The sequence below is a fragment of the Ochlerotatus camptorhynchus genome, unplaced genomic scaffold (assembly GCF_037179485.1).
Source record: "Ochlerotatus camptorhynchus isolate MF236.1 unplaced genomic scaffold, CSIRO-AGI_Acam_v1.1 ptg000081l, whole genome shotgun sequence".
NCBI lineage: Eukaryota > Metazoa > Arthropoda > Insecta > Diptera > Culicidae > Ochlerotatus > Ochlerotatus camptorhynchus.
Genome location: NW_027040571.1, coordinates 1793569 through 1937747, shown reverse-complemented (window position 1 = coordinate 1937747; position 144179 = coordinate 1793569). Strand labels below are relative to the sequence as shown.

The following is a 144179-nucleotide window of genomic DNA, read 5'->3' as shown; positions in this document are numbered from 1 at the left end:
GCTTTTGGATCCCAAAGCAAGCCTAGCACTTTGATGACTCCATTCGGTCCGTATTCTCCCAATGGAACGGGCTGTTCCAGTCGATCGTTTGGAATGTGGTCCAAAAACTCTTTTGAGTTGGAACACCACTTGTGCAGCGAAAACCCTCCTCTCTTCAGTAAGCCTTCCAGCTGCCTTGCTGCTTCTAGGGCCTCCGGAAGTGAATTTGCACCGGAAAGTGCATCGTCGACGTAAAAATCCTCCTTGGCGATTTGCGCACCGATCGGAAAATCGGTTGATTCATCATCGGCGAGCTGCTGCAAGCACCTGGTAGCTTGGAACGGAGCCGATGCTGTTCCATATGTAACCGTCGTGAGCTCCAAGACTCGGAGTGGCTCTGACGGCTGCTCACACCAAAAAACACGGAGATAGTGTGTGTCCTTTGGATGCATCTTGATTTGTCGATACATCTTCGGCACGTCGGCTGTGAATGCAACTGGGTACTTGCAGAACCTGAGTATGACGTCATAGAGTTCTTTCTGTACCACTGCACCGACTTGTAGAACCTCATTGAGTGAACGGTTGTTCACTGTTGGTTTGGCGCTGGCATCAAATACCACCCTGCACTTGGTGGTCGAACTTGATGGGCGAAGTACCGCATGGTGCGGCAGGTAGTAGTTTTGCTGGTGCGGTGGATCGTCTTCTTCTCGTACTTCGTGGCAGTGTCCCAGCTCTTCATACTCACGCATGAACTGAACATACTCCTCTTTCAAATCGGGGTTCCGCTGCAGCCTCCTCTGCAGCATCTGGAATCGCTTCAAAGCAACCGCTCGGCAGTCACTAAGCTCGTGCACGTTATCCTTGAACGGTAGCCTCACTTGGTATCGTCCATTTTCATCACGCTGGTGGGTGGCGACGAAATGGGCTTCACACTCCTGTTCTTCCTTCGTCAGAGGACTCGAATCTGGCACCTCTTCGAGCCTCCAAAATCGTTGAATGGATTCCTCGATGTCATCCAACGATACGATGAGCGAATGTTGTGGTTGATTGGCGTGGATCGTGTTAGTGAATACACCGCCTAAAACCCATCCAAGGCAGGTTTCACGGAGATCGGGAAGGCTGTCGTCGAGTTTGATATGTCCTGGTCGCATCAACTTGAAGAATAACTCTGCACCAAGAAGCATATCGATCTTGTCCGGTTTGTAGAATTCCGGATCGGCTAGTTGGACGCCGAAGGGAATGTTCCAAGATGACACGTCGATTCTTGTTGGCGGGATGACACCTGTCACATTGGGCGTAACCAAACACTCCACGTGTGCTTGGAAGTCGGTGAGTCGAGATCGGATGTTGACCATCACCTTGTCGTGGGCTACAGTCCTGACGTCGTTGATGCCACAGATTGGAACGTTGACACGATGCTTCTGAATTCTTAAAAGATTTGCAAAATTGTTTGTTACGAAATTTACCTGAGAGCCGCTATCTAGCAGTACTCGGCATGAATGCAGTTGATTGTTTTCGTCCAGCACGTTGACAACCGCTGTCAGCAGGAACACAGTTTTCGTGGAATCGGCGTAGTTACACGAGCAGGATGTGCTCGGTATATCTCTTCCGGATGGCGGGTTTGCTACCGTGCTATTCGGTTGAACTGTGCGAGACTCTTCTTTCGAAACGGACACGTTGGCTTTCGGTTCTCGGTTTACCTCGTCGTTGTGGAGTTGTGTATGATGCCGTTTCTGACACTTTTGGCAGCACCTCGGTGATGAACACTCCTTGGAGCTGTGCCCCTTGCGCAGACAGTTGAAACACACACCAGTTGTGCGTACCTTCTCCATACGTTTGTCAAAGGACATGTTACCAAGCGCATTGCATTGGTAGTTGCGATGTGCACCTTGGCAGAAATCACAAACCTCCTTGCTGATTGGTGTGGTTGCGGCGGCATGGACCTTCGGGTTGCTTGCTTTCGGTTGGAATGCTTGTACCTTCGGGGTCGATTTGGAAGCGGGCTGCGCATTAACCTTCTGGAAAGCTGTTTCGCAGTTCTCCAACATTTCACATCTCGATTGCAGGAACGTAATGGTTTGCGCATACTTGGGTAGCACGCCCTTCTTCTGTGTGCCTTCCCATGCCATCCTGGTCGTGTTGTCCATGGCGGTCGTCAGCATATGAACCAGAAACAAATCGGAAATACCGAGGAATTCCTGTTCAAGATACTTCAGGCTCTCGACGTGGCGGGTGCACTCATCGAGCAGACGTCGCACCTCCTTGTGGGATCCGGATGACATTCCTTGCAAGTTGAACAGACCACGAACGTGCGTCTCGACTATGATCCTTTTGTTTTCATAGCGATCGGTGAGAATGGTCCACGCTTGCTGGTAATTACCTTCGTTGATTACTTTGGCATCCAGAGCACCTGTTGCTGCACCAACCAGAGCCTTGTCCAGATGATACAGCTTGATCGCGTTCGAGTCTCCTGAGTTGGCCATCAAGTCTTGGAATATGGCCTTGAACTTCGGCCAGTTGGCATAATCACCATCGAAGGTTGGAATTGGAGCCTTCAACGGTTGCTGTTGGACGATGATTTGTTGTTGCGGGGCTTGAGAACGAACACTGGCATTTTCGTGTGCCATGATTAGCTCATCGATGGTCGTGCGGACGAAGTTGTATCGGTCTTCAAATGCGACATAAACTTCCTCCTGCTGTTGAAAACTTTCTTGGGGAATGATAGCAACCAGTTTGCTATGCACTGCGCTGTATTCGTTGTAGGCCACATCGATATTCTTCATGTACGTCCTGAGTTGTGAGAGGCTCACCAAGTTTCGAGCGGCAACAAGCGCCCTTTGCACACGCACTACTTTCATGGTGACCTGGTCTCGCTGGCGGGAAAGCGACGTTATTTCCTTCACGGTTTCGGAATCAGCACTGATTTCCCATTCTGCAAATCCTTCGAATATTGCTGACTCGTCGTGCTGCTTCTCCTTGCCTGTGCCCTCAACTGCTTCCTTAGCAGCAGGCTTACCTTTCGGGGTTCGATCCACTGGCATAATGAACTCGTTGTCACGTCGTACGTTACACACAGCACGAGCACGTATGGTTTCGGAATAGCGGTTCTGTAGAAAAATCCTTCGGCGGGCGGGTTGAAACTTGCGAATCGGATTCGCAAGCGGCGGTGATCAATAATTGATTCCTCTCCTGGCGGTACACGTCGTGGTTGGCACACCACGGAAGCGTGTCGGAATACACTCGGTCGAGTGGCGATGGTGTCGAATCCTTTCCTACGGGCGGCGCTGGATCCGGCTCGAAGGACCACTATGTTGGCGCGTTTACCGATGCCAACTCCGGTGGGTTGGAAGTGGACTGTATTTCGTTCGGATTGAAAGATTCAACACACTAATCAAATTATCACCTTAACACTACTTTTATTCTAACTAGTTCACTATTTCTCTACAGATTGCTTTCTTACTTCACTGGATGTAACTTGGATGGTGGTCGGAATAATACTCAAAAAAAAACGCTGGCTGGCTGTGTCGCTTTTATAGCAGTCGTCCTATCGTATTTTGCTACTTTTGGTCCTATATACTTGCCTGCCGTGCGCTACGGCGAGCAGCAGGCAGCAGCATGTTGAAGAGAAGTATATACTGCTTCTCCCTTCTTGTTCGGTGTCCTTAAAATTCTACCTGGAGTGCGTTGTTGCCACGATGGGTGGTTTGAATGACGATCGTTTGCGTTGTGTTTTGGAAGCTACTATAGCTTGTTTCGCACGGAACACGCTTAGTTGCCATTTGATTCTAATGATCTGGAAATTACAACAGCGAAGAATGCTTGATGCTGCATTAACTGTTTTCCGGTTGTTGGGAACTTTACCGCTTGGAAGTTGTCTAACTTACATTTGAAGCCCTTTTTCCAATACTATCATAATATATGTGCAAGCTTCATTTTCGAGATTCAACATTCAACGAATTTTTGCAAATGGATTTTTCGGATGAATAAATCGAGACCACCTGCCGAACGAAACTATTTATTTGGAAAAGGTAGTACCTATCAACTACACACTACTTGAACATAATTCATTGAATGTGGTTTAAAATTTGTATGTTGCGTTTAAACACTAAACTTTTAAAAGTGAAAACTCTGACTGCTTTTTGTGGATACAAATTTTCAACTATGAAACCAAACTACAATAGTGGTAAAACTGACCTTTTATGATGTCTATCTAGCACTAGGTACGTCCCTTTTCCAACCAATTATTTAGGATTTAGTGTTCTATAGTATTGATTTCAAATCGTACTTTCGGTTTGCGTAAAAGAAAAATGCTCACCAAACTAGCTGTTGTTGTAAGTGTAGTCATATTAAAATATAACAATTCGCCAAACAAAAAATAATAATGTTTACGATACTGGCATAAGGCTCGTTGTTCCAATTTAGGAAGAAACTGTGCCATGACAGACACACAGTTCTTTGCCAGTAAATAAAAAAAAAGTTTAACCGAAAAGGAATAAAATATAATCTGCTCAAGAAACTCAAGGATACAGAACTACGGTTGGTTTTCGATTCAAGAGAATGGAAATACGTAAATCTTGAAAGAACTGGACTCATTCATCGCAGGAACATATCTCCCAAACCTGTTCAGCTATTCAACGGTGTCCCTTTCCGAAAGGGTTCACAAGAACTCACATTTCCAGCGATCCATGTGGTGAATTCCGTTGGCTTTGATTCCTCCATTAGTTGCACTAGCTGTGGTGTGGTTCGCTGTTCCAAGTTGCTGCTGCTATTATTGGTTCCAGGGGAGAAAAGTTCCAGCGGCTGCTGCTGCGTGTTGCATATGAGAGTCGCTCTTCGTTTTCCAAATTCCTCCCCGCCTTTTCTTCCTATCCGACAAGACGATAACGACGACGACGACTATGGCGAGGGGACAGACATCAGGATACTCACCAGGGAGGTTTCCTACCCCCTCCTAATGCCGTGTTCCGTAATAGGTCTCACCTCTTACCTTGCTGCGTATTCTTTATTCATTACTCGGTATAACTGCGAATTGGTGACTTGGCGTAGACGTAGATTTTGCTGTTGGCTGTTTCTGCTGCTCGTGTTGCTGTCTTCAGATTCCCCTGTGCGGACAATACGCCATTCTGGTTCAACTGGTCCTCTATCAATACGGTTGCGAGAACTGATTTGGCGGTAGTTCGAATGCCAAACGCTCCACTGCAGTGGATTCCTGGGACAAGAGACCATCGACTTGGGATTGATATTCGACCATGTAGTCTTGTGAGAAGTCCTGTTGCTGTGACTGTGAAAGGCTGAATCCAGGCTGGGACATGTTCTGTGACATGCCCTGAGTTAACGAACCGGTTCCAATGACACCGGAAAGGTTGACTTGGCTAGATGGCGGTCCAATCGGACGCGGTTTAGGTTTGCTTCCGATGACGCCCGGTTTGATGCGACGCGCTTGTTTGGCCGCCTGCACAGCTTGTTGCTGCTGGAAGTAGCGTGGTTGGACGTTCGGCATATTCATAAACATTCCAACAGGAACCGGCATATTATTCATTGCCGCCTGAGCACGTTCCGGTGAGATATAGCTGATGGGATCGTGAGTTCTGGAAAACATATCCAGAGGAGGATTTCTCGGTCCGTTCAACATGCTTCCGATGGGACCTGGATTGCCAAACGAACTACCGGAAAATCCTGCTCCATGACCTCTTTCGAAGTAGCCGGCTTCTTTAGCGTCGTACATGACGTTATTCATAAAGTGTGATCCTGGATTCAAGGTGTTTACGATCTTTTTGGGTTTCGTGAATTGGATCATTGATTCCTTCAGGTTATTCAGAGATCCTTCCACGAGAACCTTTTTGTCCTTGTAAAAGTTCAACAAATGATTCCATAGCTGCTGTTTTGATAGCACCTTCGGGTTTCCGACGATGATTATTCCATATTTTGCACGGGTCAAAGCCACATTCAGACGCCTGGGATCGTTCAGGAAACCGATGCCCTGATGCTCGTTGGAACGAACGCACGACATAATAATGATATCCTTCTCTCGTCCTTGGAACGCGTCAACGCTGGCAATTTCTATCTCCTGATACAGTTTGGAATGCAGTGAACCTTGGTACTGCATGTACTGTACCAAATAAGCCCGTTGCCCCTCGTACGGAGTAATTATGCCAATCTGGTCTGGCTTAACACCGGCCTTCAGGAAGCGAGTGGTTATCTTTTCCACGTTCGAAGCTTCTGTGCGATTTAGATAGGATGTTCCTGATCCAGCAATTTCCTCCTGTCCTTGAGTTACCAGGAAGAACATCGGTGTATCTGGCGAAGGCCATGGAAAGTCCACCTTCAACTTACGCTCTTCGGCGCACACTCCATTCTGCAGGCTTCCTTCGTAGAAGAAGTTCGAAGGGAACTGTGACAGCTCCGGATGCATACGATACTGCACTTCCAAGCGGAACGGACGGATTCCCAACACGACCAATCGCTCAAACAAGCTTTGCGATAGTCCCGCCTTTGCTGCTTTCTTGCACATCACGACCGGCCCAAGCTGACAATGATCTCCAACTAGAATCAGTTGCTTGGCTCCAAGCACCACCGGAACCATGCATTCCGGTTCGGTAGACTGCATCGATTCATCGATGAGAATCGAACTGAACTTGATGCGCTGTAAGCGAGGGTCACCAGCTCCGACGCATGTACAGCAGATAACGTCAGCAGCTTCCAGAAGTTCCCGCTCGGCTTGTTTCTTCAACGTACGATACCGTTTCTCATCGGAGGAACTCAACTCGCCGGTCTCATCCTTCAGCTGTTGCAGTTTCTTCAGATCGCTGTTTTGTTCCATGTTACGAATCTGGTTGTGCAGAGCTAGGAAGCTGACCGGAGAATCGATAGCTTCACGAGACTTGGCACAGACACGAACCACCTTCAAACTGGTGCGATGGATTTTTTCCGTCAACTGATCTACCGCCGTGTTACTCGGAGCACATACCAAAACCGGTCCACCGTTCAAGCGAACCAACTGATAGACGATCGTTGCAGACGTGACCGTCTTGCCGGTACCCGGAGGCCCTTGAATCAAACTTAATGGGCGTTGAAGAGCATGCTTCACTGCGTACACCTGCGAACGATTGAGGTCCGGCAAATTCGGAGCGCTGAAGTGTTTTGGCAGATTATTGATACGGAACGTCACATCATCCGACCCATCTTGTCTGCCATGGCCAAGCAATCTCGAATAGATGTAGTTCGAAACGCTGTTATCATCCACTGCAAACTTTCGCAATGCCATCTGCATGCGATCAAAGGAGGTACCTTTCCAAATGAAGTCAACCGCAAAGTTCGACGTACACTCAATCGGTGCTTGATGGTTGTGCTTCAACTCCAAGCCAACGTCTTCACCGTAGTTATCCGGAACCTTGATGACATGACCCACGCAGCTCCACGGCTTATGCAGCTCTCCCGTATATCTCAAACGCAGCTCATCACCATGCATCAGCTTCATATCGCCATCATTCTTAGCCAGCGTAAAATAAGCAATCGTCTTCTTGTTCAACCCCGTGTCCCAGCGAATTTCAATATTTTCCTGCGTCTGACTTTCCTTCAGTCGCTTGTCATAATCCGCCTCCAGCTTCACCAGCGGCCCAAAGATGTTCTGATACTGATAGCCATCAACATAGCGGAACTGAACCGGAGCTGGTTCCTTATCGATGCCCGGTTTTTCCAAATCCTGAAACGTTGCATCAACGTTCTCCTTCCAGAGTTCCTCCAGCTTGTTGATTTGCGCAGCAGACACCTGTCTGGCGCGGAGCTGTTCCTGCTCTGTTGGAACCTTCACCAACCAAAACAGAAAGCACCGATCGGCGATCAGCGGCTTCCACTGCTCCTGATCCCAGTTCATGTCCTTGATGGAGTTCTGGGCAGCACAGGGTTGTCTGAAATGGAAATTTGACCAATATTTAATTCCATCAAGCTAAAAAGATCAGCCTCCCATTTACCCACCTGCACAACAACACCACGACAGAATCCGCTTTGGCCGGAATGAATCCCAGCACAAACACATTTCTCACGCCGCAGGAGTAGCACTCGAGCACCGTCTCTCCCAGGGGTCCGTCCCCGTGCAACGTCACTTCCCGGTGTTTCGCCCTTACCAGATGGTTCACGATGTGCGATCCCGAGGTGCTGCCACGGCCATTGCAGAACCACTTCTTGCAGATGTTACACATGACGACCGTGCTCGGTTCGTGGATACCGCAGTAGCGACAGGCGTGCGGCGGCAGCTCCTGACTCTGGGCCACGGGGTCATCTTCGTCTTCCTCGAACTGCAGTTCACCGATGGCGGATGTTATGCCGGCGATTTTCAGCTTGTCCGAACCGAGTCGTCGGCCGAATCCATTGAGCTGTGTGCGAAAGGGAGAAGTTACGATTTATTTAAGGGGCATTTGTGGGTTGGCGGTTATGATCTACCAAATTGGACATATAGGTAAAGGTTATTTGGTACCGTGGTGTCCATTTATTAAATTTGTTGAAATAGTTCTGATTAGTACGCTGATTATGTATATAGTTCGCTTTATGTATTTGAACTTGTAAATAGTAATTAAGTAATTTAATCATGAACAAAATTGAATTCAAACTGACATAACAACTGCACGCGATCACTGTAAATATTCTATTCTCTATCCGTGCAAAGCCATTAGCAAATTGAATTCAGTTGCAAATATACAGCAGGAGCGTTCGGTATTCTATTCCGTGTTTTCTTTGTCCGCTCGATCGTCTGAAATTAATCAAGTGAGATACAGTGCAAGACAATCTAAAATTAATTTCCTCGTTCACATCCGAAACGATCCAAAGTTTGTGACCAAACCGGGAAGTTCCGTCGGTGGTAGTGCGTGAGTCATCCTATGGACTGTTTCGTAGATACGTGTGTCCGAATCCATAAATTCGTGAAGGTGGTTATAGTGCGTTAAGAGATGGCACTGTGAAGATCAGTGCTACTGCAGTGAAATTTCGTTGTGTTGTGGCTCCGTTGTTTGAAACAACGGGTAGAAAAACCTCCGGTGGCCGGCAATTAGAGCCCACGCTCGAACAAGTTCAATAAATGAGTTCCGTTGTGGCGGGCTTCTTTGGACTGGAAGGGCTACTTTGGACACTTGTTGAATCAAATGAAGTAAATTGAAGAATCAATTGAATGGTTATCGACAACTTGTTACGGGGAGTGCAGTTTACTCGTCAAAAGTCAAAATTCCGAACTTTGCTTTGCACCACAATATTGACTACTTTATTGATGTCTTACAAACACGCTAAAGTTCGCTTACTCCAGAAAAGAAGCCTGCCACGACAGTTATCAACATATGTTTAACCGATTAATTCAGTCGTTCAAGATGTCTGCTGATCATATTTAACCATATGGCACTTTGACTATATGTTTTGTATTACTTCTGCGTGAAGTCAACGATTTACATAGTTGAAGATGCTAATTTCAAACAACAGACTAAAGTGGTAATTTTTATACGATAGATGAGGAGATGAAAGTATAAAGTTGATAGTTCCGTTAGAGTACGGCAGTGTGAAAATTGTACATAGAAGGTAAAAAGCGGGGCTACAAAATGGTGAGTGACAATCTGGAAGGAGCGATATACCAGCTCCGGTCCTCATAAGTTCCTACCTCACGCCTCCACGAGTCATATGATCACAAAAGACTGCCAACTGAAACATGGACACAGCTGGTTGGCGTAACCTGGGCAATGTTGTCAATCCGACAAAAGCAGAGTGAGGAGGTGCGACGCGAACACTGGCGCGGTAACCATAGCATGGTGATAGAGGAAATGCTTCGCCAACCCGAGCGTCTGTTCACCATGGAGGTGCGGCTCAAGCAGCGTCTGACTGGCATTCAGCGGCTGAATAAGAAATGCTCTTCCCCGGAAGCTACACCTAAGATGGCAGCCCCATCACGGCGGATAGGAGACCTTAGGCCAACCACCTACTGTCTCTGAAACCTTTACAATTGTTACAGAAACCAACAGATAAAGACATCGAACTGATTTAGGTAACTTCAACGACTTTTAGCGCAAAACAACGGACACCAATTGGATCATGGAATGTATTGACGTTAGCACAGCAGGGTAAACTGGCACAACTCGCCAACGAGGCACGACGCATGAAGCTAGAAATCCTGGGACTGAATGAACTTCGTTGGCCAAACTTTGGAGAACACAAACTGCCGTCGGGACAGGTACTACTATACTCTGGTATTCGAGGTGAAAACGCTCCCCGCCATCGTGGAGTTGGTCTCCTACTTAGCGTCCAGGCAAGTGCTGCGTTCATCAAGTGGGAGCCTGTTAATAAGAGGATAATCGTTGCCAGATTTAGAACACAGGTTCGTAACCTTACCATAATCCAATGTTATGCGCCAACCGATGCTGCCGAGCTACAGGACAAGGAGAATTTTTACAGTCAACTGAATGCCGTCGTGGATAAGGTTCCAAAGGGTGACATCAAGATCTACACTGGCGACTTCAATGCGAAGATCGGCTCCGACAACACGGACTATGAGCGTGTCATGGGACGCCATGGTCTCGGCAAAATGAGCGAGAACCGTGAGCTGTTTGCAGAATTTTGTGGCAATAACGACATGGGGATCGGGGGCTCGCTCTTCCCCTATCGACCAGTGCACAAAATTACGTGGGTTTCACATCTGCATCAGCCGAAAATTGAGACGGAGCCGGAGACGGTTCAACACACGCCGACTTGAAGATCCAGCGGTAAAAAGGTCTTTTGTTGAAGAACTTGAGACTCGAGCTGCGGACGTTCCAGAAGGTGACAGCGTAGAAGAACAATGGACGGCCATCAAGAATGCCTTTATAGAAACAAGCGAGAACAACTTGGGTGAGCTGCGCACCCAGAGGAAAGAGTGGATCACAGATGAAACCTGGCGGAAGATTGAGGAGCGTAGAGAAGCAAAAGCCGCGATAGAGTGGGCGAGAACCAGAGGAGCCAAGAACGAGGCCCGTCAACGGTACTCAGCTCTAGAGAAGGAAGTCAAGCGCTCTTGCAGACGGGACAAGCGAGCGTGGGTGAACTCCCTGGCCGACGAAGGGGAGAAAGCCGCAAACACTGGCGATATACGCCTCCTCTACGATATCTCACGACGCCTGAGTGGAGCAAGGATAAACCCGAGGATGCCAGTGAAGGACACGACTGGACAATTGCTTACCGACCCCACTGACCAGCTGAAACGCTGGTTTGAGCACTTCGAACAACTTCTTCAAGTTTCGACGGCCAACCAGCCATCAACATCTCGGCATGATCCGCCTAGGGTGCGGCGCATTACTCGTGTCAATTCCGAGGCTCTATCACTGCAGGAGATTGAAGCAGCTATCCGAAGCATGAAATCCAACAAGGCTCCAGGGGTCGATCGCATATCAGCAGAGATGCTCAAAGCTGACCCTATGCTATCCGCACAAATGTTGCATCAACTATTCTGTAATATCTGGGACACTGCGACTTTTCCGGTTGACTGGATGCAGGGCATCTTAGTGAAGGTCTCAAAGAAAGGGGATCTGACTGTGTGCGACAATTGGCGAGGCATCATGTTACTGTGTATTGTTCTCAAAGTTCTGTGCAAAGTTATCCTGAATCGGATACAGGAGAAGATCGACGCGACTCTCCGACGGCAGCAGGCAGGATTCCGTGCCGGAAGATCTTGTGTGGACCATATTGTCACGCTCCGCATCATCCTGGAGCAGGTCAATGAATTCCAAGAGTCCCTTTATTTGGTATTCATTGACTACGAAAAAGCTTTCGACCGTCCCAATCACGAGAATCTGTGGGGCGCCCTGAGACGCAAGGGAGTCCCGGATAAAATCGTCAACCTCATCGAAGCGCAGTATGAAGCTTTCACGTGCAGAGTTCTGCATAACGGAGCCTTGTCCGACCCTATCTGGGTAGTCGCTGGTGTGGGACAAGGATGTATACTATCACCGCTACTGTTTCTCATCGTAATCGACGAGATCATGGTAGGTGCAATTGACCGTGTACCGAACCGTGGGCTGCTTTGGCAGCCTATCACCATGGAGCATCTCAACGACTTCGATTTGGCTGATGATGTTGCTCTACTAGCACAACGGCGCTCTGATAAGCAGAGTAAGCTCAATGACCTAGCCGAACGCTCCTCTGCGGCGGGTCTCACCATCAACGTCAACAAGACCAAATCGTTGGATATCAACACGGGCAACCCTTCCAACTATACGGTAGCGGGGCAAGCAGTGGAGAAGGTCGAAAGTTTCCAATATCTTGGCAGCCAAATAGCGTCGGACGGCGGGACCAAGAGCGAAATAGGTGCACGAATCAAGAAGGCTAGGGCTGCCTTCGCGAGTTTACGAAACGTATGGAGATCCAACCAGATAAGGAGTCGAGTTTCGAACGCCTTTGAATACGGTTGTGTCTTAAGTTTCTTCTCTGTATTGTGCGTGCATTAGCTTTCATAGTTTTCGGCTGCATTTGCCGGATTAGCGCTGGCACTCTGCCTCCCGGACGGTTATACGTGTGTGAGTGGTGGTTTTCTCGCTTTCCGAGAAGTTTTAGAATCGAGAAAGAAAACATGATTCATCATGTTTGCAAGCAACAGAAGATTTGACTCTATCTGCGTTGTTTGATTTTTTCTCCCGGTCCAGAAATTTGTGGCGAGCGATAATTTTAATTTTAGTTTATTGTTGATGTTGGTTCACTCGCAACTATTTTTGAAAAAATTAAGTGTTTTCGAACGAAAGTGTACCAAAAGTGCTTCTGAACGTGTTTCGTAGTTGCGTGTGGTGAAATTCGTGCATTCCCGGTTGATTTTGGAAATCCGTATCACAAAATTGCCCACCGATTCCTTTTTTTTTGCCGTTCGACGACGACGGGTGTGCTTTCGCGAGAGTGACGTTTATTTGATCCGTTTCTTTGCACGGGTGTGTTTTTTTTTGTAACTAGCGTAAGTGTGCCTGCGATTTGCATTGAGTGTCGGAGATTGTAAGTAATCTGAAGGATGCCTCGCTGGATACGCCCAAGACTGGACGGGCAGTAGCTGGTGGTCGTGAACGGTTCCTTGGGAAAGCACTAGATGCGACCCTCCTCCCAGATGACCATGGCAATACAGGAAGTATTGGTATTGGAAGGTAATTGCTATTAGATATTTTGCAAACAGTGACAGATAGCGGCAGTGCTGCAAAATTTCGACAATACACGGTGATACTCAAAATTCTGCTTTGGTCACTCGTTTGAGCTAACAGTCATCGTCAAGGCAAACCATGTCAATTGTCAGTAGCATTTTTGTCAGTGACGAACATGTGCTGATTTGTTTATTAGCTAAATTTGAAATGAAATTAAATGGCTTGAGCAAAACAATTACATGGAGCCATTAAAGTGAATAAGGGCCTACGCCCTGAACCGCTTGGATAACAATAATGTGTCTCAGAATGCAAGAAATTACACTTTCTGTTACCAGGTGAATCTTTGTCATTGACGAAAAAATGAATGAGATTTTGACCAAGATTTTTTTGAGGATCAAGTCTATCATTGACTATGTGAAAAACAATTTTGTCAATATCGCGCAAAAGTCTGTCAATGACAATGACAAATCTCAGCACTGGATAGCGGACATGAAGAACCAGTGGAGGTGCCGGGCAAAGGTGTTTATCCTAGACAAATGGTAAGTTACAAATTCGCTGTTGTCGTTGTCGTAGGCACCGTCATAGTCGCTGTCGTAATCGCCGTCGTAGTCGTAGGCAGTACCGTTAGTATATTTAAAATTAACCACCAACCGCTGAAAATATGAATTATCGCGTATTTCTGTTGTTCATTACATACCAAGTAAAATTCGAGAACGTAATTTCATTTGAATAGCTTGTTCAACCAGGTCTTAAACAATCGTCACGTCAGTCATAGCTTGTTATGATTACCTGAACCATGCGTAAAGAGAAAATCGAAACATTTAACGTCGCGTGAAAATGGATCTTATTGAAGGCCTCTTTCATAGCTTTTAGTTTAGGATTTCAAAGATCGTCGGTTGCAGTGGCTTGCTTACTGAGCAGAAAAACGCGGTCCCAGATCTTTTCATATATATAATGTATGGTTAGATCGCTTGTTTATCGTGTATTTCGTAAAACTTTTCGTTGTCGTCAGAGCCGGGTCTGAATAGTCATAAAAACTTGAGTAACGCTATAATGTGATATGAGGGGCTCGGTGGCCTTAGCACAACCGGTTTTGCTTACTGAGCAGAACATCATGAGTCTAATCTTAAGCCCATCCACATTCAAGATTCGTCAATCGTTTTATTTGATAATATGACTACATTGTAATAACTCGATGATTAAAAAGGAGCTCGTCTGCCTAGTGGCAAAGGTTTTTGCTTACCGTGGGTTCAATCCCAAGCTCCTTCGCGTTATATGATTGTTACGACATCAATTCAGTTTATCGTTTACCAAAACGAACCCTGCTGCAAACCCAACCCTATTACCCAATATCCCAGTGATTCCTCGTGGAAGTGCAGAGGTGTTCTCGGCTTCCATCAAAGCGAGTGTCAAGTCAACACATTCCTACCCCTTCCTTTCTTGACCTGTGTTCGGGCGCGGCCGGCGCTGGTATTGCCTAGTTTGAGATCACCAGTTTTTACACATTGAGGATGATTACTAGTCCCAAGCATTGTCTATTGGTTCTCTGTGTAATTACAGCTGGTCTGGCAATAACAGAGTAGCAACCGTGGGCGGTCAATCATGCTCATGCGTATGGAGATCCAACCAGATAACTCAACGGACTAAAATCCGAATTTTCAACTCGAACGTGAAATCTGTGTTGTTATACGCCAGCGAGACGTGGTGTGTATCAGCGGAGAACACTCAAAAGCTGCAGGTCTTCATCAACCGATGCCTGCGGTATATAGTTTCTATTTCCACTATGAAATGAGCGGTGAATGGAACCCCTTGTTACATGTACTAATAAGCCTCGAAATCAAATTTAATAGCATTTTTATGGGATGTTTAATATTGTTTACACATTATTATCAAGGTTGCAAAGACTCATTTCAGCTAAAACAATGTTTTTCTAAACTATGAAATAATTAGATGCCATGATCAAATTTTGAATTGGTAGGATACAAGAAGAGGTTGCAAAGAATGTGTTTGACATATTAAACCTGTTTATTTCACTTCTTGAGAGTCACAATCAGCGATTTTTGACAAACTCACTCACTCACTCACTCACTCACTCAGCGATCAGCAAATCGCTGATTGTGACTCATAGAAAGCAAAATTTACAGGTTTTATGTTTCCAACGCATACTTTGTAACCTCTTCTTGTAAGTTACAAGTAAAACATACCATCATACCATCTTTTGGTTTTATTATTCCGAAAAACATTATTTTAGCTGAAATGAGTCTTTGCAACCTTGATTATTATGATAATAACCTTAACGCTATTGCAAAAATATGCTCAATATATTTATGAGCAATAATTTTACTAACGATGTGAATTTGTTTTTGTTATGCTCCCTTTATAACAAAATCAAATTCACATCGTTAGTAAAATTATTGTTCATAAATATATTGAGCATCACACATAAACGGACATCACACGGTATTCTGTTGATCATCACGAACTATCTTTTAGCTTAAAATATGCTTGTGATGTTTTGTGACGAAAAAAAGATCCCACACAAAACAAAAGAAATCCACAGGTGATCCGAACTGTCAAAACCATAGGATTTTGAGATCTAGATAAAAATAATTTGTCCAGAATAGATCAGACACGAACCAATTCATACCTTTTGCATGCAGGCTCATGGATTAGCTAAATATTTCCCGCGAACACGGAGCCAGATGTCAGTAGTGTGCTTTGGTCAGACATTTGATTGTTTTTGCTAAGGTCATTCATGTCGGTTTGTCGGTGGGATTCCTACGAGGATAATTTACAGGATAATTTTGAGCATATTTTCGAAGAAATTATGTGTAGCGCTCCTGGTGATTCTGAAGAAACTTCCAATGAAATTCTATGGAGTGTTTCAAGAAAATTTCAAGAGATTTTTTTAAGGCATTGAGAGATGAATTTCAAGTGAATTCTGAGATGCTACAAATTTTTTTTTTTTTTTTTTGGTAATCACAGTGGCAGCAACTTGCTAAAACTCTACACTGGACCCCTTTTATTGATAAATTTTGCTTCTATGAGCCTCTATTTTAAATCAACACACAGACGTTCCTAGGCTATGGTGCCCGTTTGGTCACTGTTGTTTTTGTGCTGATCCAAATAGTTTTGATAATATAATTGCGCATTCTTGTTATTTTAAAAGGTTGATTTTTGTCCCAGTCTTGTCTTCTGTCGTCACTTATTTTGTCATTTTGTCTTGTGTATTAACCCCCACTTGTCTTGTTTATTGTGTCAACTTGTGTCTATTGTCCTTCCCCATCTGTTACTGTGTCATGACTAATTTCATTGATATATAAAAATAGTAATATCAATTACAGGATAATATGGTTATTTCTCGATTACTTTTTCAAAGGGAAGCACCAGCTCCTGCAAACAATGCATCCGATCGTCGATCTGGCGCAACCGGCAGCTCGCACACGCTTATCAACACCACCAGCAGGTAGAGGAAAATTTCCCCTATCTGATGATAGTGCCAGCCCGCGTGGGCGAGCCACCAGTTAAGCCAAATCGACGACCAAACGCACCGCCTACAAAAGCCGATACGCTCCCTTGAAAAAGTTATCGAGATTTCTACTAATTAATGAATTATTGACAATTACCTCTCATGATCCTTGGCTCTGATTTTAACTTACCACTTTTTGATTATTTATCAAATACCTCTCCCAGAATATATAACTCTTCGATGCCTTGTTGGTTTCTGGTCTCATTTGGATTGGTCCTGAATTTGTTTGACATCCTGTTCGAAGTAATTCTTTGAGTTCCAGCTTGTACGTGTCTCACGTCATATGATTCGCCATGCATAAAGATAATGGGTTAAAAGGGAGTAAAACATACATAAAGGTAGATTAGTATTAGTTGTACTTGATCCAAACAATAGAAAGAAGCATAGATGACTTAGTAGAAAAATAAAACTAATATATAACTAAAAGTGCAATGGATAAGTGTTAGTTCCGGGATCATTTTAGTGTTAGTAGTTATGTTAGTTTTGATCCGTATTCAGCCCTGCCGGCCCCTCCAGCACTATTTGCAGCAATTGTGATAAGATTATGCGACACTGCTACTACTACTATGTTAGATGTATGACTTGTCAATTTTCGCAACGCAATGTCTTTCAATAAATCACTCAATCAATTTGATGTTTGAAAATTTGCTCAAAAGGGCTTTGTTGACACATCATACCTTACCGAAAACTAAAGCACAACAATCCTAATTCTTATTTCAAACCTATCAACATATTTAACACATCTTTCCTAAAACTTCACTTGTTCGTAAGCGCCTGGTTGAAGATATGACTTTCGCTATTGACATTGTCTGTAATTAACAAATACACTAATAGGAAGATTTATTATACAACTTCATAGGCTAGTCGCCTCCCTAAGCGGACCCCCCGCGTCCTATCTCTTATGTTAATTAACTTTCTGAATTCTATAATTGAAGTTTATTTAATAAATAACTGAAATCTCTAATCTACCTACACAATCATAACCCATGCTTTTAAACTACAATTTAACGTGTTTCAAGTACTTCTGGCTTTTACATATATTAATTATATCTTTGTTCGCCCCAGATGACACCTTCAAGTGACTAAAATGCTTCACTTTGAAGTTAGTATCCAAGCTAATTTTAAATTGTATATTGTATAGGGTAAATGTTCCAACTACGCTCTCACGCTTCCACTATGTGGCACCTCAAAAATACATATGGGTATGTCACAATAGAAGCACACCCCAGTGGAAATCCCGAGCCATAGTTCAAACACTTATCCCAAATCAAAATGAAGCACATAAGATTAGTTACAATACCATGTACAAAAATGATGTTTAACATTGTTTCCTGAGTAATACTTCAATGAAAACAACAATGAAAGCTTGTCACGCAAATAGAAGGAGCACTGTTGGGCACTTTCTGAAATATTTCAATAGTATAATTCCCTTGCAAACCCAAATGAATCTATCTGTGTGAAAATAAATAAAATAAGAGTGATTTGCGGCAAAACCCGCCAGTATCACACCCAACGTCAGTGCCTATACGTAAGCGTACTACGACGCGGCTCTCAATTAAAGGAGTAACAAGTGTGATACTATCACTGCTAGACTAGATTTTTGGTTCTCTCATGCAGTGGTTTATCAGAGAGGGGAAGCTTAGTAATCCCCATTGCCTGCCCATGACGCCATTCTATCGCGGCATGAGCCAGCAACGCCGACCATAAACCTACCGTCTCCAACACTCCACTAGCATGAAATTAAGCACGCCCAGCAACAGCAAGGTGCAAAAACTAGCCAAGGGGAGGGCAATTTCAAGTGAATTCTGAGATGATACAAAATTAAAAGAAAATTATGGAGACAAATGAATGCCACGCGAAAGAATGGTGGATAATACAAAGCTAAAATGCAGAGTGTTTTGGATGGAATTTACAGAACTTTGTTGATAACCTAAACATAACTCTACAGACATTTTGAAATGATCCTAATGAAATCCTTGAGAAATAATCAGAAATATTCTGATATAAGTTCAGAAGAAATAATATTGTTAATCAGAGGTTGTAACTCTCCTCAATTGAACATCGACTGGACAATGAAAAGGAACTTCAGAGCTGGAGAAAACTCTATTCATCTTCACAAAGCATACCTACAATTCATTTCTACCAGCTGCCTTTGAAGCTTCATCGTGTCCTATGGCAATCTTCTCCGACTCAGCCGGTGTACTTTCAGCGCTCGAATCTTACAAGAATCGGCACCCGTGCATCCAAGCTATACACAATGCGTCTAATAACAACCTTCGATTTTCCTGGATACCCGGACACTACGAAATAGCTGGAAACGAAACTGCCGACTAGCTGGCGTCAGTCGGTCGGGAGTCAGGTTTGTATACCAATGAAACGCCAATTGACGACATCAAAACACGGGTTAAAGCGATCATCCAAGATGCTTGGGCCCGAAGCTGGCAACAAGAAAGATGGCTATTTTTGCGAACGGTGAAGGGCGACATCAAGAAATGGACCGATCAGCCGCGTTGGAAAGACCAACGAATCCAATCGCGTCTAAGAACGGGTAACACTCGAGCCACCCATGACTATTCCATAGTACCAGACAGGCACAAACGGTGCGATATATGCCAGATACAACAATCAGTAGAACACATACTTGTGAATCGTCCCGAATATGAGGACCATCGACGTATGTATGATATCCACGCTGGAGTGCGAGACGTTCTTAGTAACGATACCTCATACGAAACTGCCTTGATGTGCTTCCTGAAAGACCTTAGAGTCTACATTTGAAAAACTAATCTTCGGACCACGCTATGAGATTTGACATTCCACAACCGATCATCCTGCAAACACCTACCGGACTAGTCTTCTAACTGATATCAAATCTCCTCCATTAAATACTTCAAATCTCCTCATGCATTAATGTATGAGTTAGGTAAAGAAGTGTGCGTTTGACTAGTACTGTCGCATTAATGGCCCTTCACTCATTTTCAACTTCCATTCAATTTTCATACTGCCGTACTTTAGCGAAACTATCTACCTACCCTCTTCAGACCTTTAATAGTTAATAAATTATCACACTAAAGCTTTATGTTAGATAGCATTTCCAAACAACTCTGAAAAGTAATTTAAAGTTTCAGTCAAATTCCCGGTTATTTCCCCGTGGTTTTCGATTCCCGGTTGAGTGGCCACCCTGTTTGTGTGACGCAAATTTTAAAACAGCTTTTCGTCTAAAAACAAATCTACTGTGTTTTGCGTACCTAAAGGAACCTCAAACTTTTTTCTATTTCAGTCAACTCTCTATATAGTGATGATCTTTATCACAATATGTGACCACTTTTTTATTTCTACATGTCGATGGTTATCTCGGTGTCTTCAAACGGTCTAGTAAGGGGCTGTTCATAAACTACGTAGACAGATTAGGGGGGGTTGGCAATCATCCACGGCCCATACAAATTAATTTTTTTTTTGTATGGACTATTTTAGGTAGAGCTGGAATTAGGGCGTAACAGCTTTTATAAACAATGACTTCTCTCGATGATCTCTAGAAAGGCAAGGCTTGCTCACTCAAATCAACGTCACCATCTGGTAGGGGAAGACTTCGCCTTCCCGTTGGGTGTGTTGGTTTACGTAGGTGTGCCTTGAGTTTCGAGAAATCATCGAGAGAAGTCATTGTTTACAAAAGCTATTATGCCCTAATTCCAGCTCTATCAAGAATTGTCTACGCAGGGGGAGGGGAATCAAGAATCCCAAAAAAACTGTTAATGAACAGCCCCTAAGCTATTCTTGTTCTATATCTCGATGATCCCTTCAATATCGAGATATGAAGAGTTGACTGCAGTTGTTTCAAGAAAATCTATGTTTCTTCAAGTGTACAGTTATAAACAAATGAGCAATTTGTGCGAAACATTGTGCATGCCAACCTTGTATGAATATGTTATGCATCGTAAAGCGTAATAAGATAACTACTGGTAATATTATGCAACAAGCGGAATGACCAATGTGCATCTGTTTGAACAAACAACTTTTTCACGTACGATATGGTTAGTTATGTGTCCCCAGTATGCCTTGGCCCCTCATCATTTTCAAGAGTTATGACATCTACAACACTGACTTGAAAAAGAACAAGCATCACTGACTAATTCAGAATGTGTTGCCTTCGGGAACGCTTCAGTGGCTCCACAATGACAAATGCGAGCACATTCCAAACTAAAACCTTATTTGAATTGACTGTTAGAGCGTGCGAAGAATGTGATTGTGAGTGTTATGTCTGTTATTTTATAAGAAGGAAATATTTCCTGCTATCCCTCTTTAATAAAATATTCAAATATTCGTGCCCCTCTTCCATGCCGCTTAATGTAGCCAATTCCAATAATCATTTAAAAAAAAAAAAAAAAAAAAAGTTCGAAAAAACAGATCATGTTTGAACGAAGAGAAAATCTCTATTACCAACGGATAGGGATAAGACAAAAAACAGTAATCCATCTGTCATAGAAAATGTCTTTTTAAATCGGGTTTCTATTACCCTATTAGTCTATTAGTCTAATCCATCGGGTTGCCAATATCTTTCTTAGAATGTGTTAATAAAAGAATGGAATATTTCCTAACCGGACCGGGATTCCAACCCACCGCTTCCGGCTTAGTAATACCGTGCCTTCACTGACTGGGTTATCTGAGGCCACTCCGAGCTATAGTATTGCCACAGACAAACAGACATATAACTTGTAAGTTAGCATTTAGTGGTCAATTTAAATGTGTCTTACTTGGTATGGTAGTACCGCCGTCCGTGGCGGGCATAGTCAATTGCCTTGTGTTTGACGTTTGCACAATATTGAGTACACTGTGATGGGAAGTACGCTCAAAATATGACGATCTTCCCATCACAGTGTACTCAATAGATGACGGTAGTCTTTTGATCATATCTCAAAAAATAATTGACCTGCAGACGAAATTCCTTGTCAACATACGCATTGATTTACGCTCATCATTTCCGTAACAATTGAACACGATAAACATACTGTCCCCATCTTGGACCCAACAATGGATGTAACTTTGGCCCCTCGAAAACACTCCTTTACATTAGATTGCTGGTGGTTTTTTCAACACTGTAATTCACAACAAAATTCTCTTAATTTTAGTAGTAATTTCACTTAATAAATTGAACAAAAACCTTTGTTGTTGTTTTCCAGCGAGCGAAAAACAGCAAGAGAAGATTGCGGTGCAAAGCATAGTCAAAAACTGAACGAAAAACAAATTGCGCATCAGTTTTTCATTAAAATAGAGCGGGAAATGTACTCAAATTATTTTATAATTCTGACTCTTTACTCATTAATGATACTTTTTCAATTTGATACGAGTACTGAGCTTTTTGTGTCATTGAAAATGGGATTTATTGCTAAAAAAGGATTTATTCGCTTGATAGGCCGAGTTTAGGGACTAGGCCTAGTTTACATCTAGCAACCCTATATTGGGATATTTAATAAATTTTATATTTTTACCATACACTAGTCAATAATACATATTGCAATTTTGAATATAATCATTTAAAATTTGGTTTGAATTTAACTGAAGACAACATATTATATCATACATGTTGTCTTCGATTTTACCTAAATGCGCGGAATTAGGGGCCATGGGGAGCAAAATTATGGTACTTTACGGTACTCGGTAATCGTTTTTGAAGTGCTCCAAACATATCGACTGTAGTTTTTAAGCGCAAACTGCGAGTTAACAACCTTGCTTGGAGTATCAAAATTGAGCGGATCAATCGACAGTAAAAAAGTAATCAACCTTCAAATTTATTCAAGTGCAGTAGGTGCCTCTAGTTTTCAGTATCACCGAACAAACGGAGATAAGGATACAATTACGAAAGTAATCTTTTGAAATAACCAAAACGCATAACAATCTCTTCCTACCTGACTTCCCGCTCCGGCACCCAAATGGTCAAGCTGCGAAGCCAGCGTCTGGCTCTGCGAGGGAATCGTGAAATCTCGAAAGTCATAGTCCGTTCCCTGGGTATCCGCCCCGATCAGATCGTTTTCTTCGGTATCGAGGAACGTCAACGTTTGGGAATTGACCACTCCATCGTATGTATCCACACTCATCGTCACCGCAATAGGTTCTTTTTGCGTTTTCCGTCGCAAGTCCGTCCGTCTTCTTCACCTTGATTTTTTTTTAATTTTCTATCTTTTGTTCACACTCGTTTGACTGGTACTATTCCAGCTCACGTCAGTTCGGGCCCTGGAAAGAAAATGAAAAAATGGCTCTTTAACCCGTACGAATTGCGCAAATTCCACTGCCTTTGGTTTTCTCGGTTGGGGACGCACAGAATAAAAGTAAATTCTTCCGGAAACTTACCAGAAAATGGGAATTTTTCACGAAAAATCAACACTTTATTTTTTTCGCAGCAGCACATTTGAAAAGAAAAACGCGATGATGTTTCTTTTGTCACTCGTCCCGCACCGTCGCGCCTCCTTTTCACTTTTCAGTCTGTCTTTTCCATTTGTGGCACAGACCTAACTGCACACGCTATTTTTAAACTATCCCAAATTTAGGTAAATGAACAAAGTCGATCGATCGGATTAATGTCGTTTCACGGTAACCAGCGTAAACGGCGTAACACATTAATGTGTAAAATTTCACACATTTCGTGAAAAAAGTGGTCTACTCATCAAACGTCAATAGAAGTGTATTTTTTACACATTTTTCAAGAACGGTTTTGACGTAGGACGACTACGTCTTTGATTTCTATATGGGGGTGCACTTTGTGAAAATCGAAAATGGAACATGTAACAAATTAAGAAAGATTTCGAACGTTAATAACTCAGCTGCCCCTGGTCCAATTTCAATAATTTTATCACCAATCGATAAAAATGCTTCCAAATGTTGATTTTTAACAAGAAACTATTGAAAAACTGGTAAATGTCTAGCATTGTCCAAAAGTGTCGAATTAACTAACAAATCCACCAATTACTTACATGCATACCCGCATAAACGCGAAGCATAAATTGACCTTACCTAAAATGGTTAAAAATTGTTTATAATCCCTGCTAAACTTTAACTGAAATGGTTATGGAACTTTACATGAACGTTTAATGATAAAGTTTCAACCTTATGTATTATGGTTTTTTGGAACTGGACCTTACAAATAATGGGTTGTTAAGAACCATTACCGTTCCCAATTCTTGTTTTCTCCATACATTTTCGGAAAGAGAACTATATTAGAACCTTTTAACTTATGGTTTGAGAACTTTAATGGTAATGGTTATGGTAGTCAGTAAGGTCCACGAATGGTTTGGTAACATCGATCAACTTTATGTGGAATATATCGCGAATTGGTTGCCTGTAATTTACTGATTACCAATTCACGATATATTCCACGTAAAGTTGAGCGATAATACAAAACCATTAATGGACCTTACTGACTACCATAACCATTACCATTAATGTTCTCAAATCATAAGTAAAAACGTTCTTATATAGTTCTCTTTCTGAAAATGTATGGAGAAAACAAGAATTTGGAATGGTAATGGTTCTTAACAACCCATTATTTGTAAGGTCCGGTTCCAAAAAATTATAATACATAAGGTTGAAACTTTATCATTAAACGTTCATGTAAAGTTCCATAACCATTTCAGTTAGAGTTTAGCAGGGATTATAAACAATTTTGAACCATTTTAGGTAAGGTTAATTTATGGTTCGCGTTTATGCGGGTATGCTGCTTCCCCAGCACAGTCGTCAGAGAGTAGTAAGAAGACGAAACAAGTCGAAGTGGCATTCGCCTCCGATCCTCGAGCGCGTACGAATAGGGAGGATGGAATTGCATAATATTTTGCACACTCATCGCCATACTCAGAACCACACCACTGTGTGGTGGTGTTCGGTCGTCGAAATTAGTATCAGCAATAGCAGTGCTTTTGGCGTGTGGTGTTGAAAACTGTTCTCCAGTAACAACGAAAGGCTGCCTGCAAGCAGCGAGCTGCAGAGCCCCCATAAGCAACCATCAAAGGAGGAAGAAGCTGCACCGCTATGCTATGGATCGGAATCAGTAGCTCTTCGTGAATCGCTGCGGGTCGTTCATATGCCAAGCGTGTCACCCTCGCTCCAAACGACATACAGCTCGACAGCTTCATCTGTGTTGAACACCCAGCTCAGAATTACTCAACTATCACTACAAAACGGTCCTTTTCAGGGCCACCAACAATTTGTTAAGAGTATTATTTGGACATTTGTCAAGGTCATCAGCTCCCGCAAGCAGCTAGCTATCAAGACTCAACCTGGTTTCTATAGAAGGTGTGGAATTGTAGACCCGAATGTATTGGTGAGATTATCATCGTCTGACCATTTTCCAGAAGACGCTGGTATGAAGTGTTAAAATCTATATAGAATTTGAGAGAAGTGGGAATAATTCGCTTTGGGTGTATATTCAGTCCCCAGAAAGCCAATAAAATCAAATTTGTGAGAAAATTAGCTCTCATGAGCACGAGTTCAATCTCTCGAAGTCCTTCCTTTTTTACATATTCTGCACAAACGATACTTTCCGCCCCGCCCCATTCATATAATTCGGAAGGAAATCCTGTGAGGGGTGAATTGAATACACTTTAATACCAAAATGCACAAAACTTAAAAATTCATAAATAACAAAAAATTCAAAATACACCTTTTAAAGTCGGGTAGTTGAATCGAAAATACTCAAGTTGACAGCCCCTTGCATTCACTTCATCATCTTTCTCTTTGCAATAAATGCTAAAAAATTTGATACGCTTACAAATAAAAAATGGAAAGAGTTAAGATAATTAATGGTTGATCAATTAAAAGAACTAAATGTTCACATTTGTTCCGTCCACTAGCTCCCGTTCGTGCCCCTAGGCACAGACCCTTCTACTTTTTACTGCAAAATGTGTAAAAAGTAATCGTTCAAAGAAATTAAATATGATAAGGACACATGGTTTTTTTTTATAAATATCGGAGTTTTCTTATTTGTGTCAATGATAAAATAAAGATTGATCGGATTCAATAATATTTAAAAAAAATCACAGCCAGACACCAGACAATGAGAACCTTAAAAATGATTATTTTTCTTAGGCTTAGCTATGAAAGTAATATAAATCACTTACCCTATAGCTTGTCCACCGTTGATCTGTTACAGTTTGGACCGTAGTTTCTCCATTTTTCTGCTAAAATTGCTGAAAGTTTTTCGCTTAGGCAAATGGCGTCCATCAACGAAGCAGAAGTTTTTTTTACCCATTAATGAGTATAAAAATACACATTTTTGACTGGTACTACATTCTTAAAATGTGTATTTTTTACACATTTTAAGATCTCCAAATTTACACATTTTTTGACAGCTGCGGAAATGACGGCTTCGGCATGCCAGACTATTTTCGGCAACCCAAATTGAAACACTATTTTCACTGGATTTTCTTACGAAAACACTTCGCTGAATGCATGCAAACGATTCTTTATGCTTTCAGCTTCAATTTGACTATATTTTTACCTCTGAGAAAAAGCAATCTAGCAAGGTTTTCTTGAAATGAAACACACGCACTATAAATTGTAGCTGATTTCGAGTTGCCGATAATAGAACAGCAGATTTACACACTTAGATTTTTTCACCGAGATGGGCACCACCGAGCAGCTTGGCATTTTATTTTGCTGGATCTCAGTGAAAAACTTGCCGAGATTCAGCTAACAAACGGGAATTTTGCCGAGATCTCAGCTAACAAACATATTTTTTGCTGAATTTCCAGCAAAATAAAATGCCGAGCTGCTCGGTGGTGCCCATCTCGGCAAAAAAATCTAAGTGTGTACATGCAGCTCAAATGGAACGGTTGCCGAAGAAAAACTGGTTGCCGACAATACTCACTAGAGAAGATTGGAGCTTTGTTAAAGCGTTTCAAAACAGTTTTTGACAATTCTTTCGACTGAAATTGTTAGAGCAGCTGGCAGCAAAAGATTGTAAACAAACCAATACTGATGCATATGTGTGCGTTCCTTAGAGAAAAAGGCTATAGAAAGAAGGTCGCTGCTTAGTTTGCCGAGAATACGTAAATTCCCCTATATAAAAAATGTGTATTTTTTTACTCATTTATGTGTTACGCTGGTTACCGTGTTGTTGTCCAATTGTCAACTTGTCACTCCGAACAAAGTTTACCCATTTTTGGGTAGGTTCAGTTTTGACCGATCTGGGTCGATTCTATCCAAATAAGAAAAAAGTACCCAAAGCATTAGTTGAAAGATCCTAAAATTAAATAAACAGCATTTCTTAGTTGCTCACATTAATGTGATGAATATCGAGGTTAAGGCAGACTCTCGAACAGACTACTCCTTCTAGCATTTATACCCCGTTCATATTACAGCGTATATCACGTAATATACGCTGTCTTGCAATGAGTACTCATACATCTAGTTTTCACTGGAAATCCTATGTAAGAGTGCTCATTACAAGACAGCCTATATTACGTGATATAGGCTGCAATGTGAACGGATTATCAACCGATGGAAACTAACGATTTAAAATTGGCTCACTACTTAACTAGCCTATTGGTTCCAAGCAAATCGATTAACGTACCCCATTCTAGTCGAAATTAGCACAGAGAACAGACATCCAAGCTTAAAAGTCGGCTTAAACAAATTTTTCGAAAAATTATGTATAAGCATTCAAATTAAAATACGTTAGAAACACTACACAGAAAAAAAAAGTTGTTGAATATTACATCCAAACTGCTGCAACCAGGTCAATCCATCGGTTGTGTAATATAACGTTGTACGATGTACATCGATTTTGCGAATAAAATTACATCCATTGATGTAATATTGTATCTGCTTTTCGCTATTACATTATTATTTGATACATCAGCTTGAATTACATTGATCTATATTACATTTTTTTTATGTGTAGGGGCCTCTTAGCCTAGTCAGTAAAGGCACGGCATTACCAAGCCGGAGGCGTCGGGTTCGATTCAAGGGAATCTTTCGGGTTTGAAATTTTCTTGACTTCCCTGGGCATAGAGTATCATCACAAACGAAGTGACAGACGGAGCGGCTCGAAAACTTTGGTGACTAACCTGCTATTGCAATTTTTCAGTGTACCACATGGCAACACCACTACTACTGGATTGAACCACATGGCAACACTACTACTGGATTGAACTTGCATTTTCACCAAATGTACTAGAATGTTTTGGTTCTATCTCTTTCACTCTACTCAAAACTGAAATGCATAAAAAATGACAAAATGATACGCACTCTTTGCACACTGTCAAAGAATCATTGTACACAAAATCAACTTTGTTCAAATCAAAACAAAAAAACTAACCCATCTGGTGGATGATGGCATAAGCTTCCAAGAAAATTCTATTACAGTGAAGCACATTATTTAAATGGATTTCTTCGCCAGTTAGTCGTCTGTCACTTCGTTTGTGGTATCATTGTGCTTGCCACGCAATATACAAATTCATGCGTTGGTATTGGCATCGAAAGCTCTCAATTAATAACTGTGGAAGTGCATTTAGAACACTAAGTTGAGAGCAAGCAATAAGCTAATATGCGATAAGGAAGAAGCTTGATATGCGAAAAAGAAGAAGAAGAAGAAGAAGAAGAAGAAGAAGATGATGAAACAGTAACACATATTATTGCTGATTGCATCTGAAACTAGACTGTCCCAAAAATGCAAAAAGTATGATAAAAGTGCACGTTTCCGTCAAATCGTTTTGATGTCTTCGGAACACTTATTGCTAGCATCATAAGGAATAAGTGCACAGAAGACACCAAGACGATTAGCAGTTTTATCACACTTTTTAATAAGTGAAAACGCGCTATGGTATGAAATGCTATGAAAATGGTGTGAAATGCGCAATATTATTATTATTTATGACACTTTACCTCTTTATTGTGTGGCATTCGTGTCAGGACCACTGCTATGCAAACAGATATTGCACTCTGTTTACGACATATTTTTATAAAGGAGATTCTTATCTAGCGTCCAAAACGTCAAATACAACAGCGAAAGGTTTTACAGCTGAGTTATTATTGTCGCGGTTATGTTAAATTCTCATTTGATTACGGTCGAAACGCGCCGCTCAGAAGCGCGATGCAACCCCGCCCATAAGGATTATACACAGGTGTGTAACTTTGATAGTATTTTATGGCAGCGGCTTGAGGAGCGAATCCTGGATAAAGAGCCGCCGTGTGTTAATTCAATGGGTGCAGTCGTACGGCCATAAACAGAAAACAGATGGTATAATCCCTTTTTGAGAAATTATCCTGCCACACACAATAATGTAATGTGGACCGTACACGATTGCTTTTATTGACAATAATCGTATTGTCAATACATTCAATATTGAAGTCAATACATTGGTATTGACAATATTTCTGTATTCACATCATCAATATTAATGTCAATAATTCCCCTTCGTGTCAATATATTGATACGTGTGGGGTTTGCTTAAGAGAAAGTCAATTAAGAGAATCGATCAATGCAGATAGGACCTTTTGAGATGTTTATCTAGAATTGTATCGCTCGATTTGTTTAATTTGTTATTTACCTAGGACCTTTTGAAAAGTAACGATCGACTGATGCGTTGACTGTGAAATTTTTCATCTGTCAAATTTTTTTTGGGGATATTGTCATCCTGTCATCTTCGTATTAAAGTGAAAATTAAATTTTGTTCAAGTACGCGTACCATCATCATCGCTAGTTGTCAGGAAAGAAAATCCTTCTAATAATTAGATTTTTCCATCAAAATATTACAAAAGATGTTCCATTTTGATGTATTTTGATCGCCTCATAAAGTGAAAATAATGAATGGTCCTTTCCTACCATCGCAAGGGCTTGATTTCAACACCGAATTAACGGCTGCTGCTATTGCAGCTGTTCCACTGAATGATGATTCCACGGAGGAGCAAGCAGAAAAAGCGTCGGCGACAGTGGCTTTCGCAGTGCCACAATCTACATCGGCTGACACTCCAGACGCTAGTGATGGTGGTCCGGCCGCGGAAAATCCCAAAATAATTTACCTTGATCGAGTGTGTCGGACGTGCCTGGTAGAGAAGGAGAAAGAACAGCTGAAGGATTTGTTCGAGTTTTGCCTCGCCGAAACCGTGATGGCCTGCGTGAACATTTCAATCGAAGAGTCTGACGGATTACCATGTCACATTTGTTTGGATTGTCTGCAGGAGGTGGAGAGGATATTAAACTTTCGGCAAATGTGTGACCGATCAGACGTGACAATCCGTAACTTGATCGAGAAGTCGGTCGTCATCAATCAGGATAGCCAAACGAAGTATGAAGTGCTGAATGTTGTGCTAACTGATGCGAATGGTAATACGGAAACATCCGCCGTAGTGGTTCCGATTGAAGAACTGCGGTTTCAGTTGATGAATGGTGGAAGCGCAACCAATGTGGTTTCTTCGGAGACTATCAGTATTCCGATAATGGAGCTTAATGATGAAGTGGAACTGTCCGGTTTTAATAATGTGGTAAACACGGAAAACATCAAAATTGACATACCAAAGGGTAGTCTTGAGGTGGGGTTTTCGACACCAACGGATTTGCTGGTCACAGAGGAAAGTATGGAAGAAACTCTGGTTGAAGAAGATTTACCTATTACTGTGAATCCAAGCGAGTTGTTGAATGAAGCTACTCCCACACCTTCTTTGAACGATATTGATCCAGAAGGACTAATACAAGACGAGAGCACTACCATCGACCATCTCAAACAGGAGCTGTCTGAGTTTATAGGGAGTGGATGTGCTGATATACCGAAAGATCAGGAACTGGATGACAATGATGACGATGAGATGATTCACGTTGACTATCTGAAAGATGCGTTGACGGAAGAATACATTCAGATTATGGAGAAACAGCTGGCGTCGTCAGTAACACGATCGAATAATCCTTTGCAGGATCGTTTGGAGCAGGAACATTTTGATAGTCTTATAAATGATGAAGAACGAATTCAAGTTGGTGATCAGCAGGACTGTCTGGACGATGGCAGAATTACCGAAGACGAGACGGACGGAGACGATAAATTGAACGATGATGATGGCAAAGGTTGCCATTGCAGGCACTGTGATATTGAATTCGAGGATAATCGTCAGTACAAGAAACACATGAGGAAACATTCCGAGGTGAGCACGCGGTTAAAACTACTAGAATTTGGTTGAATATCTGTAATTTTATTATGTTTCAGAAACGTTTTGAGTGTGAGTATTGCTCGCGCAAATTTGCCGAACAGTCTTTACTGAGGAACCACACACTGCGCCATACCGGTGAAAAAGCACACGTCTGCGAGGTATGCAATGCACGGTTTTACGAAAAGAATCTTCTGAACATGCATATGAGGACCCATGGTGACGAACGGCCGTATGCCTGCGATACCTGTGGAAAGCGCTTCAAGACGAAAAGCTTGCTCAACACTCACAGTAAGATCCATTTGGGAGAAAAGTCGCATGTCTGTACGGTCTGTGGAAAGGGATTCACGTTGTCGTGGCAGCTGAAGGCCCACACCAGGATCCATACGAATGAAAGACCATTCGAGTGCCAGTACTGTCACAAGCGGTTCAATCAGAATGGTAATCTCATGATCCACATCAGAATTCACACAGGAGAGAGACCGTTTCAGTGTACGCTCTGTGAAAAGGCGTATCCTAGTCAAGGGGAATTAAGCGTGAGTGATTACGGTTTTGTGGTGACTTTAGTTTTGATAACAGCAATCAAAAATGCTATTTTAGGGTCACATGCGACAACACACAGGCGAAAAGAAGGTCAAGAAAATCACCTGTACCGTCTGCAGCAAAGCGTTCGCCGGCAATGGGGACCTCAAAATACACATGCGAACCCATACGAAGGAAAGACCTTATACATGCCAGTTGTGCGGAAAAAGTTTCATGCTGCACGTTCATTTAACGGTGCACATGCGTTCGCACACCGGCGAAAAGCCGTTCGCTTGTACCATCTGTGAGAAGGGTAAGTGGCTGAATTTAATTTTCCTGTGAATTGCAACAAATGATCGAATTTTGCAGCATTTGCCACCAACTATCAGCTAAAGAATCACACCTTCGTGCACACCGGTGAGAAAAATTACGCCTGCGAAGTCTGCAATCGACGGTTCAGTTCTTTGGCCAACCGCAACACGCACCGTAAAACGCACGATCGGAAGATATCCTGACAAAAGTACATGTTCGTAGGTTAAGAGCTAATCTGTAATTCCATTTTATCGAAGTTCCAGACTGTATTGTACTAATAGCTTACACTCTGCTAGTACAAGAAATTTATAGATACTTAATCATTATTGGTCAATCTTTCGCGCATTTTGCAGGAGAATTTGAGCTGAGTAATAATTGTGGGATGGTTACATTCGAAACGTGAGTAGTGCCAGTCAGTATATTAAAAAAAAGCTAATCAATGTTCGGTGTGGCCGTAGAAGTTATGATATTAATGTATACTAATACCAGTGCTATCTACCGTATCGATTCATCAGTATAGTTATTATAGTTCTTCTTAGTTTTAACGCTATGAGTAGTATCAACTTATGATTATGCGATTTCTTATGATTATCCACTTTCAATTAAAAGTTCAAATTGTATTTAAACCGTTTTAATCTCTCTATCTAGTATCATTATTACCTGAACCTATCAATCAACAAGGTGTGTTTTATCGTGAACAATTTGATCCGTAAACTACCCCAGAATAAAAATCTCATTTACGATGTACGAAATGTTTGGTTGAATATAATGGAATCAGTAGTTAGGGGTAAATTGTGTTTTTGTTTATTCGATGAGATTTCCGAACTGGGATTTTTACGTTCTCTACCAAATGTCTTGTTACACATTAATCATATTTACACTATTTTCTTATTTCTTGATTTCCGTCGCTCACTACTCATTTTTCGCTAAACATTACAAAAGTTTAACTACTGTTCACTTGTTTTTTCTCATAACTTAATGCTTACCTATTTTTCTAGATTCGCAGTGAAACTCTTTCACTGCTTATTTATTGATTCTTTTCGTTTCTCACTTTTTACTTCTATCTTTATTTTACATCACTCACTTTTCACTTGTCTCAACTCTAGAGAAAATTAAATTAGAGCCACATGTGAAAAGGGCATACAAGCTTTTTGTAAACAAACTTTTGTAGGCCTTTTTCTCACCAACCGAGGGTCGCCCACGCAAACCGACAATATCATCAGGAAGGGGAATGCTTCCCCTACCTGCTAATGTTGATGGTTTGCTTTGATGTCATATAGGTGGCGAGAGAAGGGCATAAGAAGGTTTGTTTACAAAAAGCTTGTATGCTCTTTTCACATGTTCTAATAGAAACTAAACGATCGATTCAACCTCTGGTGGTGAATAGGAGAACGTCAAAAAGAGTGTTGTGAGCATAAATGTTTGCCTTGAGACATAGGAAGCGGAACATTTTTTACTTTTCCTGATAAATTGATTCATCTGAGATGCTGCAAAACTTAATCTACAATTATAACATTTCATAGTTTCATAATTCCGAATAGGGGAAAGTTGGGTAAGATGGCCATAAGGGGAAGACGAGCATCGTCTCTAAACTAGTGCTGGGACTATCCGAATATCTGGGAACGGATATCCGGCTGGTATCCAAAATTTGGATCAACTGGATATCCTAATTTTCAATAGTATTGGATAGTGTAATGAAAATTGATAAGATACTTATAAAGGGTTTGGCATTAAGCGTTTCCTATCTTTAAAGTTGAATAAAACAAACTGTGTGAGATATTGGCGAGATTTATTTTTCGATTGAAAGGCCTATCAATACCATTATGTATGGAATATGACATCGTTCAAATGGCCGCCTCGGCTTCGCTTGGTGGCGTGCACCCGAGAGGTCCAATTTTCCATTACTCTGGCGCACAAATCGGGTTGAATCTCGTTGATGGCTTTCAGGTCATCGGTGGTTTGCGGCTTAGTGGCATAGACCTGCGACTGAACATAACCCCACAATAAAAAGTCTAGCGAGGTTAAATCACACGATCTCCGCGCGAAATAACCATGGGGCGTATTACGGATGTCACTTCACGGTGAAAACTTGTCACTTGTTGTCACGGTGAAGTGATTCCCATTTGATTTGTACGGCAATCACGGCTCTGTTCGCGTCCGGATCAAGCGGTGATTTTGACGTTGTTCTTACTACGATAGCTAAATTTATAGAATTTCATATGGTGTCATTGCTTGAATTCTTTTGCCACAGTTTGTCGAGTGAATGAAGGCAGAGCGAGACATATCCTGTTACGAAGCTCCTTCAAGATAGATAAGCAGATTCATGTCGTCTCAAACTCCTTGCAAACTCCGATCATGCTTAGCATGCAAATGTTCGACACCGGACATAGAGATAAATTAAACATTAATGTCTGCACTTTGTGCTAACCAGATACCAAGATTAGGACATCTTTGAATACCGAGGTTAGTCTGTAAAACATAAAGATCTGGATCCATACCTCTCACTCCAAAATCATGAGTTCAAATCTCAACCGGATAAAGCACGAATGATCCGAGAGTGTGAAAATTTCTATAAATAAAAAAACAATTTCCTTGAAATTTTGCTAAGCATTCTCAAATCTCTTGGAATCCTGTTAAGATTCTATTAAGATTATTTCAAAAATCATTGTTGCCACAGGGGCACTTGCTCAACCGCCCGGCGAACTGGCAACCGGTCCAATCAACTGTGCCTAGCAGACCGCCAGTCTATGTGCGACGGGATGATCGACAGCATAAACGTCACCTAAAAAAAGACGTCATCCTTTGAGTCAAGCAGACGAAGAATCACGCGGGTGAAAAGTATTTTTCTTAAACTAGTGCCTAAATACCTAAATTGCCTCTTTCGCAAACTGGACCATCTTGCGGTTGATAAAGTTGGTGCCAAATCTTCCAAAAGCTCGACCTCGAAGTAGTCGGAGTAGTGGTCGACCGAGACGAGAAACTTCTGCTTGCGACCTCGAAGCTCCGCGAGAAATACATCCATACTCACCAGCTGGAAAGGAAATACCGGAATGCTGTGGCTCATCATTGGAGGGTTTGGCTGAGAAGCAGCGTACTTTGCGCAAACCATACATTCCTTCACGACGTCTTTTATTTGGGTACTCATACCAGGCCAGAAGAGATTTGCCCTGGCCAACTTCAATGTTGCCTCCACACCGCCATGGTTAACATGACAGCATTTGATCAACTTACGTCGCAACGTGTATGGTACAACAATCCGGTCATTTCGCAGAATCAATCCATCAACCGTGCTCAATTCATTTCGCTAGTTGTAATAAAAAACACTGTCGGGAACTTTATCGAGCACCGTTGGCCAACCATGACGGATGTAGTCGACAATTTGTTGCATCGATGGATCCTTCATCGTTTCCTGTATTATATCACTCAGACGTTGATCAGAGATGCTCAGGTAGCTGGTCGGCTTCAAATCTTCAACTTCCTTGAGCACCTTAAAGATACTGAGTTTTCTGTATTCGTCCTCTGGTTCGCTGATGATCACCGGGGCTCGAGAGAGAGCATCGGCGGTTACGTAAACTATGGATAAAATGTAGCGCTGCAGGTTTAGTAGCATGTGTTGAAGCCTGCGCGGTGCCGAGAGAAGCGGCTTCTGGAAAATGTTTATCAAAGGTCTGTGGTAGGTCTTAACAACAGCCTTCGGATTTCCAACGATGAGTTGGTCGAACCGTACACACGCGAACAATATCGCCAGCAGCTCTTTTTCGATCTGCGCGTAATTTTTTTCTGCTGCCGTCAGAGTCCTTGATGCGAAACCAATTACTCCGTCCTGCTGAAAAACCGCAGCCCCCAAACCATAGCAACTGGCATCGCACTCAATTGTCAGCGGGAGATTAGGATCGTAGTAACGCAGCGTCCCGATATCTGCAAACAATGATTTCACCTTGTTGAATTCGTCTTCTTCAGTTTTCGTCCACTGCCATGAAACTTCTTCGGAGATCAGTCTTCGTAGATTGGTAAGGTTGACACTGAGGTTTCTGATAAAACGGCTCAAATAGTTTACCATTCCAATGAAACGGTGCACTTCCTTCCTGTTAGTTGGCGTGGGGAACTCTCGAATAGCAGTAATTTTGCTTCCGTCTGGCTTCAATCCGTGATCCGTTAGCACATGACCGTAAAACTTCACGGATGTTTGGCAAAGCTTGAGTTTTGATAGATTCAGCTTTACATTCTTCCGCTCCAATCTGATAAGGAGAGCTTCCAGGCACTTATTGTGGTTCATCAATGCTTCTTCAAATGTTTCGCCGATTCCATATACCAACACGTCGTCTGCAATGCATTCCACGCCTTTAAGACCTTCGATGGCTTCCTGCAGCTTCAACTGAAAAATTTCCGGTGCCGATGCGATCCCAAATGGCAACCGTGTCCAACGAAAGCGTCCAAAGGGTGTCCAGAATGTGGTCAGCTTGCTACTGGCTTCATCCAACACCACGTGCCAGAAGCCCTTCTTAGCGTCGACGGTTGAAAATACCTTAGCCTTCCCGAGCTCCGGCAGGATTTCGTCAAGTGTGACGAACTGCAGGTTTGGTCTTTTGAGCGCCTTGTTTAGTGGGACCGGATCCAAGCATACTCGAATTCCATCCGATCCGGGACGCTGCACAATGACCAAATTGCTTACCCATTCCGTGTGTGTTGCTTCCTTGATGATCAGTCCATCTTTTTCCAACTGCTCGAGTTCTTTCTTCAACCTTTCTCTCATCGCGATTGGAATTCGCCTGGGAGGCTGGATGGATGGAGCAAAACTTTCGTCGATCTCCAAAGAAACAGTATCGGCGAACTGCCCGTACCCGATGAACAGATCCTGATGATTATCAACAATCTCCTGTGCTTTGATACGGTAAATGTTGAGTAGCTTCTCCGGTGTATCCGTTGAATTCGACTTGCTGAACACAACTGCCTTGCAAAACTTTACAAAACCAAGCACTCGAGAAGCTTTTGCAGAAAGCAGCGGACGGTGATCGACATCCACTACCTGCAGGACCAATCGATATCTCCTACCTTTGCGTCGACATGGAATCTTGATCTGACCCAACACTTTGATTGGACTACCCCCGAAACTTTGAAGACGTAGCTTGGAAGGTAGCAGTGGAGGATTGTCTTTTCCGCAGAGCTTTACCAGGGTTGAGAATCCAATCAGACTCGTATTAGCACCTGTGTCGACTTCGCAAGTGATGGACTTCCAAACGTAGGTCTAATTCAGCCAGGACACTTCCGCCTTGATCAGAATTGTCAAAAATCTTCCCGATCTCATACTCCTCTTCCGATGAAACGTCGCTCTCAGATGAAGTTTCGCCGTTGGAGTCGCTGGATCCGTCCTTCACCTCCTTTACTCGTCGAGATCTTCGATGCTTCGGTTTGCTGTTAGCCTTGCACACTTTTCCAAAGTGGTTCTTGCCGTTGCACTTGTGACAGCGTTTCCCTAAGGCGGGACAGCTACCTTTGGAAAATTCATGGCGATCTCCGCAGAATTTGCCCCGAAGGACAGCCTTGCCTCTACTAACCTTATTGACATCTGCTGGTTTCGATGTTAGGTTCAAGAAATCCAGCGATCGCTTGACCGCGATCTCTTCGGCTCGACACATATCTACGGCCTTCGCAAGAGTGATATCTGCCATCGATAACATTTTCGTCCTTAATTGTGGCCATCGGTTAGCGGTTACGACCTTGAAGGAAACTAACTCGTTTTCAAGCGCACCAAGCTTTGCCATTTATGCGATTGCCTTGAGACGCGCCACATAATCATCTACTGACTCATGTGAGAATTGACCAGCCGAGAAGAAATCTAAACGGTCAATAATAATTCTCTTTAATAGCAGCCAACACAGTTGCCGGGTTGGCCTGCTGCTCTACCGTCAGCTCGAAGTTAAAATATTTTTTTCTGGCTGCCTCTCCGATCACCGAAAGAAGGATACTGACTTTCTTTGCGTTCTCTGCATTCGGCCATTCATCCATTCCAGTTGCTCTCGAATATTCGTTCCAGCTTTTCTCGAAGAAATTCATATTCATCTCCATGTCCCTAGCCATGTCCCCTTCTACGACTAACGGCGATGGCTGTGGTACAGGGATTCTTGAAGACGACGGCTGCTGAGTAGCCATCTCCTGCACCAGCTTCGTTGTTGATCCAGAAACTGTTTGAACTGTGTAGGATCCATATCGATGAGGATCTTTTCTTCACACACACACACACACACACACACACACACACACACACACACACACACACACACACACACACACACACACACACACACACACACACACACACACACACACACACACACACACACACACACACACACACACACACACACACACACACACACACACACACACACACACACACACACACACACACACACACACACACACACACACACACACACACACACACACACACACACACACACACACACACACACGGGATACAAAATGGCTTCCGATGCCCGAACAATTCGTATCGAAAAATTTATTTTGTTTTACACCCGTTTATTCGCGATTCCGAGGAAATGACTCCGAAAAACGTATTATTCGTCTTCGACCACTTCTGACACCTTGTTCTCGTTATTATTAAAACACGCTATAGTATTATTATTATTATTTAGCTTTATTAAGGAGGCTTTCAGCCTTAGGCTGGTTCGCCTCCAACACGCTATAGTAGGATTTACGAGAATTTTATTGTAAGCGAACTTAACCACGCGACGGACTGTCTCACACAAAACCTCTCACTTCGCTCGTACCCATTCTGCATGTCGTCGTAGAATACCAGGGGTGTACCAATATTGCAACAGATCCAGTAGAGAATGAACCAGCCTAAGGCTGAAAGTCTCGTTAATAAAGGAAAAAAAAATGATACGATCCAGAACACTTGTCTAGGTTCCAGAGATTTATGAAAATTTGTCTATGTTTAAAATTGATTGTCTTAAAATTGACAACCAAGACGTTGAACATTTTTCTCTGCACATCAATTTTTTTCAATTTCAAGATTTCCAAATAAATTTCTATGTTCAAGCTTTCACATGTAAATGTGAAATGTGTGGTAAATTTGGAACTCATTTAAAATTACCCTTTGTGCCCTTGTAGGAAATAAAGATAAATATATTTTTTTTCAATAACTGGTTACCCTGGAGGGTTACCAGTTCTAACCACCATGACATCACTAAACATTTCACTTAAAATCGTGAAAGTGGAGTTACTCACAGAGTGAGTCAAATTTTCCTCAAAAATCTGCTCGAATATGACGAAAATCGAGAAAAAAAATTACCCGATAAAAGTAACTGAATACCTGAGTCAAATTTAACTCACAATTGCAGTACATTGCGTAGCGCCATTGGGCACTGTAGGGATACCCGTTAAACTAATTCAAAGTGAGCTGCGTTTAAATGCAATTTTAGACATTCAACGAGGTTCTACGGTATTCAAGAAGTTCTTTCTAGAAAATGGAGGAAAAATTTACTTATTCACTAAGTAACCTATTTTTTTTGCAAATTTTGAGTCAAATTCGACTCAGTTTTGAGTAGTCTCATTGGCCGTGTACTAGTGTACTCTAAAATTATTCTTTTTTTCAAGCAGATTTTTGAGGAAAATTTTACTCACTTTCTACTATTTTGAGAGAAATCCTACTCAATTTTGAGTTAGTCTCATCGGCGGCGTCTAACGATGTTGTCACATCCTCAGATGATCTGAAGCAAAACGTACAGGTAAGCTATTTTATTGATGAATCTACGTTACGGTTGACCAGCAGATGGAAATGATGTGAAAATGATAATGACGTTTTGCTACCTGTCAAATCGTATGAAATATTTTTTACTACATCATCACTTTTGTGGTTTTGGTTATCAAACCTAGGTGTCGCATGTACTGGTGCAGTTTCGCGTAGATTCATCAATAACCTCGCAACCGGTCGCCTCTCTCTGTTCTCTCGATAGTCATAGCAAGTGAGCACGTGATTGGTTGATTGTTGCCTAAAAGTTTGATCAATTTTCGATAGTTTACCAATGATAAATCACTTTAATTTTTATATCAAACAAATCTTACATATATTCTGAATAGAAAGTGTGCAAATAATTTAAATCCATCAATAAATGGCCAAGTTATAATTGTTTAAAACCTAACACTATTTCGTTATACATTTGTTTATTTGCAGCCCGGTATAGTCCTCAAAGAATGCTTCAAAAACAAAAACGCACACACACTCAATTATGTTTTGTGCGATTTGTTTCCGTCAGTTTTTTTTTGTGGGAAGCTATCCGTTCGGTTTTGTGGACGGGCGATCGACAACAGATTTCAGATTTCAAACGTAAAAAGTAAACAGACAAAATCTTTCATCGGTTTCAAGATACGATACTTTTTACCGTGAAGAGCTATGGAAAATATTGACGTGTGTTATTTTTCCGAAAACCTGACCAGACTTCAAGGCTACGCTGGATGCTCTATTAAAAATACCATAAACGACCGATAACCCAAATATAGAACAATTGCACAAATGGTTTGGATTATACCCCGAATACGTCGTTAAGTAAAATAACCATACAAATTGTATTAGGGTGGTGTGTCCATGTTGTGTCATGATATTGGGTTTGTGATTGGATGTTTGAATCACGCAGAGGATTGAAACTTAGTCAGTTCGGTCAGTTTGGACGTTTGTCGAAAACCAAAAATAAATTGTCACTGTACAACAATATCTTTTCCATACATCCTTCGTCAGTGACGAAGAGAGTCCGATAGTAATCACCGAGGTAATCACTAAACAAATCATATAGGATATGGCATATATGGCATCTCAATTTCACTTATCTTTTAGGGTAAAGGAGATATTTTGGACCACTTTAGGAAGTCAATATTCAATTTCTCGACAAAGTATGATGTTTCATTTTATTTTCATTTTCATTTTATGATGTACAAGGGGGTCAGGGGCCATGTCACCGATGTGAATATTCACACCATCCATAATACACCAGGGAAGGGAAGAGGAGTGAGCAACACAGCATCTTTACCCATGGGGGTTAAAAAAGTTCTGCGAGGTACACTTATGGTGAACCAGCGGCTCAGGGATTGTAGAAAGGAAAAGGGTTGGGTAGGTTTAAAATGCAGAATTAGATGCCGTCACGATTGAATGCGCATGTTTAAACTACGTTGATCCAGGTACCTATCATATAAATTTGCATATAATCTAGTTATGATTATTGTCAATAATACTTACATTTCGATAAAGATGATGCTGCCTACTTTACCTGTTATTGTTTATTAATTTATTTGATAAGGCTCAACCGAATTAACTTTACAGAGCCGAGGATTCTTGGTCACTATACAATAGATCTTAAAACTATAGTCAAAAGGTACAACACAGAAACACTTTATCTTCCGCTATCCAAAAAGCCTCCTCCATCAGAACCGCTTCCAGTGGTTTCATTGTATGGCAAATTGTTGTACGCCAACGAGGGTCAGAGCGCGTCCATTGCAGCAATGGATGCAAAACGTGGTCAGCACTCACACACTCATCACGAAACGGTTGCTTTCCAAAGTCGACGACGCATCGACCGAAAGAACTGCTGATGAAGAACAATGAGGAGGACCACACAATGGTTGCTGCCGAGAAAACAGACGATCGCGTAGCACACATCGAGAGTGGCCTGCTTTTGTCGACAGCCGAGTGAACACTGTTTACCTGTTATGTGATACTTATCATCACAGAGTCCAACCTTGAATCGCAGACCAGGTGCACTAACAAAACACTCGTTCCGAGAAGGGGTTTATGGTCTTCTTCTTCTTCTTCAGGTTCGCTCACCACCCGGAATGAAGGCTCGGTGCGGTTAGTAATATCAAACAGTGTTACATGCAAACGAAAAAACGAAAAAGAGATACAACCAGGATTAGTTTTTTAAAGTAATAGTTTCATCTGAATACCCGACTAACCATATCTCAGTGACATTGTACCACTCTGAACCCACACCTAAAGCTATTTTGTGATTATATGGTTACTTTGGTATTCATATGAAATGTTGTGCAAGTACCAGAAGTTCAACAACGCCCAACTATGGACAACTCAATGTTAATACCATTTACTCTTTGAATCAGCTTACACCAACATGATAATCTACTAAGAAACATCTAAGAATGTATAGAGATAAAGTTCAAAAATACAGTTTTAACTGATGGTACTTTATAAACGTCAAACTGTCCAATATTGGAACCTGCCAACACACGGCGCCTGCACGGCAATGTGGGCCGTCAGAATGGTTCATCGGTTGCGAAGTGAAGTGTTTCTTAAACTGAAGCGATACATTTCTCAATGTTTCAACGTTATCCTAACGTAAACTTAATATTATCACCCATATGCCTGTCTAGTCTAGTCTAGTCTAGTCTAGTCTACACATACACAGCCAGTACTTGAAAGAATCCTGGAAATGATAGAAATACATCTATCATTTTCTTGTCATTATTAATGCCTGCTGCACATCAAGGATGTGAAACAAACAATAAAGCGGCCAGGCCTACTGTGTAGCGTTTAGTTAATTTTTGTGGAAGTGAATGTTTACCATGTCTACTTAATAAGTATAGACAGTGGTTAACATTTAATCCACAGGTAATCAAAGAGCGGGGACATACCGTACCAACCGCTCCGTATGCAGGATTTGAAAATAGGCTATATAAATCGTTGGGAGTGACAGAGCTAAGAAAGTTAATGTACACTCCTTGGTTGTCCGATCTCCTGGGATGGAACACAGGTATTTACCCCTTGTGTTCGAGCGTACAGTCCTCCCTCCGTACAAGCGTGGACGGCACCGCCAACCCACTGCCATCCCTCAATCGATCCAGCCGACCTCAGTCGAAGGACAACAGAGAGCGGTGTGCGGACGTAACCTATACGGAGGAAATGCTGTATTCGCCTAGGTTATAGCGCCCTTGCTCGCTATTCGTTAGTCGCTGTCTACAATGAGAAGAAACAATGCATGAATTTACAACACGCCCCGCATACACGTAGTACCGATATAAAATGTATATTGGTACTGCGTGTACACTTCCATCATCAAAGCAATTCCTGCTTTGTATATGGCACTTATTTAGTAGGATGTCTCCTAAAAAAATAGGATGTCTAAAATCCATAGGATGAAAGTTAAGTCTCATCCGAATCAAATGATTCCAAATGCTACGGATTCATAGAAATTAAGTTTAAATAGATAAAAGTAAAAAAAAAGGAACAATCTCACCAAATCAGTCCAAGTGAATCCTTTGCAAGCAGCTCTGTCACGTTTGGTGTAGTAGTTCCGATCATAGACCCGCCTTACGGGGATCAATCCTAAGGTTTAATATAGTCAATTGCTCCTTGACGCAAACACGAAGCGACCGCTCATAAAATCATACAACGCATAAATAAACTGAACTTAAAAACTATCACTCGCGATGCCACAAATTTCTGGAGCGGGAGCATAAGCGAAATCTAATTACAACTTCACAAAAGTCGAGAAAAAACGGAGCAAAAATTGACGGCTGAAAATTTTCCATGTCTTTCTTCGAGCACAGCACACTACCCATTCTTATCACCCATATGCCTGTCCACGCCCGAAACCCATCCACCACACATAATCAAATAAAAATGTTTCTGTATGGCAAACACGTCCAGACATAAACGAGAATATGGGTGTACATCTTCACTGTAACAACTACGGGTAATCATCGAAAATACTTGCATTTTACTCAGGCACTTTTGAGCAAACTGCAATCACTCTCTCATACTCGAAATGTGCCACGACCAAATTGGTACAACGACGCTCTCTGACCAAAGCGCAGGGTATTTCTCGACAAAGTATGATGTTATTGCAATAAATTATTAATTCATCAGGTCATTACGAAGAGCTGAATGTTTCTGTCAAAACAAACCGTTGTACAACGCAAGTTGACAAAAAAATAAGCAAGAAATATCATAAAAACTGAAGTCGTTTGGGAGGTATTCTCAAATCGAAATCGTCATTATTGCTCTTGGTCCGGTTTGCTAAACGTTCTAGTTACACACATTCAACTTCTTGCGCAACTCGCCACCCAATCAGAATGTTACGTTTGCGTAAATAAACCGTTCACCTGTGTCGTATCTATAATTTCCTTACCTTTTTTGGTTTTCGGTCTGTTGTGGTACCTTAGAATATTTTCGGCCGGTACGGGTCCCCATGACGCAGAGGAGCCTGGCAAGCTAGGTGGTTAGACCGAGTGGAGCAAGATTTAGGAAGTGTATAACGCACAAGCTGGTCAAGCCTCATCGAAGGATGTAGGACGGATAAGTGATACATTGAATCATACCTAACGTGGCATTCGGATATTTACGTAGAAAACCGTAAAAGATAGCTATGTTCCACTGAAAACTTTAATATCGTATTTTGTAAGTAAGAGGACATTATTGTAAAACTCCACTGCAAAAAAAAAAACAAACAATCTTTCCAAATACTTTAGCACTCAAGCACAATCACATCTTCGCTCCGAATCATTTTTTTTTTCTCACCCAAACGCTTTACTGATAGATAACCTGTTGCCCAGGTTGTCCGGGAAGCCGCACGACGGTTGCCGTTTGCTGCTGTTGCTGTTGCTGTGTTGCAGCAGCTGGCGGCGCTTCCGGTATTTCCTGACACATGATCGGTAACGGTGGATCGCCCTGGATCCAACTGATCAGCGTATGCTCCGGAAACTTTGTGCATTTCAACTGATCGGCAATCAGATTCTGCGAAAAGTTGCAGTGATTGTTGTACGCTTCGGTTTCTAGCGCCGGTTCCTTGAGCATCCGGTGGAGGTCTTTTAGTATGGCACTTCCCCACAGCTGCACGTGGATGTCAGGGATTTTGGACGCGAGCTGCATGGCTGGTGTTACCATGTTCATGCTTTCTTTCGAATTTCCGATACTGAGGAAAACGTGACTGAGCAGCACTAGCGAGCAGGACGTCAACCGGTTGAGGTCTTCAGCATTGGCCATCTTCAGGGTTTCTCGCAGGAAACGTCTGTGGTAGGGGAATGAGGGAAATAAATCGATCGGAATTCATCTCATACAGCTCTGGCACTGTCATATGGTTCATATATCAGAGAAATTGAAAAGTGATTTCTGCACGGTATATTGACAACCTAGTATCTCTTATTGTCTTTTTCTAGATAAATCCTCTCTTTTTTATATTTGTCTTCAGAAAGTTTTTTTTTAGTTTTCTGGAGTCAGTTACGTTTGTGTCAGATTTTGAATATTCATGAATTATTTAAAATTAATTTTTGAAAATAGTACATGGGAAATTATGTTTTTAAAACTTAAAATTGGATTAACAAGTGCAATCCAAATAGTAAGTATAAAACCAATTAAATAATAATAATAAAAAACAAAATTAATAGCTGCTTCGAAGTAACTCCAGAGCAGATATCTAGAAAGTTGTGGGGTGCTACCCCATTTCGAATAATGATAGCTCAACCGAAAAGTCATTTTGCATAAAAGATTTAGTAGGTCATAACCACCAAATGTTAACGACTCATGAACAAAAGAAGTCATGCATAAAATTTCAGCCAAAGAAGAAAGTTGCAAAATATGTCTCTTCTTTAGAGTTCCAATTACATATATTTTTTTTAAAGTTGGGGCTTTAAGAACTCCACTCTAGAAGTGCGAGAAATTTCTTTTCAAGTTAAGTTAGTTCGAATTTCTAATGTGAGTAACATCTTTTAAGGCTTGCCTGAGCTAACAACTAAAACCGCAGAATATCAAAATAAACTTCCACTTACTTGGCTTCGTGAAAGCTGCTCTTGTGAAATGCATTCAATCCTTGGACGTAGTAGAAGCTACCCATCAGCGCCTGACTGTTGGAGCACAGGGAATTTTCCTGCTGAACCTGGTCTAAAATTTGTCTAAGATCTTGCTCTCGCTTCATCCGCAGGTAAACGATTGCCAGATTGAGATTTGCAAACAACTTCAGATCCCGTTCGGTCGTTTCTTGGATGCAGGTGAAAAACTGTCTCTCGGCATGTTCGAAGTAGCTAGCGGACATGGCATACAGGCCCAGTAAGCAGTGCAGTTGAGCGGAATGTTTTTTCAGCAGGAATTTATTGGACGACGACAGGCACACATCCTTGGCCAGGGCGATTTCCTTGATCGCCAGCGATTTGTTGCCCATCACCAACCGACACATGATGATATGCTCCAGCAGGATGATCTGGAACACTGCCAAGATTGGCTTGTTCTCTTGAGCTGTAACCAAGAGGACATGAAATAAGTAACACGCCCTAATCAGAAATAAATCCTCAATACCAACATACATTTTAGCTTCTCAATCTGGGTCAACGCTTTCTCGGTATACTTCTGAGCCTTGTCCATATAACCGGCCATCATGGAGTGCGATACCGTTACCAGATAGACCAACACGTACAGTTGCTCCTTTGGCAACCACATAAACATTTCCGTATTGTTTTGACCGAAAATCTGCTCATCCGATGGCCAGTTTGGTGCCATAATTGTCTGGATACTTTGCTGCAGCTGCTTGAGACTAGTTTTGACCGTTTTCACCTGTCCAAGCTGCAAATAATGACACACCTGAAGGACGTAGAAAAACACCTTCAAATACTCTTTCAGGTGAATATTCTGAACAGCATTGTCGATTATAGCGCCAGCTTGGTTCAATATAGTCAGAACATCACTGCTCTTCCGTTCGATCATCATGATCATAGCCCGGCTAAGCAGAAATAACGTTTTCAAATAGGTAGCATTAGATTCATCCGTTGATTCCACTCCGACGGCCAGCAATTCCGAAGCGAGGGCGTACTCCTTGTCCGTGGCATGCGTTTGCTACAAATAACAATAATCTTAGTTCTAATCCTTTCGTTTCCATCGAGATCACTTACCGCCAGCTGAAACAACAGCTTACAATGCCAGTAGACATTATGCTGCGACAGTTCTATCGCCTTCCGCAAGACCGGCTTCGCCAGGGAACTTTGCTCCTGCTGTTGATACAGTTGCGCCAGCAAGCTGGCCGTGTCGAACTTCACGTCGTCAAAGTTGTTGATATTCTCCGAAAGCATCCACGCCTGCTCCAGATGATTCCTCGCTAGATCAGTGTTTTTCGTGTAGGCCATCAGGATCTGTCCCAGTTGCAAGTGCGTCCGAGCTTCCACTTTGAGCGGTGGCTTGAATGTAAACAATGCCTGAAGACACTGGATGCACTTTTTGATGTTCGGCGGCGACGATGTGCGGAAGTACTCCGCCAAGCCCAGTAGGGAGATATAACAGGCATCCTGCGATGAGGTCATCGGAGTGAAATTTTACCCGTTTGGGACGGGAATCGCGACGGAAATTACGACCGGGACCAAAAAGACGCTGTTAGAAGCTTCCACGACGCGCTTGTTTTTGTTCTTTTTGTTGTTGTTGATTTTTGCAGATTTGACGTTACGAGCTGGGGGTGCACAGATTTCGATTAATAAATTGTTGTGTAATCAGTAAATATTGTTCTATAAATAAATAATAATAACTATAATAGTTTGTTCGAAGACTTTTCATTCAACAATATATTAATCTGCATGGAATAAAAATATTATGAAAGATGACTCATTCCGTTCAAAATTAGATAATAATGCATGATGTACATTTGGGTGCAAAGTAATCTCCTATATTTTGGCGCCCCTTTACTATGGCGATGCTCCATCAGAACTGCACACTGAAAAATTTTTCACATAGTTTCTTTTAGGAACGCACATAATATTTTTACAGTATTGGAAGATTGCCGTAAACGCTCGACGTAGATGTCGCCACTGCATGATGATGATAATGTTGACAGACTGCATATAAAATTCGTGAAAATTAGCGTTGAATCATAATTTTCATCAAGCCTGTGTAAAATCCTTCCAATATAACATTCGAATTGAAGAAGAAAACGTTTTTACGATCAGACTGATGTGCATCTTTGACTTTTCCAGTTGAGCTTTCATTAGATATATTCATTTCATTTCGCGGCTCCATCAATGCTGCATCGTAAATATGATGTAAACAGAAGTAAATTGCTCAATTACTCAAAATAAAGATGATTTGTCATGTTGTTATCACTTTCAAAACCATCCGGCACCATTTAATAGTATGGTGCGTGTTGAGTAAAGCAAGTTCCGTTGCGTTTTCCGTCGAAAATTGTGAGTATCAATATGTTTGCTTAGAAAAGGCCAAAATGAACATTTATTGAATATTGGCGTCCTATACAACCAATTCTCCATTACCACCAGCATGATACAACCTTTCCTAAGTAAATTCACTTAATTTCCACTTTCATCTTAGTGGAAATCGCACATATTCACAATTTTCCGAAAAATGCAGCTGCGCAGGAGGTAACCTCTCGCTGTGGGTGCAAACTTGTTATGCATTATTTTCCATGAAAACATCTCCGATCCATACCGAAACAATAACAATTAGTTTTCAAACACATTTTCTTACACGATTCAAGCAAAAGTTTCCACGGGAAATTATTAGTTTTTCTTTATGGACCGATTTGCCCCAAAAATCGTCTGTTTTACTTTGAAAATTTGGAAACTATCCTCCTTCTAGTAGTTCTCACTTCGAAATGTAGGAGGCGGAAGCTTGGAAAAGTTTCACTGCAAGACGCCAATCAAAATAATTTTTTTTTATCAGAATATCACTTAAGCCTGGTACGCAGCTGAAAAGAAAACGGAAAAGTAATTTTTGAGGATTTTTCCCAAAAGAAAATTTGACAGCTATAGTCTGCTAAATTTTGAGATTATAGGGAGATGTCGTCAAATTGTAAAATCAACACTTATTAGTGTTTATGTTGTTTAAATGCATCCAAAACATCAGTTTTTCAATAAACGCCAACATTACCTAACGGAATAATTGATCAGACCATTATTCCGCAAGGAAAGTGAAATTGCATTCAGAATGCGCCACCTTCATGTCGATCACGATACTAATGTAATCGATCTTTCCTTTACCGATTTCTTTTGAACTGCGTACTGGGTCAAGAAATGCTGAGGAAAAGTAATTTCTTTTGCATTCCGTGTCCTATCCGGTAGCACATAAAAACGTCATTACTTTTCAGCTGCGTACCAGCCCTAATAAAAAATAACCATACACGAACGATAACCCAAATGATTGAACTAATGCCATTGTTTACAAATGCAATTACGCCCCTTTGAAATGTTGGCACTGAAATGTCAACAAAAATAAATAGCGGCACCGGTGGTGTAGTGACGATTACCTCTCATCCCAGCAGGCCTGGGTTCAATCTCAGTCGACGCCAGCTGGGTGGCATGCCGCGCCGCCATGTTATTGAAACCAACATCTGAAACGTCACAATTCAAGTGTGAACTGCAAAAATGGCGTGACTGCATTGTCTTATTTTTATCAAATGAAATTATTTTCCCTTTTATGCCATATAAATGGTTGACTTCGTGGTAGAAAATCATAAAATAATATTTTATGAGTTCTAAGTTTATTTTTCACAAAATGTAAGCAAAAATATTAAGAATATCTAAAATATCAGTCACGCCTTTTTGAAATTCTGGCTTGAATCTTCGATTTGTTTACAAATTATGAGCTGTCAGTGGGGCCCACGATTCGCGGGCCCGCAGCGATGTTAGCTCTTTTCAAGGCAAGGCAAACAAGATAGGGCTGCCACCCAGCTGGTCGACGCTGCTGGGATGTTCTGAGGCATAACATCTCTGATCGCGACGAGGATCACGCATTCCAACTTACATACACTAAGAAAATTTCAAAGATTGTTTTTATGTGTCCCACACATGAATTTTTGCAATTTGATGAACAAATTATGTTTATGTGTCGGACACATACTTTTTATGTGTACACATAAAAGCGATGTGAGAACACACATACTATTTATTTGACACATAAATTTCATGTGTACTTCTGAGTGGATTCTGTTTATGTGTGGTCTAATGAAAATCGTGTGGAATTTCACATGAAAATTCGTCAATAAAAATGTGTGGAATTTTTTGAGTGTAGTGAGTGTCTCGCTGTGGGTGCAAACTTGTTATGCATTATTTTCCATGAACACATCTCCGATCCATACCGAAACAATAACAATTAGTTTTCAAACACATTTTCTTACACGATTCAAGCAAAAGTTTCCACGGGAAATTATTAGTTTTTCTTTATGGACCGATTTGCCCCAAAAATCGTCTGTTTTACTTTGAAAATTTGGAAACTATCCTCCTTCTAGTAGTTCTCACTTCGAAATGTAGGAGGCGGAAGCTTGGAAAAGTTTCACTGCAAGACGCCAATCAAAATAATTTTTTTTTATCAGAATATCACTTAAGCCTGGTACGCAGCTGAAAAGAAAACGGAAAAGTAATTTTTGAGGATTTTTCCCAAAAGAAAATTTGACAGCTATAGTCTGCTAAATTTTGAGATTATAGGGAGATGTCGTCAAATTGTAAAATCAACACTTATTAGTGTTTATGTTGTTTAAATGCATCCAAAACATCAGTTTTGCAATAAACGCCAACATTACCTAACGGAATAATTGATCAGACCATTATTCCGCAAGGAAAGTGAAATTGCATTCAGAATGCGCCACCTTCATGTCGATCACGATACTAATGTAATCGATCTTTCCTTTACCGATTTCTTTTGAACTGCGTACTGGGTCAAGAAATGCTGAGGAAAAGTAATTTCTTTTGCATTCCGTGTCCTATCCGGTAGCACATAAAAACGTCATTACTTTTCAGCTGCGTACCAGCCCTAATAAAAAATAACCATACACGAACGATAACCCAAATGATTGAACTAATGCCATTGTTTACAAATGCAATTACGCCCCTTTGAAATGTTGGCACTGAAATGTCAACAAAAATAAATAGCGGCACCGGTGGTGTAGTGACGATTACCTCTCATCCCAGCAGGCCTGGGTTCAATCTCAGTCGACGCCAGCTGGGTGGCATGCCGCCATGTTATTGAAACCAACATCTGAAACGTCACAATTCAAGTGTGAACTGCAAAAATGGCGTGACTGAATTGTCTTATTTTTATCAAATGAAATTATTTTCCCTTTTATGCCATATAAATGGTTGACTTCGTGGTAGAAAATCATAAAATAATATTTTATGAGTTCTAAGTTTATTTTTCACAAAATGTAAGCAAAAATATTAAGAATATCTAAAATATCAGTCACGCCTTTTTGAAATTCTGGCTTGAATCTTCGATTTGTTTACAAATTATGAGCTGTCAGTGGGGCCCACGATTCGCGGGCCCGCAGCGATGTTAGCTCTTTTCAAGGCAAGGCAAACAAGATAGGGCTGCCACCCAGCTGGTCGACGCTGCCGGGATGTTCTGAGGCATAACATCTCTGATCGCGACGAGGATCACGTACACTCAAAAAATTTATCACATATCTAATGGATGAAATCCATGTGAATTTCACATAGCTTTCTTGTGATCACATAATAGCAAATCCCACCACAAAATCACATGAATATTATGAGGCCGATGAAATTCATTTGCAAAATCACATAAATTTAATGGGATCGCATAAATGCTATGTGAAATTTAGATGAATTCCATTAATTTTGAGTATGGATGAAAACCATGTGCATTTCCAATGGAATCTACATGCAAACTTTTTTCGGTGTATTCCAACTTACATACACTAAGAAAATTTCAAAGATTGTTTTTATGTGTCCCACACATGAATTTTTGCAATTTGATTAACAAATTATGTTTATGTGTCGGACACATACTTTTTATGTGTACACATAAAAGCGATGTGTGAACACACATACTATTTATTTGACACATAAATTTCATGTGTACTTCTGAGTGGATTCTGTTTATGTGTGGTCTAATGAAAATCGTGTGGAATTTCACATGAAAATTCGTCAATAAAAATGTGTGGAATTTTTTGAGTGTAGCTATGAAAATAGTATAAATCACCTACCTTCTAGCATGTCCATTGTTGCGCACTGTCCAGTTTGGATTAAAGCCCTACAGTAAAAGCAACAATCAATACGAAACTAACGATTTTAAATTGGCTCACTACTTGACTAGCCTATTGGTCCCAAGCAAACGATTAACTTACCCCATTATAGTCAAAATTCTAGTACTACACAATGTTTGTTTTGATTCGCTATGAAAGTTTGACAGATAAAATGAGGGGTTATTGGATTTTCCTATGTTTCGAGGGGTGAATCGGTTAGCTTGGGACCGAAGATAGTACCAGAGGTGAGCCAAAAAGTTGAGCACGTTTCTTCGGGACCTACTAGTCTTAGAGTTACCTCTATGGTAAAAGTATGGACGACTGTCACCACAAAACTGAAAAAAAAGCTGTTCCAATCGAGCAAAGCGGTGCATTTTGACGGTTCGATTGGAACAACTTTTGACAGACGTCCATACTTTTACCAAAGATGAATACTAAGATGAAACTGTCGGAAGAAAAACTTTCTATTTTAGTGTCCTCTTTCACGGTCCCTTTCATCCATTGAATACCCCTCGTATTCAAGGTAATTTTGTGGTTTTGCTGCCCCTTCGGTAGAGATGAAATTTTCCCCCCCTTTTTTTATCAAAATAAACACACCAAAATCAGAGGTGTCCCATTTTTTAATTACTCGATTAACAAGTAATCGATTTTTTTGTTTGTTGTGCTGCACTTTTTCCACCAATGAGAGTGCAGCACTTGTTTGAAACGATCGGTGATGATCCTCTGGAGAAGTTAATGCTTATATCGGCATGATTAAACCGATTGCAAATATTTTACTTTTCGGTTCGTTAATCGATTAATCGATAATTCGAATGAAAATCGGCCATCACTAGATGAATGTGAAACGTCATTTCAAATATATGGATCGTATATAAATAATGATACAATTTGAAAGGGACCGGGGCTCATCACAAATTACGTCCACACGGTAACTGAAATAAACACGAGTGCTCACCGGTTGCTTTTACTGTAAGGCTTCAGTTTGGACCGTAGTTCCTCCATTTTACTGTTCTTCACTGAAAATTTAGTAAATGGCGTGCGTCAACAAAGCAGGATCCTCATCCATCGATGCAGCAAAGTTTGAAGTTTTCTTTACCCATTAATGAGTATAAAAATACACATTTTTTGACTGGTATTACATTCTTAAAATGTGCATTTTTTCACACATTTTAGAATCTCCAAATTTACACATTTTTTTGACAGCTGCATATATATATAAAAAATGTGTATTTTTTTACTCATATATGTGTTTACGCTGGTTACCGTGTAAAGCCTAGTACCACTAGTACTCAGCTGAAAAGAAAACGGAAAAGTAATTTTTGAGGATTTTCCCGAGGGGGACGACTCTATCTACGATGCAGGAAATATTGTGTTTTGCTGTGGCTAGCTGCGCGTACGCTGAGTAGATAGAAAGTAGATTTATCACGATTTTGAAGATTTCCTGCAAAAAGATGATACGCGATGCAAGTAGATGCGAGAAATGACAGAAGATTTTTCGAAGATTTATTCGCTAGTGTGAGATTTATTGAGCATCTAAATTTGAGATTTAGACGTGTCGCCCCCCTCGGATTTTCCCCAAAAGAAAATTTGACAGCTATAGGGAGGTGTCTTTTGCTAAATTTTGAGATCATAGGGGGGTGTTATGTTGTTAATGCATCCAAAACATATTTTTTACAACAAACGTTAAAATTACCTAACGGAATTGATGAATCTTCTTGATATCAGGCTTGATAAAAATTATGATTTAATGCTAATTTTCACGAATTTTATATGCAGTCTGTCAACATTATCATCATTATGCAGTGGCGACATCTGCGTCGAGCTTTTACGGCAATCTTCCAATAGCAACATTTAGTCACGTCTTCCTTAGGAAGGGAAGTAAAACCGTTGGTCCCGGCCCATGAATGTTGAATGGGTGCGATATCCTATGCAGGTGTGGAAGCTCAATGGATGGCAATCGATTTCCGGTTTGCGGAACAGAGACCGACGTTAAATAAAGGTTTGAAGAAGATGGTATCACAACTAAAGTCCTCTAAGTAAAATCGTATGGACATCTGTCAAAAGTTGTTACAATCGAACTGTCAAAATGCACTGCTTTGCTCGATTGGAATAACTTAATTTAATTTTTGTGGTGACAAACGTTCATACTTTTACTAGAGTGCTTTAATCACCGACAAACTGACATGACACTTAATTATAACTTTTGGTCTATAAGGTCTGCTAAGCTTGAAAAATCTGCAGTCTATCGCTTCATTTTCTTAAAATCGCTGGTAGAAGGTCGTCCCAAAATTGCTCGACAATATGATTAATTGTGCGTGGTTATCAACTGTTCCAATACACTTTTTTTTTTTTTACAAAAATGAGTTACCGTAGAATTCCATTAGTCTGAATAGCTTGAATTGCTATCAAACGGTGTTCATTTAGAATTTGTTCAACTGGTACACCCGCCCAATGACGTTAGGTACAAAGTGTGGGGTGTCAGTTAATCAAATTCTATATGAGCAATTTCGATTTTAGTTATTCAAACTAACGGGCTTCTACAGAACACAGCAATCGATTGTCGATTCCAAAGTAAAACTCACTGGATTTGAATTATACAATTAACACATTAGCTATCGATTGATTTGAAATTTCGCGAAAAATGCCAAAACTAAGGTTCCACAAGAAAACATGTAGAGAAAACAAACATAAACCACTTAAATGTCTAACACGAAAAACTTAAAGCCATCTTCTCAATTTCAAATCCTCCATTTTCATAAGTGGCTTAGATTTATAAGAGAAAATATCTCCAATCATTGTGCAAACCGTGTTATACTTTAAAAGTTCCCTTTGATAAAATCGTTTTCTGGTGGCAGAAGTAACGCCCTTGGCTCTGAGCAAAGAAAACTCTACATGTACTACTGTATATCCATACCAACAGCTGGGCTGTAGTCAACGGGTTTGTATGTACCTAACCTACTGTAACATTTGCGCACGTGTGCATCGCCATTGACCTTGAACCTTGCAGCAGAAAGCTGGCAAAGAACCGGGGGTATTTGAAATCTAGCATGTAAATAGATGAAATGCACACACTACAATGTAACTGCATCCATCCCTCACAAAGTGCATCCCATACCTATACCACGTCGCATGTAAAGCACTGACTGGTAGAGGAGCAGCGAGAGATGAGAGCGCTAAGGAAAATTTATTGGCAGTAAATAAATGAATGTGGGTACAAGCCGCAATATGAGCGGTAAAAAATCCATTAGGGATGCTCAATAATCAGATATATTGATTTTAATACTTGAATTTTCAGAGAAAACTCGTTTAACTACTGGCAAATAAGAACCACAGGATGTTATTTGATGACAACGAATGCAACATTTTTTTAATTTTATTCCCATCAGTGCAATTTTTATCATATCCAATCGTGAAAAGTTACCAAACATTGTAACCGAGAGGAAAACCTTCCGAGAGCATTTTACTTAATTGTGATCTCTTTCTCTCCATCTTCGATTCGTTTTACTCTCTCCCACAACGTTCACTAGTTTCATTCTCTCGGTGGAAATGTAAAAGACATTCGACCAGCATTACAAACCTCGTGTTGCTGGTCTGATGTAACCCAAAGGAGGCTCCTCTCTCTTTACATTGTATGCTGCCTGTGCGGATCAGCAGAGTTTATATATGCTTTGTCATTGTCAATCCAGCATCCTTGATTTGTTTTGTGGCCACATCAAGGATCGGAAGCTCTCAATCGTTCCCGGTGTTTGTAATTGAATGTTTGTGTCATTATTTTTTGCTGGAATTAGGTGTGACGAAGGTTGAATAACAAAGGTTCAGTTTGGCCAATGGCAAGTTGCTGTGAAATATAGTAACTGACTGAAGTAAAGTGTAACTGAGTGGACGGCTGGCTTCTTCTTCTGTGCTCGCTGCAATAGTTCGGTGAGTATCGATTTTCTCTGTAAGGGCAAGGGTCGTTTAGTAGTTGCATCGAAGTTGAGCTAGAAATTTGCTTTACAAATCATAAACATAACAGGTTCTGAATGTCGAGGATCGTTTTAAAATTAAAAGTTTCCTAGCACGTATCTGATATGAAGGGTTTATTTTGGTACCTTAACATATAATTTAAAAGCAAACTGTTGATTAACTTATCAAGTTACGTATGTTTGAAACTTGGTAATGTCGATCGTAAAGCTATAAATCCATAGGAGTTCTAAGCTCAGCAAAACCAATCAATCAAATGCTTTTAATAAAATCTCAGCCGCGAAAAAGTGGTCCTATTAATCAAGCACCGAACTAGAATAGGAATAACTACAGAAACGTGGGCCAATTAAGCCTAATCGATCAGCCTTGGCGAAAACCGAAATTTGTCCTCTGTCCTTTTTGGTAGGAGCAGGTATTTATTTCTGCCGAAAATATGAGCGCGTGCATACTTTTGAATGACAGTAACAATTTGAGAAGCGCACGTGCGGAGGGAATTAATTGTAATTTATTTCGACGGTGCTCTAAAATATGCATATAAGGTACACCGGGGCAAGCTGAAACGCGCAGGGAAATTGAAACGGAAGGCGTATCTCTTAGTGGAAGTTAATAATTACTGTGGATATTTTTAGTACAGTAGTTTGCGCTAGTGCACAATGGCGCCGATAAATAATCACACTGAATATTCACTTCCGCTTATAGATACGCTATTCGTTTTAAATTTCGCGCGCATTTCAATTTTCAACATGCCCCGGTGTACCATAGCTTGTTCGAAATCGAATTAACCAGTTTCGGCTTCTCAGGTCGAAGATAATGCAAGTCATGAATGTGCTTGTTAATCTGCATTACTCGGGATACGAACTGAACGAACACGAAAAATCAATGACCCCTTATTACTGGTTTTATTTTCTTTGACGGAGAAGTATTGTTGTGCTACAAATTGATTTGCCTAGTAAAATATTTTAAAATTGTTTATTTTTTTATTTTTTTATGTAGAACTGGATTTTAAATAACATTGCCATGTAATTTACATAATCCATGAATTGAAAAGCTGAGCATGAAACAGATTTTAAAAAATGGGAGTGTTGGGAAATTTAAAACTACGATAATATTCTTTGTATCTCCACGGCCATGTAAAGACATTCCCAGGTATTTTCAGCACACAGATCGATAAAAGAAGATTTTTTCTAGCATCTAATATGACAAACACAACAAGAAATGGTTATATTGGTTCCTCCTAGTTCGATTAGCGCGAAAAGGGCCATACAAGTTTTGTTTACACAATTTGATAGGCCTTTCAAATGTTACGTTAGGTAGTGATTAATATAGTAGCCCACGCAAACCAATACCCCTTTCGGGAAGGTGATAGTTGCACCTATCCGATGATGTTGTTGGTTTGCGCGAGCGTACTTCGGTTCCCGTGTAAAGGGCATTAGAAAGTTTGTTTACAAATGCTTTTGTGCCGTTATCAAATGTTATGCCTGATATATTTGCGAAGAGGTGTCGCGTGCCTCATTTGCATGCCTGTGCACCAAACTTTGTTCGTTATAGTTTACCACCACATATTAGTTTTTGTTTTATTTTTCAATGCTCCATGAATTCGAGTGACATCTTCTCAATTACTATATTAATCACTACCTAACGTAATATTTGAAAGGCCTATCAAATTGTGTAAACAAAACTTGTATGGCCCTTTTCGCGCTAACCGAAGTAGGAGGAACCAATATAACCATTTCTTGTTGTGTTTGTCATATTAGATGCTAGAAAAAATCTTCTTTTATCGATCTGTGTGCTGAAAATACCTGGGAATGTCTTTACATGGCCGTGGAGATACAAAGAGAAAATTGACGGAGAGAGTATGTCAATGTTACTTAGGACCTAATGCAATGTTCAGCTTGAATTCTTGTTTTTTATCAAAAGACTAACTCTTTCGACTGAAGTGTAATAAAGAATATCCGTCAAACACTTCCGAACACATTTTTTGATACAAAACAGTGTCAAAATCTAAAGAAAATTCATAGTCCCCTAGATAGGAAACTTGAATTAATCAACTCTTTATTCATCAGAACAACACTATCAAAATGAACCACACGCTAACTTGAAAGTACCCATTAATGGTTGAAAAAGAACCATTTTGAAGAAAAGTGGCTTAACTCATTAAATGAGTAAATTTTTTACCCATTAATGAGTATCTGTTACCCATTCATGAGTAATTGTTAATCATTAATGGGTAACAGATACTCATTAATGGGTAAAATTGTTTAATCATTAATGAGTTAAGCCACTTTTCTTTAAAATGGGTCTTTTTTTACTCATTAATGAGTACTTTCAAGTTAGCGTGCAGGGGAAGCTCATAAGTTTTGACAGGCGCACCAGCGCACAGTGGGGCAGCGAAGCCATTCGTGTGGCCAAAACCTCTAGCGCCGTTGGTTTGCTTTCTACAGTGATACAATGTTTTACAAAGTTGCTCAATATTAAAAGCGCCATCTTTTGAAAGTTTCATATAAGTTCATTTTTACGCCACATAGGTGGCGCTCGAGTCTATCTTTTGAATGGAGCATCCTAGCCGAATGATTTTTACGGAAAAGTTGTGAAATGTTGTCGAAGACATTGAAACTCTATGACTCACATTAAGCGAGATATCGGGCAATTAGGAAAACTAACGGTGCGGTAAAAAATCGGTAGAACTGTTTCAAACACGCAGTTGGTACTTGAGCGGTCGGTTTTCATCTCTTTTTGCCAGTGGTGGCGGGGGGGACACCCCTCACCATCCCTCTCCAAAGAGGGAGTTTGGTAAAGAGAGATGAAAAAACCGATTTGAACCTTCCTTAAAAGTTGTCCTAGCTCGCTATTCTAATATCTATATGCAATCTTCACACTGCCGTACTCTAACGGAACTATCAACTCTATGCTTTCATCTACTCCATCTATCGTATAAAAATTACCACTACAGTCTGTTATTTGAAAATTGGCATCTTCAACTATGTAAATCGTTGACTTCACGTATAAAAATTACTAAAACATATAGTCAAAGAACTTTTTCAGCCTTTTCTGTCAGCAACCTGTACCCAGAGCTGGTAAATATCACGGCCGTCATGTGACGATGAGAAAACAGGTCCTCTCACTATAACGAGACGAAACTACCTATCATTAGCTTTCTTGTCATTTTTCAATGATCAAGTACTCATGAGAATAATTCTTATGCTGTTTTGACATCAACATTTCTAACTGATTTAGATGAATTTAAGCAAACAACCGTATGTAATCGGTAGAGTGAATATACTATTAAGATTTCCTCGGTACAAGTACTTTTAATAGCATTAAATGAGCTAGTAATTACGATGATTACAACACTGTCACGTTCTGTCATGACATAAAATTCGATGAGATTTTGAAGAAAATTTCTATCATCGTTTTCTCATCCAATGATAGTGACAGAAGTATCTCTGTAAATATCGCGAGAGATCTTTCATTGAAAATGACATTTGCCAGCCCTGCCTGTACCTGTAGATTTTCATCACAGCATCATCCTTTCTTAAATGGTTTTGGTCCAACAATTGGGTTGTTTAACTTCGAAAAATATACCGATTTGTATACATTATCTGATAGAGCTTCGTTTTCTGACAACAACGATATTTTTTATCAATCGCGTAGACATTCATCTCGAATTTTAAATCAAAATTTAAATTTTTGATCGTTGACATCAAATTTATTTGTTGACAGCTCGCTCCCATACAAAGTCCCACCAAGGGGCGCTAAGATGGTGATTTTTGCTAATGTAATTGTACTTATTTAAAATAGATCAAGTGGACCAAAACTGATGAAGTTAAAGATCCTATTCAAACCGTGCGTAGATTTCGTCCACATCAATGCCAGCATATTTCGGCGCCATTATTAGGTATTCAGAATACTACTTCCTGAAATTCATAAAAATGCAATTAAATCATAGAACGCCTCAAAATTTACTCCTGCAAACCTTTGAATCACTCAGTAATCAAATTAGGGAATTTCACACGTGATAGCTGAGCCCAGATCACACAGTTTACCTTGCACATCTGTTCCCGCTTGGCTTCGGTGGTGGCCGGGAGCGTCGATGTGGTTCCGGAACTGTCGTTACCTAAACGCTAATACCATCCCCATCGTTTTGATGTTTAACATCGTCGGTTTCATTCACGATTGCCACTATATGCCATGAACCTGCTGGCACTACCAGGCGATTGGATTCAGGTTCATTAACGGCATAGTGCACTGCGACTACTGATGTTCCGGCGTGTAGGTGAGATCTGAACAATTTCATCGATCAGTCTAAGAACGTATACGAGTCGAGTCGTGTCTTGTTTTGTTTTGGTGTGGCCAGCTAGGCAGGCCAACTATTTGCTTTGGCAAATATAAATAAAATAAACTTTATTGTAGCAAACAGATCTAGCAACCGGTGAACATTCGTGTTTATTTCAGTTATCGTGTGGACGTAATTTGTGATGAGCCCCGGTCCCTTTCAAATTGTATCACTATTTATGTACAGTCCATACATTTGAAATGACGTTTCACATTCATGTAGTGATGGCCGATTTTCATTCGAATTATCGATTCATCGATTAACGAACCGAAAAGTAAAATATTTGTAATCGGTTATATCATGCCGATATAAGCATTAACTTCTCCAGAGGATCATCACCGATCGTTTCAAACATGTGCTGCACTCTCATTGGTGGAAAAATGGCAGCACAGCGAACAAAAAAAAAACGATTAGTTGTTAATCGAGTAATTAAAAAATGGGACACCTCTGATTTTGGTGTGTTTGTTTTGATCAAAATGAGCGCAAAATTTCATCTCTACCGAGGGGGTAGCAAAACCACAAAATTACCTTGAATACGGGGAGTATTCACTGGATGAAAGGGACCGTGAAAGAGAGGACACTAAAATAGAAAGTTTTTCTTCCGACAGTTTCATCTTAGTATTCATCTTTGGATCTAGCTTCGTAGGATTTTTTTTATAGAATACTGGACACAATTCTCTAGACTGTCAGGGTTAAGAGAATTTGAATTGGGTTCTTTAGGTATTGAGGTAATTGCATATTCGTAATCTGCATGTCAAATGGAACCTAAATCGAACAATTCATCAAGTTTTATAGCACTGGAACTATTTTAAATAAGTGTAATTACATTACTCATTGTGGGACTTTGTATGGGAGCGAGCTGTCAACTAATAGATTTAGTAGCGGCGCCGGTGGTGTACTGGTAAACGTGATTGCCTCTCATCCCAAAAGGCCTGGGCTCAATCCCAGTCGACGCTACGGGATTTTCTGTGGCATAAAATCTCTGATCACGCCTTCCTTCGGAAAGGAAGTAAAGCCGTTGGTCCTTGGTTCATGAGTTGTTGGGTCGATAGGTAGGGTCCAGGTGTGGGAGCTGCCTCCCTGGCGTCGGTAGCATTGGTGCTCAGCACGGAAAACAAGATCGACGGAAAACAAAAAACTAATCGGTTTAGCGTCAATAATTAGCGGCGTTGGTGGTGTAGTGGTAAGCGTGATTATCTCTTACCCCAGCAGGCCTGGGTTCAATCACAGTCGGCACCGCCGGGATGTTCTGAGGCATAACATCTCTGATCCCGCCTTCCTTCGGAAGGGAAGTAAAGCCGTTGGTCCCCGGTTCATGAGTTGATGGGTCGATAGGTAGGGTCCAGGTGTGGGAGCTGCCGTTCTGGCGTCGGTAGCTTGGTGCTCAGCACGGAAAACAAGATTAACGGGAAAAAGGCGTCAAAAATTGAAAATCTAAATCTTGATTTGAAAATCTATAAAGACAGAGAGAGAGAGAAGGATTAGTAATTTCCATTTAATTCCACTACCTTATTTGCTTATCCTTGACAGATACACGTATTTCGGCTACAATGTGCAGTCAGTTCAGATTGGGTTTTGCCAAAATCGAGAAGTTGAACTTATAGCAGAAAGTCACCAGTAATTCGTTCCGTTTCTAAAACTCGCAACCCCAAACTACTCGTCCGGTTGAGTTTCCTCGAAGCGGTCCGCCAACCATGGATGCTTCCTTCATTGAAACGGATAGATCCAATATCGTCTTAATAGCCATCATCGCACCACTTCCTGCGAGACTTGCTTCTCGTCTACTGTATCTACATCGTCGCTCACAGCAGTAAAGGGTGTCCACAGTTAAATTGTATCACTTTAAAAAAAGCGGAAGCATTTTGCCCTTTGCGTTAATTTTATTAAAGATTTGGGTGAGATGGCCTCAGCGTGTATTGTTTACACTGCGTGAGTTTCATTGTGAAATTTTTAGTAGTTTTGGAAATAGAGTCGAAGGAACAGCGCGTTCGCGAAAACATTTTGCACACTCACCTCAACAACCCACATCTTTCGCACCAACCAATCGGAAAGATGTCGGGAATCCAACAATCTACTGTTTGTCGTGTCATAAAACGTTTTGGAGAACGTTTAATAGTCGATCGGAAGCAAGTGAGTGCAAGAAAAAGTGTGCCGTACTGCATTGAAGATCACAAGCGAGTGAGTGGTTGCTGCCTTTAAACGCAATTCCAAACAACTATTCCGTTCGGGGTGTCGTGAAAACTGCACCTGTCAAAAAGTTTCGTGCAGAAAGCCAAGAAACGAGTAGGACTACGTGCATTCCAGGTTCAGAAAGCACCAAACCGCAATGAATGACAGCATAAGACAACTAGAACGCGGGCACGTAAGCTGTACACACAAATGTTGACAAAACCACATGAACGATAAAACATACATAAAAAAAAACTCCGGGAAACCCGTACGTGACTGCTACAGACAAGTTCGATGTTTCAGAGTCCCTCAGGAAACGCAAGTGTCGAAAATCCCCAAGAAATTCACGATTTGGCAGGCTGTTCGTGCGGAAAACGGAGCAAGCCTTTCGTAACAACTACAACCGTAAATGGTCAAGTATACATGAATGAGCGCCTGAAGAAACGACTGCTTCCTTTTCTCAAATCACACAACGTTCCTAAATTGTTTTGGCCGGATCTATCCTCTGGGGTCAATTTCGTGCCGAAGGATCGCAATCATACCGGAGTTGCGGCCGATCGAAAGATACTGGGCTGTACGGAGCAGGAAATGGTGAAATCACGATTGAAAGCAGAAAAAATGTCAATTCAAGCGTTGTACAAAACGGTGTGGGTGGAAGAAAGTTCCGGCATTTGGATTTGGTCAAGAAATAGTGTGAATTAAAGATACATAAATCAAGCTTATAATTAGACCTGTTTATTTTAACAGAAATGAAACCCGGTCAACCATGATTACTGTTCGTCATGTTAATTTGAACTTCTGTGCAAATTTTCAGCAAAATCGGTGATGATTTAGAGGTGTTTCAAGTTAATTTTATGTGTTTAGGGTAGTTTACGGCTTATAATATTTTTATCTCGAGACTGAAACAACGAAAACTGCTGTAACAAATTTCATATCAATGCTTAATGTGTTATCTACAAACTTTGTAACCAAAGGTTGACTATTCAAAGTGATTTTATAGTTTGACTTAGTTTCATACTCGAAGATATCTTAAAAAGTGGAGAATTTTAAAGTATTTGTTCTACGAACTTTTGATATGATATAATATTGATATGATATAAAAATGTGTAATCTACGACATAATGTTTATTATACTATTCTAGAAATTTCGTTCAAACATAGTTTTCGTGTAGATTCCATAGATTGAGAGATAAAAATTTGAAAAGAGGCCGTTATAGCTCAAATTCACAAGACAACAGAGCCAATAAAAGTTTCAATTAGATTAACAGAATATAGTTGCATTGCTTTTCAATGACTACCGATGACTGTTTCATTGAAATGATTTTTTTTAGAAATATGAATCCTCAGTAGACGTGTTATTTTATAAATTGCTGTTATGGCTCGAGTGACACTTGCCTTTGATAAAAAAAACACGTCTACTGAGGATTCATATTTCTAAAAATATCATCTATCAATGAAACAGTCATCGGTCGTCATTGAAAAGCAATGCAACTATGTTCTGGCAATCTAATTGCAACTTTTATTGGCTTTGTTGTCTTGTGAATTTTAGCTTTAACGGCCTTTTCTGATTTTTATCTCTCAATCTATGGAATCTACACGAAAACTATGTTTGAACGAAATTTCTATAATAGTATAATAAACATTATGCCGTCGATTACACATTTTTATATCATATGGGTGAAAATTTCGCAGAAAAAATACTTTAAAATTCTTCACTTTTTAAGATATCAGAAGTTCAAATTAACATGACGAACAGTAATCACGGTTGACCCGGTGCATCCCGAACATTTCTGTTAAAATGAACAGGTCTATTATATATATAGTATTACCACAGACAAACAGACGTAACTCTTTGAAAAACTTGTTCTTGAAAACATAGTATCTCAAAACATATAACCTCAGTAACGACATCTCTCTGGCTTCTCGCGGAAAACAAGCTTGCTCGCTAACTCGTGAACAATATTGCATAAAAGTTCTATAGAATATATATAAACGTCAAAGTGATCCGATGCCAGCGCTGCGGCGAGTAGTTCGCGGAACTGATAATAATCAAATCAACCGTTAAATGCATGAACGAAGATACACAATGAAGAGTTACGTCTGTTTGTCTGTGGTATTACATTCCCTGAAAATTTCACGCCAATCGGTTAAGAGACTTATTTTTGGTGAGTTATGTAATTGAACTGTAGACACCCTTTAGAGTCAGTGCTGAGATTTTTCATTGTCTAAAAACTTCGTTAAAATCTCCTTCCTTTTTTTGTCAATAACAAATATTCATCTGGGAACAAAAGTGTAATTTCGTGCATTCTGATACTTGTTTCCTTTAACGACTCCATATAATTGTTTTACTCAAGAAATTTAATTTCGTTTCAAATTTAACTAATAAAAAAAATCTGCACGTGTTCGTCACATACAGCATTATCACTGACAATTGACATGGTTTGCCTTGACGATGACTGTTAGCTTAAATGAGTGACCAAAGCAGAATTTTGAATATCGCCGTGTATTGTCGAGATTTTGCTGCACTGAGAGTTGACTGACGTGAAGCACGGGTTGTTCGACATTGTAAGTCGTTTTTAACGACTCCAGAAAACGAAACAAACTACACAACTTGAATAGGAACGTGCATGCTCTTTCATGTCAACTCAAAGGCAAACCTTTACCATGTCCATGAAAAAATAGCATTCATTGAGCTCCATAACGGCCGTATACCTTCTTTGGCATGCACATATTGAAAACTACCTCCTTGAGAGGCATCACCACCGCAGAGAGCACTTCAGCCTGAATAGATCGCAATTAATCTACTGAACGCGCAATCGACCGAAAAATATGCCCGGTTCGCATGTACACGCGCGCATTCGCCGCATCCAGCCAGCCAGACAAAGTTTAGTCACCCGTTTGATTTGCTTTCATGGGTCGATTTACCACGCGCTCGTGTGTCACATTCTTTTTTGCACTATTCATTTGTAATTTTTATTTTTATTTCTTGTACACGAGTCGTAGGTAGGACCATGTCGTCGACCATTTTTGTCGTATTGTCAGGCGGTACGTTTCTATTCGTCGGAGGAAGGGGCTGCCGCTAATTATCAGCAATTATTAATGTTTGTGATGGCTATGATTTATAGGTATATTACTATTAGAATCTCATATTTGATAAATCTATTTAAAATAATCGTCATCAGAATGTATAATGTATTTTTCTGATTTTGTTGACTTAGGTAAAAAAAACCTTTCTTCTTCAAGTCAGAATATTAATAGAAGGTATATTTTTTATATTTTGCGATGAATTATGCTCTGTACATACTCAATCGACATTGTGGAGTTGAGTGGTTTGAATGTATATCTACAGTTGAGAATCACATATTCCAATCGCTGCATACAAACTTTCCTGAAGAAAATAAGAAAACGATGGTGGGATAATCAACACCTCGTGAGAAGCTTTGTGTGGGCCTGCAATGTACCTTACGTTTGAGTCATATCAATTATAATTTTACGGAATTGTATTGCTAGGATACGAGCCTCTTGATCTCACCTGCCATAATGCGTAAAACTATATTGTACCATTATGAAACAAAAAAGCACATGTCAAGAGTCAAAACTGAAAAAAAAAACTGAACTCTGCTGAATCTGAATTTATGGATTGCTGCTTGAAATGCTCGGATCCATGGCGGTGAAATCTCAACTACTTGATTGTTTTTTCCTTGATTTGTTTTCCGTCGATCTTGTTTTCCGTACTGAGTACCAATGCTACCGACGCCAGGAAAACCTAGACCCTACCTATCGTCCCATCAATCAACTCATGAACTGAGGACCAACGGCTTACTTCCCCCCGGCGTGATAAGAGATTTTATGCCTCAGAAAATCCCGACGGCGCTGACTGCGATTGAACCCAGGCCCTTTGAAGTGAGAGGCAGTCACGCTTACCACTACACCACCGGTGCCGCTCTCACCCACTTGATGCTCACGTTACAAAGCGGCACCAGCACCAGCACGTGTCAGCATTGCGTGGCCCCCGTGTGGCAGCCGCAAGCAGTTTATGGACCCGATCAAACTAGGTTGGGGAAATTATGTTTATGTAGGTATATAAAAGCTAGCGGCACCACTATTGTTGTTGGTCGAACATGCAAAAGTGGGACACAGTCGGCTTTACAGCAATAGAGCAAAGGAAAACAGATACCTACCTTCCAAAAAGGGCCCAGTTATATAATCTACTACCACGCAGCTACCTAGCTACTATCGCGCGTAGTCGTCGTACACGTGCCAACATCTCGTGCACCCGCAGTGTTGTTAACTCTGTGGATTTTTGAACACGACAAAATTAGACCTTGTACAGAGAGGCACCGTTGTTGCGGATGGAGTTTGAGCCGGCATTCTTTTTTCTCCAATTCCTGTCTGATTTTGGTAGTAATAATACTAACCACAAATGGTATCTTTACTACTAAAAAAACTAACAAGCTAATACTTAAACTTAAATAAATCTTTCTTTAAAATATCATCACAGGACTCACTAACGGCAATAGAGCTAATATACTATAGAGGAAGAATAGCGCTGGTGTTCCCTTTGTTGCGATGTTGAATAATACCGGGCACAGAACTGTCAAACTGCATAGTTTTTTCTCGCTTTGACAGTTGTGTCCCTATTAGATGTAAGGAAAAGATGTTTCGACAGCGAAGGCAGCGCTATTCTTCCTCTATAGTTTATTAGCTCCAGGCTTGCAATTGATCATTACAGCTAAAATGCTATTTTTCGGTATTATGAAACAATGAAATACTATAATGGTAATTTTTGTGCATGACATATAAAATTTGTCAATTTTGCTTTCAGAAGGTCACAACTAGCGATTTTATGATCGCGATTTTATATCTAATCGCTAGTTGTGACCTTCTGAAAGCAAAATTGACAAATTGTAACTTTACCACCTCTTCTTGCATCTTACAAATAAAAATTATCATTATAGTATCTCATTGATTCATAATATCGAAAAATAGGATTTTAGCTGTAATGAGCAATTGCAAGCCTGATTAGCTCTATTCTAACGACATATCGCGAGCTATTCGCGCAAGAAATCTTGCTTGTCAAAGTCTCAAACAATGTTGCATACAAGTTCGAAGGAGTGTATAGAAACGTCAAAGTGATCCGATGCAAGCGCCGGTGGGGATTCGCGAAACTAATAACATTTAAAATGCGTGTTGGACGATTGAGGAGAACCACTCAAATAAAAAAATTACAATAAGCGAACGATAACCCAAGTTATTGAACTATTCCCCAAATGGTTTGGATGATACACCGAACATGTCGTTAAGCAAATTAACCATAACATTTTTACTAGGGGAGTTACGTCTGTTTGTCTGTGATAATATTATCACTTTTTTAACATTGTTTAGTTCTAAAAATACTTCCACAGATTAGCTATTGTTTACATCAAGTCTAGTGTCAAGCAACATCTGGTTTGATGTTGTATTGATAAAGTTAAAAGTGGGTGTCCATTTTATTCGTGAACACGGATTTCTAACCGCACTGTGCACTCGTGCAGATACACAGAAGCGCTTGATGGTATTTTTCGGGTATAGCAATAATGATTTGACTGTGCCGCCTAGCTGAATCGGGTCAAAAGGTTTCCCAGCTGCTATATAAATGTCTAGTAATTATGCATGACGGGCAACTATTCAATTTAATTCCTCCAAAAGACTAAAAGTTGCAAATCATCAAGCCACTGACTGCATTCATCATGATTGTCTTAAAGAATAATAAATCAATTCGAAGAAATAAGACTGAGAAAGCCACGCGCGAGATCGTTTCACTTTTGTATTTTGTTTTGTTTGTTTTATGTCTAGCATTGGAAACGGTTTCAATTAGAAGCGTGACCTACATAAATTATCGCACAAGTTTGCATTTGTGTTTATTTGATTGGTAAGCTTTGCAATCGGAGTTCTAATTTGAAATATATGTATTTTGAATAGTTTTTATTTACTTTTTTACATTGTGCACTAGTATGGAACGATCATAATTAACGTTAAAGATAAGCCATCAAATTTTACAAACGATGCAAACGAAAATGCTGACTTGCTTGCACTTTTTTCACAGAGTCATGTACCAGCAGTTTAGTTTGAAAATTGCGGATACCATAGCTTTTCCTTTGCACCAGACTATGTATCAATTATAGCAATTATACAGTGCGTGTCAGAATAATAGAACCTGCTCAAACCATACCGTCACTGAAACCGTTGGGTCTCTTTTGTTTAACAATCAATTTAAAATAAAATTCGAGGCTTTTGCACAAACAACATTTTCAACATTCAGTGACTTATTGAGGTTTTTAAGATTCTCAGGCTAGTATTTTTAACAAACTTATACCAAATGGATATCTGAAGTGTATTCACACTTCCAGCATAAACCAAATACTTCTTTGATACTGGCACAAGTGTGCTGCAGGTGTGCCGAGCAAGGTGCGATTGTTTATTAAATACCCAACCCAGCAACCCAGTATTTCTGACACCTTGAATGTTTTGGTTTGAAATCGCAATGATTAATTGGTTTAGAGCATCGCGGAGTCAGATCTGAGCTGTACGATTCCCTTCGGGCGCGAGGTAGACAACCTAATGTTTCAGTTCGGGATATTTTGGGTAGACGCAATCTGGAGTTTATGAAACTTAAAGAATATTAACCTTAGATTGTAAGTTTGATTAACCTTGTGTTTAGTTTGAATTTTGTGTGTACGATTTTTTAATGTTTGTTTTGTAATAATAGAAGAATTACACTGCTGATATCAAGTTGAATAGGAATAAGTTCATGTTTTAGGAATAATGAAATATTTGTATCGTAAATCATATTTTAAACCTCCTTTTCCCTCTCCCTATCTGTACATCTCCAAGACCGCGAGTAATCGGTTCAATTCCTTTAACTTTAGATTTAAGACATTAATAATGTATAACGCGAAAGATAATTTGGCTCTGTAAAATTTATTCGATTGAGTCTGTACAAATAAATTAATTTACAAAAAAAAATCGGTCTAGTGGCAACCAAGGAGGACAATGTCTAAAAAAAATAACATCGAAAAATACTACCGCTTGTGGAAGATAGAGTTGGTAAGGATGATAATGATTAAAACATATAAGTTGAAGTAATGAAATTGGGTTGTTAGCGGAATGCTTAAATAAAACAGCAAAAAAGGTTATCTTCCATTTAATTCCACTTAATTAATTTTGGTATTCACTTAGTACGGAAAAAGATCGACGGAAAACAAATGAAGGAAAAAAAATAGTATAATAAAAGTCCTGCGTTTTATAATTTTATAATACACTTAAAGGCAGACCAAAAACCTAGCCTTTCGTGATGTGAAAAGTCTATCAGAAGGATGATGAATATGACTTCTGTAGTTTGTTTTGTGTGAGTAGCAGCATTATTTTAATTAAGGGTACTCATGGAGTCTGACTAATTGTCTCTTTCTCTTGAGTCCACGCTAGAACCTACAATTCGGATTTAAATCTATAAGTGAACCGAGAAGTGAACCGCTGGTCTGAGTTCCTCTGGTATATTCTATTATAGGATGTTCTTGAATATGCAGTCAAACAGCATGTAATGTTGTGAACAACTTCAATGACAGTTTTCCAGAAGTGCTTCTTTTTATTTATAACAATCCAATGCCTACGAGATTGTGCCAATGGTGTGCTGAAGGTGTGCCGAGGGATGTTCCGAATCTAATTTCGGCACAATATGCTGAGTGACTTACCCCTTGTACTGGCACGTATTTAGTAATAAAATTATGGTAGCACTTTAAATGGATAAACAGAAATAATTATATGAATGGTAACCGTACCCACGCTACCCGTAACGTGGGTAGATCACCTTTTCGTGGTACGTTACGGGATGTAAGATCTACCACCGAATCTTAGTCTTGACTACTTCAAACTAGGGGTACAGGATTTTTCAGTAATCAAAGGAACACATCTTAGTCCTTGTTACTTTTTATGCCTTGTTGATAGTGATAAGTCCTCGGGTTGCCTGTACCGAGGATGATCTTGAAACAAGGAAAAAATGAGTTAGTTAGTCTTCATCTATGTGATTCCTAATCTTCTATTCATTGTTCTCTAGTTTGAAGTGGTTAAGACTAGGGTTCTGATGCATGGTCATTATCGGTGTCATTGCTTATTTTTATTGCTAAGGAATCCCATTTCGACTGACAAAGGGGCGCGCCTTTGGAGGGTATTCCAACACTCCGAAGGGTATGAATAGCGGGACCTTTCATTTAGAATCGATTCCTTGCGATGAAGGCAAGAATGACAACTGTATCAACACCGAATACTTCATCATTTCTCAATAGTGATGGAGTAATACGACATGCACTAAACTAAGGACACGGGCTATACTACAATAGATCAAATTACTGGTCGCAGTAGTGTTATGTCCCGAACAAAGGAAAAAAAAAATGAATGGTAAATAAACTTGGCTGACCGTTATAAAACGTTATTTAGAACAAATAGAACCTCATACCATGGAACAGGAAGAATTTTATTCTACTTTTAACTCATATCACTGATTACTGCGGCAAACTCTAGGGACTCGTGGGATTTGATAATATTATCACTTGCGACACTTTTTAATACCAGTTTTGTGCCTTCAATTTAAATTTGTCTAGATAAAAACTGTAATTCCGGGTCTTCGTCGTTAGGCCTCAACATTCCGTCGATGTTTTTTTTAAAGAATACTTGAGCTCGTTGGACTCCACTCCCTCTGTCTCCTCGCACACATATTCTCAAATTAGCAGCTGGCCAATGGGTAATTAACTCTGCACACCGTGCCGAAACACTTCGTGACACACTGATCGGCACGTCATGGCACACGATGACAAGTATGACACCAAATATGATATAAGTGCTATTTTTTATTTTTTGTCGATTTTCCAGCGAAATGGTCTTCAAAAGTATAATTGAGAAATTGTATAATTGAAGAGACTCTCCATGTCCTTATGTCTTTTGCGGGATGAATCCCTACAGAAAGTCAGCACGGTTTTTGAGAGATGTCCATATTTTCGAAAGAATTTTTGATTTTGGGGAAGTCGTTTGAAAATAGTCAGAGTCACAACGCCACACAAAGTAGGCCAGAATACGTGTTACGCTTAGATGGATCCGGACCAAGAGCTAATGGTATGAGTAATGAGAATTGCACAATGCAGTTCCGATTGCAGCGCTAAGTATTACATCAACAACAACCCGGTGCCGAATGATCCTGCCGAATGATCCTGCTGAACGATGACTGCGGAGGCTGGTGGAGTCTGTGGATCCCGTATTACCAACAATCAATTGGAAACTAACGATTTTAAATTGGCTCACTACTTGACTAGCCTATTGGTCCCAAGCAAATGATTAACGTATCCCATTCTAGTTGAAATTCTAGTACTATGCAATGTTTGTTTTGATTCGCTATGAAAGTTTGACAGATAAAATGAGGGGTTCATGGATTTTCTTATGTTTCGAGGGGTGCATCGATTAGCTTGGGACCGAAGATAGTACCAGAGCTGAGCCAAAAAGTTGAGAACGTTATTTCGGGACCTTCTAGTCTTAGAGTTACCTCTATGGTATTACCGGTTCGCAGTCTCTATACGCTGATTCGCAACTGGGTGTTCATTTCACTGACGGCAACAGCAATATTAAGAAAGATGCTGCTAACAGAATTGTAAAGGTAACCACACCGGAGGTAACGGATACAATCTGCTGCACGTTATTATTGAAAACAATCGGAACCGCCAGCAGTTTCAGGGAGATTAATATGCGATTCCGGCATGACCAAGCAAGGATAAAAAAATGAAGGAACAACAAGCAGATACAAGGACGTAGTCATCAAACGACTGCAACCAGTCCTGGAGGTCCTGGACCGATATTTGGATGCTGTTGGAAATTATTCGATAACAGATGTGGATAAATGTATAAGAAGTAAAAAGTTGAGAGCCATGATGCGGTTCTCTGCGGTTTCATCGGTGTCCTGTTCACAAGTGTCAAACCATGGACGAAGTAGTTTTACTTTACAATAAAAAAAAGGTGAAGCCAATTCAGACGAATGCAGTACCCAACAATGACTGCTGGCACTGGGAAGCTACTACAGTCTATTTTTGCTTCTACTATCGCCGGTGGGCGTTTTAGGTCGAAACCTTCTAGATTGTAGCATTGCCGAGAAGCATGATGATAATGCAGATAATCTTCCACTTGCCGGTTGAGTACTTGGTTTCAGCAAACGTCTGTCAGAACGACGCACGGTTCATAACTTTCTTCTACTGCTCCAGCTTCTGTCATCAGTCACACTTCTCCTTCTCACAGAGGGGCTGAACTTCGAGTGCCACTTTCTTGAAGCGGATGAATGGCAACAAGTTCGTTTAATATTGAAATTTATCTTGAAATTTATGTTCTTTAATTTTACCGTTTTTCTCTTCTTCTTATTATTCTGATTTCCTTTATTTAACGTCGGTCTCTGTTCCGCAATCTAGTGCCAGTGACCGACGGACATCGAATGGCATCCATTGACGGCAATCGAATTTGTAGGAAGTCAGCTTCACACCTGCGTAGGATATCGCACCCATTCAATACACATGGGCCGGGACAAACGGCTTTACATTCCGTTTTTCATCTGCAAGAACTTGAAACTGTAAACAAATAAATATCAAAAGTCAAAACTGCAGGGGATGCCAAATTCATGGGATACTGAGACCGATACCTTTATTGCCATACTTCGGCACGTTCGGCACAATGCAAGAACCAGATTTCGGCACAGATAAAGAGCTCGACACAGATTGAGATGTGCAGAGTTGAACACCTCTTGCGGCAGGCAGAGCCACTCAGTGGAAAGCAGCAGCAAAAATAAAACAAGTCAGTTTTCCAGCGTGACCTACTTCGATCTCCAGAAATATTCAAGTTGTTTATATGCCTTGTTGATAGAGGCAAGACTTGTGGCTTTGTGGCTTTGTCCATCGAGGAAGATCTTGAAACAAGGAAAAATTGAGTAAAGTAGTTATTTTTCGTCTACGTGATTCCTAATCTTTTATTCGTTGCTCTCTAGTTTGAAGTCATTAAGATTGATGCATGGTCATTATCGGTGTTGCTGCTTGATTTTTGCAAAGGAATCCGTTTTTGGCTGACAAAGGGGCGCGCCTTTGGAGGGTGTTCCTACTCTCCAAAGGGTATAAAGAGCGGGACCTTACAATTAGAGGATCCTTGCGATAACGACAAGAATGGCAACTGTATCAAAACGGAATACTTCCCATTTCTCAATAGTGATGGAGTAACATGACTTCAAAGAAAGGAAGCTCGTCTCTGCTTCGAAAAGTGAAAAAAAAAATCGATGCTCTTCAGCGTGTGCCATCTTTCGGTGGAAAGTATGCTTTTACGCGGACAATATTTGCAATAAAGCTTTAAAGCGGAACTGAAACATTTTTCTACTAATACAATTCATTAGTATAGTAACGTATACGGTAAAGTATAAACCCGAAAATTCCGACACGGGCCAACTGATTTTATATATTATTTATATATATTTACATTTATATGATACCTATTCCACGTGCTGTCTTGAATTCTAAGACCGACACTCTCCCTAAATAGTAGGCGTCATATTTGAATCCCCCCTAGGTCTTTGATTTACTGAGCTACTTGGATGAATACAGTATCTTTGTATAAAATATTTCAATGCGTCTCATTGATTGATTCCCTTCACCATGGAGATGGCTGGGTGCTCATTCCGGTCCCGTCAAAAAAATTTTCGGTTTGGTAAACTTCTCGACTTCCTTGGGAATGGACCCAACAGTGGAAGTGCTTAAAGAACACTAAGTTGAGGGGGTTAGAGGCAAAGGGGTACAAGTGATCTTGATAGATTCTCTTCATCGACTTTTTCTTTAGATCCAATCGATTTCACACTATTTCTGCTACATAGTTTGATAAAGGAGGTTATCATATGTCATGCAGGATAGCAGCCGCATCAAGGAATATGTTTGCCGCTGAATTATTAACGAAAGACAAAGTCAATTAATAGAATCAATCAAAATCACTTGCACCCCTTTGCCTCTAATCCCTTCAGTTGAGAGCAAGCGTAAAGTTCTAGTTGGGGCATAATAGTCAAAGAAGAGTAGTAAAGTAACCCATAAAACCATTCAGCACAAATAGCATGAAGCATGTTTGCAAAACTGTGGTTACTCAACTAGCATATCGAATGAATCCTGAAATTAATAGATAAATGCAGACAAGACCTCTTAAAATGTTAATCTACACACTTAGGAAAATGCATACAAATGTAGGTGTTCTGAGACTGACATATACGAGTGTCAATTTTGATATAAAATTGAGTCATAACAGACTTTTCAAGTAATGAAATTTTCAGTCTTGAAGCACTTAATTTTACTAAGAGATGAACTAGCCTATGGCTAAAAATCTCTATGATAAAGTATTAAAAAAAAAAAAAAAAAACTTAATTTTACATGACACGTTTGTTTGCGTCTCATCCTTTATGTCAGAGATGGATTCCGTCCCGTGTAAAATTAGTTATTTCTAAGTGTGTAGATATGTCCAACAGGTATATGTATAAATACAAAAACAAAAATTGTTAGCCTTAAAACAACAGTTTGTATAAAGCAGGATGAACTGTTAAGCTAACGGTCATTTCAAACCGTAGTTAGCAATTACTCCATTTTATACCAGATAAAATTGGCATAAACAAATACATTAAACTTAAAATGACTAGAAGAAGAAAAAATCGATTTTGATTTTTCAATCGTCAGGGTAAACACTTGCTGGATCCGCGTTTGCATGAAGTTTCTGTTCCTTTCTTTGTATCACGGCTGCCCTCAAGAGCACTCGATGCACCGAAGAAAGAGGAAGAAGTCGCACCGCTACTGATCGGATTCAGTTGTTCGCCGTGAGCCGCTGTGGGCCAAGTGCGTCATCTTCGTTCCAAACAATATACAGCTCGCCAGCCTCATCCGTGTTGAACACCCATAGCTCAGCATTACTCAACCATCACGACAAAACGGTTCTTTTCAGGACCATCGTACATTATTGTTGTTTAAGAGTTAATGCTCATTGAACGTTCGCACGCCTTACTGCCAGCCACATCACCCCCAAAGCTCTTTGATAATGTACCCAGCAACCAAACGTTTGTGGTCAAATGCGTAACAGTATTAAAAATTATCGCGATGACCGAATACCACATGATCTTGTCAATTAACCAGAATATCTCGCGATTGGAAAATTGAGCAAAAAATCCTACAATCAATTTTTGCATTTTTTTTTTTTAAATTATCTATTGAATAAACCAAAAAATCCGTGCGTTTTGTGCACGAAAATGCGTAATTTTATAATCAGAAAACGAGGCGTTTCCGTGATGGGAAAAAGTGGTTTCCCTAACACAGTCGCCGAATATTGATAGCGAGCACGTAATCCTACGCAAAATCTACGGTCGTGTCTTTTTTTGCGTGTACACTACAATCTGCCATCTTCTACGCAAGCCTCGTTGGATAAACTACGACTCGTGTTGAAACAATCTTCTTTTTGCTACTTCTTGCATAAATAGCATTTATAGAAAAATATTATGAATTTATTGTCATAAGGATTAAACTTGAAGGACTGTTTTAGAAGATGTTAGCCTCTACTGGTTTCTTTATAAATTTTTACATTATTGAGTTGTGGTTTGATGGAGGCGGAGGGTTGACTTTTAGATGCAACACTAAAAAAATGATTCAAAATAAAATGGGGTGCAAATATATCCAGTAGACAACATGTCATACGTGACAGCGAGCCCAGCACATCATAATAAATGACTGGGCCGGGGACATCCCGACCAGAACGTTATAACAAAATTATATCACGATTATATCAACTTCTGTTGTACATAATAACCGTTGATATAATCTTGTTTTAAGAGCTCTGTGGTGAAATGAGGAATAAAAAATCATCATGGTATTTGACATAAAATTGTTACATAATTTGATAGAATAAAAATTAAAACAACATTTCAACTAAGTTTGTTAGCATTAGTAGCACGAAAAATTAAACGGTTTGTTTTATTTTAATTTTTGTTTTGTTTTAACCTTAAGCCGGTTGTAGAATTTAAATTTATTTAAGGGCTACGGAAAAGTTTTTCACATGGAATTGGGTTAATAGGGTTAATGTCCCTATTGTCAGTCTAAGTGTTCTCAATATTGGGCCCATAAATAAATTTCGACGGTAAGCATTTTTTGATAATGATAAACTAAAAATCAAACATATTCATTTGTATTGTCCAGATGATGGATGATGCATTGTTCTACGAAAAATTTAAGAGCGGGAGATATTTATTAGATCCATAGGTCACAGTTAGTGCTTTTTCTTCTATTTTTTACTGCATTCTCTTCTGATTGGGATGCTAAGAATTAAATAAATTATTACATTCAACTCTCCTTTACTCGATCTCTCCTTGACTTGATTCTCCCTAACTCGATGGAAATCCAGGGGCCTTATTTCGCAAGTCGAATCAAACTACCTAGCCCAAAGCGACTAAGCTACTATATATTGATTCCGTAATACCTGAAAATATTACGGTGGTGAACTACCATTATAAAATTGAAATTGTCACTGCAAGACGCTTCTGATCAAAAGGCTGCGCAATAATAGTGTGAACCAATTATATATTCGCTCATGAACGGAATCCAAAAACATAAATTATCAGTTCAGTTACATTCTTTGAATTTTGGCGTGCACCTTTTCAAATAAATATTTTGCAATTTGTGAAAAACAATATGTTTTTGATGATATACAAATTACAATGATCAATGGAAAATTGCAACACTAACCGTCGAACATTAGCAATCAAAACTAACCTCGAATATATCTTTAATTTGCAATGGTGTGGGAGACAGATCTCAACGCATAACCAAACAAAATGTGCAACTAACACTGTATTATAATTCAAATAGTGCATATGCAATCAATGAATCGCTTTCATCTTATTTTTGTTTTGTTACATATAGGGGAAATGTATCTAATGTTGGCCTATGGATCTAAGATTGGGCCCATCGCTAAAAATCTGCTATTTATCAATTTTATCCAGATGAACGCGTTATTGGGACTTTACTTATGGATATTTTTTGTTGCTATTGAAAATTTAGTCGATTGCTGAATTTAGGTATGGGCCCAAATTAGGGACACTTAGGTCGACATTACTTGCATTTCCCCTACTTAAATTAATTACTTTCATAGAGCTAAGTTTAATGCTTATGCTACTTAATAATCAGAAAAAAAAATAAAATTTCTTTTTAGCGAGTGCAATGTAAACGGCAATATTTGAGAATTATAACAAACTTTGTTACAAATATATTTAGCCGTTTACGTCAGTGCAGAAAGAGTGCAGAGAGTGAGAGGTGTTGGGAACACACGATTTATTTTTAACTCAGTTGCCGGCGCTAGCGAACTAGGAAGGCTCTGCCTGGCATACACAAAAGGTCAGCTTGCATCTACTCCTTCGTCAACAGTAGATATAGACTAGATGGTAAAGGCACCAGATTTTCCACTAGCCAAGATTGATAAACGTCTGGGTTCGAATCCCTGTGGCAGCTATATAGACGCTTTTTGTGTCTGTGAAGCAGGCTAAGAGGAAAGAGAGTGAAGGGGTGCGCTGTGTTGGGGGGGGGGGGGGGAGCAGATGGTTTTTTTTTAATATTTTAACAACAATCTAAAAATAGAAAACACTCAAAAATATGTTACCCAAAAACCGTGTTAAAAAGTCCAGTTCATACCCTTTTTAGTTTTTACCCTAATGGGTTATTTTGTAACAAGGTGTGTTAAAAATATGATATAACCCTAACAATAGTTGTTATATTCTTGATAGTACGTAGAAGATTTCTTGTTATATTTTTTGTTATTTTAACTACAAACGGTACATGTTTTATAACAGACCATGTTACGAATAATTTTATACCTCAGTAACACAGTGTGTATTATTTCTGATACTTCCTTCTGGTCGGGATGCTACCTACTGTTAAAACCTGTTGTTGGTGTAGGCCCTGTCTCTGGGCTGTCTATTAACGAAACGTTCAACCGGGTATGCAAACAAATTAAACCTACTACGAATCATACCAAAGGTTCAATGAATCACCCCACATCACACCATTCCAACAACGACGACGCGACGGTGAGATCTATTCTTATAGCTCTGAATAAATGGCGATAATTGCGGCAACATGCAGCGACGCGTGCCGGGGGCCTAATTTTCCACAGCACGTGTTTCGTCGGAGCGGAACTGTTGTTTGGCAATGGCGAGGCAAGTTTGCATTTTACCCGTGGGGATGGGGAATTCCCTCCCAATCGAGTAAATCAATAGCATAGCTGTCTGAGGCGATGGGGCTTATTCTGAGAAAGTACTGGATATTTCGTCACTTCTCAGGACTTTGCGGCCCTGCCCAGAGATGGAATTATTAATAGGTTAAGAAGAATTTTGAACAAACCTCGGATACAAAACGGTTTCCAGGAAAAACTAGCAAGATTCAACTTTCGTAAAGCTTCAGTCCATTTGGTGGCAGCGCACACTTGGAAAACGTGATTGGTGTTACTTTCCGGAACACGATGCCATGCCGTATGTACCGGATCGAACACGCGGAGCTGTGGACAATATTAGCGCTCGACTGGTTGTAACAATAACAAATAGGAACATCAATCGAAGCGACACGACGGTGCACGTGGTATGCCGTTGGATACCACGTTGGATTTTATATAAGTAAATAATCGCAAAAAGGAAAGAATGGAGCACTGTTGTATATACGCAGTATAGTTGACGGTTGACTCAAGTGTGTGAGACAATTTTATTTGGTTTCTTCATAAGTGCGTGACTCGTTACTCGTTACTCGTTCAGCAAAACTTATCAAAGATTGGTGCTAAATTTACAGAGATATGATCTAATATGTACATTAGGGTGCTGCGCTCCAGTTTGGTTTATAATCCCAAAATATGAGCATGTGCAAAAAGTTATCAAGATTGGCGAAGGTTTGAGGTTCACGCAAATGCTTCTTTATTTCTATGCGTAGGGTTTTTGATCTAATTTCCGTCCTACTAAGCACAGCCCGCGCTTCACCTTTTTTTTTGAACGGGTTTGAACAAAAAATGGAATATTTCTGCCAAAGATGACTTTTAAATTTATTCACCTTTCCATACGTACCGTTGGATTTGATAAAGAGTCACACATTGTTGAGATATTGTTTAAAATCCAACACTGCTTCTTGATTCTAAATTCATTCTACGAGTTTCAATTCCGTCCTAACGCATTGAAACGCCATTAGATTTTCTTCGTCCTACAGATAAACGTAGAAAAAGGGGATTCGCTAGGAGCGCTTCTTTTGAATTGAGAACAACGAGCGTAAATATGCATACAATGCGCTCTAATAAGATTTATGTTGTAGCTAATGAACTAACACATCGGAACAAACCTATTATTGATTTGTGCACGGTGAAATCATTGATATTATTGATCTTTTCTGATCGTTAGAACGGAAATAGGTGATTACGACGAAGTAGCGCTCTACCCTATTTCTATGGAAACATTTTAAAATTTCGCTCAAACCAATTTTTAAAAATTCACTCCAACTTTGGATCTAGTTGTATTTTTTTTCCTTGATGTGTTTTCCATAGATCTTGTTTTTCGTGCTGAGTGCCAATACTACCGGACACCAGGAAGACAGCTCCCACATCATCAACTCATGGATTGGGGGGGGGGGGAACCAACGGCTTTACTATCCCCTTCCGAAGGCAGGCGTGGATCAGAGATTATATGCGGCAGAAAATCCCGACGGCGCCGACTGGGATTGAACCCAGGCCCTTTTGGGGTGAGAGGCAATCACGCTTACCACCACACCACAGGCGCTTGTTTCTATGACTAACTAGCCTGACGTTAATACTATCAGAAGCCAATTTAAGAGCTTAATTTCAACATCAATTTGCTTATTGAATATTGTCATAGCAACAGGAATTCAAATTTTATTAGGATTTCAATATCTTGAACCAAAGCTATAACTATATTAGGGAAACTTTCGAATCTCAAATACAAATTCTCGGTACAAATATTAAAATTTATGCCCACTATTGCTCAAAATAGCTATAGTTTGCTCAAAATGAAACGAGAGGAGATTTTACGCGACAGTTAAAATTCAGATATTTTTTTCTTTGCGAACCATTTTACCTGAAATCAAATTACAATGTAATTATCGTTCCTAGCTCATTCAATTTTTGATCCCAACGACGAACGATTAGTTTTTGTGATGGGAAATATTTGCTGTTGAAAGGTCTTGGAAACATTTATTACGCTCACGTTCGCACACACGCGCATCAAGTGGTGAATTTTTAATATTACTTCGTGCTCATCGTTCTCACACGTTTGGCATATGGCTTTGTAATGGTATATGATGGCAATACATTGTGTTATATCCACAATGAATGATTTGATGATTATTGAATTCCGTGAACGTGTATTAGGAAAAGGAATCCCTCGAATGGGGGTGAAGTAGGTGGAATTAATTAATTGCATTAAAAGGTTTTATACTATGATTGCTCCAATATACTCAGTTTGATTATAAATCCTTTCCTGTAAACGATGTTTTCATAATACAACGTGTTCATAGCGATTGTACATAAAATTTCAACTGAAAGTAATTCTGTCTTCTCTTCGAGCAGATCCCCTTCAACATCAACAGAACCACTTTCGATCAGTTTTCATGCTGTTTGTTTTGGCTTGACTCATGTTCATTTCGTGTTTCATTCTCAAATGAACTTACGTTCGCATTGAAGCGCAGCTGTTAGATCCAAATTCGCGCTGTTTTTCAGACTTTTGGTGATTATTTACTCGGTTAATTTAAGCGCATGCGCATAGATCTGTGCACGTGAATGTCAGATTTATCATTGTCGGGTGCCCAAGTAACCAAAAGTTCCGCATTCAACGATTAAAATCACTTTCAAGTTCCGTAAAGTTCAAATAAAGTTCCGACCGAACCTTCAAGTTCCATAAAGTTCAAATAAAGTTCCGACAGAACTTTCAAGTTCCATAAAGTTCAAATAAAGTTCCAACCGAACCATCAAGTTCCATAAAGTTCAAATAAAGTTCCGACCGAACTTTCAAGTTCCATAAAGTTCACATATAGTTCCAACAGAACTTTCAAGTTCCATAAAGTTCAAATAAAGTTCCGACAGAAGTTCCATAAAGTTCAAATAAAGTTCCGACAGAACTTTCAAGTTTCATAAAGTTCAAATAAAGTTCCAACCAAACCTTCCAGTTCCATAAAGTTCAAATAAAGTTCCGACAGAACTTTCAAGTTTCATAAAGTTCAAATAAAGTTCCGACAGAACTTTCTAGTTCCATAAAGTTCAAATAAAGTTCCGACAGAACTTTCAAGCCACATGAAGCAATCCGCACAAGTCTTTATTAGTAACAAAATTTAATGTACGTAAATATTAAATGATCAGTGGTCCGAATAAATCATAATTCTTATATTTATGCAGTGCATCAACATTCTATTAAGACATAAAAAAAAAAATTAAAAAGTAATTTCCTGGATTCGAACCAGTGTATTCGGCATGCGATCTACTAACGCTAACCACTGCGCCACAAATGTGTTGGAATACCATGCGGGCAAATACCAATTTCAAATTCATCAAGGTATTGTGTTTCGTATGCAAGTCAGTCAGCTGGCACTGAAAACTCCAACAGTAGGCGGGACAACAGCTCGCTTTAATATATTTCAGATGACGCAGCGGTTCGTGCTGGGGCTCTCACGCAGAAGGACTGGGTTTAATTCTTCAAACAGCTCAAAAACTACTAATGCTGATAAATCAATACACATAAATACCTGCCTTTAGAAATAACTTTCATAAAAGTGCGAACTAAACATAGAATTTGGTGTAGAGGGCAAAAACCTTTTTTAATTTATTTTCTAAAAGTTCCGTTCAAGTTCCGCCAGAAGCTGCTTAGAATTCTCTTCAATTATGATACCGGAACTTTCAAGTTCTTATAACGACTTAAAAATGAGGCTGCTTAGAATTCTAAAGACCATCACTAACTAAGCTGCTTAAGCCACAAATGGCCTTTTATCAGAACTTTTGGTTACTTGGGTGGTTTGTTTACCCATCAATATGGGTATTTTTTAATCGAGGTGACGTTTAGAGGCCGGAAATCTATATCCGTAGTCATTTTGAAATCCAAGATGACGGCTTTCGATTTCATAAAAGATGGGAAATACTGATGCCACATCAATATGCACAGCAAAAAATTAATTTTAATATTACATCCAAGAGGATACACTACAACCATGTCGAAAATCTCATTTAATTTTTGTGGCCGCAAAAATAAACAAATGCAGTAAAAGCAGAGTTATGTCAGTTCATGCACTGTATTAATGATAATTTTGTCATTTTTGGCAAGTAATATTACACCATATTTTTGACACGATTCAAGTGCATCCACTTCGATACGATATCAAAATTAATTTTTTGCTGTGTGGGTATTTTTTAATCGGGGTGACGTCTAGAGGCCGGAAATCGATATCCGACGCCATTTGGAAATCCAAGATGGCGGCTTTCGATTTCATTAAACGTGGGAAATACTGACACCAAACCGAAGTTTTTGGAATAGAGTATCGTCTAGAGATCAAAAATCGATATGCGACGCCATTTAAATTTCAAGATGGCGGCTTCCGATATTTAAAGTGGGAAATACTGTCGAATACTCATCTATATAGGTATTTTTGGAATCGGGATGACGTTTAGATGTTGAAAATCGATCTCCAACCCCATTTTGAAATCCAAGATGGCGGCTTCCGGTTTGAGAAAAAGGGGGAAATACTATCAAATACCCGTCAATATAGGTATTTTTGGAATCGGGGTGACGTCTAGAGATCGGGAATCGATATCTGACGTCATTTTGAAATCCAAGATGGCGGCTTCCAGTTTGAGAAAAGTTTGATATACTGTCAAATTCCCATACATTTGTTTATATTTAATCTGGATGACATCAAGAAAATGAAAATCGATATTCGAAACCATTTTGAATTCCAAGATGGTGGCTTCCGATTGCAGAAAAAGAGGAGAATACTGCCAAATACCCATAAGTAGAGGTCTATTTTGAAATCCAAGATGGTGGCTTCTAGTTCAAGAAAAAGTAGGAAATACTAACAAATACCCATAAATATAGGTATTTTTGGATTCAGGATGACGTCTAGAGACTGAAAATCGATATCCGATGCCGTTTTCAAAGCCATGATGGTCCCAACAAACATTGGAAGCTGAATAAGAGCTTGTTCAGGCAAAAAATTGCTTCTTCAGCTTTTAATCAGCTCAAATTGTTTGTTGGGGTGGCTTCCCGTTAAGAAAAAGTGTGAAATTCTATAAAATACCCACACAACCGTTTCTATAAAATACCCATACACGTGTCATTCGGACCGGGAATGACACGTATCGATGTCAAACGCCATCTTGAAATCCAAATTCCTAGACCGGACCGGGAATCGAACCCAGCCACCTACAGCATGGTCTTGCTTTATAGCTGCGCCTTTACCGACTAAGGGAGAGCTAAAGGAGGTCCCTAAATGTACTAATAGTTATTGTTAAAAACGATTTTTCAGGGGTTACACTATGTTATTTATTAAAATCTAGTGTAAATCATGAGCCATTAGATAGCAAGTGGGTTTCTTCAGCAATGTTGCTATAAATAAATTGATCTGTACAGTAATTCAGCCAAGGTTACTGTTGGGGAAAAATGAATCTATTTACCAGTCATGGGAAACAATTTCCACCAATCTTACCAAAATCTTCTAGGAAAGCTAGTAAAATTTCCTGGGAAATAGATAAAAATGGCATGGTAAATATAGATTTTTAATCTCAATAGATCACATCGACCAGGAAACCATTCATATGATTTTTATCCTAGTAAAACTATAAATAAATTACGAGATGTTTCCAGAAAATAAAAAAAAAAAAATCCGGGAAAAGTTGGAAGAAAAATCCGGAGATGCTAACAAAATCTGCCTGGAGATGAACATTCAGGAAAAGTCGGAAAAAATTCCTGGGTAATTTGAAAAAGCTTTCAAAGAAAACGTTAAGACAAAGTTTAGAGAAACATTCAAAACAAGTCGGCATGCACTTCCGGGTCCAGTCAGCAATGACTTCTGATGGAACTCGGAATTAGTTTCAAGAAGAAATCATAAGAAACTTCCGGTGTCAGACAGAAGAAACTTTCGGAGGAAGTCTGGAAAAAAAAATCCATGATGGTATCGGAAGAAACTTCTGGAGGAAGCCAGGAAAATTACAGGAATGTTCCGGTGGAAGTCAGAATAAACTACACATCTAAAAATTATGATTATTAAATGAGACGTAATTGAACAACGGAATTAACATTGCATGACATAATTCAAAAATTATCTTAATTTTACGTTTCACAAGACACACACAAAAAAGTGGTCGTATTATTGCGGATTTGTTTAAATCTGTAATGTAAATCCCTTTCCTATAGCAATTAGACGGAACAGGCAGCTGTCTTACATGTCAACAAACAGGAATGATAAAAAGTAGAAGGGTCTGTGCCTAGGGGCACGAACGGAAGCTTGACGTAGGACCGCTAGTGGACGGAATAAATGTGAAGAGCATTTTGTTTTTTTAATTGATCAATTATCTATTATCTGAATTTGAATTGTAGGTGTACCAAATTTGTAGTATTTTTTTCCAAGAAAAAGTTGATTAAGAGAATCAATCAAAATCACTTGCACCCCTGCTTCCAAGTTTGGTTACAAGATTACAACTCTGGAGAGCATTTTGTGTGGTCGTTGGGGCTTGTGGTTCTGAATATGGACAAACAAGCACAGATAAATTCTATTCCAACTCTTTACTGATGTAAGCTTGATGGCCCTGAAAAGTGCCATTTTATGAAGAGGACATCCATGGCACGCTTGGCGTGTTTAGTGTAGGTGACAGCATCACGGACCTCATTTTCCAGAAACACCTTCAGCACACCTCGTAGATCAGACCGGAGATACGTTTGACACCACCACGGCGAGCCAGACGACCGATGGCGGTTATCTCGAAGAACTTTGCGATGACGCTTGGCGCCTCCTTTACCAGACCTTTTCATCCTTTGCCACGACCAGTCAATTGTTGCTTGTTAGGTGTGAAGGAGTGGACTAGCCAGCACCTTCCTACTGCTGCTATTGCTGTTCACCACGCCGTCCGAAGCGAAAATGAGCTAATGCCATACAGCAGCGCTCTTTTATATCTTTTCAGGTTAAAGCAGAATGATGTGCAACCAAGTGGTATAAAAGCTACAAAGACTCCTCCCATCATGAGTAGTTTGCTATCAAGTAGCGACAATGGCTCTTTTCTTTTTGCGTACACGGCGAATGAGAACGACCCAAATTTGAGTTTAGTTCACTCATAATCGCCAAAAGTGCAGGAACTCAGCGATGAGTAAATTTGTCTCATGGTTTCCTGTGGAAAACCTAAAAAATCTGCCAGAAAATGAGGAAATTGACGAAAATTTTATTCAGTCTCGGAGTAGTACCAATAGACTGAGTGAATCCAATCTTTACTTTTCTCAAATTCAGGAATTTTTCCCTGGAAAATCCTGGAAAAACCTGGGAAAACATGAGGCAAATTTACTTATCGCTGAGTTCCTGCACTTTATTTCTTATTTCTGAGATAACTATACTCAAATTTGGGTTGTTCTCATTTGCCGTGATATCACCACCGGTGGTTAGCGTGATAACCTCTCACCCCAGCAGGCCTGGGTCCAATCTCAGTCGGCGCCACCGGCATGTTCTAAGGCATGACATCTCTGATCACGTCTTCCTTCGGGAAGTAAAGCCGTTGGTCCCCGGTTGAGTTGATGGGGTCGATTGGGTCCAGGTGTGGGAGCTGCCTCCCTGGCGTCGGTAGCATTGGAGCTCATTACGGAAAACAAATCTCGCGTCACTTTTCAATAGGTCCATCTACATTGATCGATTCTCTTCATCGACACTCTTTTTCGTAAATAACTCGGCTTCACAAATTTTTCCTGCCGTCTTCGTTGAATTAGATGCTATATTGTTGCTTCTTCCATCAAAAATATCCGGCCGTGGCGATTCAAAGTTGATCAAGGTTGATCAAAATAATTTGCACCCCTGCTTCCAGTTTGATTACATGAGCATGTTGTGTGATCGTTGGTTCTGTATATGGAGAAACAGGCAGATGAATTCTATTCCTATTCTTTACTGTAATAAGCTTGGTGGCCCTGAAAAGAGCCGTTCTGTTGCCAAAATTGGTGATGATTTAACCTCCGATACCAAACAGAGTGCGTCTCTGTCACTTCAAAACATAGATGACATCCATGGCCACTTACGCTTGGCGTGTTTAATGTAGGTGACAGCATCACGGCTCTCATTTTTCAGGAACACCTTCAGTACACCTCTTAAATCAGACCGGAGATACGTCAGACACCGCCACGGCGAGCCAGACGACGGATGGTCGTTATCTCGAAGAATTTGCGTTTGGTTCTGAATATGGCGATGAGTGTGTAAAATATTACGCAATTCCATCCTCCTTATTTGCACGCGCCCGATGATCGGTGGCGAATGCTACTCGACTTGTTTCGTCTACTTACTACTCTCTGACGACTGTGCTGGGGAAGCAGCATATGCATGTAGGTAATTGGTGGATTTGTTAGTTAATTCGCCGCTTTTGGACAATGCTGGACATTTACCAGTTTTTCAATAGTTTCTTGTTGAAAATCAACATTCGGAAGCATTGTTATCGATGCGTAGCCATATTTCTGATCAATTGGTGATAAAATTATTGAAATTGTACCAGGGGCAGCTGAGTTATTAACGTTTAAAATCTTTCTCAATTTGTTACATGTTCCATTTTCGGTTTTCACAAAGTGTATCCCCATATAGAAATCAAAGACGTAGTCCTACGTCAAAATTACAAGTTTACGTCATTTAAAAATAATAACGAACGCAATTGTCTGTCATTTGAGTCGCTTACATGTGTCGGTCTTACGAGACTTAAAATTACATAAAATTTTCGAAATGTGTACCAGGGGAAGTCTTAGTCTTAGTTAGCTACTTATGGCTGTTGGAACGGTTGGGACAAGCTCTTATTGCATATCCATTTACGCTTCTATTCAGCTGTTATTCTGCTGTTCAATTGTGTGTGACCTTGAAAGGTGCTTATTCAACTGTTTCCCGATTATCCAATAATCAACTACACAGCTTTATCTTAAAGCCGGGGTAAATATTGTTTACGCTTTTTTATGAAGGAACTTATTGATTTTATTTTGCTTTGATTCGCAGCATCAAACCAATTTAAAACAACACCACCAAATTATTACACCCTGCATCAGAAACTGAACTCGAGTTTGAGACGAATGCGGAAAACCTTGAAACCATATTTGCTACGTCAACACTTTGAACTGACGTTAAAAATTCTACATGCCCGTTTACAACAAGACCGCTGAGTAGAGGCTTTATTATAGTGCACAAGGATCCCTTTTTTCGACTAGTTTATTCAGCTTTGTAAAGGAGCGGACTAAATCATGTAAAACTGCACACGTCTAAAAATAAAACTAGTTGACTGTAAAAATGCTTCCAGAGTAGCGCTAACACAGTTTATTAGCTGAGTACAGGTTGTTTAGAGTAGGGCCTCCCTTAGCTCAGTCGGTAATGGTACATCTACAAAGCAAGACCATGCTGGGTTTCGTGGGATCGATTTCCGGCCGGTCTAGGAATTTAAAAGCGCCAGTTCATCCTACAGCCAAAGCTAAAACTTTCAGAGAATGGTTTTCTCAAATTATTAGAAAATTAGAACTTTTATTTGTATGAGCCATTCTACTGTACATTTGGCATCACTGAGTGAATCTAGAACACTAAGTTTGAGGGCACGCAATATGCGATAAGAAATAAACTTGTAGTCCGAGGAAGAAGAAGAAGACAGAATGTGTAGTTGTTGGAGAAGCATTTTTTATGTTTATGTAGAAGCCATCAAATGAGTACTAATGTAAACGCTCCCATAGTTGCGGTACGTTAGAAGCGTTAGGTTCCATGCACAACTATAGAAATCTAACACTTCTAACGTACCGTAACTATAGGAGCGTTTCCCATATATTCACTTTATTTAGGGTAAACGCTCCTATAGTTGCGGTATGTTTGAAGCGTTAGGTTCCTAAAGCTCGATTCAAAGTAAATCTGGACGCACGGTTTAATACACCACCGCGCCCCTGGTGGTTGGAACAAAAAAACGTTTGACAGGCATTTGTTGATGTTTCATTGACGAAGAAATTAGTGAAAAGTTTTTCTCGATTGATCGACGCATCCCGAAATTACGGATCATGGAACTTGAGAAAAGAAAATTAATTGTGCACAAACATCTAGAGAACCCTTCGTGGTCTGCCTCAAAAATAGCAAAAGTGTTAAAATTCCCAAAGTCAAAACGGTGAGTCTTGTAATCAAACGTTACAAGGATACTCTGAGTGTGGATAGAGCACAGCGCATCTATCCTAAACGTGGCACTAGGGACAAAGAGCTGAGGAGAAAGGTGTTGAGGTACGTGAAAAGAAACCCAGGTGTCTCCATACGTGATTTGGCAAAGAAATACGATTCCAAATTTTCCACCGTGCGTAACATCCTTTCAAGAGAAGGATATAAGTCTTTTTGTGCCAGTAAACATCCGAAACGCTCCCTGAAACAAAATTTAGTGGCCAAAAAGCGAGCACGATTACTATACGAACGAGTTTTGACGAAATTTGATGGCTGTATTTTAATGGATGACGAAACATATGTCAAAATGGATTATAAACAAATCTCCGTACGAAAATTTTACCTGGCAATTGGTCGTGGGGATGTTCCTTCCAGGTATAAATTTGTTTTTGCTGATAAGTTTGCTCGGAAACTAATGATTTGGCAAGGAATCTGCAGTTGTGGCCTTAAAACCAAGGTGTTCATCACATCTCACACAATGACGTCGAAGGTTTACATTAAAGAGTGTCTGAAAAAGCGGATTTTACCCTTCATTCGGCAACACAAGACCAACGTTATGTTTTGGCCGGATATAGCCAGCTGCCACTACTCTAAGGAGGTACTAGAATGGTATGCTGCAAACAATGTTAATTTCGTCGCCAAGGAGATTAATCCTCCGAATTGCCCTGAGTTCAGACCGATCGAAAATATTGGGCGATTGTCAAGCGAAAACTTCGAGGGTGCGGTAAAGAAGTGACAAATGCACAACAAATGCGTTTAAAGTGGAATAAGTTCGCCGGTACAGTGTCACCAGCGACTGTGCAGATTATGATGGCATCAATCACAAGTAAAGTGCGATAGTTCGTTCGAAACGGTCAAATGTAATAACTTGTTATATATATCGTTTGAAAGCTGAATAAATACCCTTTTGTTTGACGTTTTGATCAACCGTGTATGTTGTTTAATTCTTGTGTTATGATCACTTGAATGCGTCCAAATTTACTTTGAATCGGGTTTTATAGTTGTGTATTGAGTCTCCATGCACATCTATAGGAACCTAACGCTTCTAACGTACTGCAACTATAGGAGCGTTTCCCTTACTTTGTTTTGCAGCTGTGAACCATTGGCCGAGTTAAATTTAACTCGTGGTTAAAAGTGACATTTCGAAAGTTATTCTTGATGTTCGAAAATCCCTGTGCTGTCAATCGACCGGTTTTCGAGAAGAACTCAGCCACGGTTGTCAACATTTAACTTCTTGTCTGTCAGAAGTAACCACGCTCGGATAGCAGGCTTAATCGATAACTTTTGATCTGTCAAATTTTAACCAAAAGTTAAAATAATCCACCAAATGGTTCAGAGCTTAATATGTGCATAGAAGTGACACTAACGCTTATTGGCTGCTTTTATTCAGTGCTACAAATTGAATAATCGTTCTGCAAAAGTTGAGTAAACGCTCTCCAAAACTTGAGTGGTTGGTTGTCAAAAAGCATCCAATTTGAGCTGTCAAAAAAAAAAAATTCAACGATCAGGACTAACCAGCCTGACTGGAGGCCATATTTTTTATGCCATCATCTGTTCTTGTCTTTCTGTTTACAACACGATTTTCTGTCCCTTTCCACCATGTATACGTCAGGCGGGCCGTATTTAATTAAGGCCCGTGATATTGCCTACTGTCAAACGTCTAGGATTGATATAGGGTTGCCAGCCCCTTGTGACTAACACCAAGACTTACGTCTATTCAACAGATTCGTTCGAAAGATAAAGTATTAGGATCAACACTTAACATTTAATCCTTAAATTGTATTGTAGAATAATATACCAACGTATCTCAAAGGCTCGCTATTGATTAATTCATTGCAATAATCACTAATGATTGTAAACATTCTCAACAAAGAAAACTTAAACATCAAAACAACCAGGTCTGAGAGAAAGCAGCAAAATCATATTCAACCGTTTGACTTAATATTGATCTGTTTCTTACTTGATATCCATTTTAAAACTTATTCCGAACTTACCAAAGTATTGGCTCAATCAAGCAATTGTAAACAAATAATTTCTCTGGGAAAAAGGCACCAATTTGCGACCGGTGTAGATAGGATGTAAACAAAGGCTAGAAAATTAATATTTTCCAAGCAAAATAACTTGAAAATTGAAAGTGATTGACTCCGCACCACTCAGTCCAAAACTATTTTGGTAGCTTCTGCTTGTAGCTGTATCTGCAGATTTTTATCCTCTACAGCACAACGCTGGAAAAGTTGGTTTACAAAGCTGAACATGTTAGTTGGGATCCTAATAAAACTGAAACTAGCTGTCGTGGAAAGAGCGAATAAAGTCCGGATAATCCAGAATTAAATTCCGGGAGTAGTTGGAATATATTTTCAGTGGCAGTAACAAAAAAATAACTTCCATGAGAAGTCGGAAATCCGGAGGTAGTTAACCAGGGAAGTTGAAAAAAGGGAGATGTCGCCTGACACTTCCTGGAGTAGTTAGATGAAAGTTCCTGAACAAGTTGAATAAAAAAAAACTTCTAGAGAAGACCGAAGCACATAAAATTCGCTTAAATTAGCTCAAGTTTTTTACATTTGAAGAAGTGTAAAAGTTGAGTTTCATTTAGTATAAAAAGACAATTATTTAATTGCCTCATGGCTCATGAGAGGGTAGCAAATTTAACCCTAAACCCCTCCTTCGCTGTGCTATTGGCTCTACAACTTTGTTGATATTAAAAACTCACTAACATAAGATTCACCCTAGTATTACTCACTTGGTTATTTGAAATAGACCAGTACAATTCTAAACAAAGTTGTAAAACTAGTTATCTAAACTAACTTTGCCGAAGATATCAATTTTCTATCTCTAATGTTTCACGATTTACACTGGTTTTCAATCACATAAGTTGACCCCTAAAAAATCAGGTTTTCAATAGTAGCTTTCCATACATTGATTTCTCGTAAATAATTTGTTCTAAGCACTTTTAGAGCTTTTGATGGCATATAGTTTCGTGAAAGTAGCTAAGCAGCTATATCTTTTTGTTGGAAAGTTATAAACTTGGTTGCTTCGGCAAAACATAAGAACTGCTTTCAAAAATATAATTTATTCTCATACTCACGGATCGGATCATCAGACACCTTGGGCTTGGGTTTCGCAAAACATAAGAAAAGATTTTCAAAAAAGAGGGTTGGCAAAATCGGGTCATTCGGTATAAAATTACCTTCCATCTTGACGAAACAATTTGGCAATTTGCCTGAAAAAATACCATTTCGATTTCGAGAAAGCAGGGCAGGATCAAGAGTCCCCAAGGATAAAGTGTGTCCAGTTTCCCCTATCAAATGAAAAACTTTCCTGGAACATGGATTGAATATCGGCCCACTGTCCCCATCCCCATCAATGGCCCACGGTCCTTCGAAAAAGTCCTTGAAATGAGAAAAAATGGTTGTTTTTACCGACTCACTCTGGGTCACTGTTTTTTGTCCGTCGATCCTGTTTTCCGTACTGAGTACTTAATGCTACCGACACCAGCCACGGAGGCAGCTCCTACACCTGGACCGGTTCCTATCTATCGACCCATCAACTCATGGACCAGGGACCAACGGCTTTACTCCCTTAGAAAATGCCGACGGTCCCGACTGGGATTGAACCCAGGCCTTTTGAAATGAGAGGCAGTCACGATTACCACTACACTACCGGTGCCACTAATGGGTCACTATTAAATACAGCACAATTAACTTCATTTTAGTTGTAATTTCACTTATTAAATTGAACAAAAAGAGTTCAAACAACCAAAAAACTTGTTGTTTCTTTGGCGAGCGCAGAACAGCGAGAGAAGATGATGCCGTAAAGCACAGGCATAAACGCAACGAAAAAAAAAATTGGGCTTCAGTTTTTCATTAAAAAAAAAGCAAGAGATGCACTCAGCTCGTCTCATTACTTAGCGATTGGTTTTCGGATCGTAATTTGAAATAAGTGGTGAACTTTTTATGTCATTTAAATTGAGATTTATTTGCATGGTAGGCCGAGTCGCCTAGTTAAAATCCCGTAGCCCTATATCTTGATATTTTACCTCTTATGTCACACAGCAAAAAATAAATTTTAATTTTACATCCAAGAGAATGCACTTCAATCATGTCGAAAATCTCATGTAATTTTTATGCACAAAAATAAACAAATGCAGTAAAAGCAGCGTAATGTCAGTTCATGCACTGTATTAATGATAATGTTGTCATTTTTGGCAAGTAATATTACACCATATTTTTGACACGATTGAAGTGCATCCCCTTTGATGTGATATCAAAATTATTTTTTTACTGTGCATGCTAAGCCACTATTATTTTCTAATATATTTTTTTCTACTTGGGAAATGTTTCCAAATTACCAGAAGTGCTCATTGAAGTTAATTCATTCCTTCAAACGTGATGTTGTGTCAACAAACGGGGATTTTCTCTAGAAAATCAATCAAGATTCTTGCTAAACTCCTCCTGCTTTTCACTTGATAATATTAGCACAGACAAACAGACATAACACATTGAATATTTCTCTATGTAAAACATCGTCGCTAAAACATTACCGCCATCTGTTGAGTACACTGTGGTGGGTAGTACGCTGAACAGATGGCGGTAGTGTGTAAACGTCAAACGCAAGGGAATTGACTATGCGCGCCACAGGTGGCGGTACTATCAACTATGATACTTTTGAATTGACCGTTAAATGCTTGTTCGATGAACAACTTGCGAGAGCTATGTCTGTTTGTCTGTGATAATAGAGTGTCCGAGTGAGAAAAGGGAGTTTTTTTTCCCTTGATTTGTTTTCCGTCAATCTTATTTTCCGTACTGAGTACCAATGCTACCGACGCCAGGAAGACAGCTCCCACACCTGAACCCTATCATCTATTGATCCATCAGCTCATGGACCGGGGACCAACGGCTTTACTTCCCTTCCGAACGAATGTAATGGCAGTTCTTGCAAAGGACTGCAGTGTACTAGCAAGTTTTTCCAGAATGCAACTTTCACGAGATGATTTTCTAGACACAATCAGGGGTTGAAACGGTTGACGTTTTTACTACATTCGCTTCGTTGTCGTGCGCGACAGTCTATTTGTTTTCGTACTCTCATGCTCAACCGTCGTCTCTCTCACACAACACAAACGGTAGAACAATATTCGAGCAAAAAGAAAAGTATCACAAGAAAGGTAGATCTTTCCCCTAATCACGCATTTTTCATAATTATATGTTGAATTCATAAAAAAAATACGACATGAATATTGACGTCGTGTGAAACCGGCCTAAATAGGTCCAACCATCATCAGTTACCCTATCAGATTACAATGTACGATTTCGTTCTAATTCCTCAATTGTATTATGTAAATTTAACAATTTCTGATCAGAAATGTTATAACTAGGACATCATTGCTTGCTATTTTTAGTATTGACGCATTTCGCGCCAAATCGAATCGAAGCTGGCAGCACCCTTTCAGATTTCAATAAAATTTTCTGAATGTGTAGACCTTGACTAAATATGCCACTTTGCATACTTATGACTTTTAGGAAATTGTCCAAGTTATCGAAAATTTAAAGTCGATTTAAAAAAATCGCCACTTTTGATTTGGAAGAAACTTTGCCTCAAGATAAGTAATTATGTTTACTACCATCCGTCCATACATCGCGAGATGGGCACTTTTAAGGAAAAAAAGTTTTTCTTACAAAAAACTTTTTCATGTTTGAACTGATTTTTTTTTTGATTTGCCATTTTCACACAAAACTAAACCAGTGAAGCTCAAAATCATCTTAGAATCCAATAAAGCTCAATTTGCGATTCAATTTTGTCTAATCAGCACTTAAGTTCACTTTGAATAATCGAGAATTTCATATGAAAAGGGCTCATGATGCATTTCTCGCCAAATCGTATTTGGAATTGGCAGCACCCTCTCAGAGTTCAATAAAACTATTTGGAAATGTAGACCTTGTCAAAAAAAATATCATTCCCTTATTCTGTTGTCTACTACTGATGCAAAATTTGATAATATGCGAGAGTAAAAAGACAAGATTTTTCATATATCATTTATTTATATATTTTCAATGTTTTAAACCTCCAGGTCCAGAAAGTTTCATTGAAATCTGAGAGGGTGCTGCCAGCTCCGAATACGATTTGGCGCGAAATGCGTCTATTCACACAAGCACACAAACTAATATAAAACATTCGTGACGATCTTTGGCTACAGTGTCGTATGGTAGAGAGAGACTGCCATATTACCTATTAGTTTGATACTGCACTTTGATAGCCTGTTTTGCAAGTGTCGGAAGCAAAGGCAGCCGATTTTTGTGACCGCTTACAGCACTGGACGCAAGGCATCTTAAAAAATAAACTTTGTTCGAAGATTAAGCTAGCATAAAAATTATATAATTGTTTAAAAAATCTTCCGGTGATTACGTTGCAGAATCTCTTAATGCGGTCAAACATTGCAACTTCTGCATACTTTTCATGCAAATCTGTAATATAATATTACATTTCCCGATTAGGTGTAGTATTCTAGCTATTATCGCATAACTGTTCCATATTAATGATAAATCATTATAGGGAAAATTCGCCTGATAAAATATTTTTTCTTACCCCTTAAATATTTTGTAATTTTCTAAGGGGCACAAATTAAAAATAAAATTAGCATCATCCTTATCATCGAGATATGGAGAGTTGGACTGTATAACATGTTATGGGGGAAATGGCTCTAAAGTTGATGTTTTGGATCTAAAGATTGATAATAACCTCCTATTTTTTTGTAGAACAATGGACAATAAAATTTATATTTTTGGTTACTAGTTAAATATTAGTCAAACAATGCTTTTCTTCGAAATGTATGTATGGAACTGATATTAGCGACATTAACCCTAACTCTGAGCTTCATTTTCAACTAACATAGTAAAACATTAAAATAGCAACGTGTTGATTTAATATTCCTACTTCTACTGCAATAAAAAAAAGAGTAAACAACTGCGAATAAAATTGTACTTTGAAATGCGCTCGCCGGGATTTGCAACTTTTTGCATACATTTTCTGCTACCTATTGACAGCTGATTGCGCTGCACGTTGCTTACGTTGTAGGTAAGTACCTATCTTCATACAAGTTCAACTGTATCTAAATATCGTTGTGATTTGTTTTTCAAATTGCTTTGCGAAAGTTCGCCATAGCTACTACCCTCCTTTGCTTTACGTGGGTAAGATTTGGGATCTCGTTTTTTTTTTAAATCTGTTTTCATTACGCGAAGAGATTGCTCATGTATAACTATAGCTCACCGCGGGTGTTGACGGGAAGTGTAAGCCTATAAAATGTGATTTTGAATCCGCGCCAGAAAGGCAACACAACTTGAATTCGACTCAGTCGATTGCCGGCCGGTAACCGCCTTGCTTATCTCCATCTGGTAGGTACGGGTAGGTAACAGCAACAAATGCAAAACTACGAATTGAAGAGAAGGAAAAAAACGGAACGTCCGTTTTGCCAGGCCATGGCAACGTGCCACATAGCGTGTCGTTGACTTCCAACGATGCGCTACAGCTGCCCATATATTGGTGTGCGGTAGAACGTGCGAAGCTTGGGTGCCATGTTTATCCACCGCTGATGCTAAGATCTGGAGAGATCAACAGAATACAGTGACCGACCGGTTTCTAAAGTGTTATGTGGTGGCAACAATGTTAAGTTTGAAATAGTTCACTAGATGGATTAGATTCACCTTGGTGGCAATCTATAATCGGTGAATTCAAACTTCGTTGAGTAGTACCTACTGCTATCCTATACCACAATATTGATAGCTACGACTAGCGCCGGGAAAATAGAATTCCAAATCCCCATCGGTGCCAGACATGTGAGCGTCAACACATCGGTATTTGTACGCCATCACTCGTTTCTATCTGTCCGACCTTCCGGAACTCAGAGCGAGAAGCAAATTTCTTTCTCGCGTTACTAACCGGGCTGCATTTGAGCTATTGCATTGCTGCCGGTGTGGACCCTCTATCGCTTTTGCTCTTGAATAGGTTTGTATGCGCCTTGCAGTACGCGTGAGTTTCCAATTTCAATTGCAAACCACTCACGTTTCAGCGTGCATTGCCTCATTTATTATTCACACCGTCGTCGTTGTCGTTGCGGGCTTGCGTCATAAACACAATCACGTCGCCAAATTATTTACCCTCCATATGTAAGTCAAGCATCACACATTTGCTGCACGCGGCATGAGCTGGTGGATTTTGATTATTGGTAAGGTCGATGCTATTTCAATTTCTTCCACATGGAAAATTACATCGTGGAGCTTGGAGCTTGGAGCTTAACAATTTGGTGAAATTATCTCACACATACCTCGACGGACCACGATACAAAATTATTGATGCTAAAACAGATACCAAGACAAATGTAAATGTGAATTAGCATCGTCGGTAGATTACTTCCAATTTCATTAAATTTAATGCCGGAATATTTTTTTTTTTCATGCGCGTGAAATAAATTAGCACCATACATCCGACGTTGTGATGGTGAGTGTCAGGGCTCATAAGTACGATGGCTTTCTTCCACATGCAAGTCCTGGTTTATAGTCTTAAAAGTCTTCATCTTTGGGGACATTGATTGCGACAGCTGAAATTTCACCATTATTCGTTCCCTAAAAACTCGAAGCGGAAGGATTCCGCCAATCTTGTACTTAAAAACAAAACATATTTTCTCATAACTTCATGTGAAGCCAGCAGTGTTGGCAAAATCATCAATTAAATGATATTTTCCGCTCTCATACGCCCTCAATATCACGCGTGATATTGGAACAAAATATTATGCTTGATACTGATTTTACATGCTCCTTTGATATTGCGAGACTGGAGTTGAGAGTTGACTCGACACAAAAATGATTCCGTTGCACATCGTTTTCTTAGAAAGAGAAAGTATTGTTTGCTATCTCTCTTTACTCTTCATCGATGGCAGATATGGTGCTACTGCTGCCACCAGTGCAGTACATACTTTCGAGAAGTAAAGTAAAAATTATTAAATTCTAATTCATCACGGTTTGGTTAAAACTGTAGTTGGTGAGTTTTATTAGCTCGATATTCGTAGTTCTACTTTATCACAGCTAGTAATATCATCCAATAAATATTCACCATTTTCCTATATAACATCACATCGAAATACTACACGCAAACCAAAAATCTACTACAATGAATGTTAGTTCCGTTTCCTATCATCCTCTGTTCATGAACATCGCAACGAATGTTAGAAATTGACCATGCAGGCGATGTAATGGTTTTTTGTCTTTTTTTATTTCGTGTTCCATCCATCTACGCTTTCGACTATACCAGTAAGCTTGTAGAACGACGCACATTGTAGAACATTGTAGAACGACGCACACACTTGTCTCGAATCTCTCCAGCAGAAAAAGGATACGAAGTCGAGCATGCGAGAAAATGAGCGCTTCATTTTTGCTTTTAGGCTATCCATATCCAGAAGCATGAAGAGAGCAGTGGAGAAAGCACAGGTCTGATAATCGCAACGTCCGTGGTTCGAGTCCAGTCCAGTCGGCAACCTTTTTTTTATTTTTTTTCGACATAATTAATTTCACTCACTAATACACTCCACATTTTTCGGTCTCCAATTTTCTTACATCGGACCGCAGCTAGGTATATCGCATCCTCGGTTCATGCGATCTCCACTAACATCCTCTGATGATGAATCACACATAATTGTAAGCGAATCTTACATCCCCCGGTTGGGTGTAGTATTTGATTAATTATAATTTTATCTGGCCTGAACAAAACAATACCTAAAAGTGCAAAATACTCAATAACATCTAAATTGATTGATGAGTGTTTTAGTAGAATAATTGTTTACCTTTTACGTCGATTTTTCCTTTTAATTCTACTACTTTTGTACCACTTTCACTTTCACTAATTCACTTTCACTCTTTACTATCACTATCACTCTGAACTATAAATACGTATCTGTTATAGTTCAAAGTGATAGTGAAACTAAAGAGTGAAAGTGATTTAGTGAAAGTGAAAGTTATACAAAAGAAGTAGAATTTAAAGGAAAAATCGACGTAAAAGGTATACTCAATAAAATGTAAACTTTTCGAGTTATTTGAGATTTAGACGTGATTGCTTTTGTAAACAAACACGTCAATTGCTGATTTCTCGTGAATAAAAGCTGAATCTCGTAATAGTACCAAATGAAAAAAGAATTATTAGTTTTCGAAATTGAGCTTTTATTCGTGAGTAATCGGCGATTGACGTGTTTGTTAACAAACGCAATTACGCCCAAATCTCAAATCACTCCGGACTTATCTTCAAATGCTTTGGAGTTGCCAGGAAAAGTTATGTGAAACTGTCCCACTATTATGTGTAACTGTAATTTGAGAAGTCCCCTCAACTCTTAAAAGGCATCAATCTGTAATCGCAGGAAGAACCTTGATGTACTTCATGTAGGGTCAAGACCAAACATTACACACTAAATAAAAATGTAGGATTTCATTACATACTCGCAAAATATTATTGCGTTATTTTGGAGAGAAAGTGCAGTGACATTTATGGACACATTTTCAAAAAAATAGGACGCTGTCTCTATTAACCAAGGTCAATTTATTGTAGAGATGCTAATAGTAAAAGGGCTGTGCTTATGCACTTCTCATACTCTCAGCGCTTGTTAGACAGCATAACTTCAAGCTTTGCTAGAGTTTACAGCAGACTGTACCCTCTTGCATTGGAATATCTGCTTCCCCATTCTACTGCCCAAGCATTGAAGTCTCCTCCGATGGTCTTCGTCCAATTAGCTCTTCGGTAAGTCCATACATCATCTCATGGAACTGCTCCATGTGGAGGGTGCGTAACAACTACATATGAAGTTTCCGTTGATTTTGGCGACCACGAAACCTTCGTATGAGCTCGCAACCACTTCTTGAATGGGGGTATCTGCCCATAGCTTTTATAGCCGCCATCCTAGATCTATCCACCTATCCACCATCCAGTTACGTTATCGGGAGGGAGTCGATACGGATCCGCAATGATTGCAACGTCGCACTTTGTTTCTGTTGTCGATTGCAACAACAGTTGCTGTGTAGTGTCGCAATGATTGAGGTTTATTTGGGCTACCTCCATTACTGTTGGCCTGCCATCGCCTTTTTGTATGCTAGGCATTTGAAGCCTCCTGTCGTATGGTCGTTTCCGTCATCTTTTATGCAGAGCATGCACCTCTGTTGCTTCGTGCAGCCTCTTGCAATGTGAGCTTTCTCCCCACATTTCCTGCACAGATTAGATCTGTCAGGGCCATTGCAGTTCCTCGTCTGGTGACCAAAACCCATGCACTCGAAGCATCGCTCCAGTTGCTTGGTAACCCGAGGAGTGGCTTTCAGCGAGCACACTGGCCACCCAACTTTGACCTTGTCCGTCTCCAACAGCTTGTTCGCTGCTACTGTCGAAAGCCGTATCGCCGCAGTTTGCATCCGGATTGACATCGGGACATCTCCCTGATCGCAGTGCGCTCTCAACGCACTTCTCAGCTCCTCTTCGGTAGTGATCTCGTCCAGATCCCTGCACTCGACCACTGTCTCCTGGGATAAAGCTCTTACGCTTGCCCCTTCACCAAGAGACTTTTTGACGAGCTCCTTGATTACTGAGCTCTTGATCGAAGGATCCTTCTTCAGCTCAAAGAGCATCTCGCTTTTCCGGGTGCACCGGGTTTTCACCACGTTCTCTCCTAGTTCCTTCAACACCCGGATCCTCTCGAACATTCCGGAGGAGTGCTGCATACGTTGTTTTATCTTTTGCTTCGGCGATCAAAGTTTCCCGACGAGTCCTGGGTATCTCCATCTTCTGTTCTTCTTCACTTCTTTTTCCTTCCATTTTTTCCGCTTCTCCTTGGGCTTCTCGACGGTACGCTATCCTTCCTTTTTGTTGTATTCCTTGTTGCTCTTGAGTTTTTTCAACTCCTCTTGCTCTCCTGGCATTTCCCTTTTCCTCTTCACCGAGCGTGGATTGATTTCGGGATACCTTCGGCGTATCCTGTGCTTCAGCTGCTGCTTTCTCCTTGGCCTCAATCAGTGCACTTTCGGCATTGACGGCTCTCGCCTCAGCGCATGGTGTTCACGTTCGGCAGCAATCATGGTGGATTTGATGTCCGTCACCATTTCCTTTATTGCCTTCTGGACGTTGCTCTTATCCTTGACAAAGTCATGGAGTTTATTGATCCTCCTCCTGACTTCCATCATATTTGTCTTTCCAAGCTTCAGTCCTTCTTGGGGTGTTCTACTGTTGAATTTCGGTATGAACATCCGGCTTAGCACAAGATCTAGCTCTCCTTGGAGTCCTTGCTGTTCACATTGGGGCTTTTTTTTCCTCTGTTCGAAACCTAACACCACTGCGACCAGTAATTTGATTTATTGTAGTATATCCCGTGTCCTTACCCAACAAACATTGGAAGCAGAATAAGAGCTTATTCAGGCAAAAATATGCTCCTTCAGCTAAAAAATTGCTTGTTCAGCCTTTAATCAGCACAAATTGTTTGTTGGGTAGTTTAGTGCATGTCGTATTACTCCATTACTATTGAGAAACGATGAAGTAGGACTAGGAATCGGTGGTAGATCTTCCACCCCGTAACGTACCACGTATAGGTGATCTACCCACGTTACGGGGCCACATTGGGGCTTACTACTGCTGCTGGAACTCGCTGTAGCCACCAGGTTCAACACTGGTGATATCTGCAATATCCCGCTCCTTACGAACACGTTCGCTCCTACGTTTTCACAGTCTGGCATCTTTCCGTAGTCCTTCATAAGGGAGCACAGCCCATAATGCACCTCTGGGGTAAAATGACCACTTATAGAAAAACAGCGATAACTTTTCCTCAGATGCATTTTCCGTGTATCGGATTGTGTTTATTTTTTACTGGAGGTTTCACAAACAATTCATGATATAAAAATTATACATTGACCTACTGATTCTTTTAAAAAATAGCATTTTGTCCAAAACATGACACAGTTGTTAAAATCATCGTTTGAAAATTAAGCTTTTAAACGCATATATCGCAAAAAATTAAACTAATTCCCCTTTCTTATATTTTTAAGAAGTTTTACTACATGAATCACAGTTTACACAGATAAAAATTCAGAATCTTAATTGTGATGTAAACATTCATTCACGTAGACTTGTATTTCATTTCACGCAACCGAGCAATTTGCAAACAATGTTGTTTACAAAGATGGGCTTTTGTATACAATATTGTGACGCTCCATTTATGTGCATCATATTGAACAGAAATTTACACTACTTTTTCGAACTGTGTAATACCCCGTATGGTCTGGGCTTATATCATGTAATATAGGCTGTCTTACAATAAACACTCATACATAGGATTTCCAGTGAAAACTTGATGTATGAGTGCTCATTGCAATACAGCCTAACCGTGAACAGGAACTTTTGAGGACGAGAGCGTCAAACGCGCTTCCTAGGTTGTCAACTCACCATTTGTAGCCCCATACAATAGATCAAATCAAATAGGTATAGATTATATGACTATGTTAGCTATGTATCAATGGAAATGCATGGTAGTCCAGTCGCATAGGAGTATTGAGTGAAAATCCAAAACTTGATAACTTCAACAAAATATTACTCAAAAACGAATAAAACACAAAGCAGATTTTTTGATATGTTGTGTAGAAAAGCCTAAATTTTTAAGGAAAAATATAAAAACATATTGCGGGCTCTGTCTACAAACCATAAAAAACCATTTAAAAGTACATTTTGTCGTAAACAATGAAATTTTCAAAAATGCCTCAAAAGTTGTTCTTAGAAAAACTTTTTTATTGAAAGTTTGTCCATCCTAAAGTTGTTTTCAAAACTTTTGCTTTCTATTCAAGTTTTTATAAAAAATCAAAAATATTTTTTTTTTTGTTATTTGAATTTTGAGGTTTATTTTTATTTTTTGACGTTGGATAACGTCTTTCGGCAACAAACAGGGGTACAAAATTAAAAACAGTCATTTTGGATGCGTTACGAAAAATTAAAAGATTTTGAACGATAATAACTCAACCGTCTCTCGATAGATTTACGAGATAATGGCATCAATCGATTGGAAATATTTCTAGCAATTTGCTGAATGTTTCAAAACTATTGATTTCATTCTGTAAACTATTGAAAAATGGTTAAAAGTAAACCATTGTCTAAAGCTGGTGAACATCGATCGATTTTTTTATATTCTTATACTTTCTCCAACCGAGACATCAGATGCGAGTAGCTGACACCTCTGATATTTTCTGTTCTACTATATAAGCGTCCAACAAGGTCGCCCGTTCCATCATTGTCTATCCGATCGTCGACCCAGCAGCAGAGCAGCAGAGTAGCAGTACCAGCGGAAGCAGAGCAACGGCAGCAGAGCAGCGGCAGCAGAGCCTGGGGGCGAAAGGGCAACTACGCCGAGTGCGTTGGTGCCAGTGCTCCGGTATACTGGGCCGCCGTCATGGAATGCCCATCTGCTGCAGTTCTCAGTCGGTCGTATTCACCGTCTGCTCCGCAAGGGCAACTACGCCGATCGCGTTGGAAAAGTGGCCACAACATTATCAAGAAAGAGTTTAACGTACGTATGCGAGTATCTGATACCTCTGATATTTTCTGTTCTACTATATAAGCGTCCAACAAGGTCGCCCGTTCCATCATTGTCAACAACATCAGCCCAACAAAACGGCCCTTTTCAAGGCCACCAAACTTTCGCAAAAGAGTTATTACGGAATATTCCTAAAATATAATATACACAATTAAGTACAACACATAACAGACGTTATCCAACGCCAACCCTGCGGTCGTATCTAGTATACAACCCTTCCAACTTTTTTTTGTAAAAAAAGAAAAAAAAAATTCCGTGTATATTTTTTTTATAAAGCCTTATTAGTTTCCTACAACTCCTTCTTAGTAAATTTTTTTCTACAACCAACTGTTTTCGAACTACATTTTTTTTAAAGTATGTGTGCAAAAACACATAGGCCCTTTTCAAAAACTACCCCTGAGTCAAAAGGGACTTCTCTCCTGCGGAAAATACTTGGTCTATCATACTGAAAATATGGGCAAAGAATCATCCAAATCGAAGATGGTCGAGCACGATTTCAGGTTTTTTCAGCTCATTCTGGATGGAATCCATCGTTTTGCTATGGAATACATGCCTTATCAAATTACATGAGAATTCATGAACAAGATCAATGACAGCAAAATCGAGTGCTCAGGACTACATTGGCTACATTCGGCCATGTTTTGAGTACCCCTGGCAAATTTACCAGTTTATAACTAGGACCAAAATCCATCTTGCGACACATCAAATCACATCAGAATTCAAAAACAAGGTTAACGACATCGAAATCGATTGTCTAGGATTTGTCATGTCCGGCCATATTCCGGGTACCTCCCGAAAACGTGACCAGTTTCTTACTACGAACAAATCCCAATATGTGAAAATCACATCATAATTATTAAACAAGATCCTGGTATAAATGGGACATATCGAGTATACAACACTTCATTAAGAACCCAGGACCACATTTGCCAACACCTGGATATGTTCCGGATACCACCAGCGAAGTTGCTCAAAATTTGATTACGTAACATCTAATCATACCTTTTTTTAAATAAGCTATCTTGAATACACATTAGATAAGCACAACAAAGATGAAATAGTAATGTTTAGCGAATAGACGTTACCTTGATTTGTTTACCGTCGATCTTGTTTTCCGTGCTGAGCACCAATGCTACCGACGCCAGGAAGGCAGCTCCCACACCTATCGACCCATCAAACTCATGAACCGGGGACCAACGGCTTTACTTCACTTCCGACGGAAGGCGTGATCAGAGATGTTATACCTCAAAACATCCCGACGGCGCCGACTGGGATTGAACCCAGGCCTGCTGGGGTGAGAGGAAATCACGCTTACCACTACACCACCGGCGCCGCTGAGATAGACGTTACCTTGTTTCAAGTTTATTGCAGGCAAAATAAAATATTCATAACTATTTAAACTAAATATGAGACAGTTTTGCTTTAACTTGCTTCTTGCAACTTGCATTGGATTGGAGTGATGTTAGTTCAGCAATCACAAAGTGTACATTTGCTGTCAATTTTATCACCTGTATATTCGTTAGAATATTTCAACAGCACACGCTTGCCTGTTATTCTAACGTATGTCGGAGTCTACTTCCCGTGCGGGCCTGGTTGTGTGTCAATCACATAGAGATCTAGGCTTGTAAAAGCGCTAGCCTGTCAACTGCTTGTTTTTTTTGTCGCGACTGAGCATCGCTATTAGATTGGTACCTAGCTACATTTAACATGCGCTTGAAAATGTCAAGCACGTGTACGTCCAGATTAGCTCGTGAATCAAACGCTCGCGGCTGATACATATCTGCGAGCCCATATGAATAGCAGAAGAGAGGGTGGGTGGTTCAGAACTGAACAAAAAAAAAACTATCTAAAGTATGTTATCAGTAAACGTGGTCTATTAATGAAGGTTCATACAAATCGAGGACGTCCGATTTCTTGAGAATTGTGAATTTCTTGAGAATACACTGGAGTCGCTTTTTACGCGGTTTTTTTTTACACGGTTTTTTTTTACGCGGTTTTTTTTTACGCGGATTTCGGAATTTACGCGGTTTTTTTTTACGCGGATTCCGGAATTTACGCGGTTTTTTTTTACGCGGATTTTGGTTTTTTTTTACGCGGATTTCAGAATTTACGCGGTATATCGCTTTTTACGCGTTTTTTTCTTACACGGTCTTTTTTTACTCGGTTTTTTTTTACGCGGATTTCGGAATTTACGCGGTTTTTTTTACGCGGATTCCGGAATTTACGCGGTTTTTTTTTACGCGGTTTTTTTTTACGCGGGACGTATCACCCGCGTAAAAAGCGACTCCAGTGTACAGCGTGCATGCCTCTTTTGAATGCTACTGAGTGTAGCCACTATTGCTTGGAACTAATCGTCCGCATATGCTGGAGGATTACTGTGTGCATTTTCAGCAACAAAGTTGGCGAAATGATGTCTGCGGTATTTCTCGGTATCCATCGTAGTTGGCGTAGGCAAATTCTGTGAAGGGGAAGGAGGGGGTGGTTTTCTGATTTCAAAGAGAGCTTCACAATGACGCCCGGGGATTTATCACATGTATGAGGGTTGAGATCTGTGCAGTGAGCTGCACGTTCTGCCGTTAGTTGTAAAATAACGCTATGAAATTGTACATTTCCTGACTGCTGGTCGAACAGTGATGGCAACTGATTTGGGGAAATGCTTACAAAACATAATTAGTGACTGAACATGCTTACAAAACATAATTACATATTTTTAATTATAACGTACAAACCTAGAATGATGGGATTCATCGAAATTTTTAAGTAGCTGCATGATATTACCACAGAAAAACGAACATAAATCTGCAAATATTATTGGATTCATAACATCGTCCTGGCAGCAAGGTTGCAAAGACTCATTTCAGCTAAAATAATGTTTTTCGGAATAATAAAACCAAAAGATGGTATGATGGCATGTTTTACTTGTAACTTACAAGAAGAGGTTACAAAGTATGCGTTGGAAACATAAAACCTGTAAATTTTGCTTTCTATGAGTCACAATCAGCGACTTGCTGATCGCTGAGTGAGTGAGTGAGTGAGTGAGTGAGTTTGTGAAAAATCGCTGATTGTGACTCTCATGAAGTGAAATAAACAGGTTTAATATGTCAAACACATTCTTTGCAACCTCTTCTTGTATCCTACCAATTCAAAATTTGATCATGGCATCTAATTATTTCATAATTTAGAAAAACATTGTTTTAGCTGAAATGAGTCTTTGCAACCTTGCGCTGGCAGTAGTGCTTTATTAGCCAATGATGGATTCTTCTATTTTGATTTGTTGCTTCGTTTCTGAGAAATTGCTCTTTGGCTGATGCACTTTTGTCTTATTCGATACCAATTTGCTTCATGGACTGGCATCTCTTGCAGAGATTTTTTTTTTTAATTTTAGCCAAATTTGTAAAATTTTATTTTTAATGGTACTCCTATATTGACTAGGTTTATTCCACTTGTTATAGTTTTTCTGGGTGAACAAGTTTGCGCCAACGAATGCTTTTCAACGTTGTTTGAGAACACTGCACGGCTGCTCCCCACCAGTCCCAGTGCTCACGTTACTGTGAGAGAAATACTCAGCAGTGAGTGAGCCTCTTGCTCTCCTCTCGGGAATGCGCTTGCTCACAGTCAGTCAGTCAGTCGTTCAGTAGATATGCAACGCCGGGTATTCGCGACCCTTTTTACCGCTAGACGAGAAGCCGTCGCGGTTTCCCATTCTTTGTGCACAAGCACTCCTCTAGTCAACGTTGGGACGCGCATATGATCGGATGTGTATTGTGAGTCTACTGTTCGCCGTCGTGTTCAGTTGTTGGTGCAATTTTGATTCGCGTATGGGAAGATACACACAGCGGAAAGCCATAGATCATAACAGAAACAATTCAGAAAGTTCCGGTGTCCGGTGAATTTGAAAAGTGCGTTGATTAACATACAAGAGAAGCAATTTGGTGGTGCGCTTGTCTGGAAGTGGAATATAAAACAGTCAGTGCCGGAAGATAATTTGCGGCCAAAAACCGCAAGCACGCATCCTGTTGCAGAGTATTCGTGGTAGCTCTCGGCCGAGAGAAGCAAGAAAGGCGAAGAATTAATAAGAGGTTAATAAGTCCCGTCCAAAATTCTGGTGAATTGTGCAAGTCTCTGTTCAAGTTCCTCAGCCGAGCATTGGATATAAGAAGCTTACAAGCAAAACAGTAGTGAATAAAAGCAGACAAAGCCCACGTCGGGCAGTTTGGTTCCCCCTTTTTGAGTTATCGGTTTCGTTGTTGGATTATTAGGTCCCACCTTCTCATCGTCGTCTGTCTGGAGTTGTCGTCGCGCTTGGTGTGAGTATATGTTTACACTGTTGAAACAAATGCAGTAGATTGTAATCGTTAAGCGAATACTTAATTAATACGATGATTGAGAGGCTTCATTGTTATGTGGTAAAATCACCTTAAACCTTTTCTGGGATGAATTGAACTTCTTGATAAAGATATTATTTTTTAACAGTGCATTCTAAGGGTGGTGAGCCAGATGGTTGTTTGAATTCTCTTTTTGCATGTGATTTTTTGCCATGATATGCTGCTGGTGCATACGTAGAGTATGAAATGGTAGACTGCATCGAAGATGTGTACAGTACACTCAAAATGTGGTTTATCAAACGAGAAAAAAAACATGGGCCATTCAAATGAATTTCGGTTGTACGTTTTTCTGGAATTTTACTCAATCCAATAGTTCGTGGAAATAATTAATGAGCGGAAAGGTATTTCCAGTGAAGTACATATGATAACTATAGTCGCTGTATTTATAGCCTGTCGGATAGAATCTCGGGAACCAATTGAGCTGTCAAGTAGCGGAACCAATCGAGCATATCACGACCAACAACAGAAAAGAGCACATCAGCTTTTGCGAACTAAACTTTGGAAACCGTTTTCTGGTGATTCAAGGTTCGCCTACGCAAAAGAACACCATTGTCGGGTTGGGGAAAGTTTCCCCTATCCGATGATGCTGTTAAGCTGCGTTCGGTTGGCGAGGAAAGAACTATCAATGTTTAGTTTATAAAAGTTGATAGTACCTTTTAAATTGTTGGTCTACAATATATTGAATTGGTTCCGCTTTTCGATCAGTCGAAAATTGGTCCACCAGACTATAATTATAGTGACTATAATGATAACGTCATAGATAACATTACGGACAGCAAGTGGGTAATCTGGAATAGGAATAGTGTAATAGTAAGTAATTAAATAAACTAATTTTAAAAATATTGAATGAAATGCTAGTAACTGACATACTAAGTGTAATGCCCGGGTAGATGTTCTAATGTTGATATGGATTCGCACGACATTAGAGGTAAAATATCAAGAAATAGGGGAAATGGCTCTAATGTTGGCCTATGAATCTAAGATTGGGCCCATCGCAAAAAATCTGCTATTTATCATTCTATCTAGATGAACGCTTCATTGGCAAAATTTAGTCGATTGCTGAATTTATTTATGGCCCCAAATTAGGGGCATTTAGGCCGACTTTACATCCATTTCCCCTAATAGGTGTGTTTCCGTACTTGCTTTTCAGAAGTACAGCAAAAAGCAAAAGTATGTTCGCGTACTTGCTGCACTATATTATTTTCTTATAGCAACTTACAGAAAGTTGCAGCAACTTACAGCAAAAGCAAAAAAAGCAAATGCAGGAACACCTCTGATACCACAGTAAAAATGCATGGCTAAACCATTTCAGTGGCATTAACGACCGTGCTGGTTTTTTGCAGTTTTAGGTAAAAAAGCGAATGAGGGAAGATTTTTTACCTTATTCATATACACGTCAATGATAAATATCGTTGAAGTAATGAAAGATTCTTGGCTCAGCTACTGTAGTCAACGTCACTGCATTCCGATTCCATGAAATTCTGCTGAACACTAAACTACTAAAACAAATATTAAAACTATAATATTTTTTTACACGCGAAGATTTCACGTTATCTCGTTTTCGAAGCATTATTTAATATACTGAATCCCAAAAAATTATAGATATACTTTCATGTTTGACTATTTAATATATGTTACACATCAAAGATGCGCCACACCTATTAAAACAACCAGGCCCAGTGTGCGGTATTAAAGGGGAAAGATGATTCAGATAACATCGGGTCTGTTTATATCGAAGATTTTCACACGATGCTTCAGAATCCAACAAACGATTTCGACGTTAACAAGTCAATTATGCGTTTGATACGATACCTTAATTTAAAAGCTACCGCGTGAAGTCAATGAGAACGCGTGATATTAATGTTTGCACCCATTATTCTCAAAAACAAAAGAAGCGCTCCGACCGCTTCAATTTTTATCTTAATGTGACAGGCCGAAATTAATCCAATGGCGTTTCAATACGTTAGGCCGAATTTAGAATCCGTAGGCCGAGTTTGGAGTCAAGGTTAGGTTTTTAACAATATCTCAAAAAATCCTACGGAACGCACGGAGAAGTCATATGCAGGGAAAACATTCCATTTTGTGAAAAAATCGCTCGAAAAATATAGGCATATGGTGGGTTAAATTTAAGCCCTAGAAGAAACGTGGACATCTGGTACCGTAGATTTCGTTGTTTTGTCATCTTCAAATGGTTGGTCGTTGGTATCATACATTATAGACTGCCTCTATAAATGTTGCTCCATTTTCTTCTGACGGTCGTCCCGACCGTATGTGTTTAACTCATAAAACCTGTCATTTTCGCTTTCAGTGAGCGCTCACGAAACGTAAAATCTCTGACGCACTGAAAGCAATATTGTCAGGTTTTATGTGTCAAACACATACTTCACAACCTCTTCTTGTAACTTACAAGTATTAATAATCATTATAACATCTAATGTTTTCATAATTCCGAAAAACAATTTTTTATAACAAGTGAGTGGAAGTAACCCTGTGCACGGGTGAACTTTTGTTCATCTACTGAAAAAAAATGACACAAGAGCGGGGCTCTGTTTACTAAAAATGAGCACAGGAATAATGCTCGCGCAACATTTCAAAAGGGCCTATCAACTTTTGTAAACCATTTTTTAAATCCTTTTCACGATAATCGAAGTACGCCCACCTACACCAAGAGCATTATCGTGAGGGGAGTGTACAAAAGTTGATAGGCTCGTTTCATATGTTGCGAGTATTATTCATGAGTTCATTTTGAGTAAACAGGGCCCCGCTGTTGTGTCACTTTTTGTCGAGTGGGTGAACTCGAATCCATCCGTGCACTCGTCTATACATTAGTTACCATTTCAGCTTTACCTTGTCGTTTTCGCGCGCACATACACAATTCGAAAAAGTAGAAATTCTGTTCAGTATGATGCACATAAATGGAGCGTCACATTTCATATAAGTTTACATTATATATCATGTAAAATTCTGAGACATTTCATGCAATGTAGCAAATATTGTATACAAAATCCCATTGTTGTAAACAACATTGTTTACAAGTTGCTCGGTTGCGTGAAATGAAATGCAAGTTTACGTGAATGAATGTTTACATCATTATTAAAATGCATCTGTCCAGGTAAGCTTGAAAACAAAGGGGTCAAAAGTAAACATGTCGAAGAAGATTAATCAGCTGGTTTGAAACAACGGATTCAAAAGTAAACATCAGAAGAAATGTCTTGGAAACCAAGCCTTACATATGTTCCAAGGTGGGATTGGTGAGAGCAAAATCGAACGCAAAACGACGAAATTAAAATCACTCTAGTCTAAATGGAGAAAACTTTCGCAATATCTTAAACCATCAATATTATTGTTATAATTCAACTTCATATCAATATATTACTTTTTGGGTTGAAAAAATTCCCGACTTCTCTGGTAATCATAATGCAAAAATGATACAGGCTTAAAAAGCTCTCAATTAACAACTGTGGAAGTGATCAAAGAACGGCGTAAAGTGCCAGTATGGACCTAATAAGGCCAAATAAGGAAAAGTTCAATTCAACGATGATGACGGCAATGGAAATTCCCGACGCTCTGTGGTTTGTTCTGTAATTATTTAGAAACTGACAGCATTATCTGCTAATAATGCACGATTGACGTGTAAATCTTTCTAACTACAACTACCAACACAACGGATCCTGATGTAATTGGCGACAAGGGTGACGCCATCAACGAAAATTGTGTACGTATGAATGCTCTCACAACACGGTACTTGTGAATTATTGGCACCACCTACAGAACTATAATATCAATGAGTAGAGGCGACGTTTTATTGTAAACGGCCGATGAAATCAACTCAAAATTGAGTCGGATTTCACTCAAAATATTAAAAAGTGTGTGTTTTTAGTGTGTGCTGATTATCCGTTTCCTGGTCATTGGTAAAAAGATTTCCGTTGTGCTGCAGCGTCCTGGTTCTTCCGTTTGGGGCAGGAGTTCATCCGGCGACCCTCCCTCTTGCAAAGGAAGCATTTATCCTTATTACCGTCATCATATACATACACATACATGTATATATTCCCCTTACGATAGTGGAAATGTAGCGAAATGGGAATTTCCTTTTCCATATCCATGTATACACCTCGATGATGTTGATGCCCAACTCCCAGCACTAACGCTAGCTCAAGGTTAAAAACCTCAGGTGGAAATGTGTACACCACAATTATATGGGTGAAATTTTTTATCATTTTTTTCAACGGGTCAACTGCTAGATTTGTGTCATTAGGTGAAAAACTCTGAAAAATTCAGCTCATTTGGATATAACACGAGCCGGCGCTTTTGATTTAAAATTTATATGGGGATATTGGTTGAAATGCATGGAGAAATAATATTCCTTCACTTTTTCGTGCATATCAAACTCGATTAAGCTCAGAATGTCAGAACACGAAGCTTATACTATAAGGAACAACTTTGCTGAAGACGGCATCACGATTCAAAGTAGTATTATGGAGATATTAATTTTAATTAATTAGGGGAAACGGATGTAATGTCGGCCTAAATGCCGCTAGTTTGGGCCCATACATAATTTCAGCAATCGACTAAATTTTTTATAGCGACCAAAAATATCCATCAGTACAGTCCGGTACAGACGCGGTTATCTAGATAAAAATGGTAAATAGCGGATTTTTAGCGATGGGCACAATCTTAGATCCATATGCCAACATTAGTGCCATTTTCTTTTTCTTGATTTGTTTTTCGTCGATCTTGTTTCCCGTGCTGAGCACCAATGCTACCGACGTCAGGAAGGCAGCTTCCACACCTGACCCCACCTATCGACCCATCCACTCATGAACCGGGGACCAACTGCTTTACTTCCCCGACTGGGATTAAATCCAGGCCTGCTGAGGTGAGAGGTAATCACGCTTACCACAACACCACCGGCGCCGCTTATTATGTGCATTCTGTTGGTATATTACAACAAAATACTGGCAGCTTATGCAACGTATCAACTAGATGACCACTAAAAATAAATGTTCATATTTCCACAGGCCAACATCCAAGCTCATGTCTTTAGGTGCGATAACCTTTTAACATTCAGCTATTTTTTGACGCTACACGGGCTATCGCTTTTGGTTTAATTTTCATATAGGAGATTTGGTTAAAATTATAGGGGAAATGGCTCTAATGTTGTCCTATGAATCTAAGATTGGGCCCACCGTTAAAAATCTGCTATCAATTTTGGAAATCTGCGCGTCATTGGGATCGTACTAATGGATATTTTTGGTCGCTTTTGAAAATTTAGTCGATTTATGGGCCCAAATTAGGGGCATTTAGGCCGACATTACATCCATTTCCCCTACATGCAAAAGCGACTATCTCAATAATATTAACTGGATTTATGATGCAATTTTCAGCAAAATTGTTTCTCAAGAACAGAACTACAAGTTTTGAAAATCTGAATCAAATCGAGAGTAAGAAAACTTTTTTATAATGGATAGAGTATAGGAGTGTCATTTTCTCGTGTATTTTATCCAAATTCCCAATACAAAATTCAAACTAAAAGCGCCTGCTCATCCTCCAACCAAATGAGCTAAAGCTTTCAGAGAATGGTTTTCTCACCTAAAGGCACAAATCTAGAGGTTGGCCCGTGGAAAAATGTGTATTGTACACACATGCACATATTGATCGACACGCTTATCTCTTCTACCTTTCCATTCGCATAAGGGAAAATTAAATCTTCCAAGATAAAAGTCAAGGCATGGAGCTTCGGATTTAAACTTTATTCAAAGTCCTTTCTCCTCTGCAATTCGATAAGCAGCTTCCATTCGACCCAGATCCACATCTAGTGATTTCACGACATTAACAATTTCGCCCACGTTTGGTTTTTAACTTCCATTGCTGAAGCTGAACTTGATGGTATTGTTTATTTCACACATACAGCTTCTAGCGAGAGCGACAAAAGCGAACTGAAAAAGTGTGGTTATTCACTGATTCGGTATAGTTTTCCTCGATTTTTCTAAAAAAATCTCACTCACTTTATGAGTATACTCGAAGAATGTGGAAAATTTTTCATCGATTTTCACCTTATTCGAACAGACTTTTGAAGAAAATCGAGGAAAATTTGACTCACTCAGTGAGAAACCCCATAATTGTGAGTGAAATTCTACTTCGCTATAGTCTTCTTGATATGATGTCTTCTCTACAATGCTTGCAATGTCTATAGTGAGAACAGTCCGATCGACAGCTACATAATTTTACCTTACACAAATGCTCTCTAAACCATTATGCCGTTGCGTTACAACGCATACAGATTTACTGTACTGCTCACGTTTTGTCTTAGTCAGAAGAGGGTAGCGACGGGAAAATGTCTCTTAGAAACTTCTTCAATATAGGGTTAATGTCCATAATGTCGGCCTAAGTGTCCCTAATATTAGGGCCATACATAAATTTCGAATGAAAGCGTTTTTTGACAATGTTTCACTAGCCACCAAAAATATCCATTTGCGTTGGGCAGATATCGATGGGCCCAATCTTTAGATCCATAGACCACAATTAGAGCTATTTACCCTATGTACAGGATTATGGGTAAATTTTCTTCGTTCAGGCCAGATAAAATCTAATCGGAGGGATTAAGTTGACCACAAGAGTCTCTATTACGGAGTGGAATGCGCAATGTTTGGTGTGAGAATTGTCTCTTTGATATAATTAATTAGTCTTCGAGTTCAAGTGAAAGGGAATCCCAAAAGAAATAAAATAATAATTGTACCACAGCAGATTAGACTGCTGGATTCTAAGCATTCAATGATGGGTTTCCTTTCGATCGTTTTTTGCGTGTGAGGCGATCCTTTGCTATGCTATTGCTTTTGGCTCGAAGTCGTCACATAGAGAAGAGCCACGAGTTTATTAGAAATTCATCGATCCGTTGTTCTGCGAAATATACAACCAACCAATCCTTTGTTCGCTCCGCACGAGCAGGGTTTCATTTAATTAGGAGTTAAAGAGTTTTCGGCGTGGAAATTTGGGTTCCCCGTTTTGTTGATCAAATAATTTAAGGGGGATTTACGTTGAAGCGTGGGCATGGTATTTGTTCTATCGAAAGCAACATTGATGATTTACGGTTCGTTGAGAAAGCGATGGATGAAAGCCGTTACTTGAGCCAGGTAATGCTGTTTGCATCGGTACACGTTACAAGGCATGTGATGTCATGAGTTAGGCTGTTTGGTAATTGTATACTGCAGACTGTTTAAATCATGATAATTGTCTTTACAGTGGGCATGGATTTCATCCGATTTTGTAGTGCAACCGGCTTGGATCAAGAATCAGAAGTCAATTGAATTGAAATCCAGACAGTCAGTTCTTATACATATATGAATGTGTCAAGTCATTCTCGATGACGCGCTCAGAGCTAGTTATTCAACAGCTTGCATAGTGATTTATTTTCAAATTCCGATGATGATTTCCAATGCTAATCCTGAGCTCTCGTTTTGTTTTCAGATCCCGTACAGTGTAATCATGCCGCCGGCTACTGAGCTCGAGGATAGTGTATCGACCGACGATTGTACCAATCAGTCCCAATCATCGGCAGAGGATACCAGCTGCAGGACAGCTAGGTCGTCTTCGCTGTCGGTGACGGGTTCGGATCGTGAGACAGAGCACTCTTTTGTCATTCAATCACCGGTGGGTTCACCTGCGGCCAGCATGGTTGGAGTTAATTCGAATTTCTCCGTCATAAATTACGGTGAGTAATATTTGACTAAGTAGGGAGGGTATCCATCATTTTCACGAATTTTGTAGGTATGATATTTTTTACGACTGTGAGTGTTTCAAATCGTTTTGAATTATAGCATTAGAGAATCTACCAGATGCTTTACATGAAGAGACAAAACAACGCTTTTCTCGTCATTCATAACTAACTATATTTGCATTAACGTTATCGCGTGATGTTGATAGACGTCCACGAGCGTTGAGTACGAGTTGGCTCCTTTTTTTTACTACCGTCAGAGAACGAGAATTTGTACGGTCCTTGGAGTGATTATGTACGCATCTTCTTTTGTTGAAATGCTTAAAAGCTTTTTTGGCTTTCTTTTGTACACATATGAAATCATCCAAAAAGAAGTGAAAGTTTTCTATTGTCGATTGTAAACTGATAAGTTTGCTCCTTAGTTGTTCCTGAATGGATCAATCAATATGACGAACCAAAGATTGATGAATTCACATGCCAAAACATGTTTAAATGTTAATGTAATTTTAGCAAGTGATAATGTGATCGGATTTAGGTCGTTAACTTGTACCGGTTTCGAGAAACCGCGTTAATAAAGGCACGTAAAAACCGACTTCAGTGTAGATTATTGACCAAGGTAGATTGATCATTTAAGACCCATTGTCGATCAAAATAAATTGTTAATCAAAGTACGTTTTTGATCATGGAAAAATATTGATTAAGGGCAATTGTTGATCAAGGCAAGTTTTGATCAAGGAAAATTTATTGATATGCTGTTGATTCAGGTAGGTTGAATGAGGGAAAATTGATGACCAATGTTCTTCAAAACAGATTCAAGAAAAGGATTGAAGGCAAGCTGTTATTGATCGAGGTAGAATGTAGATCATGAAATATGATAGATTATGAACATTTTATGATCAAAAATAGTTGTTCACGATATGCTTTGTTGATTAAGTCAGATTACTGACCGAGAAAGATTGAGGATTAAGGTAAATTGTTGTTCAAAGAATCAGACTTTTATCTTTCGATAAATTATCATAACCGTAATTTCAAATCTTTCTCATTCATCGTCAAGATTGATGTTTAAGCTATTCTTTGGTGCAATAAGACCACTGAAAAAGCGAATGGGTTTCGTAGAACATTAGAAAAAAAAATCAAAAAGAGGGCTTATAAAATCGGGAAATTACTGTATCTTAAGATTTCGTTTAGTATAATTTATTAAATATTTCCAGAATTTATTTGAAAATGGTTCTACATACTTGAATTTCTAGGGAGTTCATTTAAAGTTCTTAGTACTATTTCTTTCCTCGTCACTTTCCCTACAATCATTTTAAATTTTACATATTAATATTGGACATTCTGGAAAAAAGATGTGATAACTTTCTACAATTCCTTCAGAGTTGAACATGAATTTATAATTTATTTCAAATAACATTTTTTGTATGCTGGAAGAACCTTTATACACACAATTAATTTGATCATTGGAAATCAAATAGAAATTTGATCCACCTAACGGTGTGCTAATCACATACATTAGAAAACGTGTGCTTCGATTGCGAAAACAAACAAAGTACGTCATGACAAATTATGACCATCGATAACAAATAGGTTGACCACGCTTAATAATCTGGAAGCCGTTTGTCAACGTCTAAAAATTCGACACATCATTCCTTATTGATCACGTGTCAATCCAATGCGCTCCAATCGTTTCTTCCATTTCAAATTCCCCAAAGTCCCTTGTGCCAACGTTCTTTATACCACCTCGCCTGCAGAAAACAAGACCACGTGCTCGTCACACTGGCAGCCGTGTGTCTAAAGGGCGTCTTGCTTCCAATAAATTTCCAACGAGAGCGAAAAAGGTGGGCAAAGGTTGTAGACTCTCTGTAACCAAACCGCCGCCGCCACGCTGCTGATTATGTGCAAACGACAGCAGCGAATCGCAACCGTCGGCATTCACATGTCCCGGCGTGTGATTACCCGAAACTGACCTAGACAAATTGTGTATGTTTACTTCGAGAAACTCTTCCAAGCATACTGCGTACCTAGCACCGTTCGAATTAGTAATTTTGACTATTTTCTTTCCTATTGCAATGTATGCCCGTACACGGTTTTCTTGGGGTATTCGTGACGTATGATTGAATTTACTTGCTCGACGGAGAATGCAGATATATGTAGATAACGAAATTCACATGTTTCGGAGGGTGAGTTATTTCTACCCTAGTTCTGCTTCAACAGCAGCACTGTCATTGTGCGGTTAACTTTCAGAACATAAGCAGTTGGCGATGGGAATTTGCAGTGCATCTTTTCCAGAAAGACACGATAGTATCAACGTGTTTTTGTAGCGTATATTTAGCTTCCAACGCGTTGCTATTTGTTCAATGTGTCTGGCGTGTAATGTACATCAATCCTGGCTGATTGATAACGTTGCTCAGTTGCATTTGCGAAGAGCGCAAATTTTGGAGTTTATGAAACATGGCAAACTATTGTGGGCTGAATAGACAGTTAATCATATCGTCAGGCTGTTTTTTACAGAGATGGCACTGGTCCGCTGGTAGGAAGCTATTAAAATCCCCACACAGAACTTGAAATAAGTGGGAATAGTTTGCTTTCGATGGCATATTCAGGTCAAGTAAACGACATCCTAAAGAAATCAGTCAAGAACTTTGTCGTTCAGTTTTTTCCCCGTATATCATTGTTAAACAAGGTACAATTAAATAAAAATAGTATTTTCCCAGGGGGCCTCATAGCCTAGTCAGTAAAGGCACGGTATTACCAAGCCGGAGGCGGCGGGTTCGATTCCCGGTCCGGTCGAGGGAATCTTTCGTGTTGGAAATTTTCTCGACTTCCCTGGGCATAGAGTATCATTGTGCTTGCCACACAATATACAAATTCATGCATTGGTATTGGCATCGAAAGCTCTCAATTAATAACTGTGGAAGTGCATTTAGAACACTAAGTTGAGAGCACGCAATAAGCTAATATGCACTAAGCAATAAGCTTGAAATTGGAATAAGAAGAAGAAGTATTTTCCCATAATTTTTTTATCCGGTTTACTACCAGACCCAAGAGAGCCAAAAAGTTCAAATCCAAGAGCGAAGTTTTCTCTCACGAGCTCAATCTCTCAACATGCCATGTATATTGATTTCCCTTTCACAGACTACAAAGTTTAGTACCTAGTCATGAAAAAATGTTAGAGCCCTTATTTATGCAATTAGATTTGGCATCCAGGGGAGGAGCTTGGCAAGTATTTTTGTCGTCGAATACGTAAGAAAGGAAGGACTCCGGATTTTGAAGGTACCATATATGTTTTGACCGCATTGCCCCTGTTAACAATTAACGGAACCAAGTATATGCGTAATTTCCGATAGATGTCACCATTAAGTACAGCAGTGACATCTGAATTATATATTAGCAGAAATTTTGGATTGGTGCCAACCTTAACATAATTTCACCTTCGATAGGCCTATTCAGGTAAATCAATTTCATACCGACTTCTTGTGGCTAAAATTCATAAGTGATTCTTATGGAATTCATACGTTCCTGAACTCCCCGACGATTTGCTAATGTACCTTCGATGTGTGTAAACAGTTCTGTCGATTGTTTCCCACTCAAGTCGCAATCTGACGCAAGCATCTAGTCGATAGGTTTGGAAATTGCAGCTGAGTGTTACTCAAACTTTTTCGTAGCCACCGGTGCTCGTTTCGAATTCTCCCAGCAGAGCAATCACAGCCAAATGATGTGGGCATGACTCGCATACAATAATCGTCTGAACTCAACTCATTTTCCCTCCAAGTTCACCGAGCAGCACACGTGCTGCTCGAGTTTGAGTACGCGTGGTAACAACCCAGATCGTCAATCATGGTGGATAAATGGTTCTCGTATAATGAGCCACTCACGAGCACGGGGGGGTCTGCCTTGTAGGTAAACATTTCTCCGTCGTCTCCGTTGGGATAATTGCAGTTCCGGTCTCGTGCCGTACAATGTTGAATCGCTGTTGTGAATGATAATCGAATGTTGATGGAAACTCCAATGACGGTCAGCCTTGTTGATAAAGTTTTCAGACTAAAACTTGAGGATTGAATCACCATACAGCTCCAGTTTAATTTTGGAATTTCTTCCGGAACGAGGGGGAAACAACTTTTCCCTTTTGTATATACGGTCATGACTTTGCTAGTTTGCACACCGCAATGTTACGCTTCTCTTTGTGTGTCTGATCAGCCTCAACTGGACCAACCGGCGGCGTTGGAACGTGACTGGTCGAGTGTTAATACTCAGTGCCGTTTGAAAGAATATTCTATGACGCGTGATTAACTGGTGTGTTCACGGTGGCTGTAAAACGTGTTTTTTTTAAATTGGTCATTTTTCATATGCCTGTAAAAGAAAGGATCTGTCTTCGCCTTTAGGTGGTTGACCCGTGATTGCAATACCTTATTAGAGTGTCACATACCGTAGATAGCACCGAGCACGTGTTGCCGAGTTTAGTTTTCAATTAACATGCACTCTTCGGGCAGCGGGGTTAACTGAGAGCCGTCACATTGTGCGGTCAATTGTCTCACTCATCTGTTTCCTTGCTTGTAATCTTTTTTTTTTTCAAACACAAAACGTGACACACAACCCTTGTTCGGAATGGAAATCCATCGCATTGGGATGTAGGTACTCGAGGAAAAAAGCTATGTCTGTCGCTGCTAGCCCGGTCGTAATTTTTCGCTTATCTTCGCCCCAATCGGCCAGGTTTCCAATTCCACAAGGTTGGCAACGTGCTCTCGGTGAATATCAGTTTACAGTATTTGCCATCAATCATCGCCGGTTAGTTTTGTTCGATCGCAAGCTATGCAGTGGGAGTAGTGTTGCCGGGTACGTGCTGTGACGCTCGCTGAGCCATCGAGAGTGAGAGCTCACCAGTAACGGTGGAGAACACTTGCCAGTACACGTGAGTTGGTCCAAGGAGCGGCTAGCTGAGTGTGTTGAATACATGCAATCCAGTGAGTCACGCTTTGCAAACTTAGTGTGTCCGTTGCATGCTTCCGAGAAGTTGAACCTATTGGTCGGATCGTCGAGTTTGCTTTGTGATTGGAGAGGGGAGCACGATGTAATTAATTACATTTAGGAAGTATTTCCTTGTGGTAGTTATAATTCTTTTTGAAGAAACTGTCATTGATAATACTGTCAATGAATTTTAAATACATTTGATATGACATAATCCGGTTATGAAAACGCAAGAAGTCCACTAATTTACTTTGTAGCAAAATGAGGCTGGCATACTAGTAAAATAGGGCTTCTTAACTTTACGTTGGAAAATTTGGAATTACCCGACTTTTAGATAACTTGAGTAGATTGATAGATCACATCAAACGTTCTCAAAACTCATTGACAGTATCTATTCCAGTTTTTATGATTTTTCGATCATAAATTTTTCAGAATCTGGAACGAAGATACATATTCATGATGTCAGAAGGTGAACATTTTCCCAGTTCACAGATTAAAACCCTTTCATAATTTTCATGGTGAATGGAATTTGTTGACAATTTTTAAGGCACTCATTCAAAGATAGTTCTGAGGAACTTCAGATTCCATGTGAAACTTGAGGAGAATACCAAGGTGAGAATTTTTAGTAGAATTCGAAATAAACCTTAAATGGGATATGAAAAAATAATGAAAATTTAATGGAATTCCATGATAATTATGAGAAGAACTCCTTGGAAAGTCAAAGGAAAAATACATGGAATTCTGAGGGATAAATTCATGCTGTTTAGGACAAAAATATAATCTGGGGCATAATTCCATGGAAAATTTCGGAGAATACTTAGGGTGTATGCTAAACGGAGGATAGCAAATAAATCTGAGAATAATTCTTGAGAACTTCAAAGAAATTCGGAAAAGAATTCCACGAGAATGCTGACTTCAAGTCAATCATATTTTGAAAAGAAATATAAGGAATTTGTGAGGTGAACTGTAAGCGATTTTTAGAAGGCTTTCAAAGTGAGTAGAATTCCAAGGGAAGAAGTAAAATTCATATGGCAATCTTAAATTCTTTTGAGAATAATTGAGGATTTCTTACTGAGGAGAATTTCAAGCCAATTCCAAATTGAATTGAGTTCCAAGAATATTTCTTACGAAATTTGTAGAGTATTCCAAGGATATTCCGATGATAATTTTCAGAGAATTCCAAAGAGAGTTCCAATGGATTTCTAAAAAGCATTTAAAAAAAAATATGTGGGAGTCCTGAGCAGATCTAAAATGGAATTCCTAGAATAATGCCATGGGAATTTTGGGACAATACAATGTGAATGCTGAGAGTCTTCCACGATAATTAAAAGAAAGTTCTTCAGAAAATACTGAAGAAATCATGTAAAGAGTTCCAAGGGTATCAAAATGATTCCAACATAGTTTTTTTTAATCCTGGAAAACAGATATAAATCAACATACAGGATTTGAAAAACAAATCGTATATTAATAAATTAATTAATATTGAACCTTCATACTTTGAAACTTTAATGATCCTGGATTGAGACATATCTCTAACGGAGATTTATTTTTATTCCGGACATGGAGAAATTTACATTCCATGGAGAATTTTGCAAGTTCCAATTCTAACAGAAGTATTCGTAATGTCAAACTTCGAAATATTTCAAAAATTACGAACTTTAAATAAACCATTTTTTTATATTTGGCGCGACAATTTTTAAAATCTTGGCTTTAGACGTCGAAATATTAAAATACTCATTAGAAAAAACTCAGAGAATTTTATTTAGAGAAATGAATAAACATGCTGAGTTTATTTATATTGAGATAAATTTCACCAGTTACTTGTCACAATATGATAAACAAAACACTATAACAAGTTTTGGCGGTGATACAGGGGTACGATGGTTTATTGTAAACTGCGTTCAGATTTATTATTAACGAGGTTTTAGTATTTTCAAGAGTAGATTTATTCCGTACTGACTTCGACCACCGCCACGAACCTTGACTTTCTTCAGTCAGCCGCAAGAGAGACAGCCAATTAAAGGCATCACCCGACATTTGTTTTACCCATTTTTAGTTAACTAGTTCTAGGAAAAAATTTCTTTTGGAAACTCCCTTCCGCAGCCTCTCAAAATTTCCCAATACTCTGTAATTTAGGAGGCCCCCTTCAGGGGCTTCCGGAGGCGAACCAGCCCCAGATTGAAAGCCTCCATAATAAAGAAAACCTAACCCAACCTATTACGTATTGACAGATTTCTGTTTTACTTAAATGAGGCTGCCAAAATCAGTGGAAACGTAGGGAAAATATCGTATGACCTTGCCAAATTGTGAGTTCTACAGTCCACAAGCAATTTTATATCTTCTATGTGGTTGTATCTAGAAGTTGGTTAAACTTATAATCATACAGGGGAGGACAGCTCAAATAGCTCCCGGGTGCAGAATGAATCCATCAAGAATTTCGAACCCCATTCAGCTCCAAAATGTTACCACCAAACAATTACTCTTGCAAGCTTGCAAAGCAAATTTAAAGACATCATTACATTAGCTTTATTCACCCACAAAAACACACATAAGGGCATTCGGCCTACTTGTGCTTACGACTCACTTGTTTATATCCCAAGATCCAATACCTCTTCTGACAACTTGTTTCCTCTGTCTTGTCATAATTCAGAGCGATGCTAGCGGAAACACACTTTTCCCCAAAGCAGCCACGTGCTGACAAAGTCTCAAGCAAAAACCGGGTCATCAAGCGACGAAATTTGTGGAGGATGATTTTCTCAGAACAGATGGCTCGTGCGTACCAGAAAGGAGCGACTAGTTAAGTTGTGCCTCTTTGCTCGTATTCGTCTTGTTTATTTGATTTTCCGGGAATCCTATGCTTCTGCTATTGGTTTTCTTCGAATTACGAATGGAATGTTTTGAAAGAATTGGATGTATGCATATGTACAACAAAAACTTTTGTTCAAAACGATACATTGAGTAAACCCGATCCCCAAATTCTGTTGTATCTCACTTTTATCTTCTAGATTCATTGGGAAAACCCATCTTATCAACTTTTCCCTATTTCCGTTTAATTACAGTCGGCAAAGTACAGAAGCAATCATCTCACAGATCAGTGGTGCGATGCCGGACGCCATACGAACGTCAAGTTACCATCCCATCCCAGACTAGTCGTGTGGAGTCGATCGATGAATCCACAAACTCTTCCATGGCGTCATCGGTAGATGGCTACTCAACGATCGGTGATTCGGTGTCCGTGGTCGCAGATGTGACCGAAATGGCAGACCTGGATGACAACAGTAGAGCCAGCGATCAACAAGTCTTGGTGCAGCAGCCCCGCATTCATCACGGACCACGAAGTCGCCGGTCCATCAGCGTTTCCTCCAGCGGATGCTCGAGTTCAATGGACGACAGAAACAGTGACTTTTCTCCGTTGTATAGTGGTAACAGTTGTCGGTAAGTTGATGAATGCAATCCAAACTTAACGATAGCCACTTAATATTATTGTTCTCATATTTTAGCTGTACATCCCTCAGCATTTCGGATTTCGACGACGATGGTTTCCGCGAAGATGGCAGCATGTCTTCCGTTTACACAGTATTTTCTTCTCCACGGTCACATCACCCGCATCATCAGCTGCATCACAACCACCAGAACGTTCCGCATCACCCGAACAACACCAAGGGATTGTTCGATATTGCACTGAAAACGGTCAAATTGATCCGGCGCAACCAGGAACTTCAGATGCGGTTGGCTCAGCTCCAAGAGGAAACCAAAGCCTTTATCGAGTCTGTGATGGCAAATCCGGAGAATGAATCATTGCGAAATCACATCCACACGGGTGGTGCCATACGGACGACGCCGGCACCGAGCATCGTGGTTCAGAAGTGAGAGGGCTCCGACGCCGTTACGACGGTGCCCCAAGAAGCCAGCGATCTCAATCATCTTGCTTGAAGTTTTTTTTTACGACTTGATTTGTACAAGTCGTGCCCCTATTCGAGAGTCTGAGCGAATTCCAATGATTAGGTTTGTTTTCACTTCTTTTTGGAAGATCTATTATGAAGCGCATCAAAACTGCTTAAATGAGATATCATTTGGTTGTTCACAAATAATTAGTGTTGATAGGCTTTTTTTCGATCTTATTTTTTTTTTTACTTATAAACGTCTGTCAGCATCGTCAGACCCGGTTACACGATCCTTATTTATTGAAAAGCTGTTGCAGCTTCGGAGAATTGTTCTGAGAACAACAACCACAATCATATTTATGCTGTTCAACAACAGATAAAACGTAGAGGTAGGAAGTCAACCGTAGGTTGCATAAAAACGCTTAATACCACAAAACATTTTGCAACAAAAAATGAAGAAAACTTGAGAAGCAATCATTTGAGACACTTTCATCAACTTGCATTTATGTCGTGAAGAAAACATAAATTTAGAAACATTAAAACTTATCATACGAGCTGCTTTTCGGTGTTTCTTGAAAAACTTTTGTCGGCCTGTTTCTTTCGAAATCGTAACTTGTTAGTGATAGTGGCTTTCACTCTAAATCATAATTAAAACATATACATACATATATCGATCATAAGTCATCATAAGCCACAACATGTGCGTAATGTTAAGACACGTGAGGTACTGAATAAAACTCTCAAATTATATTAAAACAGAATCTTACAAACAGCGCAATGTATTGAACTTGAAGAAAGCTCCCCGTGAAATACCCATGAAAGTTACTGTTTCTCTCCCAAACGAATACCTTGTATTTGGACGACTGACTTGGACTAAAGGGACTAAAATAATAAACTGTTTATTCTAGACTCTAGACACGTCCAAGTGTCGTTTTTTGGACCAAGCCAGTTTTGAAAATTGATATGCTCCGGATACATTTGTCTACTGACCAGTTTCCATCACATTAGATCCCATTAGTTGCGTTGTAGTGGTGTTGATCAGAACATTACTCTAACTGTTGACTATATGAGAAAGCTGGCTTCAATCTATCGCTGTCAATCCTTTGTTTCTTTCCCTTGATACAGATCACCCTGTTTTTGCCTCATCGCTCTATTAATTCGTATTGACGGATGTTGCAGGGGTCGCGTAGCAATATCTAGAAAATGCATTAGCAGGTTCCGAGATCATTGGGTAAAAATAGACGCAGTATCGAATGTTGCACGTTTTTGATGATGAAATAATTTCACAAAATCCGATCGGTCGTATTCCATCATGTGGAGCACAAAAATTTCGGCTGTGATGCAGAGAAATTGTCAGTAACCATTTCAATTTCGGAGCTATTAGAATGATCCCTAATAGCGGTCTGAAGTCCTAGTAAAATCAATGGCCGCCTGAGGGCTCCTACTAAGAAATAGTTCTACCTACCAGTTTTGTTAGATTGTTTCCAATGTAGTAGCAATAGTTGAATCTAACAGAAATTTTCTATAATCCGTCACCTAAAAAGTATCGATTTTGAAATTTATGAGATTGGACAAAATTTTGAAAATCCGTAGTGTTTCTACTTCCGTTTGATTGAAGTTATAATCAATGTTCGGACGCGGATGCGATGCTAATGTAGTCACAGTTCCTCAAAATCAAGGTCGCCGAAGATGCTATGGTTAAAAATATTGATTTTGCTTCACCCGATTCAATCGTTTCCAAATGAGGTCCTGATCAGTATACCGAAATTTCACCTCATTTGGATTCGAACTCGTACTGCACTGGTCCTTTGAAGTATATATGGGAATTACTATGGGAAAAGGTAGCTTTTTGTACTAATCGAACTAGCCCTCCTTCATAATGATGAATGGAAAAGTTTGCTATATGTGAAATTTTCCCAGCTACAACTTTGCTCAAGACCTCTTTTTGTTTGAACGTCTAGAATATGTTTATAATGGTGATTCTGCATCAAAATATGCGAGAGTTGTGATGAGTTACCGAAAAAGATATATGTAGATCTAGAATATGATTTTAACTAAATGAACCAGCTGAAAATATCATAAAATTTCCCGAATTCGAATTATGTCTAATGGCATGAATTCTAGCACAATTCTGCTTTATTTAAGGAAGCCGAGAAAATTCATGGCAATAGAAAGGAATGCACAGTCGACGCAATGTCGTCAAAAGTGGATTTTCTCAAAAATGAGTTGAATTTTCCGGACTTTTCCAGGAAAAGCTTCTCGAATATGAGGAAAATCTATAAAGGTTTCACTCAGTCTATTACCGTAAAGTACCATAATCCTGTGCATCATCTAAGGTTCAAATACGACTCCTCTAGAGTGAAGCGAAAGTGACGGTACTCCGTGAAAAAACGTATCATTGTCGGATCGTACTCTGTCCGTGTGTTCTACTTATGTATCGCCGCCTGTGCTATGCACCAAGCCCATTATTGTTCGGAAAAGGGATGGAAGCTCTGATATTCTTGGACTGCCGAACTACTAAGGGGCTGTTCATAAACTACGTAGATATTTTTTTGGGATTCTTGACCCCCCCCCCTCCCCGTGCGTAGACAATTGTCCGTACAAAATTTTTAAAATTTGTATGGGCCGTAGATAGTTGTCAACCCCCCTCCCCTCCCTAAACTGTCTAAGTAGTTTATGAACAGCCCCTAATTATAGCCATGAATCCTGGCAGCCAGTCAAGCCTATAGTCGCTATATTCGATAGCGATAGAATCTCGGGAATCAATTTAGCTGTCAAATAGCGGAACCAATCGAGCAAATCATGACCAACAACAGAAAAGAGCACATCAGTTATTGCAAACAAAACTTCGGAACCCCTTTTCTCGTGACTCAATACTCGCCTACGCAAATTAATACCATCTTTGGGTTGTGGAAAGTTTCCCCTATCCGATGATGCTGGTAATTTGCGTTCGATTGACGAGGAAAGAATAATCAATGTTTAGTTTATAAAAGTTGATAGTGCCTTTTCAATTGTTGGTCTACAATATATTGAATTGGTTCCGCTTTTTGATAAATCGAAATTCTATCCGCCAGACTTTGAATATAGCGACTATAGCACAGAACAGAAGGGGAAGTGCAAACAAATCCGTGAATCAAAAAGTGGTTCGTTTTTCTGCTCAACAAGCGATGTGTTGTGGTAGCGTTCCACACGGGCTTTCTATGTACACTCACACTATCATAGCATGCTGCCTATCTTAACTGCAGGTAGAAGATGCCTTCCACCGCTAGGTGCGCTAGTGTTCGCAAATGACAAATGGAGCCACTTTCTAATCCGAAGTTCCACTCCTGTGACTATAGTCAAGCTCATTATTGTTCGGAAAAGGGATGGGAGCTCTGATATTCTTGGACAGCCGAACTACTAATTATAGCCATGAAACCATGAAGCCAATCAATGCGTGTGTGTGCTTTCACTCCACGTATGATTTTTTTAATCGATAGAACAAAGTGCTTGTTTTTCCGTTCCTCATAGTTAAATTCTTGAAAAAGATTTCAAAATTATGCTAATCCTCAGAGAATCCCATCAGGGTTCACGTAATACCAAGTAATGTACAGTAAGAATTGAGTTGTTCCCCTCGCATAAACGCTGCATTAAGTGGCAGTTACGCAAAAATAAATTTCCATTGAACCTCCAACATCCAATCGTCCGATATAGCCACACCAAGCAGAGCCGACCGAAGGAGTACTCCATTTGAAGTTCGGAAAATTTGACGATCACAGTCAAGCAGACCAGTTTTGGTGAGATCATTCCATTTGAATCTTTAAATTAGTAATATGATGAACATTGGATGCATTTGGTGAGATCCTTCAATTATAATGTATTATATAAACCATTCATTTTATCATATATGATTGTTAAATTCACTCTTACATAACTTAGAGCGTTTGGCACGGTATATCCACGCATCCTTTCACCCCGGTAGATTCACGAAATGCATCGCTGTTTAAATATATTTATTAAAACTCGAATTATTTCACAGAATCATCTTTGCTGCAAATGCAACGCAGTAGGCCTGGCCGTTTTGATGTTTGTGTTATATCAAATATATGCTGTAAACATCAATGTTGACAAGAAACGTTATTAGGTGTTATCTAACCTAATCATTTTCCAGGATGCTTTCTCGTACTGGCTGCGTTTGTATTAGATTAGATTAGATTAGATTAGATAATCCTGCACAGCACTTAATTTCACGCATTTTGCCAAAGTTTTATAGTATATTACAATTTAATCTAAATGTACATTTTCCCATACACAAGTGGTTAATACAATGATGCACAATTCAATTCAAATTATATACAATTTAGAATTATTTTTTAAATTTCAATACTGCGTGAATTTAGGCCTTAGGTTGTATTCCTAGGCTGAGTAAAACTTCCCATATTCGAGAAGTTTTCCTGGAAAAATTCGAAAAATTATACTCACTTTTGAGTCTATCTGATCGTCCGTGCACATCCACTCAAATTAAGCACAGCGAGCAAAGCTCACTCAACCACCCATCGTGCTTTACAATCTGTTTTATTATACTAGTGCTCTCAACTGTGCTAAGCTTTATACAGCTTATAATTTTGTTCCTGGATGTTTATACATTGAAAGTACTGTGCTTTTATCAGCATGACACTTTAAACAGCCGTACACAGCCAATGAGATCAAACGAAATTTGAGTTCAGTTTACTAATAATCGCAAAAAGTGCAGGAACTTAGCGATGAGTAAATTTGCCTAATGTTTTTCTGTGGTTAACCTCAGAAATCTGGCGGAAAATGAGGAAAATATATAAAAAGTTTACTCAGTCTAGGAGTAGTACCAATAGACTGAGTGAATCCAATCTTTACCTTTCTCATATTCGGGATTTTTTCCTGGAAAAACCAGGAAAAACCCGAGGGGGGCGACACATCTAAATCTCAATTCTAGATGCTAGAAAAATCTCACACTAGTGAATAAATCTTCGAAAAATCTTCTTTCATTTCTCGCATCTACTTGCATCGCGCATCATTTTTTGCAGGAAATCTTCAAAATCGTGATAAATCTTCTTTCTATCTACTCAGCGTACGCGCAGCTAGCCACAACAAAACACAATATTTCCAACACATCGTAGATAGAGTCGCCCCCCTCGGAAAAACCTGGAAAAACTTCAGGCAAATTCACTCATCGCTGAGTTCCTGCACTCGTTCTCATTGGCCGCAAAGAAATCTTTTTAATCTGTAGCTGGCTGACAAAAATCTGTATAGGGTTTTTGATCTAATTTCCGTCCTACTAAGCACATCCCGCACCTCTCTTTTTTGAAAGGGTTTGAAGAAAACATGGAATGTTTTCATCAACAATAATTTCTAAATTTATTCACCTTTTCATACGTATCGTTGGATTTGATAAAGAGTCAAACTTTGATTATAAATTCTTCCTACGACTTTCAATGGGGTTCTTTAATTTTGAAAAATATATCGGTTTTTATATATCATCTGAGAGAGCTTCGTTTTCTGAACAAAGCGATATTTTTTTCGAACCCACACACTTTCATCTCGATTTTTAAATCAAGATTTAAAGCAAAATAATAACTTCACTGTTTGACACCAAACTGATAAACTGACAGCTCACTCCCATACAAAGTGACACCGAGGGGCGCTAATAAGGTGATTTTTGCAAATGTAATCGTACTTATTTAAACTAGTTCCAGTGTACCAAAATTCATGAAATTTTGTTTTTGGGTTCCATTTTTAAAGCAGATTACGAATATGCATTTACCTAAATACCCTTAAAGAACCCAATTCCGTCCTAACGCATTAAAACGCCATTAGATTTTCTTCGTCCTACGGATGATGGTAGACAAAGTGGATTCGCTAGGAGCACTTCTGTTTTGAGAACAATGAGTGTAAATATTCATACAATGCGCTGTAATAGGCTTCATAAACTGGCTTATGAACTAACGGATCGGAACAAACGTATTATTGGTTTATGCATGGTGAAATCATTGATATTATTGATGATTTCTGCTCAATAGAATGGAAATGGCTCGATTACGATGAAGTAGCGCTCTTCCCTAATTTCGTTATTATGACCTTGTTTTTTCATCTGTTTTGGACATAACACCACTGCGACCAGTAATTTGATCTATTGTAGTATAGCCCGTGTCCTTAGTTTAGTGCAAGTCATATTACTCCATTGAGAAATGATGAAGTTTTCGGTTTTGATACAGTTGTCATTCTTGCCATCATCGCGAGGAATCAAAATTGAAAAGTCCCGCTATTTATACCCTTTGAAGAGTGAGAGCAAATTAGGCGATGACACCGATAATGACTCTAGTTTAAACCACTTCAAACTATGGAATAGAAGATTAGGAATCACATAGATGAAGACTAACTCTTTTTTTCCTTGTGTCAAGATCATCCTCAGTGGACAAAGCCGAGGCTTGTCACTATGAATAAGGCATAAAAAGTAACAAGGACTAAGATGTGTTCCTTTGATTACTGAAATATCCTGTTTCCCTAGTTTGAAGTAGTCATGAGTAGGAATCGGGTTATTATGATCTTAGTGTGAATCTTCTTAAATATCCTTTGAGTTCATTCAAAGTTCAAAAAGAGTCTGTTCAAAGTTTGGAATATTGAAATATGATTGCTTTCTAAGGAATTAATTGGTTTAAAAGATCTTGAAATATTTAATCTTTATTTTATTAGTGATTTGTATAATTTAAATAAGTCTGTAAATTCAAAAAATCAAGTCTCAGTAGTAAGAGACAAACCGGATAATTTATTTAATGAAGTAACAATCACAAATCCATACTATTTGAATTTGTTATGTCCGAGATTACGAAAATCAGTAGCTGGTAATTTGTTTGGTTTTTTCATCACAACAATTTGAGATAATGAAGAATTGAACGGAACGATTGGTTCGACGAAGAGTGTCAGACGGTTTGAACGAGAAGAACGCAGCGCGGGCGGCGATGCTGCAGCAAGGAACCCGTCATAATGTGGAGCGATATAAACAGAAGTGAAGACAGCAAACCCATCTTTTCCGGGATAAGAAGCGCCGCCTGGAAGAGCTGGAGTGCGAAGAAATGGTGCGGCTGTATAGTTCTCAAGAAACACGCAAGTTCTACAAGAAACTCAACGCATCCCGCCAAGGCTTTGTGCCGCGAGCCGAAATGTGTCGGGATAAGGAAGCGGGTAACTTAACGGACAAACGTGAGGTGATTGAAAGGTGGAAGCAGCACTACGATGAACATCTGAACGGCGCAGAGGCGGAGGACCAAGGCGGCAGGAGGAATGGTTTCGTCGGTACAGTGGTGAGGGGGACATGCCAGCTCCCATGATAGGTGAAGTTAAGGATGCTATCCGACAGTTTAAGAACAACAAAGCAGCTGGGAAAGATGGTATCGGAGCGGAACTTATCAAAATGAGCCCGGATGAGTTGGCCACTTGTCTACACACTTTGCAGTAATATGCCCAGTATATAAAAAAGGCGACAAACTAGAATATGAGAGCTATCGAGCGATCACTATTCTTAACGCAGCCTACAAAGTGCTTTCCCAGATCATCTTTCGCCATTTATCGCCGCTAGCAAGCAGATTTGTGGGAAGTTATCAAGCCGGTTTTGTGGACGGGCGATCGACAACGGACCAAATCTTTACGTTGCTGCAGATCCTCCAAAAGTGTCGTGAATATCAAGTCCCTACGCACCACCTATTCATTGATTTCAAAGCCGCTTATGATACTATTGACCGTGAAGAGCTATGGAAGATTATGGACGAGAACGGTTTTCTCGGGAAGTTGACCAGATTGATCAGGGCTACAATGGATGGTGTACAGTGCTGCATGAAGATATAGGGTGCGTTATTGGACTCGTTTGAAACTCGCAAAGGACTTCGACAAGGCGATGGTCTTTCCTGCCTCCTGTTCAACATTGCGCTAGAAGGTGTTATGAAAAGTGCGGGCTTTAACGGGGCACGATCTTCAATAATTCCAGCCAGTTCATCTGATTCGCTGACGACGTGGACATTGTCAGAAGAACGTTTCAGGCATTTGCGGATCAGTACACCAGGCTGAAACGTGAAGCAGAGAAGGTTGGATTAAAGGTGAATACGTCGAAGACAAAGTATCTGTTAGCTGGAGGAACCGAGCGGGATAGGGCTCGCATCGGCAGAAGCGTGACAATCGACGGAGATGAGTTCGAGGTGGTGGATGAATTTGTGTACCTCGGATCATTGGTGACGTCGGATAACAACTGCAGCAGAGAAATTCGTCGGCGTATTATTGCCGGGGGTCGTGCTTACTATGGACTCCACAAGACCTTGAGGTCGTATAAACTTCACCTCCGTACTAAATGTACCATGTACAAGACGCTGATAAGACCGGTAGTTCTCTACGGGCACGAGACGTGGACGATGCTTGAGGAGGACCTGAAAGCACTGGGTGTTTTCAAACGACGAATGCTTAGGACCATCTTTGACGGGGTATGTGAGAACGAGCTGGCGCAACTCTATTGATGATGTGAATACATAAATATTGTCAATACCGATGTATTTACGTTAATATAGAATGTATTGACAATACGATTATTGTCAATAAAAACAGTCGTGTAAGGTCCACTTATGGCGAACCCTGTATCCAGAAAGTTGCGAAAGCTGGGCGGGTACGGTGGGCGGGACACGTTTTAAGAATGCCGGACAACAATCCCGCAAAAATGCTGTTTGCCTCGAATCCGGCCGGTACAAGACGAAGAAGAGCACAGCGAGCAAGGTGGTTAGACCAAGTGGAGCAGGATCTTGGGAGTGTGGGACGGTCAACAAATTGGAGGCAAGCAGCCACGGACCGAGTGAATTGGCGTAACATTGTGATGCAGGTGCCATCCTGAGGGATTTCGGACCAGGATAAGTAGGTAAGTAAAGAATTGAACTTTAAAATTGAGGTATCATTCCCAAGTAACAATCTAAATGCTTGGAAGATTTATTCTTATTTTATCATTGTTTTATCATAGCATCCCTTCCAGCCTGTGGTTGTATTACGGTTTTGTGTGCTTGTCATAAAATCAGGCCGTCAAGTCGTCTATAAAACTGTTTTATGACTACTAAATTAAAACTCAGACTTCATAGTTTTAACGGTAGCTGTAAGGTGGTTCTGCATCACTACTTATAACTGAAGAATAAAACCAAAACAAAACATACAATTATGTTTTATGGTACACTTTTTATGACCGATATAAAACTTGAAGCAGTCTTAGACCTTCATTAAAGCTTCATTACAACTATCATCTTTATCAGAGGCCTAAGATTCACAGATAAGAAATATACTGCTACAACAAAAAATACTCTGAAATTTTTTGTCATTATAAAAAACAAATCTATTCAGATATATGAAATGAAAACCCCTTCAGTGCTTCTGAACACGATGAAGATGAGACGATCGACAATATGAAACTCCTGGAGGAACTACAGTTATACGATCCCTACATAAGGCACAGTGCGGTGAAGGAGCTCTTAAAAATATTGAACAAGCGGCTTTTCGATACACTTCCGAAAGATCCACGAACCCTTCTTAAAGCAACGCCGACAGTTTCACTAAATCCGTTTGGAGATGGCCAGTATTGACATCACGGCTTTAAACCTTGTATTGACAAAGCTTTTAGTGGATCCAATAAGCATTTCTTACATCTTGATTACAAGCGAAAATAGGAGGATAGCTTGGAATGTTCACTTTTTGACAGGTGTTCATGGTTTTTGTTTTGTTTTGATTCGCTGTACCGAATAAAACCAGCAAGCTAGCTATATAGCTTAAATATAACTTAACGCTCTCAATTTGGACTACGAAATGCTAAGATACAACCATTAGGTTTATGTTATGCTAAAGAATTCCAATCTAGGAGAATATGTTATATTGAGGTATTTTTAAGGAGTAGCAAGTTATAACGAAAAAAAATGTCGCCGTATGAACAAATTTCACACAGTATGAATAATTACGCTTTAATTGATAGGCAATAAAACACTTTCATACATCTATGTATAATTAAATAATATGTGACTGGTTATTGCTCAACAGTAGTAACAGTTTTGTACTAAATAGATAATCTTTGAATGACTCTTTAATGCATGGTGCTAATGCAGACAAATTAAAAATATCCCTATGTTTTAGTATTCATATTGGGCACTAATATTATGCTCCTATTTGGTATAATAATCACCATAAATATTGCACGGCATGCTGTGAAGCATATACAGATTGGTTTAAAATTATAATAAAGTCGTCTTATTTTCAATGTACAATAATATCAGCCATTATTACCAACTGACAAGGATCATGATTTCACATCAAACATCGAAAGAATAAAACCACAATAAAATATTTCTCAATATTAACTATCATCCAAAAACCCCAACTTAAAACCTTCAAAGTTGTCAAAGTGTTTTGCGTATCATGTTTTATCAACTTCTTCAGGAGCGATTAATGCGGTTGTAATATAGTTTTATGGTAGTCATTAGAAGGCTGTTAAAACTTTCTGACCTGGAGGAGGTTTTATGTTTTCATTTTTAACAATCACGTCGTGGTCGTCAGTGAAGGTTTTATAATTTGGTCAGATTGAAAAGATATTGAATTCGCTTGTTGGTGCACGAACCTATGTACCTAAGTGTACCTATTATTTTTTGTCAGTAAATACCTGTAAAATACTCTGGGCTATTTCCATCTGCTTTTTTTTCCTGTTTTATTTAGCATTCCGCTAACAACCCAATTTCATTACTTCATTATGATGGCTACCAAGCCTTTGGGGATTTTCTTATTAGAGAGTTGTATAGATTTTTCTCCTTTAGCTTACTTAAATCTTTGGTTTTTATTAGTTAGGTAGGTTCCGATTCAACACATTGTAGTTTCATTTTTATACCTATGCTCTTGACTTTTTTACCTAGGGGATGAGTACTTAAGGGGGTTAGATTTTGAAAAGTTCTTTAGTGAGAATGACACTGATGAAGACTGCACATTGTAGTCGAAATACGTATCTGTCATGGATACCAAAATTAATTGAGTGGAATTAAATGGAAGATAACCATTTTCATCTGTTTTATCAATTTTCTTGAATTTTGTCACAACATAAAACTTTTAATTTTGATGTTTAGTCGAATTGCATACAATATTCTTTATTACTGAAATTACGCTATTCAAATGACAAAATATCCAGTTGACTCGTCGAGTCACAAGCTTTAATCAATTAGTTTGTGGATTGTTAAAACGGCTTGGTTACCGATTCGACAAATCGAAAAATTTAGTTCACAATAGTATCTTTTACCATGTGATATGGTTTATTAAACAATAAGAAAGATAAACTATCATCCCTTCTAACGAGCAATCAGAAAATAGATCATCTGAACATCAGAAGTCCGTTCAAAACAATATATATTTTATTAGGTGAAAAATCTGAATATTTTATTAGGTGAAAAATCTGATATGGGTTTAGTGCTCGTAGCTACTCAAAAGGGAGGCACGATTATTTATCGGAATGAATAAATATAATCAAGAGTTAAAAATATGATAAATGTAATCTGTATGTACAGATATCTGTATCAAAATATCAAAATCTGTATGATGACAGGTAAATCTGTGAACGTGGCATCACTGCTTGCGTGAGAAGTCACTAGCAGTACTGCAAAATCTCGACAATACACGGTGATATTGACAATTCTGCTTTGGTCATTCATTTGACCTAACAGTCATCGTCAAGGCAAACCATGTCAATTGTCAATGACAATGCTGTCAGTGACGAACATGTGTAGATTTTTATTTTAACTAGATTTGTAACGAAATTAAATGTCTTCTTGAGCAAAACGACCTGAACTACTTGGATAACAATAATGTGACACAGAATGTACGAAGTTACACTTTTTGTTTCCAGGTTAATCTTTGTCATTATCAAAAATATGAATAAGATTTTGACGAAGGTTTTTTTGAGGATCAAGTCTGTCACTGACTATGTGACGAACAATTTTGACAATATCGCGCAAAAGTCTTTCAATGACAATGACAACTCTCAGCAGTTGTCACTAGCAACCGATAGGGTAGCGCGCTACTTCGTCGTAATCGCCCATTTCCGTTCTATCGAGCAGAAAACTCCTATAATTTTAATGATTTCATATGAGTGAATAATTTTTTTCTGCCTTCATCCATAGAACGAAGTAAATCCAATGGCATTTCAATGCGTTAGAACGGAATTAAAACTCGTAGAACGAATTTAGAGTCAACAAAGGGTGATAGATTCAAAAAAAAAACTATATCAACAATTTGTGACTTTTTATCAAATATGACGGTACGTATGGAGAGGTTAATACATTTGGGAATAGTAGAATCAATTTTTCGTTCATATCCATTCGAAAAAGAGAGTTAAAGTACGGGCCAGTGCTGAGATTTGTCATTGTCATTGACAGACTTTCGCGCCATATTGACAAAATTGTTTTTCACATAGTCACTGACAAACTTGATCATCAAAAAAACCTTCGTCAAAATCTCATTCATTTTTTCGTCAATGACAAAGATTCACCTGGTAACAAAAAGTGTAATTTCATACATTCTGTTTCAAGTTATTGTTATCCAAGCAGTTCAGGACGTAGATGCTTGTTCACTTTAACGGTTCCATTTAATTGTGCTGCTCAAGTCATTTAATTTCGCTACAATTTTGTTTTTTTTATTTTTTTATTTAAGAGGGTTTCAGCCTAAAGGCTGGTTCACTTCTACAAATTCAGTAAATAAAATAATCTACACATGTTCGTCACTGACAGCAATACAGCCATTTGTGAGTGTGGAATGCTTTCTAAACCGTTTGTGACAACGGAGACAATGACAACCGATGGTTACGTGCGTGAAGGTTTAAACAAGCGTCTGTTACCCATGATCCGCAAACACGACGCCTCAGTACTGTTTTGGCCGGATTTGGCGTCGGTTTATTACTCCAATGATACGGTAGCCTGGTATAAAGCCAACAAGGTCTAATTCGGTCCTGACCAAAGCATATTTGCGGGAACATGTAAAGGCAGCGGATTCCGTTACAAAGTTTGCGAAAGGCTGGGAAAAAGTATCCAAAATTGTTGGAAAGGCATCTGTGCTGAAGCTTATGAGTAGCGTGAGATCAAAAATCCACTCCTTGGCTTACGACTGATCGGATCTCGTTTTTTTCTAGGTATAACTGTAAGAAAATACTATAGAGAACTGAATTTCTATAAAGCTCAGCAATCTTCGTAGAAATTCAGTTTGTGTAAGTTTTATAAAAATAGTATAAGTTCAGGAAATTTCTTTGAAGTGGAAGCAACTTCCCAGGCTTTCATAGAATTTCCCACAAATTTGGATAAGTTCAATGGATTGGGAAGAAGTTCAGGGAGCTTTGTTTGAGCATAGTTTTAAAAGTCTTGGTTAATGATAAGGCTATCAGATATCATTCAAACTTTCATATTTCTCTAATATTTGTTCAAGGTCAGGAAGTATTTGAAAGACCTACAGTTAATCGAAGATTTCTATAAAGTTCTTTAGATTTACGCATGTTGATCAGAAAGTATTCAATGACTTTCAGCTAATTAAAGATTATACAATATAGTCCTGTGGTTATTTAGGTCGATCAACTATTGTTTCGAAACAAATAAAAAAACATTTTATACAAATACATTATTCATTAATCAACATGTTCAAGATAGAGCTTAAAATGTGAAGTCAACATCTTCATTTAAATAGTAAAAATCTTCACCCGTCTGCTTTAAATTCAAAAAGCCTTCGGATGTCTTCTTCAATTTCTGCATATCTTCAAACAGTTCAAACACATAACAACCTCTGCAAAATGCCTGCTGGAAAAAATACTTCATATAATTAAAAATGTCTTCATAATCAAGACTTGTCTTCAAATCTGACCTTCTTATGAGACAATTACCAGTCGTGAATAATACATATAAGCAAATTAAAGTCACAGCAAAGTGAAATGCAAAAATAGATTGCTCCGGTATTTATTACCTACATTCTCTTCGAGGGCTAACCCTAGTCTGAGGAGTATTCATAGTGTATTAATCCACTCCAGTTGACAACGATTTGGTGAGTTTGTTCCACTTGAAAAAGTAAGAGGTTGTATCCAAGACACGACCATAGATTTGACGTAGGATTACGAAAGGTAGTATAGCAAAAGTATAGTAAATATTAAATTGATTTCGTACAATTGTAGAAATTTGAATAGATTGAACTGCCCATCAATTTTGGTATTCGAAAATGAAATCTGCATACCGGACGGTACTTACCTTTATGCTTTTAGATGCAAATTTTTAGCCCCTCCTACTAAGAGAATTCGGCACGATTACATTTTGGCATAATTCTTTTAATAGGAGGGGCTTCAAATTTGCATCAAAAGGAATAAAGATAGGTACCGTCTAGCATGCTATCACGGTATCATGGAAAAGCTTCGTTTTATGATGACGTAATTACGCATTTCCGTGCACAAAACGCACGGAATTTTTGACTTTTTCCATAAATGAAAAATATGCGAAAATTGATTGTAGGAATCTAAGATGGGATACCTCGACAAATGTTCAAATAATACTCTTTAAAAAATTTATGGTGGTCCTGAGAAGGGCCGTTTTGTCGTGATGGTTGAGTAATGCTGAGCTGGGTGTTTAACACTGATGAGGCTGTCGAGCTGTATGTTGTTTGAAGCGAGGGTGACACGCTTGGCATAGATGACCGACCCCCGGACGGAGCGACTCACGAAGAGCTACTGATTTTGATTTTGATTCCAAGCGGTGGTGCTTCTTCTTCCTATAGTTGCTTATGTGGGCTCTGCAGCTCGCTGTTTGCAGGCAACCTTTCGTAGCGTACGGGAGAAAACGCGCCGAAAGCATTGCTGCTGCTGCTGCTACTGCTGCTACTGCTGCTGCTGCTGTGGACACCGTCGACCGGACACCACCGCACACGGTGATTGAATGAGCACCAATCAGTGAGACAGGATTGAATTCGATTTTTAAATCTGTGTTAGGGAATGCGCTGATTTCAGGCAATCGGTGATAATTTTGATCACCATTGCAACAGTCGGGCATTTGTGTATTTTTCAATAGTGACCTATTGAAAATTAATAGTGTTCATTTTAGCAGATTGGTAGATAAATTTCCAATCGTTTGGTTTGTTTAGAATTAAAATCCATCTGCTATTGGTAGAAACCTGACCAATTCAGGCCTTACATTAATTTGATAACGGCACAAAAGCATTTGTAAACAAACTTTCTAAGGCCTTTTACACGCAAACCAAAGTATGCCCGCGCAAACCAACAACATCATCGGATAGGGGCAATTATCAACTTTCCGAAAGTGGTATTGGTTTGCGTGGGCGTACTTTGGTTCGCGTGTAAAGGGCCTTAGAAAGTTTGTTTACAAATGCTTTTGTGCCGTTATCAAATGTTATGCCTGAATTTTCGAAATGCGGTCGATTTTGGTTTTTTTTTTGTAAATCCTGTGGAGATCTATCTAGCCCTGACGTATGTAATTTCAAGTAGGTCCTAAGTAACATTGACAGATTCTCTTCGTCAACTTTCTCTTTGCATCCCCACGGCCATGTAAAGATATACCCAGGTATTTTCAGCACACAGATCGATAAAAGAAGCTTTTATCTAGCATCTTATACGACAAACACATCAAGAAACGGTTCTATGCTCAAGTTATTAAAGAGAAAGAGAAAGTCGACGAAGAGAATCGATCAATGTTACATAGGACCTAATGCAATGTTCAGCTGGATTTGTGAAAGCAAAACAAATCCTAGCTAGCTCTGCATGATGATTTTGTTTGATTGTATTATTTTGTAAAGCCGCCGGGAAATACCAGCTGGTGATTTTTTTTTTATATGATATCTCCTTACTAGAAAACAGGCAAAAACTCACAAACAGGCTTCTTTTCATGGTATACAGTGTGATAATTAAGTAATCAATTAATCTCAATTAATTATCTCAACATCTGCCACTAACCATTCATAAATTTCGGTAACATGCAAGAAATTCAATAATCCATATTAAATTTCCTATGTAAGCGTCGATCGAAACAAACTTTTTGACGTCACTACAAGGGTGATTGAGTAAACGAATGAAACTAATCGTGCGAAGCGGAATGAACATCGAGTGAAAACGAATTGCACTAATACATTCAGGCCTACAATTCCACACCTTCTATAGACCAGGTTGAGCTAGTGATGCCACATATACAGATTTATCTGTAATAATACAGATTTTTTTTCAATATTTTGATACAGATATCTGTATATACAGATTACAGATTTTTGAAAAATATACAGATTTTTCAGATTTTTTCAAATAAAGGGAATGTATTTTGCATTATTTTTTTTACATTTATTAATTCCGATAAATAATTGTTTCTTCCTTTTGAGCAGCTTGAATTCAATCTTAGCATCAAACTCAAATCGTATTTTTCACTAAGTAAATAATTATTGTTTTAGCTTCAGATGGACTTGGAATCTTTCGAATGGACTTCTGATGTTCAGATGTTCTGATTTCTCGTTGGAAGGAATATTAGTTTCGCTTTCTATTCCCCCTTCAGATACGAAGTTAATTCAATATATTTTGTCAACTCGGTAAATAAGGCATTTTAGAAAACCCTCAAAGTGGTTGATTACAGTTTGTGAGTCGAATAATCAACTGGATATTTTTATATTTAAAAACGTAATTATAGAAATAAAGAATATTGCATGCAATTCGAATAAACTTCCTGTAAAAGTTCTGTGTTATGTCCAATGTCCAGATAAAGGTTTGCGTAATCTGAGACATAAATAAATCAAATTCTAGGGAATTGTGATAGTTACTTCATTGAGGAAATTTTCAGTCGGAAAAAAATTTGTCTCTTACAACTGGTACTTAATGTTTTGTATTTTCAGACAGTAGAAGAGATACAAAACAGTCTAAAAAATCAAGATTGTAGGATTTCAAGATTTTTAAAATAGACAAATTCTTTAGAGAGAAAACTTTAGTAATTTTTCATGATTCTAAACATTGAACAAACTCCTTCTGAACTATGAATTTGCTCAATGGAGATTAACGTAAATTCGCACTGAGACCATAATATAGAAACAGATTTTTTTCACAGATTTTTGTCAGCCAGATACAGATTAAAAAGATTTTTTGCGATGAAAATACAGATTGAACTTCGAAAAAATGTGGCATCACGTTGAGCTATGATAATTAGCTGCTTGCGGGAACTGACATCCGATTGGAAGATTGCCGCAAAAGCTCAACGAAGATGTCGCCACTGCATGATGATGATAATGTTGACAGACTGCATATAAAATTCGTGAAAATTAGCATTAAATCATAATTTTCATCAAGCCTGCGTGAAATCCTTCCAATATAACATTCGAATTGAAGAAGAAAACGTTTTTACGATCAGACTGATGTGCATCTTTGACTTTTCCAGGTGAACTTTCATAAGATATATTCATTTCATTTCACGGCTCCATCAATGCTGCATCGTAAATATGATGGTAAACAGAAGTAAATTGCTCAATTACTCAAAATAAAGATAATTTTTCATCTTGTTATCACTTTGAAGACCATCTAGCACCATTTTATGGTATGGTGCGTGTTGAGTAAATCAAGTTCCGGTGCGTTTTCCGTCGAAAATTGTGAGTATCAATATGTTTGCTTAAAAAAGATCAAAATGAACATTTATTGAATATTGGCGTTCTATACAAGCAATTCTCTATTACCACCAGCATGATACAACCTTTCCTAAGTAAATTCAATTAATTTCCACTTTCATCTTAGTGGAAATCGCACATATTTACCATTTTCTGAAAAATGCAGCTGTGCAGGAGGTAACCTCTCCCTGTGGGTGCAAACTTGTAATGCATAATTTTCCATGAAAACATCTCCGAACCATACCGAAATAATAACAAATAGTTTTCAAACACGTTTTCTTACACGATGCAAGCAAAAGTTTCCACGGGAAATTATTAGTTTTTCTTTGTGGACCGATTTGCCCCAAAAAGCGTCTATTTTACTTGGTAAATTTGGAAACTATCCTCCTTCTAGTAGTTCTCACTTCGAAATGTAGGTGGCGAAAGCTTGGAAAAGTTTCACTGCAAGACGCCAATTGATGACCTTTACAAATGTCCAAAACATACTCTTTAACAAATTTGTGGTGGTCCTGAAAAGGACCGTTTAGTCGTGATGGTTGAGTAATGCTGAGCTATTGGCGTTGACGGCGACTCTGTAGCTCTTTACTCCTATGAGAAAATCCATAAGCAAACGTCAGACTGTGCGTGAAACATGGCGGACTTTGTACTATCCTTTCACTCCGCCAAAAATTCCCATAAGAAACTGTCTATATTTGCTGAAAGAGCAAATTTTTCGACGGTGCCGTCAACGCCAATTAGGGTGTTCAACAGGGATGAGGCTGGCGAGCTGTTAATTGTTTGGAGCAAGGTTGACGCGCTAGGCATTGATGACCCACAGCTACTCACGAGGAAACTGATTTCGATCCAGCGGCTTCTTCCTCCTTCTATGGGTGCTCATGTGGGCTCTGCAGCTCACAGGCAGAGCAGCCCGTGGTGTACTGGAGAACAATGTAAACGCCACACGCTGAAAGCAATGCTGTTGCTGATGCTGCTGCTGCTGACGTTGACGACCGGACACCACCACACACGGTGATTGAATGAGCACCGTTCAGTGAGACAGGATCGAATTCGATTTTTAAATCTGTGTTAGGGAATGCGCTGTTTGCAGGTAATCGGTGATAATTTTGATCACCATTGCAACAGTTGGACATTTGTGTATTTTTCAATAGTGACCTATTGAAAATTAATAAAGTGTTCAATTTAGCAGATTGGTAGATAAATTCCCAATTCATTGGCTTGTTTAGAATTAAAATTCATCTGCTATTGACAGAGGTATATGTGGTCAAAACCTGACCTATTTTCGTCCCGCGGTCGATTTTGGTTTTTTTGAAATTGCACCCCCAGTATGTTGCCGAAAGACGTAATCCTACGTCAAAACATTCTTATTTATTTATTACCATTGTTCTCGATTTCCATTTGAGGTGTTCGTAACGACGGAAATTAAAAAACGCGCGCCATCTGGTTGTGAATCGTCATCGTATCACATCAACGAGATCCCTCATCCGTCAACGAACCCGTCAAACCTCGATGGATGAAGGAAGAGAAAAACCGAAAACATAAACAGTGGAGTTAGATGACTTCCGACGCTTTAGATATAAAAGCCTAACGTGACAGGAGGAAAGGACATTTTTACAATCTGCCAACGAGAAGTTCAACTGTGCCCCACAACTTGTAAGCAATCTCGCAGTGAAGTTATTTTAGAGTTCAGTCGAAAAGTAAATTGTACTTGAAGAAGAAAGCAAATGTAATTTAAATTAAATAACTGAAGTGAAGTTAAGTGATATCAGTAAATTGGAACTGAACAAAAATAAATTGAATAGAAATATAGAGAACTGTTTATCTTACCTGTGGACTGTACTGCAGTGCATTTATATCTGAAAAGAATCAAAGTGTACATACCTGAGCATTATCGCTGGACGTGAACCTGTAAAGGAAAGGTGCTGCCAACTAAAATCCCGCGTGGCCTTGTTAGACGTCGAAAAGGCGTTTGACAATGTCTGGCACGACGGACTTATATACAAGCTTTGTAACTCCAACTTTCCACCATACCTTGTGAAAATCACCCGTAGCTATCTCCAGCAAAGGTCGTTCAGGGTGTCGTTGAATAGTTCCCTTTCGGGACAATTTCCGATCCCAGCAGGTGTTCCGCAAGGGAGTCTGCTGGGACCACTGCTTTACAGCATCTACACGTCGGACATCCCTCCTCTAGGAGACGGTTGCGTGTTCTTTCTGTTTGCAGATGACACCGCGATAGCCGTCAAGGGTAGGATGCCTCGTGAAATTACGAACAAGCTCCAACGATGCCTTGACACCTTTACTGATTATGCCACCACGTGGAAAATCAAAATCAACGCCTCGAAAACCCAAGCGATCATGTTCCTTCACAGACAATCATTAAAACTTAAACCGTCTCCCTCCTGTACCGTAATAATGGATGGTACAAGGGTCGAGTGGTCCACTGATGTTACTTAT

General features: G+C 39.6%; 5 protein-coding genes across 6 annotated transcripts in view; 2 read left to right on the top strand and 3 right to left on the bottom strand.

The window, feature by feature from the left end:
* LOC135698039 (uncharacterized) overlaps positions 1-3020 on the bottom strand; it is a 3120-nt gene extending 100 nt beyond the window's left edge. Inside the window, exon 1 of the mRNA XM_065217907.1 lies at positions 1-3020. This exon is cut by the window's left edge and continues 100 nt beyond it. Coding sequence (XP_065073979.1) covers positions 1-3020 — 3020 coding nt within the window.
* A 945-nt stretch (positions 3021-3965) lies between these two features.
* Positions 3966-23091, bottom strand: Upf1 (Upf1 RNA helicase). The gene is made up of 4 exons (XM_065217872.1): positions 22975-23091; positions 22533-22857; positions 7954-8351; positions 3966-7886 (listed from the first exon to the last, which is right to left on the bottom strand). The coding sequence occupies exons 2-4, from the start codon at positions 22719-22721 to the stop codon at positions 5123-5125; spliced, it is 3351 nt and encodes a 1116-aa protein (XP_065073944.1). The 5' UTR covers positions 22722-22857; positions 22975-23091; the 3' UTR covers positions 3966-5122.
* A 6223-nt stretch (positions 23092-29314) lies between these two features.
* On the top strand, positions 29315-32371 carry LOC135698009 (oocyte zinc finger protein XlCOF22-like). Its single transcript, XM_065217873.1, has 4 exons — positions 29315-30750; positions 30813-31289; positions 31354-31588; positions 31645-32371. Exons 1-4 carry the CDS (start codon positions 29422-29424, stop codon positions 31788-31790), a joined length of 2187 nt encoding a protein of 728 aa, XP_065073945.1. The 5' UTR covers positions 29315-29421; the 3' UTR covers positions 31791-32371.
* An 11611-nt stretch (positions 32372-43982) lies between these two features.
* Positions 43983-46987, bottom strand: Mau2 (Mau2 sister chromatid cohesion factor). Its single transcript, XM_065217865.1, has 4 exons — positions 46492-46987; positions 45910-46435; positions 45379-45841; positions 43983-44621 (listed from the first exon to the last, which is right to left on the bottom strand). Exons 1-4 carry the CDS (start codon positions 46894-46896, stop codon positions 44141-44143), a joined length of 1875 nt encoding a protein of 624 aa, XP_065073937.1. The 5' UTR covers positions 46897-46987; the 3' UTR covers positions 43983-44140.
* Positions 46988-55212: 8225 nt separating this feature from the next.
* Cipc (Clock interacting protein circadian) lies at positions 55213-124833 on the top strand. Of its 2 annotated transcripts, none has more exons than XM_065217893.1 (4): positions 55213-55496; positions 114966-115209; positions 123237-123612; positions 123678-124833. In XM_065217893.1, exons 2-4 carry the CDS (start codon positions 114984-114986, stop codon positions 124045-124047), a joined length of 972 nt encoding a protein of 323 aa, XP_065073965.1. In that variant the 5' UTR covers positions 55213-55496; positions 114966-114983; the 3' UTR covers positions 124048-124833. The 2 variants fall into 2 exon arrangements, with proteins under 2 accessions (XP_065073965.1, XP_065073964.1); XM_065217892.1 differs by lacking the exon at positions 55213-55496 and adding an exon at positions 106756-107423.
* The last annotated feature ends 19346 nt before the right edge of the window (positions 124834-144179 follow it).

Excerpts from the sequence above, each read along its gene's own strand:
- Upf1 (XM_065217872.1), bottom strand. The coding sequence starts at position 22,721 with ATGAGTGTGGATACATACGATGGAGTGGTCAATTCCCAAACGTTGACG. Across the intron at positions 8,352-22,532 it reads GTGCCGGAGCGGGAAGTCAG|CTCAATGGATTCGGCCGACG; the intron begins GTAGGAAGAGAT and ends TTTCGCACACAG. Across the intron at positions 7,887-7,953 it reads GTCGTGGTGTTGTTGTGCAG|ACAACCCTGTGCTGCCCAGA; the intron begins GTGGGTAAATGG and ends TTTCCATTTCAG.
- LOC135698009 (XM_065217873.1), top strand. The coding sequence starts at position 29,422 with ATGAATGGTCCTTTCCTACCATCGCAAGGGCTTGATTTCAACACCGAA. Across the intron at positions 30,751-30,812 it reads ACATGAGGAAACATTCCGAG|AAACGTTTTGAGTGTGAGTA; the intron begins GTGAGCACGCGG and ends ATTATGTTTCAG. Across the intron at positions 31,290-31,353 it reads CTAGTCAAGGGGAATTAAGC|GGTCACATGCGACAACACAC; the intron begins GTGAGTGATTAC and ends ATGCTATTTTAG.
- Mau2 (XM_065217865.1), bottom strand. The coding sequence starts at position 46,896 with ATGACCTCATCGCAGGATGCCTGTTATATCTCCCTACTGGGCTTGGCG. Across the intron at positions 46,436-46,491 it reads AGCTGTTGTTTCAGCTGGCG|CAAACGCATGCCACGGACAA; the intron begins GTAAGTGATCTC and ends TGTTATTTGTAG. Across the intron at positions 44,622-45,378 it reads AGCAGCTTTCACGAAGCCAA|ACGTTTCCTGCGAGAAACCC; the intron begins GTAAGTGGAAGT and ends CCCCTACCACAG.
- Cipc (XM_065217893.1), top strand. The coding sequence starts at position 114,984 with ATGCCGCCGGCTACTGAGCTCGAGGATAGTGTATCGACCGACGATTGT. Across the intron at positions 115,210-123,236 it reads TTTCTCCGTCATAAATTACG|TCGGCAAAGTACAGAAGCAA; the intron begins GTGAGTAATATT and ends GTTTAATTACAG. Across the intron at positions 123,613-123,677 it reads TATAGTGGTAACAGTTGTCG|CTGTACATCCCTCAGCATTT; the intron begins GTAAGTTGATGA and ends CTCATATTTTAG.